General features: G+C 31.5%; 14 protein-coding genes and 1 long non-coding RNA gene across 18 annotated transcripts; 8 read left to right on the top strand and 7 right to left on the bottom strand.

Moving 5' to 3' along the window:
• Positions 1–1073: 1073 nt before the first annotated feature.
• Positions 1074–2798, top strand: LOC137826399 (dirigent protein 9-like). Its single transcript, XM_068632358.1, has 2 exons — positions 1074–1422; positions 1760–2798. The coding sequence occupies exons 1-2, from the start codon at positions 1162–1164 to the stop codon at positions 2687–2689; spliced, it is 1191 nt and encodes a 396-aa protein (XP_068488459.1). The 5' UTR covers positions 1074–1161; the 3' UTR covers positions 2690–2798.
• A 2624-nt stretch (positions 2799–5422) lies between these two features.
• On the bottom strand, positions 5423–6893 carry LOC137824484 (uncharacterized). Its single transcript, XR_011083261.1, has 2 exons — positions 6445–6893; positions 5423–5726 (listed from the first exon to the last, which is right to left on the bottom strand). It is a non-coding gene; the product is annotated as an uncharacterized lncRNA (long non-coding RNA).
• Positions 6894–9692: 2799 nt separating this feature from the next.
• On the bottom strand, positions 9693–22355 carry LOC137824182 (histone H3-lysine(4) N-trimethyltransferase ATX1-like). Its single transcript, XM_068629668.1, has 25 exons — positions 21347–22355; positions 20685–20736; positions 20518–20592; positions 20176–20398; positions 19575–19698; positions 19336–19440; positions 18600–18805; positions 18181–18270; positions 17913–18010; positions 17349–17519; positions 16760–16903; positions 16334–16381; positions 16107–16218; positions 15961–16026; positions 15819–15880; positions 15566–15622; positions 15035–15103; positions 14755–14950; positions 13274–13558; positions 13051–13112; positions 12887–12964; positions 12491–12586; positions 11586–11689; positions 11310–11452; positions 9693–10078 (listed from the first exon to the last, which is right to left on the bottom strand). The coding sequence occupies exons 1-24, from the start codon at positions 21958–21960 to the stop codon at positions 11311–11313; spliced, it is 3279 nt and encodes a 1092-aa protein (XP_068485769.1). The 5' UTR covers positions 21961–22355; the 3' UTR covers positions 9693–10078; position 11310.
• An 8907-nt stretch (positions 22356–31262) lies between these two features.
• On the top strand, positions 31263–47187 carry LOC137823326 (importin beta-like SAD2). The gene is made up of 22 exons (XM_068628408.1): positions 31263–32005; positions 32717–32849; positions 32942–33029; positions 33260–33409; positions 34276–34438; positions 36350–36534; positions 36609–36782; positions 39356–39501; positions 39584–39707; positions 39776–39956; positions 40698–40857; positions 40964–41005; positions 41091–41209; positions 41305–41503; positions 42405–42536; positions 44118–44221; positions 44345–44524; positions 44695–44834; positions 44976–45115; positions 45265–45425; positions 46136–46262; positions 46337–47187. Exons 1-22 carry the CDS (start codon positions 31916–31918, stop codon positions 46495–46497), a joined length of 3099 nt encoding a protein of 1032 aa, XP_068484509.1. The 5' UTR covers positions 31263–31915; the 3' UTR covers positions 46498–47187.
• Positions 47188–50042: 2855 nt separating this feature from the next.
• Positions 50043–61221, top strand: LOC137826985 (aspartic proteinase 36-like). The gene is made up of 10 exons (XM_068633153.1): positions 50043–50492; positions 50588–50717; positions 52018–52265; positions 53089–53316; positions 54831–54993; positions 55259–55332; positions 58128–58215; positions 59370–59445; positions 60179–60250; positions 60805–61221. Exons 1-10 carry the CDS (start codon positions 50245–50247, stop codon positions 60948–60950), a joined length of 1473 nt encoding a protein of 490 aa, XP_068489254.1. The 5' UTR covers positions 50043–50244; the 3' UTR covers positions 60951–61221.
• Positions 61222–62285: 1064 nt separating this feature from the next.
• Positions 62286–67262, bottom strand: LOC137826986 (probable protein phosphatase 2C 33). 2 transcript variants are annotated; one of them, XM_068633155.1, is made up of 7 exons: positions 66770–67262; positions 66328–66660; positions 65185–65565; positions 64980–65097; positions 63982–64205; positions 62852–63103; positions 62286–62645 (listed from the first exon to the last, which is right to left on the bottom strand). In XM_068633155.1, exons 1-6 carry the CDS (start codon positions 66776–66778, stop codon positions 62858–62860), a joined length of 1311 nt encoding a protein of 436 aa, XP_068489256.1. In that variant the 5' UTR covers positions 66779–67262; the 3' UTR covers positions 62286–62645; positions 62852–62857. The 2 variants fall into 2 exon arrangements, 1 of the variants encoding a protein (XP_068489256.1); XR_011083631.1 differs by having other exon boundaries at positions 62461–62645; positions 62760–63103.
• A 6145-nt stretch (positions 67263–73407) lies between these two features.
• LOC137825827 (chitinase-like protein 1) lies at positions 73408–77074 on the bottom strand. The gene is made up of 3 exons (XM_068631617.1): positions 76344–77074; positions 75204–75363; positions 73408–74122 (listed from the first exon to the last, which is right to left on the bottom strand). Exons 1-3 carry the CDS (start codon positions 76738–76740, stop codon positions 73708–73710), a joined length of 972 nt encoding a protein of 323 aa, XP_068487718.1. The 5' UTR covers positions 76741–77074; the 3' UTR covers positions 73408–73707.
• Positions 77075–79539: 2465 nt separating this feature from the next.
• On the bottom strand, positions 79540–81117 carry LOC137826775 (CRIB domain-containing protein RIC4-like). 2 transcript variants are annotated; one of them, XM_068632914.1, is made up of 3 exons: positions 80806–81117; positions 80582–80719; positions 79540–79915 (listed from the first exon to the last, which is right to left on the bottom strand). In XM_068632914.1, the coding sequence occupies exons 1-3, from the start codon at positions 80924–80926 to the stop codon at positions 79668–79670; spliced, it is 507 nt and encodes a 168-aa protein (XP_068489015.1). In that variant the 5' UTR covers positions 80927–81117; the 3' UTR covers positions 79540–79667. The 2 variants fall into 2 exon arrangements, with proteins under 2 accessions (XP_068489015.1, XP_068489013.1); XM_068632912.1 differs by having other exon boundaries at positions 80582–80722; positions 80806–81115.
• A 4084-nt stretch (positions 81118–85201) lies between these two features.
• On the top strand, positions 85202–86941 carry LOC137825743 (probable xyloglucan galactosyltransferase GT15). The gene has a single exon (XM_068631500.1). The coding sequence runs from the start codon at positions 85218–85220 to the stop codon at positions 86817–86819; it is 1602 nt and encodes a 533-aa protein (XP_068487601.1). The 5' UTR covers positions 85202–85217; the 3' UTR covers positions 86820–86941.
• Positions 86942–87710: 769 nt separating this feature from the next.
• LOC137825745 (probable aldo-keto reductase 2) lies at positions 87711–92456 on the bottom strand. Its single transcript, XM_068631501.1, has 5 exons — positions 91871–92456; positions 91283–91483; positions 90247–90419; positions 90053–90155; positions 87711–88261 (listed from the first exon to the last, which is right to left on the bottom strand). The coding sequence occupies exons 1-5, from the start codon at positions 92081–92083 to the stop codon at positions 87923–87925; spliced, it is 1029 nt and encodes a 342-aa protein (XP_068487602.1). The 5' UTR covers positions 92084–92456; the 3' UTR covers positions 87711–87922.
• A 3400-nt stretch (positions 92457–95856) lies between these two features.
• On the top strand, positions 95857–102425 carry LOC137823352 (uncharacterized). The gene is made up of 14 exons (XM_068628451.1): positions 95857–96181; positions 96453–96526; positions 97105–97185; positions 97619–97694; positions 97899–97963; positions 99088–99189; positions 99882–99971; positions 100042–100116; positions 100200–100232; positions 100330–100410; positions 100554–100616; positions 100911–100973; positions 101510–101575; positions 101990–102425. Exons 1-14 carry the CDS (start codon positions 96139–96141, stop codon positions 102119–102121), a joined length of 1044 nt encoding a protein of 347 aa, XP_068484552.1. The 5' UTR covers positions 95857–96138; the 3' UTR covers positions 102122–102425.
• Positions 102426–103920: 1495 nt separating this feature from the next.
• On the top strand, positions 103921–112093 carry LOC137823351 (fanconi-associated nuclease 1 homolog). Its single transcript, XM_068628450.1, has 15 exons — positions 103921–104158; positions 104237–104345; positions 104425–104858; positions 104937–105041; positions 105144–105402; positions 105482–105544; positions 105863–105937; positions 106055–106176; positions 107141–107211; positions 107293–107380; positions 107475–107615; positions 107686–107906; positions 110302–110575; positions 110700–110933; positions 111477–112093. Exons 1-15 carry the CDS (start codon positions 104027–104029, stop codon positions 111909–111911), a joined length of 2763 nt encoding a protein of 920 aa, XP_068484551.1. The 5' UTR covers positions 103921–104026; the 3' UTR covers positions 111912–112093.
• A 2462-nt stretch (positions 112094–114555) lies between these two features.
• Positions 114556–119674, top strand: LOC137824075 (uncharacterized WD repeat-containing protein C2A9.03-like). Of its 2 annotated transcripts, XM_068629524.1 has the most exons (10): positions 114556–114671; positions 114758–114904; positions 115048–115215; positions 115365–115451; positions 115886–116020; positions 116347–116457; positions 117344–117435; positions 117507–117612; positions 118557–118643; positions 118937–119674. In XM_068629524.1, the coding sequence occupies exons 2-10, from the start codon at positions 114791–114793 to the stop codon at positions 119354–119356; spliced, it is 1320 nt and encodes a 439-aa protein (XP_068485625.1). In that variant the 5' UTR covers positions 114556–114671; positions 114758–114790; the 3' UTR covers positions 119357–119674. The 2 variants fall into 2 exon arrangements, with proteins under 2 accessions (XP_068485625.1, XP_068485624.1); XM_068629523.1 differs by having other exon boundaries at positions 114564–114904.
• A 9159-nt stretch (positions 119675–128833) lies between these two features.
• LOC137823515 (probably inactive leucine-rich repeat receptor-like protein kinase At3g28040) lies at positions 128834–132831 on the top strand. The gene is made up of 2 exons (XM_068628690.1): positions 128834–131081; positions 131168–132831. The coding sequence occupies exons 1-2, from the start codon at positions 129502–129504 to the stop codon at positions 132642–132644; spliced, it is 3057 nt and encodes a 1018-aa protein (XP_068484791.1). The 5' UTR covers positions 128834–129501; the 3' UTR covers positions 132645–132831.
• A 675-nt stretch (positions 132832–133506) lies between these two features.
• LOC137823452 (eukaryotic translation initiation factor 3 subunit H) lies at positions 133507–137835 on the bottom strand. The gene is made up of 12 exons (XM_068628593.1): positions 137700–137835; positions 137503–137582; positions 137025–137141; positions 136820–136923; positions 136614–136680; positions 135777–135910; positions 135651–135699; positions 135261–135332; positions 135078–135179; positions 134934–135001; positions 133929–134081; positions 133507–133771 (listed from the first exon to the last, which is right to left on the bottom strand). Exons 1-12 carry the CDS (start codon positions 137707–137709, stop codon positions 133714–133716), a joined length of 1014 nt encoding a protein of 337 aa, XP_068484694.1. The 5' UTR covers positions 137710–137835; the 3' UTR covers positions 133507–133713.
• Positions 137836–144179: the final 6344 nt, after the last annotated feature.

Genomic DNA, 144179 nt, shown 5'->3' with positions numbered 1-144179 from the left:
TTAATTTCTAGATGAAGAAGAATAAATTAATATCAACCAGCAGAGTGATCCAATCCTTATACAAATCTAAAACGTAATAATAAATCTCTACCTAAAGTAGTAGAAATATAGCACTGTAAACAAAAATTGGAGAGAAAGCAGAAGTATTGTCTTCCAAGATGCCAAGGGTCTTGTATGGGTAATATTTTGGAAAGTCTGAAGTAAACTTTTGTTTTGCAAATTTCAGCTTCCTTTTTAGTTGCAGTAGCAAAATCAATTCAATATAACTTTTTACAAGCCTAAAATTAAACTATGTGAGAGCATAAACAAAGTTACTTTTGAAACACTACTCTAGAGTGTGCATTATCTAACAATCAATAGAACTTCTAATTGTGCAAAGGGTAATTGCATGATAGTACCATAAAATCAAAATCCAAACCCACTACAAGTAGTTTTCTAAAACTGCTACAGGCTGGGGAAAAATGTTGTGTTTTTTTTCCACAAACGTCTCTGTCATGCACCAATTAGTGAAGTAGGAAACAATTATTGCACATTTCAACCTTTTATTTTAATAGTTAAGTGCGTTGGAGTATGAAATTGCATTTGTATGGCAATTTCACATTGTGAATTAACTTCATTAATCTGATATCAGTTATCTCAAGCATTGTAACATTATCCCGTTTTCACTGCATTCTGCTTAAGTGTGATCCATGTAAATAAAAATGTCTCTGTCTATTGGTAACTTCATTTCATTGAATATAATGGTATCCCCTACCAATGATAAATGGATACCGAAATCTTGATCATACGAAAACAGATACAAGGTTATTATTACCTCCAAATATAACTTTTGTTATGTAATTTTAGAAGATCATCCAATTGTTTATCACATAATAAAGCAGTGTGATTATAATCATGTAGTTTTGTTAACAACATATACCTATAATAATTGATGAGGAGTTGTTTTAACCAAAACACCCCATCACAGACCAATATATCCAACCACTCCATTATACTTTTCCTTCCTTGACCAAATATTCTATCAGCTCCACTTTAAGATTAAATACATACCCTCTCCTTGTACGTGTGTGTATATATATAACAGCCAGAATCATCTTCATCAATAACAAAATCCTCCTCTCAAATCCTAGTAAAACACATCCCCCACCAATTGTTTGTAAAATGGCCAATGTTGCACACAATGGTAACACTTGTCAGGTCACCCTCTGTCTTTTGTTTCTAACCACGACCTTCTTTATTGTCAACTCTGCAAGGATCCTAGATGAAGTGGAACCCCAACCTCAAGCCATAGGCAACTTAGCAGCATCTGGAGCTGTCAATCCTTCTTCATTCATAACCGGTCCAGCCACCACAACACCACAGACAACTTCTGCCACCACTTTGCCAATTAACCAAACACCTGCAGCCACAACCACATCACTGGTAGGCTATGAAGCTCAAATACTTTTATATATTTGATTGATATATATCTATAGAGCATTCATGTCTTCAAAAAAATATTATAAGATTTTAGCATAGCTTCTATATTTCTATAGAAGCATGCATAAGTATAATAAAGAAATGTAGAGGCATTGTCCTTTATTGATAGAAAAAGAAAATCTTTATGCATGATTTAAACAAAGGAATGAGATTGAACTTATTATAGGAAGTGATTTCTTAATATGACGATGCATAGTTTCTAATTGGTTTTTACTAATATCTAAGAAGTATAAGGGTATCTTCATATCTAATACATTAATGCATCCATCCATTATAACAGATAGGCCCTGCCACCACTTTGCCAAGTGGTCAAACACCTGCAGCCACCACCATCAGCCCTGTTGCTGCAGAAGAATCTGGAGATGAAGACAGTGCAGACCCCCTTGCTCCTGAAACAGAAGCTCCAGCAGAGGACATTACTCCAGTGGCAACTCCTATCCCAGGAGTGCTGCCAGCTATCCCTAATGCAACACCTGTGACACCAAATCCTGTGACAAAAGAGCCATCCTTCTCTTTCTTCATGCATGACATCCTTGGGGGGTCACATCCATCAGCAAGAGTGGTGGCAGGAATTGTAGCAAACACTGATGTCACTGGCCTGCCATTCTCCAAGCTCAACAACAACCTCTTCCCAATCACTGGAGGAATCCCACTGGTGAATCCCAAGCTCAATGGCATCATCACCAACAACAACCTCCCAAACCTTGTTGGTCTCAGTGGTGCACAATCCTCTACTGTGTTTAAGAACAGTGGCACCAGCAACACTGTGGCTGGAAGCAACAACCAGCCATTTGTCTCGGCAGGTAACCTCCCTGCAGGGTTCACCATCCAGAAGCTCATGTTTGGGTCGGTGACAGTGATTGATGACCAGTTAACAGAAGGGCATGAGCTAGATTCTGCTGTGATTGGAAGGGCACAGGGATTATACTTGGCAAGTTCATTGGATGGCACTAGCCAGACCATTTTGCTGACTATTTTGTTGCATGGTGGCGAACATGATCAGCATCATGAAGGGTTGGAGGATAGTATAAGTCTCTTCGGGATTCATAGAACAGCTTCAACAGAATCTGAGATAGCAGTGATTGGTGGATCTGGTAAGTATGAGAATGCTAGAGGTTATGTTTCACTTGAGACCCTTCTGAAGGAGGACCAGCACACCACAGATGGGGTGGACACCATCTTGCATTTCAATGTCTATCTCACTGAGTAGAAATTGTCTACAATTGAATTGCTTTCATATTTGGAGTTAAGTTTGAATTTGTGTATGGTTGTTCAAATTGGAAATGTCTCAGTTAATGCTTGATTATGTTTGAAACATAGCTCATCTTGCTCCCTTCTTTTCTTATACCATTACTCCATATCTCATTTTGTCATGCCATCACCTCCTTGTGTAGAATTATCACTATCTTACTTTATTAATACATCATTTTAGGTTTACTTCAATTTTTATATGGGGAATGGAAAAATTATTTACTTTTCCGATGTTATGACTGGACAAGATTAACATTGGATAGAAGGTTCACCTCAAGTTATTGTTTTCTTATTAAGACAAAATAGTACATAATTGTAAGATTTAACACCAAAGTCAAATATCATGTCAAATTACAGTTGCAATGCAAAATTACAAGTCAGTCTTTTAAATGGAACAGAACGTATCAGAAAGCTCTTCATCTGCAACTGCCACTGTAACCGCAATGGCCGAAAAGCAAGAAACCAAATCTCCACTTCTCTCTGCGAAATCGCACAAGCGCCGCCGCCCGAAAGAGGATCCGAGTCCACGGAAACGGGGGAGGAGCGACGGAGTTAGGTCTTGGCTTTTGGAGTTAGAGCTGAGTAAGTATGCGCCTATATTTGAGCTCCATGAGATCGATGAGGAGTCGCTTCTCAGGTTAACAATGTCGCGTCTTGAACGCATGGGGATCCTCCCTATTGGGCCCAGAAGGATAATGGTCCATGCAATCCAGAAGCTGAGGAAACGACTTCCTTGACCGTGGTGTAATGGGTATGTATGTGTAGCTTTTTACTTTGTTCTGGTTTTCTATTCTCATAAATGTCTCTTTTTACTTTGTGTAATGGTATGTATGTATTCAATTCTCATTATGCTGTAACCTTGATTTGTGTCAATTTTTTCATGCATTCACATAGTTATCGCATTTGTAGTTCTTGGATCAAGAAAGGAGCAATAAGATTTTGAATGTGTGCTTTGAATCTGGTTTATTGAATTAAAACATGTGTTGTCCAATCTCTGTCTGATGGTTGAGTTGTTGAATGTGGGAAATCTGTGGAAAATTGAATTCGGGAAAGGGAATTTGGATCTTTAGTTGGTTTCACATGAATTGTCTTAAATGACTTTATTTGTGATTGATATATGGTGTCTGTTATGTTGAACCACATTTGGATTCATTGTTTGTGTTTTGAGAGTTGCATTAATTTAATTGTGTTTTGATTGGAGAAGTGTGTGGTGGTGATTGGTGCTATGATGCTTGTAGCAGGTGGTTATGGAGTGGCTACTGGAGGACCTCTGCTTGGAGTCTTTGTTACAATCATGAAATGAGTACTATGCAGTCATATGTTGTTTGGTTTTACGGACAATAGAAGTATATGTTGACTAAATTGCTAGTCTCAGTTTCTTTCTCATTCCTGAAAATTTCCATTCTTCTCAAATGTGAACAGTTTTGTTCCAAGGTTTCTGCAATAGCCCTGAGCAATCTTTAACAAATCAGTCACAGTTGTGGAAGGGTTAACACACACCACAAAGTTATTTGTTCTTAATTCATACATGCATCAATGATCACGATCATCTAAATGACACATAACCAACTTTCTCTTTTACATAAGCAACGACGCTTAACCTCAGACTTAATAGTCAATTTGGATATGTTTTAAAAAACAGAGTAACCAAATTGATTTTTTTTTTAAATTAAATGTATCGACAAATAAGGTAATTGAATAAAAAAAACTAATAATGTTTCATAATTTTTTTAAATAAAAATATTTTTAAAATTATAATTGATCAAATATTTTTTTTAAATCAAAAAATTAAATTAGTTAATATTATTATTATTATTTTATATGATTAAAAATATCTAATTAGTTTAAATAAAATGTTTACGTAACTATATAATTTTTTTTATACTTAATAAAAATTGATATCTAAATCTATATTTTTAGGTTAGTTATCTTTTTTTATGTCATTATTTATTTAGTTAGTTATATTTTCAATAAAAAATCAATTTTCTAAGTTTCAAAAATATGACAATATAACTATTTTTCTTCAAGACTTCAGATTAAATTTAATAACAAAAAAAAATGATTTAACCTTTTTTATTAATTAATCTCTTTGTTTTATTATGAAAACCTCATTTCTCATTTCTTAGTATTATGAAATCAAGTTGAAAAAATACTAGTAAAAAAAAGCATTGAACTATTGAAATTCATTTTTTTTTCCAAGAAATACAATCAAAATCACCAAAGATTTTAGAGAAGGATGTATGAAATTTTTCTCATAAATAAATAATTTGATCATAATCGAAATTAACTAATTAACCCAATTTTAAAAGGTTAACATATACAAGAATTATAATATGTGTTGACGATAATAAGGTTGAAATATTCCTATAATATTTTTTATTTTTTATTGATTAAACTTAGTTCACAAATTCGATTCACGAGACTGATATGAAAAAGAGTACAATAAAAATTATGAGCCCAAATAAATAATCTTAAAAGATTTTTTAAAAAATAAAGAAAAAAAAAATTCACCATAGCATAAGTTCTCACCATATTCATAACAGAAATGTAAAACAACATCATAGAACATAACATAATAGATAGATAATTAACCATAAATATAAAACATCACTCAAATATGTAGTATTGTTGTTTAAGTTATAACTCTAAAAATACTTCATAGTTAAATTTAAGATTCTCAAACATATCACAATTATTTAAAAACAAAACAACAATATCAATACTCAATCAAGAAATAATATTATATCATATCAATCTTGCACACAAGGATTGTGCCTCTAGCCCCTATTTAACTTAATTTGCTAGGGTTAGGTGACTTCCTGCATCGCACTGATAGGCTTAATGATAAAAACATAAAAATAACACAATTAATCTGACGTATTCTCGCGGTTGAGTTGGACTTTTTCCTCTCTTTTGTGTGTTCTGGACCTTCCAACTTTCTCCTTTTAGCATATATCATTATTCTTTAGTCCAAATCTCTATTCTTTTATACAAACCTGTCATTAACACCAAATTTGAGAATAAAATACTTTTATATTCAATTAAAGATCATAAAAAAAATGTAAAAAATTATAAATTCATAAATTAAAAGTTATTTTATACTTATCTTAACAATTAATATATTTAAATGTCTATATTTTAATATGAAATATTATTAAAATTATACGCTTATCAAATACAAAATTTGAAAATATTTGCATATATCAAAGAGTAGTTGTGAGAATGTTTCAATAAACCTCTCTCCATGTTTAACATGTGTAGAGAACAAAAGAAACAAAATTAAATTTAGTCATAACTCATGTAAAAATTAATATAAAAAACTTCTATAATTAATTGAATTTGTTCCAAAAAAACACTTTTAGAAGAAAAATATAAAAATAAAATAAAATAAATCTGTTAATAAAGTAATTTATAAAAAAAAAATCTTATTAGCTTCTACAAAATCTAATCCTAAATTGATGTATAAGTTTATTGCAATATATGAAAAAATAACAAAATCTACATTCCAACTTTAAAATTATAATATTATAGCAACTAAATCAGTTAATATTTAATATTATAGCAACTAAATCAGTTAATATTATAGCAACTAAATAATCAGTTAATATTATACAAGTAAATCCGTTTGGCAAAAAGTATTGACTATAAACATATATAAAGCAGCACTCCATTTGAATTAAGAACTTCTCTTGAAGATCAAGATCGAGCAGATACCTCTCCTCTTGAAGCAATGGATCTTGAAGTTTCAGACAGCGCAGCAGAAAGCTCCTCATCTGCCTCTACCACTGTAACCACAGTGGCCGAAGAGCAAGAAATCAACTCTCCAGTTCTCTCTGCGGAATCGCACATGCGTCGCCCGAGTCTGCCGAAACGGAGAAAGAGCGATGGAATTAGGTCTTGGCTTTTCGAATTAGGACTTAGTCACTACGCGACTGTATTTGAGTTGCATGATATCGATGATGAGTCGCTTCCCTTGTTGACATTGAAGGATCTCAAAGATATGGGGATCACTGCTCTTGGGCCCAGAAAGTTAATACACCATGCTATCCAGAAACTGAAGAAATGATCTCAATGGGTATATATGTGTAGCTTTTTTCTTTGTTCTGCTCGTTCTGCTCTTGCTTGTATAGTATTCAATTCTCATTAATATTCTGTTATTCTTTCTTTCCTCTTAAATGTTTATATATATATATATATATATATATATATATATATATATATATATATATATATTTATTTATTTATTTTTTATTTTTTTATTTTTTTATTTTTATTTTTTTTCATATAATTACGTTATAATTCTTAATATTATTTTAATATTTTTTCGTATTATTTAATTATATCATTTTTTTTCTATATAAATAATGACTAGTGGTGCGTTACGCTGGTTTAATAAATTAAAAATGATTTTTCCATTAATATTTAAGTAAAAAGTTTATAATCAAATGTATAGTTGTATTGTTTAAAAAGTTTGTAGACGGAGGATTGAGAGATTTCAAATGTCTCTTTTAATAGGTTTTTATTTTTTATTGAATAAATATATAATTTTAAATCTTAATATTAAGAAATCTAGTTAACTTTTTTTTGTCATTATTTATTTAGTTAGTAGTATTTTCAATAAAAAAAATCAATTCTCTAAGTTTCAAAAATATGACAATATAACTATTTTTCTTCAAAATCAAATTTAATAACATAAATAAATAAAATAATAATAATAATTTAACCTTTTTTATTAATCTTTTTTTTTTTGAAAATCTCATTTCTTAATTATGATCCATTATGAAATCAAGTTGAAAAATTATCTTTGATAAAAGATTGTTACAACAGATACTTAAATTTCATGAAATACAATCAAAATCACCAAAGATTTTAGTGAGGATGTATGAAATTTTTCTCAAAAATAAACAATTTGATCGCAATGGAAATTAACTATTTAATCCAATTTTAAAAAGTCAACCTATACAAGAATTATAATATGTGTTAACGAAACATTTCTATAATATTTCATATTTTTTATTTTTTATTGATAAAAGAAAAAGTTAACCTTCAAATTCTTGTGGTTGGGAAGGGAGGAGTAATCTAAAATCCTAGTTTGTGAATTTTGCAAGTTGTGTTATTTAAGCAGTTATTCCAAGTTCCAACCCATGTAATGTCAAATCTAAAACACCCTTTATTCAGAAAGTGACTCATCGATGCCCAACTACCTTTATTACTCCTAATTTCTGAGCTAATCAGATTCAGAAGTAATAATAAGAAGAAGAATAGCAACTTTGAATACATGTTATAAATATTGTTAAGCACAGTTTTTTTCACACAACATGAAGGAAAACACTATGTTAAATAATTTTATTGGGAACAAGACTTTCTGGGTTATTCAACCCCTCATATGTTTATTTACAAATCTTGTAAATTTAATCAACAATGAATATAAACAATGAAATATTGGGCAGAGAGGAGAAGAATTAAGAGCAGATCCGTGGATGATTATTGAACCAATCGCACTCAGCAGCTTCATTTCACATCAACTTTCCAATGTTAGATAAGAGATATCATCACAGATTTATGTTATGCTTGGTTTTGGAAGGACAAGTGAGGACAAAAAAAAGGTAAAAGGAAAGAAGAAAAGCTGTAAATAGGATAATTTTTTAGGAATTTTATTGTAACTATGTTCTGTTGTTTAATTATTCGATTGATTTTTTATTTTTTATTTTAAAAATTCGTAATTTTGATTTAATTGTTAATTTTTTGTTGTGTTTTTTTAGTTTAATTATATAGACTTAAATATATTCATTATAAGTATTATAAATAATTTAATTAATTAAAATGTTAAAAAAAGTGTATAAAAAAGGTAAATGTTAGATTAAAATTGTAGATAAATAATAATTGGAGACATAAGATGAAAATAAGGAAACAATTTTACAACATAGTAAAAAAAAGATAGGCATGCATAAGTGATGGAATCTATCTATGAGTTCCATCTGTGTGTGTGATCAGCATAAACATTAGCAAACTACAAACATTAGATGACATTGCTATTCATGCTTTTCAGGCTAGAACAACCTCAAAGACAGGCCTTGCTTGAATAATAAAGAAGGTATTTGTGAATGTTATCAGAAACAGGACAAAGACAAAGTTTTGAATGTTAAAGTTCATATACTAGAAGCTTATAATTTACAGGAAATCTACATTCCAACTTCAAAATTAGAATATTGTAGCAACTAAATCAGTTAGTTGCCAAAAAAAGCATTGGCTACAAGAATTTATAAACCACCACTCCATTAGAATTTAAAACTTCTCAAATCAAGATCAATTCCAGGAGTACATACCTCTCTTGAAGCATTTTATTATAAATCGATCTTGAACTTTCAAGCACATGATCAATTTCTACTGAATCAACCTTCCACTCTTCAATTAACAAATCGAGATGGTGTAAAATGCCATCAGAGCATCAATAGAAACTGAGTTTAACATGACGAAATTAAAAAAAAAAAAAAAGTTTATCAAGACGAGTGATGAATTAACTTTGTATCATAACCTACCAATTACCAATTACGTCCAGGTCCCATTTATAATAAGCATAATTTCTAAAATCACAAGAAACCACATAGTACAAGTCAAAAATATATATTCAAGCATTCATTCAGCCTATTTTATAAAACCCAATGTCAACCAAGGAAATCCAACTTCAGGAACTTTTAATATGAATCATTATCCTACTTAGACTAAAAAGGTTGAATATAGTTCATCAATCCCAAAACAGACAAATAATAAATAAACAGCATATACTAATAACTTTGGTAGTGTTTGATCTCACTTTATGGTCCAGTTATGTATTCAGTTCCGTACAAGTTTTGATTTTCTTTGTAGTTTGCATGATATTAACTTCTATAACTCATGCTATTTATATATATACAGGTTTGTCATACCTAAATTCCAGAGGCATGGACACAATCAGCAAGTACTTCCATTCGAAATCTCAATTTCTTTTCATTTTTATGAAGGTTTGAAGTAATTACAACTGTACCTATCCAATGACAAGTTACAATATCTCAGCAAGTTGGTTGAAGTTAAACGGCCGTAATTGTGGCAATGAATTTCAAATGAAACATTTGTAAAAAGTCTGGTACATCTTTCCAATCATTATAACCAGAACTCCAATGGAAACCTCATTGAGCAAACACAAACCGCTCAGTTGGGGATCAGTTGGGGTTATGACGAAACAATGGGAAGAATCAGATGTGCTATGTACAACACTGTCCTTTCAAGAAAATGGTAGAATCCATGACAGAAGTTGTTGGACAAACAATTCATCTTCAGAACGAACTTACATAATATTAGAGTTAAAAATCTGCAAAAATAAAATAAAATCAATAAAGGAGAAAAATAGGGTGGAATGATGAATAGCCAAAAATAAAGGGGACAAAATAGGGTGGAATGATGAATAGTAAAAGTGGCTACAAGTGAATTAAAAAGTAAGAACACGTTTAATCACCAGAATCAATAAAACGTGAGGTTGCAACAAAAATGAAAATCTTCTAATGCAAAGAAACCTCAGAAATACAGCCAGAGAAAAAAAAAACTAATAGTCAAACTAGGTTTAAAACAAAAGGAAAATAGTAAAAACAAAACTCAGTGAGACAAAAACACAAGAAAGATTGGTGAGAATATCCAAATGATGAGAAAAAGATTACAAGGGAAAAGTGGATTAAATAAATAAATAAACTGATACTGAGGAGAGAAGTCATAAACTGTTATTAAATAAAAAGATAAACTAATAATGATAAGAGAGAAGTAAAAAAGTGCTAAATGGTTGTTGTCAGTCACCAGAGGGTCACAAGGTGGTCATGCAACACTGTTTGCTAGGTATTAACTTTTGAAGGGATTTCTAGAAGCTCTAATGTAACCCTATTTTACCCAAAATTACCTCCATAAAATGCCCCTACAGCAATAATATTGGAGGTCATTCTTAGGATATTGAACATCATCCACATGGAACTGCTATAGTACCGTATAAATGCTACTGTTTAGCCCGCACCAGTGAAATGTTACACTGGCAGTACATACAATTAAGTATCAAGTGTCAAGGACAAATTTAACCCTGCTAGCATGGCCTTGTGTCAACATGCTCAAATTAGGTCAATTTTTTTAAATAGAAAGATCCAATATAGACAATAAAATATAAAGTAAAGAAAAAATAAAGCACTAAAATCTCCAAAAAACCAAAAGGAAGAAAACCTGACAAAAAAGGTTGAGTAGCAACACCAAAAACAAACTAAACTAAACTAAATCTTCCCTAAAACCAAATTTAGCAAATTTCCTCAAAATATTATGAATTAAAAGTGAATCAAGCATCCTAAAGAACCACTCTTTAAATTTTCATAATATGAACTGCTCCCTCTGGCCTTAATTGCTTATACTGCAGATTGTGAAGTGAGCTTTTGACAAAAGAAACTATATACCCAAACAGATGGTAAAGCAAGCACGTTCAGCCCCACCCTAATAATCCATGTCAATAAAGTAATGCTTGGAAACTTCAATATTGACCAAACTCGAAAGACAAGAAATACACTATTGGTTACCTCATTCTCCTCTCCAATCTATTAATTCCCTTCGTGGTGCATATAGGGTAGCAGCTCGCTCTTCTGCTTCTGTATCATTTACTATACCTCGGCACTTTGGGAAGCCACAGTAACAAGAAAGCCGTTCGTCAATTGAGAAAAATCTGTCAAATGAATCAGAGAAAGTCAGCACAATATTCAATTTGAATTACAATATTTGCAGAGTGTAATGGAACACAAACAACTAATCCCAACAAAAAAAAGGAGTTTTAGTACTCATTTAGAGAAGAGGGAAACCTATAATCATAAGTGAGCTCTTCCCACTGTTTAATGTCCCTCTTCGCAAATATTATAATATGCTCATCGCCATTAACACTTATTACTCTTGAATAGCAATTTGGCTGCATAAAAAATATTATACAGGTAAGCAACCAAAATAAAGCTGCATGAGTTCCTCAGTAAATAAACAAGTTCCAATACAGTATTTCCAAACTAATTTCAGCAGCATAGTAGTCAGCTCAATATAGTGGCACGAAGCAGCTATATATCAGGTAGCAAGATTGCTGGTATTTTTAAGTCAAGGTACACATTACATAATTTATGCAACAAGTGTATATATGTTGAAAAAAAAACATAAAAGTTAAGATATTCATAAGGATGGATGAAGCCAATAAAGCTGATGCTTGTGAAGATCATGCCCAATTAGAATAAAAGAATTAAAGGGTGGAGCATAGAAAAACAGGAGAGCACAGAACCAAAAACAAACAGTTCCAGACAGAGGAGAAACATTGTAAAAGTCAGGGGTCAGCCCAACAATGAAAATCTTCAGAGAAAATAGCTGGAAAGTGTTGTGTGATGTCAGAAAACTGATAAGACTATTTTAGTGGCCAGAAAACTGAGAAGACAGCTTTATCGCAGTCAATTTGCTACTATGGGTCAATAGTAGAACATTTGTTGTAAACTAGCATATACGAGTGTTAACCAAAGCAATAATATACATATCTTAAATCAGGCATACAAACCCCCCAATATTAAAAATTAGAAACTCCTGCAGGCTCCAGTCTTCACATAGTAAGCTAAAAAAGGGTACATCAAGTGAATTTCATACACCAAAATAAGAAGGCTTATTAAAATGGCAATTATTAACAAGCAACAGATGAAATCATGAAAAATATATAATTAAATTAGAAAAAAAAACGTACTGCACAAGAATGATTTATTAAATGAGCAATGCTTCCTGCTCTAGTAGCATCAATGACTCGTTCATCATCAATCCGAAACATATATGTTCCAGCACCCTGCATAAGGGAAAGAAGCACAGGTTACTACATCCTTTATAAATGGCACTGATACTATCTCGTTTGTGGCAGAAGGTGCTCATATTGACAATCAAAGGTTCTAGATCTACTGTCTCTTTTAGTTGAAGATTTTAGAGCTATCAAAATTATGTCCCCTTCCATCAGAAGCATTTATTAGGTTGAAATCTATATTACTATTAATATAAACTATTAATGGATTGCATATAAAGTGCTTGAAATTGATATACTAAAATTATGTTCCCTTCCATACAAACTCATTTGATAATTCAGAATACTTACCACCAATGAATTGTATATAAAGTGCTCTCTCCGATCAGCTATTGGCGGTCTAACAAGTTCACCAGTGTATTCAATCACCTGAATAAATAAAATAAATATGTCCACCCTTAAATATATAAAATGCTCCAACAATAGATAATGCAAATGGAAAATATTCTCCTTACCATGTCTCCACCTTTATGTGGATGCTTTGCAAAGATGCCAAATCCATGAATTCTTGATTTCCCTTGAAAAAATAAAATATTTAATTTAATGTAAGACAGGAACACTCCATAGTTAAATCTCAAACAACAACCCTGATAAGTAATAGTCAACTATGCAAAAGAGTACATAATTCCCCTTTCCCCAACTATTTTCGAATATATATATTGATAGAATTATTCCTACCAAATGCAAGCCGCTTCCGAAAAGTTTCCCTCATGTACTTATATTTTTCAGAGATAGAAAGTATGTTGTTTGATGTGTCAATCAGAGATGTTCTTAGCCTTTGTTGGCTACAAAAGAATTTAGAGCAGACTCCTCTCCCAGAAGGCTCTGGGTCGTTTAATGCTCCATGCTGGCAGTATCCACCTACTATGTAAGGCTGATTCTCCACAAACAATCGTTTCAATGATGCAGCTGCAAGTGCTTCAGGTTCTTTTCGACCTCTCCTGCCAAAGTAATCATATGGTTCTGCCAACAATAAAAACAAACCTTATTTAATAAAATTATCTTTAAAAATATAGTAACAGAGCTAAAATGCAAAACTCATCAAGTGCAAAAGGAGACTCATTAGCATACCCATAGCCCAATACAAGACATTATCATTTTGATGTTCAGTGCCTCAATCACACTTTTATACTAAAAAGATGACTATACTTAATCTTGATTCCTAAGCTATGCAAAACTGTTTTGGTATATCATAACAACAACCTCCCAATTGATATTAAGGGGGCTATAGGGTATTTCAGCCATTGTGTAAGGCTTACGCCCTTCTCTTAGGGTCAATATTTCAACCTCTAATCCATTAGCATTGTTAGGATCATTGCATTCAAGGTATTATCCACTTTGACATTAGTTTTGAACCTCGCAATTTTGTGCTTTAAATGCATCTCGATAGATTAAAGGAGAAGATTATTTACAAAATCACCCTTAGCCCCGATTATTAAACAACATGGAATTATTTGGTGTACTGGAAACAATGCAGATATGTTAACCTTATACATGTGTCTTCCTGGCCTCTACCTAAGCATCAGAAGAATTAATGCAAAAAACATCCGAAAAATGGTATAACAAACTGGACAACGAAGAACTTGAGCAAGAGATGCACTAGTATTACTTGTAACGTAGCAAAATAACCCATTCAATTGAGAAATGATTGATTTTGAGATTGCATGTATTCATCGGCTGATTTTCCAGATTCAATAAATGGGTGACTTGGAACTGTCATAGGGCATTTTACGCATCAGCTTAGCTACTCTGCCACCCTGCCCTAGCACACACCTATTTCCCTTTCCAGATGGATCCCAAAACTGTTTAATAAACAGTCAATTGTAGACCCAATCAAATCAAAAGTAAACCAATTTCAAGCAATGTAATTTGAGTACGCTTGCCACTAGTCCAGTATGAATCAAAGTGTGTGATATGCTAATCAACTCAGTTTATGTTAAATTGGAAATAAGTGGAACTGAGCTAAAGATTGCAAGCTCCAAAATGATGAACATGAACAAGTATTTACATAAAATAGCAAAGTAACAAGGCAAAAGCTAATTAATTACAGATCACAAAAACATAATTTCTATTTCCTTTTCTTGGTTGCTGGAGGTTAAGCTAGCAAATATTTTGAAAAATTCAATTTGCTTTAGTAAAACAAGTGTCCAACATCATACCACTTCGAGCACAACCAGATGGATTGGGTGGTGGTTCATAGTCTGAACATAGACCAGCAACTCGAACTATACGATCATCAGCAACAGAATGTTCATTAGACGGCTGCCTATGTTTCTTGCAGAAAGAAAGTAAGCGTATGCACTGATCTTCATCATCATCAACAGAAAGTAGATAGAGCCTGTCCTCATTTTCAAGCTATAAATAAAATAATAAAAATAAATAAATAGGCAATAACGTATATTTTTGGATAATAACTGTATCAAGTGGGTAGATAAATACCTCAACGCAGAGGCCAGCAGCACGTGCACAGAGTGGATGATATGCTACTCGGCAAGAACTATTTGAACACTGCAGGATTAACGTTAGGAAAAAAACAATCAAATTTTTTTAAAAAAAAAAAAACAGAAATCTCTTAATGTAACAAATGCTAGTTAAGAAGCCATACATACATACATGCACAAACACACCTATAGTGTACATCAAGTGCGAGTAAGACAAGCTAATATTGAACTCTATAATCAACATTGATGTTCAATATTAGTTTTGCTTGAGTGTAATCTTGACCATTTTTATATATTTGTAGTAGGTCCTAAAGCTCGAACCTATTATGATTCCCCACACAATCATTTCAAAAATTAACACTGAAATTCACACGTTTATATTGTCACTTTAGGTATAAGGTTGTTAATTGATCATTTGATGTGGATTAGGAAACAGATTTTTTTATCTGGCTATTAAGAATATCCTACCTATTGACCAAGAAAAATTCTAGCTTAAACTACTCTTTAATTTAAAACTCATACTACTTACTTGGATGCAGGCACCATAAGATACACCACATATGCTGCATAGCAACTTCCAGCGGTCCTGTTCAGATACAGAATTAAAAGGAAAGCAAATGAAATTGCAGCTTGTAGTTTTAACACTCATGATAAAAACATTGACACAAGCAATTTGGTAAAAAAGAAAAACTAACAAAGATGTTTGCAGCCAAAAACTTCAAGACAAAAGATAAACAAAAGAAAATAGAAAGTGATTAGAATAGTTAACAATGAAAGCCTACCTTGCTGATTCTACTCAAACCATCAATAGGCTCCATTCTCTTGACATCAGCTAAGCAAGTTTCTGGCAAAAATGTTAACACTTAGAAGACATATCCAGATTAAGGAGTAAAAAAGAGTAAATAAAGTCATAGACAAACAAACCAGGTATCCACATGGCACAAGCCAAATGAGCCCACCGGCCATCTGTAGTAGGCTTCATTGCACCACCTAGAACAAACTCCATTAAATACCAAAGACATACAATTCAATTTTTAATTCCGCACATATATTTAAACATTCCAGCATACCTATGAGTGGACATAAGCAGCAAGGTGGAGGTGGAGCTCCTGAACGACATAAGTTGCATAACCATAGCACCCCATTAACAGGTTCTAGTTCTCCATAACATCTAGCATGGACCTAAATGAACATTATAATTTACATTTCAAAATCAATAAATGGATGGAGTAGTACAGCTCTAATAAGCAGTACTTGTCATTGAGGGCAATGAACAAAAAATTTACAGAAGCCATACCATCATTCTGCACTTGTCACACTGCAGAAACAGATTGTTCTCATACTCCTACAAGATAAATAACTGCCATTTAGCAAGCAAAACATGAGGTAAAATTATAAGCAAGCAAACAGCATAGGTAATAACATTTATATTGTCATAATGAATTTGAACCTGGGAGAAAGGAGAAATACAATTGCAACAAAAGAGCATGCAATCATAAAAAATAACAAGCAGGAGCTGTAAAGGATTGAAGAGGAAAACAAAACCCTACCTGGTCCATGAGGCACGTATTGCAAGGGAATAATATTTCTATTTCCTTAGAATGAATTTAAACCACAGGAGAAGGGAGAAACAAGTAACAAAAATTGAGACTAAAAGAGCATGCAAGTATATAAAACAACAAGCAGGAGCTCTAGAGGATTGAAAAGGAAAAGGAAACTCTACCTCATCCATGTGGCACACGTTGCACTTATCGAGGTCAAACCAGTTAATATGAACTTGTCTATAACCAAGAGGCAAGTTATTATGTCTTTGGGAACCTAACTTGCAAAATGAATTCTTTGAAGAGATTTTCGATTTAGACAATCCCTGAAAATAACAACACTTCTTTCAGTAAAAAGAAAACATCAGGTACACAACTTGAAAAGTACATGTATTCTAGCAAAAACACTTGGTTGGCTGAAGAACTTGAATATAGCATAATGACAAAGATGAAGCTAAGCAATAATCATATGCAGCCAATAAAAAATCAAAAAAAGAAACAGAATATTGGGCAGAAGAGAAGCATGTGACTAGATTGGCAATGAAAGAAAAAGTGTCAACTTAATACAACAACAACCAAGTTTTATCCTACTACATGAATTGATAAACCATTGAGCTATATAAAAAACCAACACTCTACAGCTAACTATGTCTTAACGTGCAATAAATTATAACATTTTCAGGTTAATTAATTCCATTAGTTTCTAAATTATTGACTTCATGTCCCAGATCAAAACAAAACAAAGAACTAACTTATAATTAAAGAACATACCTTTATAAGTTTAAGCACCTTAGGATTGGAGAAACCAAACATATCAGACCCAGATTCATAGCCCTTTTCTACCCCACCTTCAGCAAGAGTGCCTTCAGAAGCATTCTTTTCCATTTTTTTTATCTTTTTGAATACCTCGCTCCAACAAGCAGATGGAGTATTACCATTGAACTGCACCAAACATTCATCATAACATGATTAACACATCATTGGCATGGGAAATTATCTTATAGTATCTTACTATCTTGTGGAAGCCAAGGGGAAACCAAGTCAACAAGTAGAGGAAGTTTGCTAAGTAATATAACAACTACCAAACAAACATATAAATCCTGCTATTAAAGATGCAAACAGTATGCCACCATGGATCTTAATTTCTGTCATTAGAAACAAAAAATTACAAAGTAATTTTTAAAAGGAAAAGGGCTGGCATATGTCAAAGATGGTGAAATCAATATATTTACAGGCAAGGTTGTCAGACTCGAGAGTAAAAATGCAAACTAGGACGAATAAAAAAATAATTTCTTATAAAGAAAAAACAAATAAACTCTTATAGTAAAAACCAACCTGCTCGCCACCATCAACTGTCACTCTAAACAGAGGACGAACTTTGGATTCTGGATCTCTCAACACCTCCATCTTATAAGGAGCAAAAACTTCTGGGTCTAGACAACAAAAAAAGAAGATCATGGAAGGTAAAAAACTATAAATCAGAACTAGAAGAATTAAGATATTATATAAGAAGAATAAGACAAGTTTGACTGAAGATTCAAAAAACAACCAAAAGAACATGACAATTCAACATCCCAAACAACAGAAATAATAAATGTTTCACCAGTAACTGAAGTAAACTTCCTCACTGCTGTGTACCCTTCAGGCCAGATGAATTTTCCATCCCTGAATGCAGAATCTTTAACTATTTTTCCTGAATAAAAAAAGAAGTTATTAACATCCCTTTGATTGCACTGGCCACTTGGCAGCCACTACTAGCTAAATAACCAAGCTATTTATGTATCCAAGGAAGTATTTCCAAATCCTTAATCTATCCTATGAAAAGAAGATTACAGAGTTGAAGAGAGTAAACAGTAAAAGGTTATGTTTTGAGGTTGTCTTGAAAATCCGTAAGGAAAATTAGAAACATAACTACATTGCACGATTAATAAATTAAAGATTCAATCAGGTATAAAAGGATTGACATGGAGAAACTCTTGGGAATACATAAATACTTAAACAATGGTAATCAAGAAAAATTACCAAGGCTTAGAATTTGGAGGTCTCCTACTACGTAAGGGAAAGTTTCAACGTTTTCCAGAGCCATTAAAGTCCTCTCGCCATTTAAACACTCATCACCTGAATCTGTACATCCTCCATCCTCTCCACTTACATTGTTACAATTATCAGCTGTACATCTTTTCTGCAACTCTATCATCTCCAAAGGAAGTTTTTGTTCACTTAAATATCTGTTTGAGAAAAAAATTGCAAACAAACAAATTTGAGCAACCATGTTGAACTTCTAGTACCAATGCCTAGAGAGATTTGAAAATGCTACATTGCAGAGAATGAAGGCTTAGCTCATTAATTTAAATTAGCAGATTATGTATGAGCACAACTCCTTAACAATTCCCTTCAGCAACTAAAGCACACACATTAGATATAGTGAACTTGTATGAATTTAAGATCGCCAATCAAGAAAAAAAAAAACTGAAAAGGCCGAGCAATTGTAAGGTGATTACAAAAGAAAACAAGTTTATCAAACTTGCTTCTTCTGTTTAATATATAATCTCCATATTCATCAATGCAATATTCTATAGTAGACACTTAATCGCAATAGATAAATTATAAGAAGCTGAAACAGCAAAACATACAAATTAGCACTAATTTTGTCTAGTAAAAAGGGAATAGAATCATTTTATGGTTCTCAACTTTTGATGTTCTATTTAACAAATATGATAACAGATAACGAGAGAAGAAAAGGCAAGATTAACATTACCTTTTTGCCTCTTCTAAACCTTCAATAAAACTATGTTTCTTGCATTTTGAGTGTAGATCGGTAAGAAGTCCACTGAGAAATGATTTCACCTGTTGCACTCTAACCCTAGAAAACAGGAAGAATATACAACAGAGATGCACATCTTAAAAGGAGGAAAGAATAATACAGTATAGAGATAAAAGTCTCCCACTAAAACATTGAAAACATCATTTTTTTTTAATTTTCACAGAATATCAAACCTTGCAAAGTCATGGGTGCCAAAAAATTGGACAGGAACTGATCTTCCTCCCAAAATCATCTTTAAACCCTTACAGTTTCTAGCAAGTGATTCATCCAAAACAACAGCCGGCCACATTGCATGGCCTGCAAAATAATAAAAAGACACGGGGATGTTACAAAATTAACAAAACCTAATAGTAACTGGACATACTGTGATGTCCTGAAAATAGAGTTTAAAAGAAGGATGTAAAACATTGGTAACAATAAAATTTATTATATTCTGCGTTCTCCTATGATGTGAGATTTGTTTTAACGTGGAGGATAGACTGCATACCAGCCTCCTTCAGTATGATATCAGATACAAGTTAATAATTTACCATATTAAGTTCAACTTTACTGCTTGAATTTGAGAACCGTGTGATAGACTGAATACCAGTCTACTTCATATGATACCAGATACAAATTAATGATTTACCATATCGCATATGAAATCAATGCAGCAAAAATAACACTTATTTAAAGAAGTGGTGCACTAAAATTCTAAAAGATAGGAAGTCAAATCAAATAAAGGTTTCCACGTAAAACCGTCGCAAATGGAACAAAATAAGATTGAGCACAAACCTGTCAGCTTAGCCCATATGATATCCCCAGGCTCAAAGTCTTGACAATCATCCAAACTTGCAGCCATTGCAAGCATCTCCTCAACATCATAATCAGAGACATTATTGTCACGAACTTTGGCAAAATTCAATTTTAAATGTTTCACCTCATCACGGGAAACATGGAATCTTATATTTTCATTTGAAAGAATTAAATTTTCCTCATCTCCGTCATCATACTTGACCTGCACATAATTATTATTAATGAAAGGATGAAATTTCAATTAAGTCCAGTAATGTCAAATACATACATCAAAGCTATTCATATCATTCAAGTGATAATTTAGATAATTAAGGGCCATACATGATGTATCTTAGTTTCCTTGTCATAACTTCTGACATAACCAGTATACGCTTTCAAATCCATGGGCCAATAAACCTGCAGAAAACAAGGTCCAACATCAAAAACCCGTAATTACATGAACAAACTCAATGGAATGAACATACAGTGTAAAAGTTACAAAATATTACCTTGCAACGTAATCCAATAAACACCTCAGGATCAGCATTATCAAAACTCAACCTGCAGTAAGTGCAATAAACAATCATGTAAGGTTTTCTTCTACCATGCAGAAATCACAAACCCATGAAAACAAAAACATCACAACCTATCCAAGAACTAAACATTTTACTTCCCTCCTACACACTAACTATATCACAACCTTACGAAACTTTAATTCCTTCAGTACAAACAAGCACTGCATTTGAAAATAAATATTAAAAGCAAAAAGACAAAATATTCCTTTTCCGCAAATGAGATCTAACGATTAAGATTTCCCCTCCCTCCAACAAAACACGAAGCAGAACTTCAAGTAAAAGCTCAAATTCACGAACATCTATTTGGGCCAAGGTTTAAACATGCAATACTTTCTCAACTCACAGAATTCCCAAGCAGACCCTCCAAGAACATTTACTCAATTAAATTTTCCCCATTCCAACAACAAAACTAGAAGCTGAAATTCAAGCAAAAGCTCAAATGCTCCGACCTTGTATTTCTACAGTCCAAACAGCAATACTTTATTTTTACTTAAAACCCAGAAAACTACAAAGCAGACCCACGAATCCCCAATTTCCACAAGAGCAACGTTTTCTCTCGCAATGCACCAAATACAGACTAAGAAGAAGTAAATTACCCGATCCATTTCTTCACAGGACGAGAATCAGGCGACCCTTTCGGCAAATTCTCCAAGGAACCACACTTAAAATTCCCAGCAGCACCAGAATTCCCGAATTGGTTTCGGCATTCCCTCAATCGAGGTCCGTCAACATCCCCAATCGCAGTGTTCAAATCCACGCCCAGTCTCTCCAGCTCAGTGCTCCCAATTTTCCTCTTCTTCAGCAGCCTCTTCTCATTCTCATTCTCGTCCGCATTCACCTCGCCTTCGGTTTTGCAAAGCGAATCGTAAAACGGCGCCGTGGAAGGGGAATGCCTCTTGCGCCGACGCGAGTAGACGAAGAGCAAGGGAGGCTTGGAAGAAGGGGGCTGCGAGGAGGACGATGAGGACGACGTCGCTTTCTTGTGGTCGTGGTTGTTGAAATGGTGATGCGCCGCGAGCGCCGTGAGCTTTCTAGCCTTGACCTTCTTGGACATGACGTTGGAGGATCCGCTGGCCGTGACGCGGCAGGGCAACGTTGCCGAGTAGAGGTGGTCGAGGGGAAGGTACCGGATGGGAGTGCCACGCGTGGTGTGCACGTCGATGGTGGCGTCGTCGTCGCCACCGCCACCTTCCTGGAACGCCGCTGCCATGTGCAAGGGTAGGAAAATGGCGAAACGAGCTTGGTTAGGGTTTGGGCGAGAGAAAGGAGAAAAGAGAGAGAATTAGAAAAGTGTTGTGTTGTGTTGTGTGTGTTTGATTTGGAGGGAGAGGGTTATTGGCCAAATTATTCTGTTTCCCGCCGTGTGGAAACACACACTCACTCTTCACTCCTTTTCTTCTAAGTGAGATTCATAGAGAGCAGAGAGAGGTGCACACTTCTTGAGTTGCTCACACAACAATAAATAAAAAGGTTAAACAAAACGAAGCTATTATCTATCATCACTTATCTTGTATCTCCTCTTCACCATCATTTCCACACCTAAGTCTTCTTCTTCTGTCACCAGTTTCTGTCAATTTAATTTTTGGTTGATTAATTTGGTAGCATAATAGCACCCCAACTCTTATTTTACTTAAGAAGGTTGAGATGAAATTCGATAAAAAAAAAAATCAATAAATGTGTTTCAAAGTAGATTCTTGATATTGATTTGATAGTGATTACAAAAATTGTTGTAAATAAACTAACTATAGAAACTTTTATATATTAACTTTTCCTGTTCTTGGTGGGAAAGTTTCATTTTATTGCTTCTTGTTATGTGTTGATGTGTGTCTTTGATTTTGGTTTGGAGTTTAAATGTCAGATAAATATTTGATAAAGATTTTTCGATGATCGACTTAGTGTTCGATCTTAAACAATTAAATATAATAAATATTTAATAAAAAAATTTAACTTAATTTTAGATGAGTTAAACTCTTATATTTATATTTGTGTAAATATGTATTAGCATAATTTTATGTTTAACATTTTTTACCCTCAATTTTATTTTTAATCCTTCTTTAGTCTTATTATTTAGGTATTAGAATGAGGTTTAATCAGTATAGTTGTTTGTTAATTTTCTTAATTTTCTTTTACTGTTTTATTGATAATTAATATGTATAATGAAACTTTTACTTGTTAGTGGAATTGTTTTTTCTAATTACTTTTTTTTTCATCCACAAAATTCATACGGAGAATCAAACCAGACACAACATGTTAGGAATTATTTTCTTAACTTCTGTTCCTGCTAGGGAGATGGGACTTAGAGAACTATTGAAGTCTTCTTCTCCTTCTTTCGGTCGGTCAGGTGACTGGGTAGTGAACTGGGTAGTGAACTGGGGTTCTCTTCGCCCTCCTGCTTCTCCTTCGGCCCTCGGCCTCGGCTGAACACCGGATGGTGGGGGTATCTGCGAAGGCACTCCGACGCTCAAGTCAGTAAAGCGGTGGTCAGCTCTCAGAGTGATAAATGACATACCTTACTCCTTGGGATGCGTACTATTTATATTATTCTAGTGGGCCTACCTTGTTGGGCCCATTTATCGAGGTGGACACCTCTTAGGTTTACATTACCTAATTCTTAACGATAGATTAACTTCACTGATCTTGGTTTGAGCGTTAACTGTAATAGGGGTCGGCCATCGGCCAAATCATCATGGCATGGGTCGCCCATCGGCCATGTTCCAGTGGTCTCGGTCGTCTCGGCCAAGTCTTCTAAGGTCTCGGCCCCTCGGCTATCTCGGCCAAGCCTTCCAAGGTCTCGGCCTCTCGGCCAAGTCTTCTCAGGTCTCGGCCTCTCGGCCATACCGGTACAATAATAGTTATTAGAAGAGACTATTAAAAATAATTAAAGTTTTGTTTTGCATATATTTTTTCTCTATATGTATGTAAATGTATCACATAACAAAATAATAGAAATAAAACATTTATATGTTAGAATATTTGAGAGTCATAAATACTTGAAACTCTTGCAACATACTAGCATCAAATTCAACCAAAATGACCCACATCAAACATAGCCAATTCAAAAACATCATAAGAGTTTCTTATTGAAATATTTTTTTTATATTACTTTTTATTAACAAATTTTAAATATAAGATTTTACTTAAAATTATATTCATTCACATTCTTAATACTAACTTCTTTAGATGATTAAAATAAAATATTTATTTTTTTAATACATTAAATTTACTTTTTTAAATAAAATAAAATAAAAAACACACTACAATAATAAATTAGTGAGGTATGATAAAAATATATATATATATATATATATATATATTTTGGATCAATTTATCATGTTTCACTCATTCGGATTACGAATTATGTAAAACAGATCTAAATGGATTAGTAGATAGATTAGTGAAATTATTTTCACTTTTTTATAACAAATTACAAGTCGAATCACATTGTTATTCATAATTATAATCTCTAATAGTTTTAAAAAACAAAACTATGATAAAATCGTGAAGTCCTCCTACCATACATCCATACTTCTATTCGTATTTGTTTTAAACTCTAACAACATTATTTTAACATTTTGTTTCGTTGATTCATTCTATATTAAACTAAAATTGTCTATCATTAAAATCTCGTTGCATTATATAATACTAAAATCAAATAGGGGAAAAATCTCATTGCATTGAACTAATACACATTACATCGAGTCATTACATCATAATCCCAAAAGAGACACAGAGCTAATGGAAATTTTAACAAAATTGACAACATAATAATGTCTATTACAACAACAAAACACACACTTAATAATAATATATTAATCTATTTCTTATACACTTTCACACGTTTTTCACACTACAAACATTGTTCCTTTGTCTATCTCACCACTCCTTATCTATTTTGGAGAAAATCATATAAACCAAAACAATTAATACTTTCAATGCATAGTTTTTTCACAAAGCACACTTCAATACATCTCACATCATACTCGGGACAACCCCAAAATTGCTTCCCAATATTTAGTACAGTTGTTGTTGTTCTTGAAATAACAAAGTTCACACAATTGCAAATGGGTGCAATTAAGACACTCTTACTCTCACCACCATAGCCAAAATTACAGTGGTCATACACTTTCATCCAATCACAATGCATGGTGATGAAAAGTTAATTATACCCAAACATTGATGCACACTAAAGCAAAACCATTGCTCCTTAACAAAACACCTCCAACAAAAACCAAAGCCCTGAGCTGAACCCTAAATATCCACAAAACATCTTCCATACAAATAGTGAAACCCTAAAATAACCCTCAACAAACAAAGAAACCCTCAAATAACATTCAACAAACAAAGAAAACCTCAGAGAACATCCACACACCACCCTCAAAGTCGTTGAATAAACTTTCAATGGAGGGGACAAGATCAACTCCTAAAAATAGATAAATCATAAACATTAAATGTGTCCTACATGTACATAACATTGTTAATGTCTATAACCTTTCACAGTTCACGTGTGCACTTTTGTGTCCCAAATTATCAACAATTAACGTCATTTGTGGAAATTTAATAAAAAAAAAAAACAATTTACATATCTCATTTTGTAAACTGGACCAATTTACTGCTGCTTCCTTCCTTTCTTATACCATTACTCCATATCTCATTTTGTCATGCCATCACCTCCTTGTGTAGAATTATCATTATCTTACTGTATTAGTACATCATTTTAGGTTTACTTCAATTTTTATATGGGAATGAAAAAATTATTTACTTTTTCCTATGTCATGACTGGACAATATTACCATTAGATAGAAGGTTCACCTCAAATTATTGTTTTCTTATTAGAGTGAACTTAATCTTATGAAGACAAAATAGTACATAATTGTAAGATTTAACACCAAAGTCAAATAACAGTTGCAATGCAAAATACAAGTCAACCTTGTAATACTTTAGTTGGAAATAATTGGCACACTGAACTTATTTGTGATAATCAAGTCACTTTGTATCTTCTATGTAAATTGTTCTTTAATGAAATAACTAAATGCATAAATTTGTCATTGTGAGAGTCGAATTGTTATTAGGAAATATATTAGCAATGACTTTGTCCACGAAAATCAACTTGAATTTGTTCACTAAACTTTCCAATGAGGCTTGTGTTAGATTACAACAAAATGATAAATAAGAAAATAAAATAAAAAGAGTGTTAGATGGGAAAATAAAAGTGAAAATAGTATTATTTGAAGAAAAAAGTCATGTCAAGCAACATCATAGAATCACACATAATAGATAATAACAATAAGAAAATGTTTGTTTTTGAGGATGACATTGTAGCAAAGACGGATGAGTGTCACCCCTTCCACAGATCAAGGAGGGTGGGGGAGCGAGAGAGTGGATCGTTGGTACCCGAAAGTCTCTTCTCACCATTAGAAAAATAAGGAGAGAAGAGAGAAAGCCACGAAAGAATGCATGCAATGCAATGACGTTTGTGTCCTCCTTTTTATTTATGAAATTTGCCATGAATTAATCACATATTACACCTTTCTATCTATGTTTTTTAACTATCCACTGCATATATAATAAAACATAAAAAATTATAACTAAAATTGTAAAAAAGATTAATTATAAAAATATAAAGTATATTTATAATAAAATAGAAAAAAAAATATATATATATATACTAATAAAAAAATTAACTATATTAAAAATATAAATATTAAAATAATAATAATATTTAAAATTAAATTGTAAAATAATAAAATTAATTTAAATATTTTGTTTTTATTTATTTTAGAAATATTAAAAAAATAATCAGAATTAATAAAATACATTATTTAAAATTATAGGCTATTATTTTTGTAATTTTATTTATATCATATTATTCAAAATTCAATTGTATATTATAGTAATCTAGATTTTGATTTATTAAAAAAATAGAAAATCTATTTAAATATTTAAAATTATAAATAATAGAATTTAATTATATATCAACTGAGGCTTAATGGATAAATCATAAACATTAAATGTGTCATACGTGTACATAACATTGTTAATGTGTATAACCTTTCACAGTTCACGTGTGCAGTTTTGTCTTCAAAATTATCAACAATTAACGTCATATTTGAAAATTTAATAAAAAAAAAACCAATTTACATACATTATAAAAAAAAAGTTATAAACAAACTGTTTTTTTTTAAATCACGATAATAAATTGGAATATTAATCATAAATATACGAAAAAAAAATAAAATAAAAAAATAATTATACCTTCCAACTATTAACTTCTAAATTCGTAATCATTCCCCACAATTTTGTCTCATATATATATATATATATAACTTCAAATAATACCTAACAAACATGAATTAAAGTAAACAAAATTTAGTATTTTTAAATACAATAACTGGTGGAACATTTTACATGTCACACTGTACCGGTCACATATATTTAATTAAAATATATCACGCACAATATTAATTAGTTACGATTTATGTCTAAATGCCTGATTTAAGATGTTTGATTGAGTTTGGATGTTTGTTAGTGATTTAAGAGCGATTTTTCATTTATTTTAAAAATAAAATGATATTTATTATTGTTGAAAATATATATATAATTTTAAACACATGTTGTCAAATAGGGCCATTCATAGGATTAAGGTTGGTTTAGTAGTTCCAAAATCTTTTTATTTCGTGTTTGAAAACTCATAAAATTTCAAATTTGTTAAAGTTAAGATAGGATAAATTAAAGTTATCATGATAATTTGATTTATAATTTATTTTTCCTCTCAAATGGTTTATGATTCACAGAGATGGAACGGAGAGTGAGTTGCATGTTTATTTCCAATGATGTGAAGATGCCAATCACTTGTGAAAGCTTCCTCGTTCAAGTGTGAAGAAAGGAACCAAAAGCCATGTATGCATGTGTGTTAGTCACATGATACATGCATTTATTTAAAATTAACTTTTTATAACTTTAATTTACTTTTAATAACTTCTTATAGTTACATAATTTATATACATTTTAACTGAAATGTTTGATTAATAATATTTTAATTCAAGTAGATTTAGTACACAAATAACTAATTTTTTTAATTAACTGTATTATTATATTTTATTAATTAAACAACAAATTAATTATATTAATTATTTCAAATTATTTTTCAAACATTTTTTACAATTTCCAATACTAAAATTTATTTATTTTGACACAACAAATATTTTTATGAGAAGTTTCCATGTTGTGACAATGATAAATAATTTGTATTTTTTAAAAAAGTGAATATTTAAGTGCATCATAAATAATATACACAATTTTAATTAACTAAAATAAAAAAAAACACTTCATACTCCAGTGGGTAAATATTTTTAAAGATATAATTTTACACATTTTAAAAAAATAAAAATAATCTTACGACTACACTCAATCAAAATAATCTCACTTTTTTTTACATTTTCATCTTAAATCATTCCAAATTCATTCTCTCTATTCAAACATAACCTTAATAATTTTGCTGAACTAACTGATTGAAGTTAATAAATAAAGGGTTTATCGTACAACAAATTTGAATAAATTTGATTTTTCACGATTTTTTATTATTATATAATTTATAAATTAAAAAAAAAAGTATATTTGTGAATTCCCAACCATCTTAAATATTTGCTGTTTGTATATGTTTTGATATTATATCAATAGAATATATTAGATCGAAATATTCTATCTTTAATAATATTTAAGGAAACGTATTTTATCAATGGTTATTTATTACTTCTGAAAAAACTCGTTGAAATATATTAATTTTCTAAGTCTTAAAGCTTTTCTTTATAAGTAACTGAATAATTTAAAATAAAATAACGTAAACAAACATTTTTAAACAAAATTGTAAATGATTTACAACTAAGATTATAAAAAATGTTAATAAATTAATAAAATGCTAAAAATATAAGACAATGTAAAGGCTTGAACAAGTATTGTTTAAAGTTCAAATTACAAGAGAAAGATAATAAATTAACTGGGATAATAATAAGTAAAACAATAAATAAAGAATTCCAAAAGGAAAGGATTTTTTTTTTCATAAAACAGTGTTGGTGACCAGTAATTTTGTTTCCGAGTTTCTGTGTATAATTTTTTTAGTTATAAATTTCACAATATTTTAAGGTAAAATTTGATTATTTTTTATTTTATTTACTTTTTATATTCTACACGATATACTATGGTAGCTAACCCTTTAAGAAATAAAGTGACAATAATCACGTAATGTTTTACTTAGTTATCTTATTTTTGCACTACACATATCTAAATGGTTTTGATTCTCATATTTTGGTACACTACAAGAAAAAAAGGTTTTAATAGAGGTTATTTAGTGGAGGTTAATATAACCTTAGGAATTGATTTAATTAATGGAGGTTTTTTCTAAAACCTCAACAAAATAATGGAGGTTTTTTAACCTTAGCTAAATTCCAAAGGTTTATTCTAAAATCTCAGTAAAATAACAGAGGTTTTTTTAACATTTATTAATTTCCAAAAGTTTATTTTAAAACCTCCGCAAAATAACGAAGGTTTTTTTAACCTTCGTTAATTTCCAAAGGTTTATTTTAAAACCTCCACAAAATAACGAAGGTTTTTTTAACCTTTGTTAATTTACAAAGGTTTATTTTAAAACCTCCATAAAATAACAAAGATTTTTTTAACCTTCGTTAATTTCCAAAGGTTTATTTTAAAACCTTCGTTAAATTCTAAATATTTATTCTAAAATCTCATCAAAATAATAGAGTTTTTTATTTTTTTTTAAGTGTCAAAAATTTATTGTAAAACATCAATAAAATATATTTTCTCAATTCTTAATAAATAGATATAATTAAATTTTTTAGTGAGTTTAGCCTAAACTGATATACATATTTAAATATGCTTTGAACTTAGGTCTTAGAGGTTGATTCATTAATTGAAGTTAGAAGACACTTCATTAATTGAAATTATTATTCAATTCTTAAAGATTGTTTTTATGAATTTCAATAAGTAAAAATAAGTTGTATATGAAGTGACATTAACTTATCACATATATACATCATCATAATTTATTTTTTGGTTACATTTGCAGCATCAAATTTTGAAAAATCATACACTGGAAACTATTCATTATAATAATATTAATAATAATATTAATAATAATATTAATAATAATATTTATAATAATATTAATAATAATATTTATAATAATATTAATAATAATATTTATAATAATATTAATAATAATATTTATAATAATATTAATAATAATATTAATAATAATATTTATAATAATATTAATAATAATATTTATAATAATATTAATAATAAGATTTATAATAATATTAATAATAATATTAATAATAATATTTATAATAATATTTATAATAATATTTATAATAATATTTATAATAATATTAATAATAATATTTATAATATTAATAATAATATTTATAATATTAATAATAATATTTATAATATTAATAATAATATTTATAATATGAATATAATATTAATATGTATAAATTATGTTAATAATAATAAGTAAAATAAAAATGATAATATGACCAAAGAACTTCTCTAGTCTAGTGGTTAACCCTTTCCTGGTTATTGGAAGGACTTGGGTTCAAATCTTGGTTGATATGCTTTCTTTGTAATATTAATTGTGGGCGTGGTTAATAGTTCAGGGTCAAATTTGATTACTTCTATTTTATTTATTTTTTATATTCCACACGATATACTATGAGCCGTTGTTAACCCTTGTAAAAAAGTGATAAAGATCACATAATTTTTTTACCTAGTTATCTTATTTTTGCACTACACATATCTAAATATTTTGATTCCTGTATTCTTATAGTAATGCTAAATGAATATTTTTTTTAATGATTCACTATAATAACCTCTTCAACTTTCATATTAATTTTTAGAGTTTTTTCTTTTATTTAAGATTATTATTTTTATTGAACTTGAGTAATTCGATTAAAATTATTATTTTTATCGATATTAACTGTTCAATTTCTCAATTTTTTATGTCTCAAATATATTTTTTCAAGGGATGAAAGAATATATATGTAAAATTAATCCGACATTTAAGATAGTGTATTAATGAGTCATAAATACTAGACAATCTTATATATACGATTTTCTTACTATATATTTATATTATCTTATGATAAACTTGTCCAAATTTAATATTCTTAAAATTTAATTGAGGTCTACAATTTGTTTGGATTTAATTAAAGTCTAATATTTCTTCAAAGTTAATCGAATAATAACTCTCATACAAACTTATTAACGTTTCAACTTTTAGTGAATGAAGATTATTCCATAAAGTCGTTAGGTCAAAAGATAAGATAAAAAAATATATCGACAACTCACTAGGATCATATGTTGAGATTGAAATGTAGATTAATTATAACATTTTTTACCTCATAATCTTTTTACAAGATTAATTATTATTTTTTGAATAATTCATAGAAAAATTAGTTGTGGAGCTTTATATCTAAACAAAAGCACCAAAGAGGAAAGGAAAAAACAAAACCTAAGATAAAAAATGAAAGCTTTGGTAGTGAGTTCTGTAATTAGGTGAAGTTGGCAGCCAACCCATCGAAGCGGCAGCTTCCTGGATAAGAGTGGAGAAGCGTACTCCAACCAAACACCAAAATCGCAAACGGAATTAAGAAATTACTCCTTAACGGTTTAACACACGTCACGGGGTTTAACCTATCCCGTACGCCTCTAACGTATCTTCGTACCCAAACAACCCGCTAAGTGTCCAACTAGACAAACAGGGTATCAGTTCATATATTTATTCTTCATTTTCATTTTTATTTTCATTTTTTTTATTTTTTATTTTTCTCAACGCAATGAAAAGTACTCTTCAGGTAGAGTAGTATGAAGATGGTTAAAAACCCGTAAACGTAAACCCTAGTAGTTTAAATAGCCTCCAACTTCTTCCACTGCTTTCTCTCTCTCTCTCTCTCTCAACACAACTCAACATAACACAAATCGCAAGGCACTTCGTTCGATTCTCGTTGCTCTCAGCTTGCGCTCTAAACCCTAGAGCACGCTCTTTCTAGGGTTTAGATTTCAACTTATAATCGCTTTCGTAATTATTGCTTTGCGCGTTGATCGGAGTTGGTTCGTATCGGAGGTGTTTTGATCGAATTTTCGGTTCCATGGATCTTCCAAGTCTCGCTGTTATACTCCAAGCTGCTCTCAGTCCCAATCCGGATGAACGGAAAGCTGCTGAGCAGAGCTTGAATCAGGTGCGACTTCTTCCGATTCTCGATTTTCCTTTCTGATCAGAGTTATAATCGCTTTGTATTTTATTGATTCACTTCCGGTTAAGTGTTTACGAAGTACGGATAGTTGCGAGACGTGATGATATTTAGTGTCTAGCGTGGTCTTCTGTTGTTAATTTGAATTTTGGTGTATGGTTGTTAATTGAATCTGGCAGTTTAATATGATGAATTTAAATTTGGCGGTGTTTACTGATGATCTTTTTGAATCATGAGTTTTTTAATGTTTATGAAGCTCGCGCACTGGAAAATAAAGTAAAAAACATCGGAGTTTGTTGTAATTGAATGTATCAATGTAGCAGTTTGTTGACTTCTTTTAACTTTATGTACTTGCTGTTGAATTTGTATACAGTTTCAGTATGCGCCTCAGCATCTGGTGAGGCTGTTGCAAAATAGTTGTGAGACGTGATGATATTTAGTGTCTAGCGTGGTCTTCTGTTGTTAATTTGAATTTTGGTGTATGATTGTTAATTGAATCTGGCAGTTTAATATGATGAATTTAAATTTGGCTGTGTTTGCTGATGATCTTTTTGAATCATGAGTTTTTTAATGTTTATGAAGCTCGCGCACTGGAAAATAAATTAAAACACATCGGAGTTTGTTGTAATTGAATGTATCCATGTAGCAGTTTGTTGACTTCTTTTAATTTTGTGTACTTGCTGTTGAATTTGTATACAGTTTCAGTATGCGCCTCAGCATCTGGTGAGGCTGTTGCAAATCATTGTTGACAACAACGTTGACATGGGTGTACGACAAGTGGCTAGTATTCATTTCAAGAACTTTATTGCGAAAAATTGGTCTCCTATTGATGGTAGGCACTTTTTTTTATCATTGTTTCTTGTTAGATAATGAAGTGGGACGTTTGCTGATCGCACTCTTCATTTTTGGGGGTTGTTTATGTAGATACGCAGCAGAAGATTTCCCAGAGTGACAAAGATGTGGTGAGGGATCACATTCTCGTATTTGTAACCCAGGTTCCTCCTCTGTTGAGGTACGATCGTTCACCTTTGGTGCCTCATGTCTGGTGGCTAATCTTGTATATTTTGATGTGTTGATTTTTTGTGGTCATGTCTCTCCTTACCCTAGTGGGTGATGGCAACTAATGAGGTTTTAAATTATGTGGCATATTTCTTTTCTTTTTGAATAAGACTTGTTTTTTTTTTCTTTTTCAATTCTCCATTGTATTGATTTGCATTCCTTGCTTACGTGTGATGTTTATAGGGTACAGCTTGGCGAGTGCCTTAAAACAGTTATACATTCTGATTATCCTGAGCAGTGGCCGCATCTTCTTGACTGGGTGAAGCATAACTTACAGGATCAACAAGTCTATGGTGCATTGTTTGTGCTGCGGATTCTTTCTAGAAAATACGAGTAAGCTTTTAATATCATATCTTTTATACTGTAACTGAAATAACTGGGCTGATGTTCCTACCGAGTTCTGTTGGTGATATTTTTTCACTGTTTGCTAATTTTGTCCATTATTTTAGTAATAGTATTTCCATACAATATCGAAGTTCCTGTTTGGTTTTCATTTTTTTCATTGTACATTTACGATGTCATTTACTCACGAATTGGTTGTACTACTGTTGTTAGATCATTTCATTGAACTATAAATTTGTTATATATGTGTTGTATTGATAGAAAAAAAAGATTTATTAAGAGTGAGGAGAAAGATACAAATATAAGAGAATGAGAAACTCTCAATAATAAAAGATGTCACAAAAAAAGTGAAAAACAAAACATAAAAATAAGAATAAACTATATACACTAGTTGGACATGTCACCTAAAAAAGTGTCTGCTTTTCCAGTACAAAAAGAAATAATTAACTAATTAATTTCGAGTTCATTTTGAGGTGTTGAAGAAAATGAATGAGGATTAAGGTAACACCAAAAATTTGAGATGTTTCAATAAGTTTGGAGAAAGGGACAAATCTCATTCCATGCGTTTTGGTTAGTTTGATTATTTTGCTATGTCCATTAACAAGATTCGAAGTTTCCATTTCAAAAAAGTTGTTGGGAGGGGTGACCCCACCAAAGTTGACTATGCAGATCAGTTATTGGCAAAGCTAATAAATGCTCTGCACTAATAACGTGCTTAAATTTATTTCAAAGTATTAGATTTCTGATTTTGCAAGAGCTCATATTTTCAAAAGTATACTGTGAGCCTTCAACGGTGGTCCAGATTGATTAGTCTCGAATGTGTTAGGTTCATAAACTATTTTATTTTCTCTTCTCAGGTTCAAGTCAGATGAGGAAAGGGTACCAGTTTATCGCATTGTTGAAGAGACATTTCCTCATCTCCTCAATATTTTTAACGGGCTTGTCCAGATTGTTAATCCATCACTTGAAGTAGCTGATCTAATCAAGCTTATCTGTAAAATATTCTGGTCCTCCATATATGTATGCTCTCTTTCCTCATATGTATTCTTAAATTAAGGAATTTATTTCATGCATTATGCTGTAGATCAAACCTTGTTCAGAGTTCATGTTACATTTATTAATAGTCATTATGTAAAACCGGTGATTAATATTAATTATCGTGTACAATACATTCTATTTTAGCTCAAGGTGGTCAAGGTTGTTAAATTTGAGGGAGTATGAGTGTGTTTGGATCAATGTTTGAAAGTATTCAGACATAAGTTTTTCATATTTCAAAGCAGTGAAAGAAGACGCAACTCCCTTGTGTCACTGAAGTTAGTGTGCATAATGTTGAACATAATTTTTTTCTGATCACACCCTATGTAAACTTTAGATTGTATTGGACTTATAGAGTTTACCCAAAACAAAAATAATATTTTTGAAAAAGCCTAATCGTAGTCCTAGAATTTGGGCTTAACTCAATTTTTCATAATTGTTTTGTAATGTGAGTTTTGCCAAACTTCATAAACTCTTTTTAAAACATAGCTTTAGTTGATATAGAATTAAACACCATCCTTGAGACAGCAATTAAGGCAAACCCCCCAAAGAGGTTGTAACTAAGGCAACTGCGGTTAAGGTGACTTTCCAACTCCCCCCAATGCCTAAGTTTACTGGCATGGAGTGTGGCTAATGTAGGTGGCTCAATCATGACTTTAGAATTGGCTCTTAAGCCATCTTAGAAGTTGGGCTAAAATTAACTTCATCAAATTGACTTGTAACTTTGTAAGGTGAGGATTGTGCAAGCTTTATAAGTTCTATTTAAGTCACACTTCTAGTTGATGTAGGATTAAACAATACCCTTTGTTGCAATTCAGCCAGCCCCTAAAGAGGCCACAATTAAGGCTGCTTTCAAACACTATTATCAAAACAAAATATAGTATCTCACATAATAAGTATTCAGCATTCTAGCTTCACAATTAAGCAAACCATATAATGGAATTGGATCAGAAACAAAACTACCTGAATTTTTTACCGATAGAATCTGTAATCAAAGTCTTGAATAGGGAAGGGAACAAACAGAAGAATGGAACGAATTCTCTGGTGATCCAAGAGTCTTTGGTACCTGAATTTTATTGGTAGAGAACCTTAATCCCCAATCTGGTTAGTCTTGAATAGGGAAGGGAATGAACAAACAGAAGAATTGAATGAATTATCTGGTGATCCAAGAGTCTTAAGTCTCTTCTCTAGAGTGAATATTGAAATACATGATATTCTTCTTTTAGTTCTCCTACCTTTTTACAAGTTCTCCCCTTTCACCTCACTAATCAACTAACTGAAGTTAATCAAATCTTAATTAAAATAAATGCAATGCCTTTCTTTTACGAAAAGGAATGATACCCTTCTGTTAAATTTTAGTTGAAATACATGATACCATTCTGTTACACTGGGGTAATGTCTTTTAAGAAATACATGTCCACTGTATTACTTCTCATGTAGACCTTCATTATTGAAGGCCTACTATCTCCATGGGAACAAAATTTTGAGAGTACATGTAAAAATCATACATAAATGACGAAATTGAATGATCGTACAAGTTTCTGTGAGTTGACTTGATTTCACCTCTGAAATATAAGTTTACGAGTCAAATAACAAGTTTGACAACCATGAATTTTACTATCTTTTCATCCCTTGTCATTGGGTTTATATTGCCATTAAATCTAAATAAGCAAAGATTAGAAAGTTATTGTGGGATTTATTATGTGTTTGTGTGTGAATAAATCTTAGTTTCATTTGTTTTTGGTTGACCTTGTTACTGGGTATAAAATGAAAGAAAGGAGAGCATCTTTTACAATTTAGATAGCGTTTTAAGCCACCTCACTTATTTGATGCTTCTCGTCACTCAAATCCCAAAAGTTGACATGTGCAATTATGGATTTTGTTGAATTTATTCAGTTGGAGATTCCTAAGCTGTTGTTTGATCAAAATATCTTCAATGCTTGGATGATGCTTTTTTTAAATATATTGGAGAGACCTGTTCCCTCTGAAGGTCAACCTGTTGATCCCGATCTTAGAAAATCATGGGGTTGGTGGAAGGTCAAGAAATGGACCGTTCACATTCTTAATAGGCTCTACACTCGGTATGTTGAGGTGTGGATTGATTTATATATTAAATTTTTTTTGCTGTGTCACTAATTCTGAATTTCTATGACAGTTTTGGAGACTTGAAGCTGCAAAACCCTGAAAACAGAGCCTTTGCCCAAATGTTTCAGAAGCATTACGCTGGGAAAATTTTAGAGTGCCACTTAAATCTGTTAAATGTTGTTAGAGTAGGGGGCTATTTACCTGATCGAGTTATCAACTTGATTCTTCAATATCTAAGCAACAGGTGGGCATACATTGCAGTCACATTTTGCATTGTTGAATCATATTATATAATCATATTCTAACTCCTTTCATTAACTGCATGTTGTTAATTCTGATTAATGTCACATCTATTGGTAAACTTATTTTCTTCTTGAACTCACTGGGTTGGTTATAAATGGATGGATGTGTTGACTGTAGTAGCCTGGTTTGGAGAGGTAATGTAAAAACCATTAAGGTGTCTTTACCTAACAGGTTTGGCTTTTAGGATTGTTGGTTCATGATATGATTTTAGAGCTTTTATGACCCAGGGGTCTAGATTGCTGTCCCCATTCTTCCAATAAAAGGTTGAAATTCAACAAAAAGCTGGTGGTTTCATGCATTATCTATAATTCAAAGAGCTCTTGCCTGAGGGAATGCTGCTACTGAGGAAAATGTGAGTAAGAACTGTTATGAGCAAAAAAAACTGAGATTTCCTTGATGATTCTGGTTCCAAGCACTTGTAAAACTTGAATAGATATTGCCTTAGTTTGATAATTTTGATGTAACATATGATAGAACATGAAGCAGTATTATTTAAGACACATGACATTGAATATTGGAAAAGTGGGCTCCATGTCCACAGCCACGACCTTGATATCTAAAGACATGACCACCACGAAATGAGGAGGAGCCATGAAAGGCAGTAACAAGTACTTCAGCTTCTTGATTTTGTGCAGATTTTGATGGAACAACAGTATTGCTCTCTTCATTTAGTGAATTCGTTTTGGACAACGAACCTTAAGTTAAATTTACAGGGGCAGCATCCAGCAAACTTTCTTTCAAAACTTTTGTAGGTGAGATTCATGAACAAGAAGTAAAGTTTCAATTTCTTCAATTGGTAGCGGTTCAAACTTACTTTCAATGACAAAAATGACAAAATCACGGTCTTGAGGCAATTCTTCAAAAATAACTTCCATGGATGTGTTCTTGGAGAGAAACAAGATCTCCAATAGAGTAGAAGTGAGACAATTGATTAACGCTTTAACTCATAAGAAACTCTGCCGTCAGACAATCTTCAAGAATTTTGGATTGAAGTTCAATGCAAAGTTGTTGTAGAGTATACATTTGTTTATGAAAATAATCAGGAACTTTATCGCAAACTTGATAAGAATGAAGGCTACCCAAGACTAGAAAGAAATGGGGTGCTATAAACTTAGAGTGTGTCAACAACATTTGATCTTGCTGTTAAGTGCTATATGTTGGATTGATTTTTCCAGCATCACAACCATCTTCAGTAACAAATCAAAAGAGGAATCGATGGATCAAAACAAAATGTTTGAAGACAATGTGGTTTAATACATGACTTAACCTCTTGTTGCCATAGCAAGAAGTTGAAATCATCAAGCTTCTCTGAGATTTTGGCAGAAGCAGCAGAGGATGGGATGGGAGGAGGAGGAAGATTGCCAAGGTTTTCTGCCACAAAAGCCTGTTCAAGAGTTGGATACCATGTTGAATTGATATAGAGAAAGAAAATAACTGATTCTATTGCTGTATATGAGGTGCTTGCAACAGAATACATGAAGCTCTTTATATAGAGTTAAACTAATTGTAACAACTCATAGTTACAGCTATGTAAAAGCTAGCTACTATACAAAAATTGAAATCTAAACGATTAACAGCAATATAACTGTCCAGTAAAACAGTACTAACACGTGTAAGCAATGCCTGTTGTCTTAACTTTTTCCTGTGTAAGAATGTACGACCGTAGTGTGCTTAGTGCAATGGTGGGATCTGGACAGTTGATGGGTCATGATGTATTTTTAGACATGTGTAATAATAGTTCCTGTTATGTGTAGAAGTTAGAAACAGTAATGTATTATTATAATTGTTATAAAAGATATCTTATCCTTCATTAACTGTTCTACATTAATCTGTATTACAATTAGAAAGTGCCTCAATGACAATTATTCATTGAAAATAACTGATAGCAGTTATTTATTAGTGTGTATTTCATAATGGGGGGTGTACATATGTGTCATTATTTGAAGTTTGTGGTTACTACTTTTGTCTTTAGGAAGACAGGTGTATTGTATTTGTGTGATTTCTGTGTTCTGCATTATATCCAATTATTTTTCAAATATCAATTGATATTCTATCTGCAATTATAAGCTTATGGTATGCATTAAATAAATCTCACTCGCAAGACTTATTCCAATAATTGCTGCTCATCGTAAATTCAGGATTTCAGTGAACTTATTCAAAAACTCTTATAACATGAACCTAGTAAACACCGAAGTTCAATCTTCTGAAAGCTAAAGGAGGAGTAAATGCTTGACATTGTAGTAGAGCATCTATTGTCATGGGGTCTTGAGGCTTTGTACCTGTAGCTGTTACTATAGAAATGAGTGCCCCATGTGTGATGCTAGTATATTTCTGCTATTGGTTCTTCATGAATGTATCTTTCTCATTCCTGAATGTCAAATCAGACCAAGAAGAAAGTTGTTATTGTCTGTATAGTTAGGGCATTTGGATAGTGATCATGAGTTGTTGAGTGCTATATTTGGTGCCACTAGAGAGCACACATTAATTATTTCTCTGTTTTGGCATCATATGCAGTATCTCAAGGAATAGTATGTATACTCTGCTGCAACCACGGCTTGATGTCCTTCTTTTTGAAATAGTGTTCCCCCTTATGTGCTTTAATGATAATGATCAAAAGCTTTGGGATGAAGATCCACATGAATATGTAAGGAAAGGCTATGGTAAGTTACGTTGGTGTGTATGCAAACAATATTTCAATAAATTGCACTGGGATTTCTTATGGCTTCTAATTCTTTGTTACAGACATTATTGAAGATTTGTATAGTCCTAGGACCGCTTCCATGGATTTTGTGAGTGAGTTGGTTCGGAAACGGGGGAAAGAAAATCTTCAAAAATTTATTCAATTTATTGTTGAAATTTTCAGAAGGTAATGGTTTACTGTTAGAATGAATGATCTATAATTGGGTGCAATATTTATGATTTGCTCTGCACTAGGTATGATGAAGCTTCTGCAGAATACAAGCCCTACAGACAGAAAGATGGTGCTCTCCTTGCCATCGGGGCACTTTGTGACAAATTGAAGCAGACTGAGCCATACAAGTCTGAACTTGAGCGAATGTTAGTGCAACATGTCTTTCCCGAGTTCAGCAGTCCTGTTGGCCACCTTAGGGCTAAGGTACGATCTCCAATTATAGTTTTTATCTCCATTAATATCAATGTGATGTTGGACTTTGGTGGGAAAGAGAAGAAATAGAAAGACAGAATGAAAGAGAAATATGGATGAAGAAACATAACAGAGAGAGGGGGAGGGGGGAGAGAGAAAAACAGAAATCAAAGAACTGTGCTGCACTTTTTTTATTATCATTCCAGTCTCCTAAACACAACTGAGCTTTTTCTATAAGCAGGTACCCAACAGCTATGAAATCCAATTTAACAATAGTCAAGTAACATTGTTCTATTCATATTTGCATACAGTACCCTTCATCCAAAAATGATACAATACCCTCAAGGGTCTTGAAATTCAAATGGGATGATAAGAGGAAGATAATATCTGATCAGTGCCCAAAGATTTCTAGATCTGCTTTCTAGAGTTACTCACAAAAGCAGGATCTACTTCTAAGTTTCTCAACTTGTGCTTCATATAATCAGTAGATCTGTTCTATATGCAGTCTTGAGTGCTGTATATGGATGCAAAAGGCGCATACAATGGGCATATTTGTTAATGGTGCAATTAACATCCTTGGCACGGCTGGAAAAAATAAGGGTTTTTGGCTGTTATTCACTGTGTTCTATACTAACTAAATGAAACATTATTTGCAAATGCATATTTTATTTGATTTCGTTGAGTTATCTAAAATTTACTCAGACTATGGAACTATTTATTTAAACTATAATTTATTTTTTGTTCGAAAAACAGGCAGCATGGGTGGCTGGACAGTATGCCCATATTAACTTTTCAGATCAGGACAATTTCCGAAAGGCTTTGCAGTGTGTGGTATCCAGAATGCAGGATTCAGAACTTCCTGTGCGGGTCGATTCTGTTTTTGCTTTGCGCTCTTTTATTGAAGCCTGTAAAGGTGGCTTTTACCTTCTCTTCGTATTTTTTGTAATTAATATGATTTTTTTTTCTATACGATTAATGTTGTTTATACCTGTTTTTTTTTTCATGACATGCTTATGCAGATTTGAATGAAATTCGTCCTATTCTTCCTCAACTCCTTGATGGTATGATGGTGTGAGAATTTTGTTTCACTCCAGAATTATTATTTGACTAGCTGAATAAGTTTTAACCAAGCAAAATTTTATCCAGAGTTTTTCAAACTTATGAATGAGGTTGAGAATGAGGACCTTGTGTTCACATTGGAGACTATTGTGGACAAGTTTGGGGAAGAGATGGCCCCTTATGCCCTTGGGTTGTGCCAAAATTTGGTAATATTTGTTTTCCTTTCACAAATTGTTAAAAGAATTTTTTAACAATTTCTAGAGGTAGCATAAAAATAATTTGGTTTTATTTTAAATTACAGGCCGCTGCATTTTGGAGGTGTATGAACACTGCAGAAGCTGATGATGAAGCTGATGATCCGGGTGCTCTGGCTGCTGTTGGTTGTTTACGTGCTATTAGTACAATACTTGAATCAGTGAGCAGGCTTCCTCACCTTTTTGTTCAAATTGAGCCAACTTTGCTTCCTATAATGCGCAGAATGTTGACAAATGATGGTCAAGGTACCTCTCTCTATGCTGCCCTCACACATGACAATATCTGTCCTGCATTTTGCTCTGTCATTATTTTGTGTTCGTGTTATGTGTATATACACATCTTTTCATTAAGAATTACAGAAGTTTTGGAGAAGAGGGTACAAAGAAAACAGAATCACCAATTAAGCAAAGCTTGCTAAAATCTCTCAGCATCTTAGTTAAAAACTCCTTAAAAATATAGGTAGTTTCTACGAAATAAAGGCCAACTGCTTAATCTTATCTCTGACAATTGTTGTGCTAAAACAACCCCTTTAAAAATTCTAAGTTTCAGTCTCTGACCATATGCACCAAAACATTTGTATATTTTGTGCATTTCCACAAAAGCGTTCTATTTTTCTGTCTAGACCATTGAAGCTAATCATAAAAATTGGTCCAATGATAGACACTCAGAAGCGAGCTGGAGTAAATTTGTACATGGAGAGAAAAAAAAAGCAGGCCTATTATTTTAGAATTCCTTCTTATTTATTAGCCAAAATGGTAAAAAAAAACCCATCTTGTTCTTTTTGGCAGTTGTCCAGCTGTACAGTTATTCTGGTTGTTAAGCCTTGTGCAAGTATATTTTTTCTGTAAGAAATGGGCAATAATAATGGATTTTTCTTCCCCTTCTAGTAATGTTTCGTAACACTTTAAGATGGCTGTATGAAGTAGTTGATCGCTATTTAGGACTTCCTCTACATGCTTGAACTTATTAAAATGAATGTGATGCTGAAAAACTTTTGAAGCCTTTATATATTTGCTTCTTTAATTTCTTGGACCCTGTATTTGTGTTTGTGTAATTATTAGACTGTGATATGTAAACCATGGTTTGTATATTTTAATTTTGCTTGGATTTTCACTAATTTCTACTATCTTCGTTGTGTGTCTACAGAGGTTTTTGAAGAAGTTTTGGAGATTGTATCTTATATGACTTTTTTCTCTCCAACAATATCGTTGGATATGTGGAGTCTTTGGCCATTGATGATTGAAGCACTGGCTGATTGGGCAATTGATTTCTTTCCAAGTATGTGCTTCTAACAACTTTTAACTCTTTTTTCTATGCTAATGTCTTAATACATAGTTTACATAATCTTTGAATGGTCTATTTTATTTTTCGATATTAAAGCTGGAGAATTAACCAGAAGATGAACACAACAATGGAGTGTTTCTATTAATAAAGAAACAAGCTAAACATACAACATGGACAATTTTCTCTGGTTAAAAGCAATATATATCTCATATCTTCCTGTGAATATGTTGAAGTATGAGCAGTTATCATGCCCAATCTCTTCTTAAGTTTGATGTTGGAAGCCCGAGTCCTAGTTGGTGCTATTTTGATAAGAAATAACATCTATTTTCCATGGAAAATAACAAAGTAGAACTGATGTTAGAAATATTAAGACCATAGAGTTGATAAATATGACTTGGGCTTCAAATGCCTAATGACCCAAGCTGAAAGGGGACATAGTTCCAATCCTTAAGTCCTCTCTTAGTCGTTTAAAGCAGAATTTTCGTGCTCATGATACTTGTCAAGCTATGTGGGTGCAAGCGAAGATTCTTTATATAAATGAAATGACAGTCAACACTAGTGTGGGCATTTTGCCAAAGTCATGTTGAGTGTCTGTCTACAGTTTGGTGGCACTGTGGGTGACTATTTGGGCAATGTTCATGGTCTTCTAAATGATTTTAATGAAAATTTTCCTTGGCTTCAACCCCTTGTGGCGAACTTGAACAGTGCCAATCCTTTTTCTTGTAGTTAGGTTTGTTTGTGTTATTTATTGGTTTGCTATCAGATTTTATGTTTTTCGACTATCCCAACTTGAATTCTCTGTGGTTCTTCTTGCTGCGTGTACTGGCCAAATGGTTGGATAATGTGGATGTGCAGCAGCACCTTTAGACTCTTCTGCCAGGGTCTCTAGGGCAGTGATCACAACTTATCTTTGAAACCTGGAAAGTCTCGTCCCAAGTGTAATAATTGCCATGTTCTAAATACAATCTTTCTATTTTCCCAAAAATATATTTCTTCAATAGGAACAAATTAATGTACATTCCATGCTGTTTTTCGTCTTTCCAAAATATAAGTGAAAATGATTCTATGACTAAGTGTTGTATTTCTTCAGAACTCATTTTGTAACAATCCAAGGTATAATTACTAAGTTCATATTCTTCTCCTTAGACTTGAAATTATTGGTCTCAATTCTAAAGTTAGAAGCTTGTGGAGTTAGCTTTATGCAAACATGTGCTGAATAATTATATATTTTAATAAATGCTGTTTCTCGTCAAATTTCCTTTGCTTGATTGTGGTGATTATGTCATGTCCATATCCTTTTTGCTTTTGTGGTTTAGTGGTTTTCTGATTCCTTTACAAAATGCATGTTTGTTAGTAACTGATGTCAATATTTTTAGTTTTGTTCTTGAATGCATAGTTCCTCCTTTTTACTTTCATACACAGACCTGGTATTGATACCTGTTCTGGTCTGTTTACATTGAACTTGGGTTTCAAATAGTTGTTGCTTTCACTTTTCAAGACAAGCATATTTCTAGTCTATCTTATCTTGACCTGCTTGGAAATTTATCATCCTTCTATATGATCTCTTTTTTGCAGATATTTTGGTTCCTTTGGACAATTATATTTCGAGGGGAACTGCTCAATTCCTTTCTTGCAAAGAACCGGACTATCAACAGAGTTTGTGGAACATGATTTCATCAGTGAGTTATTTTTACCTTATTACTTAAAGCATCAACTATTTGGTTGGAGCCTGGTGGTTGATCAGTGATCATTATTATTTTTTGTGTTATTACCGAGGTCTCTGATTTTTATATCATATATAGGTTATGTCAGATAAAAATATGGAGGACAATGATATTGTACCAGCTCCCAAGCTTATTGAAGTTGTGTTCCAGAATTGCAGAGGACATGTGGATCACTGGGTTGAACCATATCTTAGAATTACTGTTGAACGCCTGCGTCACACTGAAAAATCATATTTGAAATGTCTTTTCATGCAAGTGGTAAGGGAATGTTACATTCAATGGTTGAATTACACGAATGACTAAAGTAATGATGAAAACAGATTTTGTTGCTCTTTGGCTATAATGTTCTGATGATATCTTGATTGTGCTGGTGTCTGTTGTATTGATGTACGCTCAATACCTGTTCTAAGACGAGTTGCTTTTTTCAGATTGCAGATGCTCTTTACTACAACGCAGCACTGACTCTCAGCATATTGCAAAAGCTAGGTGTTGCATCAGAAATCTTCCATCTTTGGTTCCAGTTGCTACAACAAGTTAAGAAGAGTGGAATGCGTGCTAATTTTAAAAGGTTTGTTAATTTTACCTTTTGCTATCACTTGTTCCCATTTTACTTTGTATGTTGCCAACATGCTTCTGTACAACAGTATAGAGATTGTCTGATGACAAATTGAATGTGTCTGGTGATGGTAAACAAACATTGTATGTGCAGGGAACATGAAAAGAAAGTATGCTGCCTTGGTTTGACGTCATTACTGGCACTTCCTTCTGATCAATTGCCGGCAGAGGCTTTAGGAAGGGTGTTTCGGGCGAATCTTGATCTTCTAGTTGCCTACAAGGATCAAGTTGCAGGTCTTATGTCTTCCTTGTCTCTGTAACTGAGTTCTCACAATCATATTTTTGGGGGGTAGACTGATGTCATTTGTATCGGTTGCTTGGCCTAAACTCCTAACAGTAGTTTTGTTAGTGCCTAATTTTCATGTTTATTGTACTGATTGCAGAAGCTGCAAAGGAGGAAGAAGCTGAAGATGACGATGATATGGATGGTTTTCAAACTGATGATGAAGATGAGGATGGCAGTGGTTTTGACAAGGAAATGGGAGTTGATGCTGATGACGGGGACGATGGTGATACTATCACACTTAGAAAGTTGGCTGAACAGGTATCTGGATATGCTGGCCTTAAAAACATTTGCTTGCATATGAGTTCTATAGTATGTCTATATGCAGATATGAGCTGCAAGATGGATATTCTAGTAGTTCATCTTCTGGTCAGGTCATTATAGTTTTCATTGAATTTTGAAAGACCCAGTTTAGTCAAATTTGAAATCTAGACTAGTGAATTTAAAAAAGTGTTCATCCTTATGTGGTTCGGTTTTGGTTGAATTGTAGTTGTGTCTGTAATATATTTTATTATGAAGTTCACTATTGAAATAAGTATAGAGAACAAATGAAAAACCTGAAGTTTAACGTTAAAATAATTTTTTATTTGTTAATTTTGAAACTAATCTTATAATTTTAGATCTTGTTTTATAACCATCTAGGCTCAGCAGTCTCTTGCTGCAGCTGCTGCCAATATATAGTGGTACCATTTTGTTGGTTTTTATTCCACATACCAATTTATTTTTTCTTTAGGATCTGTGCACCTAGTAAGAAATTTTGGTCCATGTCAACACTGGGTCCAGTAAGACAGGATCAAAGCTTCTTTCAGGAAGCTGATAAAAACTAGCTATAAATTTCTCTAAAATGAGTCGAACAAATGAGATAATCTGTCCCTCCCCCCTCCAAGTACAATTATTGTAGCTTCAGTTCATCTTATAATTTATTGTTCAATCTTTGAATTTTGTTTTCATTCTGCATCTGTTGGATGTAGGCGAAATCATTCAGGCCCAATGATGAGGACGATGATGATTCAGACGAGGACTATAGTGATGATGAAGAGTTGCAGTCCCCAATTGATGAGGTTGATCCTTTTGTTTTCTTCGTGGATACAATCAAAGGTAAGCTAAAATGCTTAGTGTTCCCCATTGTCATCATGTTACACACTCACCTTACAAAATAATTTTTATTGTAGTGATACAATCATCGGATCCATTGAGATTTGAGAATCTCACCCAGACACTTGAGTTCAATTATCAAGCTCTTGCCAATGGTGTTGCCCAGCACGCCGAGCAGAGAAGGGCAGAAATTGAAAAGGAAAAGCTAGAGAAGTCAACGGCTGCTACAACTTCTTAAGCTTCTGAATGTACATTATTACTGTTGCTTATTTTATTCTCAAGTTCTCAGATGTTACCCATTCTTTAGGAGAGAATCAGAGGGTTGCCTATATTTGAGGCATTTGTCGCCTTTGTGATCATCAGTTGGTCTTTGATCATGAAGAGTTTGCAGTTTTGAAGTGCTTGGAGATCTGTGCAAAGAAGCTCCTATTGACTTATGGAGCGGGTGATGCGTTGAGGAAACTGTGAAGTTAGCGCTTTCTACAGGTTTTAGTTCAAGTTATTGTTTGGTGCTATGGGCTGTCTTTTTGGAGTAAAGTGCCCATTCTTGCCAAGACCGTGTTGTTCCCGCCACCCCTTTTTCCCTTTTCCCTTTCGCGGTCTCCTTTTATAGTCTCCATCTATGTGCCAACCGTATTATGTTTCATGGATACGAGTTCAGTTCTGTAATATTTGTTGCCTGTCACATAGACAGGTATGTAGGGTCGCCAATTGCTTTATTGGTAATTTTTGGTGAGGGATGATATACAAATTTTTGTTTTTTTACACCCTTTTTCGGTCATTATTTTTGGGTTGAGAGTATAGTCCACGAGTATTGATCAAGGTATCAGTTTTGGGGTTATACGAAGCTTTTCAAGGGTCCCATAATGCAGGTTGTAAAACAGTTATGTTCATTCATTATATAAAATATTTTGTGGGAAGAAACAAATCAACTCGATTCATGTTTGGCGGGGAATATAGTTATCTTACTAATTTGTTTGAGAATATGCAACACCCAAAAGTATAATAGAAAAATATTATTGTTTTCAGGAGTGTATTAATGAGTGTTTTTAAAACAGGTGAAGTCCATATGTAAATAACATTATAACGAACTGTAGGAACGCTGATACTTTTCATGGTCTTTACCCACCTGTGTACCATTATTTTGTGAACGAACTCCCGCAACAAATGTATTATGTTAAAGAAACAATATTAGTGTGGCGTTATTTGCGAAACTTGTGAGTACTGTAAAGCAATGTGTAAAGTAACGATTGACTTTCTTAGAATATAAATCATATCAATTTGTTTGTGAATTATTCTTTAAGAACGTGTAGGAAACGTTGCGTTAATAAACTTCTTTGAAACGTCTCTACAAAGATCGAATATTCAACTTTCAATCTCCCCATGTTGCTTTCAAGTTACCGAGGAACTTTTTTTAATGGAGGAATTTTCTTTTACTCGTTGACATATCTGATGTTATGTTTGAAGGTCTTTGAGCATTTGAGATCGAAAATTTGGACTGTCAAATTTGTTTATTAGTCATATGAACGCGGTACATGTAATATATAGTTATTGTAAATGCATCTTTGTTTAATGATTTAAAACTCTTCCAATAGTTCAGTTTTTCTACCGTTGTATACTACCCTTTAATAAAAGTTAACATAATGTGATGAAAATCATGCCTTAAAAATGTTTTCGTGGTTTAATCTTAAAATTTGTGCCAAAAATTGCTACTTACCATTGTTTTTATCGCTTGTTAACACAATTACTTTTTATTATCGTTGCCGTGATTACATTGTGGTTATTTTAAATACAAGGTTAATGCTACTACAACTGAAGAACTGGATTTGGAGGCCTTCTAAGATACAACTCAGACTATATATACCCTTCTAACCAAACTCATACATCGCTTTCTTTGCTTCTTAATGGAGGCTAATTCTTCTTTCAAAACCACATGAAGAATATGTTTTGTCCGTAATAATTTAAATGACTTTGTCTTTAAGATATTTATATCTATAAGTCAAATCACAAGTTTCTGGATATGTAAGTCCATAACTAATATTTTACTCTTGGATTTGTCCATCTGGAAGCTTATCTTTGGAAGCATACCTGACTAACATAAATAACCTTCTGGATGCTAAGATCTGTAAGCTTATCATTTACAGCTCACCATTCTGGACATGGAAATCTGAAATTCTTTACTCGTTTCTAGATATGGTCATCCGAAAACTTAAATGAAGAACGGAAATGACCTTTCAGATATCTAAATCCAGAGTATATAACAACCACTTTTGAATTACTGCATCTGTGAGCAAACATGGAGCCTTTCGAATATCAAGATCCGATAATAGCTCAACATCATTATCAGCTAAAACGCAAAAACGTAAATAGTTTTCCTTATCTCAGAAGAGATTTGCACCGTACCTAAGAGTAGTGACTTGCTCCATCATCCTGTCACTTCACCACTACCATCTCTACTCAAAATGTATAACACAATAAAAAAACATTCATTTGCTGTTTTTTTTTTTTTTAAAAAAAACAATGTTGAGTTTTAAATTTTATGTTGTAACATGTCTTGAATGATATGGTGATGGTGTGCAGGAAGAAACAACCTTAATGGATTGCAAATTTCTCGCAATGGAGGCTTTCACCAGCTCTATCATCTCATTCATGTTTACTATCCTCTCATCATCACTGCATCCCATACTTACATAAAGAGTGAGAGGTTTAAAGCTATGCATACTTTGATTCCCCTTTATACCTATACCGTTCTCTCTTTTTTTCCCCCTTTTTTGTTGCCATACATTATTAAAAAAGCAGTTTGTACACGTTATTAGAAGCACTTTCCTTTATACTCTAAATAATCTAAACACATATCTGTACTCGTCAAATTTTAGTTTGCAGAATATAAGATGAGTTTTATCTACACAATGATACACTTTTGGGTATATTCACAACTAAACTGTGTTATTACTTCAAGCTGTTGGAGATTCTGCATCGACTAAAAATAATGACAATTCATTGTATATAAGTGGGTGCAAATCTCACCTCATGAGCCGGTTTTATGAGGTTGAGTTAGACTTAAAGTCCACTTTGTAATATGGTATTAGAGCAATTTCGAGCCTATCTTAGCGAGTGTTTGTTAAATTTATCAGGTTATCCACTATGCATTGGTGCATCTAAATTCGCGTTTTTCTACCTGCATTTGACAGTGAAGCTGAACCAACTTTCGAATCAACTGACTTGAACCACCTATAATATGTTATCCCACGCACAAACTGTAACTCTCAGCGTGAAAAATTATATCAAATTGAGTTAAACTTAAAGTTCACTTTGTAATACAATAAAAAAAACTTCATCACTAAGTGTCAGTTTATTAAAATTAGAAAAGATAATATATAAAATAGAATGTTGATATATTAATACTAACAACACCATGTAAACAGAAGAAACATACACTTCACTCTTTAATAAATTATATTATTAAATAATATTCATTTTATTTTTAATTTAAAATATTATTATATTATTATAAACATTTGTTAAATGTATCTTTTGTACTATTCACGTTCTCAACTAAACTTTTCTCATAAAATAATAACCCAAACATTCCTTAATCCCAAAACACTTTTATTTTGGTTGCAGAAAGAAAGCACGGGTAGTTATCACGTGCCTCGCGTACACGAAGAAAAGTAGACTCTTAATTAATTATTATTTTAAAATATAATTTTGTTGTAGTTTTCTTTTAATTAAGAAAGAAAAATAATTATAATTATCCAAATTCGAAACCGAAAAAGTGTGTTTCGTGACTTCACCGTTCACTGCGTCTCCTTTTCTATATTTATATATATTACCATTTTTATTTTCTATTACTCATAAATTGATTCTGCTTTCTCGTGCTGGCGCGTGGACCCCAACCTCCTTCTTCTCCCTCTCTCGAGTCTTCTTCACTCTCAACAAACGCAACTCCTCACCACACTCGCTGCATCGCGTGACAACCACGACCATGGAGATGCTTCGCGGAAGCAGAAGAACAGTCTTCGTCTCCGTGTGCGTGTGCTTTCTTCTGTCACTTTCACCGTCGCCGTCACCGGCGACTGTCGTTAGCGCTTCCCACGGCGTCTTCAACGTCAAGTGCAAGTACCAGGACCGCTCCCTCTCCGCCCTCAAAGCCCATGACTACCGCCGCCAGCTCTCCCTCCTCGCCGGCGTCGACCTCCCCCTCGGCGGAAGCGGCCGCCCCGACGCCGTCGGGTCCGTTCGTTGCTACTGATGAATTCCTTGCTTTGTTCAATTTTGGTTCGATCATCTTCTGAACTGATTGTTGTGTTTGTGTTTTTTGTTTGTAGGCTTTACTATGCTAAAATTGGGATTGGAACTCCTCCGAAGAATTACTACTTGCAGGTGGACACTGGCACTGACATTATGTGGGTCAATTGCATTCAGTGCAAAGAGTGCCCCAGCAGAAGTAACCTTGGTGTAAGCTTTTCATCTTTTTAGGGTGAATAACCAGTTTGGTTCTTAATAGTTTGAGACGCTATAATTTAGTATTTGAAGGAAAGTAGTAGAATTCATAAAAAAAGTCTTTGAAAATGCAATCACATTTTAGTCGCAAATTCAAAATATCTTATAACTAAAGGAATGATATTAACATACTTTAGGAGCACAAATGACAATGAATAGTTAAGTTTAGAAACCAAAGTCACAACATTGAGTTTTTTTTTTGAATTTTCGTACTTTTAAAAGTGTATTATACTTTCGGGGAGTAAAATGCTGATTTATCCCATTTTTTAGTTTAGCTTAATGTTACTTAACTGCCTTCATCACTTGGCTAACGTGGTTGCCTAGGTTTATTTTGTTTCTGTCCGTTATAAAATTAGAATTGATTAGAACTTGAGTTTAATAAGATTTAATTCCTCATTTTTTCCCGATACATATACAATCTTTACATTTTAGCTCCTACACTTACAAACTACAAATTTTAGTCGATATATGTACACTTTTTAACTTGTTTTTTTCCTTATACATGCACTTATTAATCCATTCCAGTCCTTACAATTTTGGATGATTCAACTGGATTAAAAAGTGTATGTGTAGGGACAAAAATGAGTAGCTTCTAGGTATTGGGATTGAAGCGTAAAGATGTGCAGGTACAAGGAATGTATGCACTGTGTAGAGAGTTTTTACATTGCTTGCCATTCAAAAATCATTTTAGGGATGACTTTTAAAGATAGTTATTGATAAAGTCTACAAAATTACCTTACATGGCAGTTTCGGATTGGTTGACATGTAAAAACCTTTTACACGGTCAGAACATGCACTATTTTTACTCTTAGAAACATAGGGTTAATGTGGTATTTTTTGGGTTCACTAAGTGCTTGTTCTGTAACAACGTTGAAATATATGTTGACTGGTATAATCAGGGTGAAATCAACATAAAAACAACTATTTGTTGATTCAGAAAACCAGTGAATGCAATCAACATGTTACAAATTACCAAAGACACCAAGTAGTTGGAGCCAAAGAGAATAAAGCATAGAAGGATGTTTTTTGCTTTGTTACATTCTGTTAACGTGCCAAACACTTCTTTAGGTGCATTCTAAGTCTGCGAGATGATCATTCTCTTACCATGTATCATTTTAATTGTGCCTTGGTAGCTACGTGGGTCAATGTTGTCTTTTACTGTCCTTACCATGTATGTTCTAGCTGTCTGCCTCCTCAAGTTAACACTGACGTTTTTATTCATTTTGAATTTTTTATTTTTTTTTGTGTATCACAGATGGACCTTACTCTCTACGACATAAGGGAGTCCTCCTCTGGTAAATTTGTTCCCTGTGATCAAGAGTTCTGCAAAGAGGTCAATGGAGGTCTTCTGACCGGATGCACTACTAATATGACCTGTCCATATCTGGAGATATATGGTGATGGGAGCTCAACTGCTGGTAACTTTGTAAAGGATATTGTACTTTATGAGCAAGTGTCTGGGGACCTTAAAACCGATTCAGCTAATGGAAGTATTATATTTGGGTGAGTTTTCATGTGGCAGTAATGCATGCTATTACTTTTGATCTGTTGCTGCTAGTGGATGATATTAGTTTCTCATAAGTTGTGAACTCAAACCATGCATGTGTGTTTATAGTAATTTAACATGATGCTTTTGCAAACTTGCAATAACATAATTTCTCATATTATCTTAAAATAAAGTGGATGCATCGGTGCGGTGTGCAGGTATTACTTTTTCAAAGTTTGGTTTTTGTTTCACTAAGAAGCATACAAATTTGGTAAGTCCTCACCAAAATTGATGTTTGTGCCTGAGAAAATACTTGGATTTGATTATAATAGTCAGCTGTCTATTTGAGTAAGATTGAGAGTGAGAAGAATGATAACATTTGTTCTTCTTGCAGTGTTCCTTTTGTTGTGTTCCAAACTGGAATTTAGTGTAGTTTTATTAGCTAAGTTTTGTAATGCGAACCTTACTCAAGCTCAACATAAATTTATGCATAAAAATATTGAATAATTCAGCAATTTGTTCTATCAACGATCTATCAACAGAAACTATTTTGTGGATTATAATTTACTTTATTTTATCCTTTTAGGTTCGGGAAATGCCAAACTTGAATTTAAACTCTTTAACTGCTAAGTTTTCAGTTTTATCAGACATTATGTAAATAAAATAGTTAGTAAATACTGAGGCAATGAATAGAACACCTTAACATATGGAACACTCCTAGAAATGCCTTTTCTAATAACAGCCTGATGTGATTAATGCAGCTTGATGTGATTCTGGAGGCACTTGTGTTTGATAATTAATGATGTGGTGTTATTTATATTTAAAATGAATATTTTGTAGGTGTGGTGCTAGACAATCTGGAGATTTAAGTTCTTCAAATGAAGAAGCACTTGACGGAATACTTGGATTTGGAAAAGCTAATTCTTCAATGATCTCACAACTGGCTTCTTCTGGCAAAGTGAAAAAGATGTTTGCTCATTGTTTAAATGGAATAAATGGAGGTGGTATATTCGCTATTGGGCATGTTGTGCAACCTAAAGTGAAGATGACTCCATTATTACCAGACCAGTATGCAATTCATTTAATACATTTCAGAATTACATTTTTTTTTCTTGTGTTATTAATTACTCTTTTGGGGATATTCTTTAGTTTTCATATTATGTTTTTGTTAGTGACCACATTATATTTTTTTGCAGATATTGTAGTATGTTTTGTGATAGTAGAACACTTATTTTAAAAAAAAAATCGGGCTAATTTAACCCTAAAACTAGCCCATGAGGTGAGGATTTCCCAAACCTTTATAAGCTCTACTTTCGCCATATCTACAGTTGTGGGATCTCAATAGCTTCTATTGATTGTCACACAAATAGTTTCTAATTCTACTTAAGATTATTATCATTAGTGGTTTATATATCTCTTAAGATTTTTGAATCATACAGAAAGTCCTCCAAATTCTACTTTGTAAAGTTAATTACTTTATCGAAGACTTTAATTCCATGTGTATGGCTATGTAATTTTTTTCCCACAACTAATCCAGATCCTTCACATGAGCTATGTGTTACCATATAACCTATATAATGCGTTTGAATCACTAAATCTTGCATCTTGTTTACTACTACTAAATCCATCTTTCTCTTTTCTTTTAGTCTTGTTTGATTTTAGTTGTCTTATCATGTGAATAATATTTATCTATAATCTAGCTTGTCCCTTATACATTGGTGACATCTCTCAACATCTACACTCTAAATGGTGTTTGTTGGTTTTTTTGGTTTAAAAGATTATTTGAAGCTAAAGTTATCATGAATATTTAGTAAAACTGTAATTTGAATATGAAATGAATTTCATGTTAGTTGATTCTGGCGGTAGGATTTTCTGATGGTGCAAAAGGAAGTGAAGCTTCATTGTTTTTCTGTGGTTTTCTACCATAAAAGCCAGAAACTTTCTTCCTTATATTCTAAATGGAGAACAAGATATCTTTGTTAGATGTTCATGTCCATGCTTGATATGCTGGACTTTGGTCAATTTCTTTATGCAAGGATATTTTTGTTTACTATTATTAGAATTGACATATCAGCCTTGGAAGCTTGCCCAAGTCATTATAAGTAGCATCTAGGCCATAAATGTAGGTACTGTTTGGCCCAACTTTTTTTTGGCTTTTCTTTCCCTTAAAAGGAGAAGTTGAGCCAAACACAGGCTCTTAAAAAAATGAGGACATTAATTTTAATAAAGGAAAATGGAGGAAAAATAGCTTTTTAAAAATTGTTAACTACAGTAGTTTTTACTAATGAGCTACATTACCTAGGCCCTCTTATCCTGTTCTTCATGAACTAATTGATGCGGAACAATGAACCAAATCTTTTAGCTTAAACAGAGTTTTTAAGTTAAGACTACCAAACAACTTCTACTTCATATTTTTAGCTTTAACTTGAAATAGCTTTTGAGTAAAAAATAAGCTGGGTCAAACATAATCTTATCTAAGTGGGATCTTAATAAATTTGTACTTATAGTCTCTCTTCTATTAAGATATTGGTTTACAGAAATCTATATTTTGAGAAAATATGACATTTGAAATTTTGTTTTAGGCCACACTACAGTGTCAATATGACAGCAGTTCAAGTTGGAGAAACTTTCCTTAGTCTATCAGAAGATGCTTCGGCACAAGGGGATGCAAAAGGGACAATAATTGACAGTGGCACAACCTTGGCCTATCTGCCTGAAGGAATTTATGAGCTTCTAGTATCCAAGGTATATCAAAGTGTTGTAAATATCATAAACATTTAGGAGGTGAAATATCTCTAAATTTCTTTAAGTAATTGTTTCCCTTACACTTTATTATTGCTATTTACTTCTTATGCATATTCATTTACCCTATAAAAGGGAGGTCACTGAATGTACAAAATACAATCAATATACAGTTTTCTTTTGTTGACTGAAAGTCTTATTTTCTGTAAATTACTAAATTTACGTAACAGTTTATCATACACTTGTCTGAATTGCTTTCTCTTGTTAGATAATTTCTCAGCAAACTGATCTAAAAGTTCAGACTCTCCATGACGAGTATACATGCTTTCAATATTCTCAGAGGTATGATGCATAACGTGCATGTTCATTAATCCATATACTGTACTGATACTATAGCTGGGGGTTTAACGTAATCTATTTTTTTTTGTTGAACACACATCTGAAAAGAAATATGCATGCATGTATATTGCATGTAAATGGTGTCTTGTTGGTTGGGAACAAATTCAGGTATTCTGGTAGCTTACTTTGGCATACCGGCTTTAGAAGATTGCTTTGTTGTATGGTTAGTTTTGGAAGAAAGGGCCTAATATTGTGGTTTTGATAATGGTGGTTCATTCCATAGTGTTATACTTTCTCTTAACTCCGGTGTCCACAGTGCGTGGCATATGTCACAAAAATATTAGGGAGGTGATTGCTTGTCTATTCTGTTTTAGGTAGAATTTCCCTTCAACAATGTGTTGTAAAGTAATAAAAAAGATTGGAAGAAAACAAATCAAAAGTGGTTTTGACTTTTGACAAATTCTGTTCTGCTTTGATCTCCTTTGAAAATTGTCCGGTGAGAAATCTTTTTTGAACAGGGTGATTTCACCATTAAGTTACCAGGTCCTCTGCTATCAACTCTGTTCTTCACACACTCATTTAATTGTTTTCTTGTTATTATTTCTTTAGAACTGGTCGCCATCTTCAATATGGCAATTGCAATGCCATGTTGGCATTGTTTAAGCTTTCTGTCCAGAGCATTGGCTTCTCTACTGGTTGTTGGTGTTTGAGCTTATATTCCTGAATCTTCAAGTAGCTTTTTCATAGCATAGCAAGTTTTCCAAGATAGGACCGTTTACTCTCCACTTCTAAATTGCACTTAGAAATTTTTTTCTGTTCCCTTTCATAGATTTTCCATCTTCGTAGATGTCTTATCCTTCTGTTTCCATTTTGGTAGATGTGTTTTCCTCTTGGTTCTACATTTTTTCTATTTTCCCGCACTATTGTAGGACACAGTAATGATTGTATGCTCTGAAATTTCTTCTTATAATTCTGTTTCTGGTTCTGCAGTATTGGTTCACAGATTGTTTTATGATTTTATGCTTTTTGTTGGTTTGCTCCGTTGCACGTTTCCTGAATTTTATTTCTTTTTTCCTTTATTTAGTGGTGTCATCTTTAGTCCTTGAAGATTTCTTATCCTCTCTCTGTATCTTTTTTTTCTGACTTAATGTTTTTCTTGATAATAGCTATAATAACGACATTAACATGTAGCCTATATTATATGTTAAAGGAGTTTGTCAAGGAAATCTTTGGGTTTGTAGTCTCTTTGCCATTTCAAATCTTATTTGCTTACTGGAAAAACTTTGGGAAACCACTCAATCACTAATTAAAAATAACCACTTTACATGATGCAGTAATGTAATGCATTGAAAACAACTTCATATTAATGCATTATTGCTGTGCTTGACATTAAATTTTTCAGAAATTTTGTTTAATAGTTATGTTTTTGAAATATTAAATTCATAATGGTTTAATGTTTTAGTCATTTCAACATGACACTGTTAATATAGAAATTATGCAACTCTTTCAATGTTTTAAAATATTATAACCACTATAACACTTTATATCACATAAAGTTAACATGCAATATTGCATCATATTATTTGAATTTTAATATTAAAAATGTTTTAAATGTACTCCTTGCAATACAACAATTTTTTTCCATTTTTCATTATTTATGGTTTCTAAATTTTCTTTGATTTCTTTTCAAAGGAGACATCCCATCTCTAGCACTAGTTAAATACAATTTTTTGTAATCCACATTGATGAAGTATTCTAATTTTTTTTCGGAAAATTCTATATGCTTAAGCATTGTATTTTATTTTGTTTTCATTTTTAAATAATCTTAATGAGTCTTGTTTTGGGCTGTGTTCAACCTTTTTAGTCGTTTCATGTCACAAATGAATTTAAATATTAATATAAAAGTTGGAAAAAAATCATTTTCATATTAATCAATCAAACAGTTCATGATCTCAAGATGGATAATTTAATAAATAGGTACTTTTTTTTGAAGGTGTAAGTAGGTACTTTCATAAATATCTTTTGATTTATATTTGAAACAAGATTCAGTTTTTACTTAAATAACATTTACAAAGTGAAATCACTTTATCTGCATATATTTTTCTGTATTTTTTGGGACAATAGATATCATATTACTAGCTTTCGTGTGAAAATGTATGCAGTATTAATACTAAAGTGTTCAATAATTATATATTTTTTAATTAATTATGTGTGGTACCTGATAATAATTTTTCATTTTATTTTAGAACAATTTATATCTATTTATAGATAAATAATTTTTTCATTGGGTTGTATTATGTTTCATTAATTTTTTCTTCTATTTTGTTTCATTAGTTTTTTGTAATAATATCCTTCCTTTGCTACTTTCTAAAAAAATTACAATTTAAAATACCCTTTTTTTAATTTAATTTTATGGTGCAAGGTACAGGAAATATGCCTAGTCAGGTAAAAAGGCATTTGCCTCCCACATGGCTATGAGCTATGTTTGTAAGATGGAATGCATTTTTTTGTTAAGGTGTAAACTTCATTATTTTTGGACAATTAACCTATAAATTGTGTTGCATGATTCTCATAAATAATATATGGACTGTGCTTATGACTTTTTGATTTGGCTGATGCCTTCCATGACTTTTCTTTAGTTATGTTACAATATTTTGTAGATTTAGTTTTAGGAACTTTCTTATTATGTATTGTTGGAGTACTTTGATAACTGGACTGTTCCCTTTGTATACGCTATGCCTTTATGTCTATATCAGCTTCAATCAGGAGTGTAATGGCTATCGTATTTGTTGTTGCAGTGTTGATGATGGATTTCCAGCTGTCACATTTTATTTTGAAAATGGACTCTCGTTAAAGGTTTATCCACATGATTACTTATTTCCCTCTGTAAGTATATTGCAAGTCTAGTTGATCTTTGTTTTGTTGTGGTATATATGATGGTTTTATTTGGCTTGTTTTGGGACCTATTGTTAGCCTGCTCTGTCATTATTTGTTGCTCATGCCTCATGTCGGTTATCCCTTTCTCAAGTATTGCGTATAGTTTTGTTTTTGGGTATGCATTCCAACTACTATTACCGATTGTGGTCTTAGAGTGCCCGTCTATAGTATATGATGAGACTGAACAACACATACACTTTGGGTTCTATAATCAACATGACATCTTTTAATTAATATTTTGAAATTTTTTATGATCTTGCTTTGGAACTTTATGACATTTGCTACTTGTGCTTTTCAATAAGGTCATAAATTTGTATAAAATACTTATCCATTGAATGTAATTTGGGTGGATTGCATTTGGACTAATGATATTGTTCACCTAAAAGTAATTCATGGCCTTGGTTCTAATACCGATTGTTGGATTGAGCACTTACCATGGGTCAAAAGCTATAGCTGATAGTTAGAGCGCAATTCTTTTTACTTAAGCGCATAACAGCCCAAGCATCATGATTCAATTGTAACTTGGTCCACCTGGCCTCCGCTATGGGACAATTAATGTCACTTGCAACATTGTTTGGATATATAATACCATGTGAAACAATTTTTAGGCGTGAAAGTGAATCTATCAAAATAACTATAAAAAGAATACATTACAATTTACATTTATGTTCAGTTTCGAATCCCCTTAAAAATAGGGGTATAGAAAACTGGTCTAATTTTTTGTCCCCAAATGTAAGTCAACTGCATCGTGCACTAACTGTAGCTGTATTCTGGACTGAAGTAAGAAAAAGTTGCTTCTACCTAAAGTGTCCACAGTGTACATTAAAAACATTTTGTATTTCATCTACACTGAATTTAGTTTTGTGAGTTCCGGAATGAGTTCTGGAATTGAAAATGCAACAGACAGATTCTCTTTTCCTATTTTGAAGCCTTGTTGATCATTATTTTGTCATTTTAGATACTCAGTAGTTTTAAAATTATTTTTCAAAACACTCGTCAATTAATGTGCAGTACTTTTGAGCATGTTTTTATATGTCAATGATTTTTATATTAAAAATTTTTATATACCATATTATGAATTAAACACTGTTGTGCATCTGCAGGGAGATTTCTGGTGTATTGGTTGGCAAAATAGTGGGACACAATCAAGAGATAACAAAAATATGACCTTATTAGGAGGTATTCTCTTCAAATCTTTTTCTTTACCAATAGTTATTTGCCGCTAATTTTTCTGAATAATGCTTCCAGCTTTAGAATGAGACTGCCATAGCCATTGTAAGAGGGAAGAAATGGTGAATTTTGTGACAGCATTTTGAGATGAAACATTTTTGAACCTGGTTAAATCTGATTTCTGAAATGAATAAGACAAATATATCATAAATGCATATCGTGGAACATATTTTGTGGGATAACGGGAGTTTCTTGACTGGGTCTTTATTATTTAATCATTATCATGTGAACCTCTAAATGGGCTAACTGTTTTTTTCAGAGGTGAAACCCGACCATTTGAAAGTGAAACTCGAAATTTAAATTAATCAAATGCGTTTTCTGGCTTATTTGGTGAATTGCCATAGCAATAGAGTGCTGGTGGCCCTCTCCCTTGCATGTTGGGGTTTTAGCCAGATCTTTGTCCCGCAAGTGTTCAATACTTTGTGCTATACCAACTTAAATTCCCTATTGTGAGTCTGCTGTGGATCAAATGTTTATGTACTGGAGTTAAAATTACTCGGTACTTTACAAGCTAAATATTCTGATAAATGTATTATTTTTACTGGTGGAAGAGTTTTCCAGATATATTTTTTCTAGATGTAAGTTATAGCAGAATTATTATCAATAATCATTTTGGTTCTCCATGAAGTTTGCTTTTCATGACCTTACTCTGCAGCCTCATCTAAATATTTATTTGTTGCAGATTTAGTGCTTTCAAATAAACTTGTCTTCTACGACCTCGAGAATCAGGCTATTGGATGGACTGAGTACAACTGTGAGTATCATATCTTAGTTCTTTATGATATTCAGTATTTTAAATATTTTAATGATGAAAATATAAAATATTTATAGATTTTTGTGAAAATGAATGAGACAAAGTTCCTTATTCTGTGATTTTAATTTTTTACAATCGAGCTATATTATAGTTTGCAAGCTAGAAAAATAGAAAGATAGATAATTACAAAAAGATTCAAGGAATAAACTTTATCACTAGTTTTCTTGTTTGATAATTCAAAATACAGTAGTGCCCAAATTTATTTGAAATTAGTATTTTTGTATTAAAAAAAATTACCACCATGAAATTCAATTCTAAGGATAAAGGGATTGTAGTTTGCATCCAATGAGCATTGTTTTCCTTTTCCACAGATGATCTTGATTTCAGATTGGTTAGTTATGTATAATGAATGAACTATAGATAACATGATTGGTGGGTTATAAGAAGAAGTTTGGGTAGAAAGGGGAATGAAATTTTAAGAAATAAAATTGAAATGAGTTGTATTATTTGTTTTGATAATTGGTGATTTTGGATGGTGTATGTATGTATCTCAGGTTCTTCAAGCATTAAAGTGAGGGATGAGCGCACGGGAACAGTGCATTTAGTTGGTTTCCACTACATTTCTTCTGCTTCCGTTTTAAACGTAAATGGGATGATGATCTTGTTTCTACTTGCTCTGCTACATAAATTGGTTTATTGAAATGGCACCAAATACATATACTAAACTAAAAGTTATGGTAACATGAGTTTTCAGGAACTTGCATGATTTATAAATGTAATCTTGAAGGGAAAACTAGGACACTGACCATTGGGAACCTTCGCTGTGGGTAAAATTTTTGTTCCCAATTCCCATAGTGAATATGTAAATTGCAACAATCAATTGTATATCTTATTAGACTTAGCTTGCTTCTCATTGCCAAATGTATAATTCACATAATATTTAAATTAGTTATTGATCACCTTTTTTGGCATGCTTTTCAATTTTTATATCATTGCATTTCTTTTATATCAGAATAATTGAAATGCTTTTTTAATTGACTTTTCAACATGATGTAATAATATTTAGGATTTAAAATCTCTTCATTTTATCTTCTATGATAACCACCACGCAAATTAATAAGAATTTGATCAATAATTCTTTTATCCTTGACTGTATCTTCATGACTTCCTTTTATTAAACAATTTGTACAATCCATTAAAATATTTATTCAAAAGTGTCTTTTTCTTTCATTCTTTTTATTATTAAAATCTTTCTAACTTCTCTCAAATTTGATTTTTTTTTTAAAAAAAATCTTGATGGAGAATGTCATATGCTTTCATAGTTGTTTGTATGACCTTTGACTCAAAACTCATAATTTTATCCTTCACATAAACAAACTTGGATATTATTTTATTGCACTGTTAGAAGTTGGAATGTTGCAAGCGACCATCATCGTTCTTGTAAGGCAGGGTACCACCATTTTATTGGTGGTTTTTTAAAAGTAATGCTGCTACCTAACACTCAAGAAACTTAATTTCTAGAAAATTGTCCAGAAAAATTAAAATATAAGCAAAACAATTTGAGGGTTGAATCTTTGTTGATTCTTAGTTGCGGAGTTTAAAAAAAATATATTGACTATATTGGTAGAGTCATTTATTTATTCAACAAATATCTATAGTACAAGAAACACTATGAATACGAACTAGAGTCAATTACGTAATAAAACTTATTAACTATATAATTATAATCTTGAGATAGTATAGTATAGTATAGTATAATAAAAGCTCTCTAGGCCCATAATCATTGGGCACATATCCCCATGCACCACTACTAAACAATCCATTCACCTCATTATTGCTGTACATCTTTCTGCCAAGACTAGTCTTCCCAAACCCTCCCATTCCGATTATGGAAACAACTTGGCGACGTGAAAATATTATTCAAAACTCATGATCATAAACATATTGTAATTAAAAGATCTTAAAATATAAATACAATCCCAACTCGGAAGACAGTGCATGGGTTTACCCAAAAAAAAAATTATTTTTCCACACAGAAAAGAACCACACTGGCAAATATCATTAATCTCAGACAGCAACACCACATGGAGGTACAAAAACCTGACTCAAAAAGGTCCATAGGAAATAATCCAATTCTATTCAGTTCTCATGTTTTCACTGACTAAATTGGAGATATAAACAACATCCTAATAATGATGCAAAATGCAAAATGAAAAACGTCAGATTGAACATACTATATAATATGAATCTAGAGACTTGGATTTACAAAAACTCCAAATCTACCAAATATACAGAGAAGGAAAATGACCTCCAGCAAAAAAAAAGCCCGGTACCCTTTTTCCTCCAGATATGAAATATATTTGTATATAAGCCCCCGTCTTTCGCCCCTCAAATGCTGTCGAAGGAAATGAAAGATAAATAATGAAAAGAATACTGGCAGAAAACCACCCAAAAATCATCAAAATAATGATCCTTTCTCTTTTAAGTTTTGCAACACAATTTTCCAAACCTTCTCAATAAAACCAGCAAGGCTTGGATTGGGAGAGACATGGTACAAAACTTGTGCTATTGCAGCTGTTTTTCAGCTTCCATTCCAATTACCTTTCATCAAGATAAATGCTCAGATTGGTCAATAGATGCCTCCGATACCAACTTGCCTTTGGTATCATTTGACTTGAAATCTGTATCTGAATCAAAGAAGAGGCAAACCGCGGCACAATCATCAACCTTGCAAAAAGGATATTTTGCCCTCCATGCCTGAACAGCTGACTCAACCAGTGCCCTAGCAGCAGTAGACCGTGGAGCAGATGCTACAATGTCCACGACTTCTTCATTTGATAAAACATCCCAAATCTGCCCAAAGGAATCAAACAGGTTAAAAATATTTCCAGCTATGAGACAACTCCAAACGAAACCCTTACTCTCGATCAAAAATCAAAAGCTCAATGGCAGGATGCAACATATAAAAAGATTTATCTTAATCAACATTCTGAAGGGTTCAGCAGATTCCAAACAATTTTGCATTTTTTTCCTTCTAATGTGATTTCTTTTGCTTTTACAAAATGCTACATTAAATTTCATCCATTTAATCAAGTATATCACAACAGAAAATTATATTTCATATAACCTAATTAGGTGCACAAAAGATTTTAGGATATCAACTGCTAGAAAAAGTCTGAAACATATTTAATTGCACGACAATTTAGAAAATATAAAATTTCAAGTTGCAACAAAATACAGACGATGAGAGAAAAACTAGCTACAACTTCAAAGGAGGGGTTCAGAAAAAGGTAAACAACAAGCTTTTCCAAAAGCTCAACTAGTTAAAAAAATCCAGTTCAAAAGAGGGTAGAAATAACGTGCATGTCTGTATATGAACATGGGTTTAAGATACAACTGAATCGAAAATATGAATTATTGATAAAACTTTTGATATGGAGAAAGTTTGGGGCTAACTGTTGACATTAGTAATCAGCTCAAATAATAATTACCCCCTCCGTCCCTATTGACCCGTTCAGAAAATTTGTTGTCCCATTTTACAAAGGTGAATGATGCATTAATTTTTTTTCCTAAAATACCGTTAATTGATCTGCTTTTACTACAAAATATTAATAAATATCTGAAAGGAATGAGATAAAGTTTTTTTCTCCTAATCTGATTTGAAAATATAATTCAACAAATGTAGATCATAGAAGACAGAATAACAAAAAAAGAGCCCCTTAAGGCCTTACCCCATCTGTTGCCAACACAACAAACTCATCCTTCTCTGTAAGGTGGTGATATGAGATATCTGGAACTGCAATCAATCCGAAGTCTTTCAGGCAAAAGTCTCCAAATGCCCGAGCCATAGCAAGACCAGGGAAATCAGAGTTAGGCAGCCAAACTCGAGCCACCTCAGGTTCATTCTGAAGGGAAAAAACCCTTCCTCTACGAAGCCTAATTCTCTCTTCTTCCCCTACGTAAAAACAAGCTCATATCACACATCCATACACATTGAGATATGCCTCACTGACTGATGTAATGTAACAGAAGTCAAAACAAATTCCAAATCATTCATTAAATCATACAATGAAAATTTAGTTTCACCAATCCTAAATACATTTTTTTCACAATAGTAAAGTTGTTCTAAACCCGAAGCAGAGAAATATATTGGATAAAACAAAGAGACAAGGCATTGAAGCTATACATGCTAAATTAAACAAACAAAGAAAAAATAAGATTTAAGCTCAAGGGCATTTGTATATTAATTCAGGGAAAAAAAAAAATATTTCCATAAAGCAGAGGGAAGTCTCTGTAATCTCCAAAGGCACTGTTAAAATGAAAATAAATAAATGATAAATAGTAAAAGCACTGTAGAACTTTCCTCCCCAAGAAGGATGTAAATGCTAAGGCCTAAAAAGATAGGACCCAAAAACCAACATAACAAAATGTTGGCTTTGATATACTCGATCGAGTGACTTTTGTACTAAAAAGTGCTGTATAACAACAAATTGCCAATTTTTTTGTTTCCTTTTATGAAAACTTCTTTCTGTTTTAAAAAAAAGTTAAAATACTTCTGTTCGATAAGAGTAATTTTTTTAAACTGCTTTCAAAACTAGTATGTCTTTTCGGACTTCTAAAGTTAAAAAGGCAGAACATTTCTTCTCACGTCTTCTCCCCACTCATGCTCTCTAAAATTAGATTTCCAAACACACACAGCGAGAGACGGAGGAGAGAGAAAGAGAGGTACTTGGAAGATTTGGCTTCAGGTCAATGGTCAACTGAACAGCAATAAGAGAATCATCGTGATCTCTAGTACCCAATATAGCTCTCGAGTCCCCAATATTTCCAATAACAAGGTCCAGCCCCTGAAAGATCATAAGAAGTAAACCAAGTGTAAAAAACAAACAAGGAAATAATCAAGAGAAGAGTACATTGTAATTTATATTTCTTACTTGCTTGACCAAGGTAACTGCTGTAGTCCCACTACAAAAGCAGTCAATATCAGGATGCATTTTAAGTTCTTTGTCCATGAGCTTACAAGCTTTCAGAAAAGATTCTCTCAATGTAAAAGTAATATCTGTTTCGTCAAGTTCATGATCAGTGGTGGGGCTAGTTTTCTCTTCCACCAGTCTAAATCCATTCCCTTCAGATTTATAACTTCCGTTGGCACTGCTATGATCACTGAGTCCATCTCTACTCTTCTGATGCAAATCCCACTGGGCATTGAGCTTTAAAGGAAAAGAATCCCTAACTTTCTTTGCAACTTTGTGTCCATAAGGTCCGTGACCATCAAAAACACCACAAAAAATGGTATCTTCCTTGGAGCAAAAGTTCTGCACAAGAAAAATAGACAAAGTTTTGTACACACTATTAACATCTATATCAGTAGTCTTAGAGCAGACTGTAACAACAAAACTGTGAGTATCTGAAAACTCAAAATAAACTATAAAAGATGGGTTAGATCTAACTCAAACGCAAAATTTAACTCAAGCAGAGGGGACCTTTCATGTTTTATGAGTATTCCAGCCATGTTTTTTTAGCTGATGTAGGACATTTTTACAAAAAAAAAAAAAAAAAAATTCAAAATGTGCTGAAGTGGGATGAGGTGGAGAACACAATTATCTATTAAAAAGCAACAGATGAAGGAATTGGCGACATGACATGGCACTACTAACTACCTAAGAAGATTGATGAGTGTTTGCAAAAGAAATGAACACATGTAAAGGTCAGAAAAAGGTCTACAAGGCTCCACATATCAGCTCAGCTCATATTTAATCCAATTACAGAGAAAAAAAAAGATCTTTTAAAAACAGTAAATCATGCACACTTGGTCAAGCTAAAAGATATGCTAAATAAAAAAATGAAGGCATTACTCACTCGTTCATTGATTTAAAAAAAAAAATTGTAACTAAAGCAGAACACCTTCTTAAGTTTGGTTCCCTTTCAAAGATATAACTTTTTAACTTCCAAAATGCAGAAAAATAAAATAGTCTTCATTTCTATTGCCGCAAACCGAAAGCATACAATTATACAAATCCAATGTTAAAGGAGTAATATCCAAAAGAACATTAATAGATGCTGAGGGAAGGGCTAACCTCCCAAACAAGCATAGCATCTTGGTTGATCCCTTTTCTTCCTTGCTTACAAAACATGGATGCAACCTCGCTTGATCCATTCGAGGACATTCTCCCGGGCACTCTGAAATCAAAGGACGAGGAACCCCTCAACCTCCTCCTCTTCCCATCCGTATTGGAATCAGAAAGAAGAGGATCGGAACTACCACCAGCCCCAACCTCCGAAATGCACGATCCCATTCCCAGTGCCCTCACAATGTTCAGAAAACACTCGAAACCCGCCAAACACTCCGAATCAGAACCCCTGGGCTCCCCCACCATATCCGTCCCATACCTATTCAGCACCTCCACCGCCTGCCATCATCACAATCATTTCAGAAAATCACAAATCACCACCAGATGTTCGGATTCAGAAACTAACACTACCAAGCGCGAAAAAAAAAATAGCAATTCGAAATGGAACCTGAGTCATGATTGCAACGAAATCCGATTCGATCGAATCAACGCAAATTCAACAGCGTATCCACCTATTCAACAGTAACCTCGTCGAAAAGCGCGTGAAATCAGAAGTGAAAACGTTTATGTCAAATATAGTAAAATCAAAACCGTGAACAGAAAAAACGAATCGAGATTCTCGATCCAGCGCCCTTTCCCTTTCTCCTCTGACAGAATCAGTCGTGAAAACCGAAAACCGAATCGAGGAATGCAACAGAAATCAGGGTTGAAGATGAAACGAATTAGGCTTTGGCGTTGGTGTTGGTGGTGTTTGAGGAAAACGTGGAGGGCAGCGCTACCGTCACGAGCGGGTGCGTCACCGGCAGGTGGTGATGGCTTTGGACCAATGGCTGTGACAACAGAACAGGGTTTGTTTCTCCGCCACGAAAAATAAGGAATATATTGGTTGAAGCGAAACGAGACAGTGGATCAGAACGACACCGTGTAATAGCAGACCCACATTTTTTTTAAAACAAAACAAGGTTGTGATAGATAAGGCCGACACGTGGCTTGGACGGTGCAGATGATTCCGTTGCTCGGAAGTTGATGGATAGGATTATAGAATCAGAAAAACACATAATCATTGTCTTGTATTATATTATAACTAACCCATACTCATTAACCCAAAAATAATGTAATAATAACAACAAATTCAACTTTTTTTTCTCCACGCTTTAAAGAATTTTTTTGAAAAGGTTTGACTCTTGTAAATTTAAATATAGTCGAATTTATTTAATTTAAATAGGAGATTAAAGAATTCAATTATAAAAATGTTTATGTGAGTCCAGTTATATGTCTTTTAATAATAAAATTGTGACGAAGTTTCGACTTCTAAAGCGAACAATATATTGAATTTGGTGATTGATCCTACTGATATCATCTCAGCATACTTAAAGTCGAAACATTGATGGGACGAAATTGATGGAAAAAACGCACGCGGAAGCAACACACAGTCACGAATCAATTGCAAAAAAAAAAATAACACAAGATTTAACGTGATTCGGTCGTCAACTGCAACCTACATCCACACGGATAACTATTAGGTTTTCATTCTATCCTATTGCATACCAATTACAAGTACAATGATATCTTTAAATAGAGATAATAAAGGGACACAATGATTAAGTGCACTCACTAAGTCTACTCAGCCCAATCCAATTGGTCATGACTTCATACCCAACAGAAATGAGGTTCCAAAGATAAATGATTGTTTCCTTAGTCCTCCACTAGAGTTTTGTTATTCTACATCCAATAGTCAACTAAGGAGTTGATATAAAAAACAATTTATATATATATATATATATATATATATATTTCAACGAAACTCCAAACTTCAAAACAAACAATATTTCTACTTTGACGATTAATCCTAGCGGTATTATCTCAATAAACTTAAGTTAAAACAAATATATGAGCTAATTTTTTTCTTTTATTTTCATATCCATGCCTTTTTGAAATCATTATTTTTAAAACAAAATGAAATAAGTTAAAAAACTGAGTTGGAAAAATAATAATGCAGATGCCTAATATGAAGGATGAAGATGGTGTAGTTGTCAAGGTATCGGTTCAAAGAGAGTGTTGAATTTGGTAAATGGCTAAGTTCAATTGACTAAGTTCAATGTTCTTTATCATTACTGAGACCTTTTTCTTTTATGCTACACTCCAAAACCATCAAATAATGTTCATAGAGTACATTGATTTCATGTCCCCAAAAGAAAGTACTTTGATTTTATCCTTAAAACAACACTTTGGGTATCACTTTAATTCTTAATTTTTTTAATAAAGAACAAATCATTAAAACAAATCCTATCCCATTTAAGCATTTTCAAAGAGATTAAAGTCATGTTTAATCCAAATTTTATTTTATCTTTAAAGCTTAAGTTTGAAGCGACTTTTAAATCATAATAAGCTTGTTCTTACACAGTAATGACTTAAATATATTAATTAGAAAAAGTTATATTAATTATGACCTCTTTCATTAAAATATGGTATTTGAGAAATAAATTTTAAGTTTTAACTTAATTTGTCAAATAATTTCAACAATCACCATAAAAACCAATCACAATAAAAACAATTATGATACAATATTAAAAATAAATTTAAATCTAATTCAATCTCGTAAAATTAATTTATAAAATAAAATTTATATTCATATATATTAAATATCTTAATTTTTAATCAATGTGAAATTTTTGACTCATGTAAAATTGGTTTTTTTTCCTTCTGCTATAAATTAATTTATTAATTTATGCTCAATTAATACACGAATGAGATGGAACTGTTATTTGGTTAAAATGAATAAAAATTGCTTGATAATAAGATATTTATTATTATTATTATTTCTTACTTTATTATTAATGTACAGATAAAGTTATGTAATTGATTATATAAGATTTAAATCAACGTTACAACTTTTCAAACAACTTTACAATTTAATTTTTACTTTCATTTCCTTTTCATAAAACAATATTTATTCTTACTGTGTTTTTGATTTATTTATTTTTCTCATTTATCCATTTTCACTTTTTTGGTTAAATTTAGAACATTGAAGAATTGTCTATTTTTTATTCATAAATGGTGCTGGTGATTTGTTTCTATCACCTTCATTTTCACAAATTTATTAAAACACTCCAGAACGTGACCATGTTGGTGACTCAGTCAACAAAGTCCACGATTTCACTATTTGAATACAATATTGTTTATAATAATAACTGTTTTTTTAAATAATTGAATAAACATTTACATACGAAGACAAATAATTTAAAAAATACATTTTCATAAAATAAAAATATTTATATTATTGAGTAAAAAATATTACATAACTTTATGTTTATAAACTATTTTTTTTTATCTTAACGCTGATTTTTTTTCTTCTAATTTCTTGGTTAGAAATTAATCTTATTTACATTACACGTAAAATTATAAACGAGAATAATTTTTTCATTTTATATATTATTTTGATAGATAAATTTAGAGTTTAGATCACTCCATTATTTATGAATTAATTATATCATAATAAAAATTATAATAAAATGTGGATCTCAAATTTATGGAATTCTAACAACCTTTTATTCATGTGTCCTTGGTTTCAAGCCAAAGTGGAATAATTACAATTTTTTCCTTAAGCAAACGTGATATCCCAATAAAACACATGTTTATTTAAATTTGTTATCAAACTTTACATGTTGATTCCATATTTATTTTACCACATATCCATGTCGACACTCGTAGGATATTTATTGGTGAAGTGTTCAATTCAAAAAAATGTTTGTTAAATTTTTGAAAATTTTAGCACGGTTCTAACACAATTTTAAAAGGTATAAATACAATAATTTTCTAAAAACTCAAATTTATTGTACAAACTTTTATTATGATTATAAGAATAAGAACAATTTTTTTTTAACCAGCATGAAAATATCTTCTTGCTCCCAAAAGAATATGGAACATACTTTTGCACATAAATATTTATTTTCAATTTATATAATTTAAAATTATATAATATATAGATTTGTGTTCTCGTATCCTACATTTTAGATATTATACGTATATCCGTGTCCATATCCGTGTTGTGTTAGTGTCCCTATTCAGATCTGTGCTACATATTATGAATGATCTGATAGCGATAGTAATTAATATGATAAACTTAATAATTAATTTTTATTATAACATATTTTAAATAATTTTGATGTTATTTAAAAAAAAATAGATTTTAAATTTAACCAATCTTACAAAATTAAGTTATAAAATAAAACTTACACTTATTTATATATAATTTATAGTTTATATCTAATTTATAAATCGATTTTATAAAATTGAGTTAGGTTACTTCTTAATATAATATCATAATCATTTCGAGTTTATTATAACAAGAATTTGTTGAACTTATTAGATCATCTGTTATGGAATCATTATCGGACCACCTATATAGTCATACACGAGTTGGTAGTCTTAGTGTAAAATATGTACTGACAAGAGATCTCAAATTGACATTAAGACATTTCAGTCGATAAATTACTTGATGGAAGTTTGTGTGTTGGTGAACGTTGTCTGTCCAAACTCGGAATTATGTGAATGTAAATATGGCAAACAAATTTGTCCCGACAACATTTTTTAAGGAGGTTTCACGTGGGACTTTGGAAGAGTCTACAGATAGATGATATGATGGGAGAAAGAAACTTGCTAAAACACTCATTTTCCATGTTTCTTATAATTCACCTCTCTTTATCAACCTCTTCAATCAAATGCAAACCTGATACACATTAAGAAACTTCGTAATCATGTGGACCTGTCGGCACCGGACAATCGAATGGTTTGTGTTAAATGACTTAAATAAATAAAGAATGTGGTTACACGTGAAATGAGCAGTTATAATTCCCGCTGAATAAGTCAAACACGTTAATACTCCCTGGATTTTCGGGAACACTCTCTATACCTCAGGAAGCCATCAAGCACAATCCAGGGACCACTAAGCACATCTCTAACCGTCAGTTGCTTGACCCACATGGCCAAGGCCCAAGTCAACCTACTAAAGGGACTTCTGAAAGGGAAAAAGGGACGGTTTTTCATAGATAAGAGGATTCTCACTGACTTGAGCATCGGAGTGCAATCGCAGGTACCCGTTGGCCAACCGAGGCACGCGAAGAAGAAATGATACGTGAAGAATAGGACAACCGAGAGAGTGAAGTAAAGAATGTATCGACGTGAATTAAGATTACTTGGCCTCCAACATTCATTCAGGTACATCATGCATGATTTAATGGAGAATTTTATCTTGTTAAGAAGTTTTTATGATAATAAAAAAAGTGTCCTTTAATTTGTTTATTTGTTGTAACAGTTGTTAACGGGTTTGAAAAATCAAAATCAATGATTTTAGTGTTTTATCTTATTTTATATTCCAAACTGTGGTAGTGTAATATGGTCCAGGAATTTGAGTGCTACTTTATAATTATATGGTGTGCCTTATCAAAATCTTGTAAAAGACACCACACAAACTTACTTGAATTTTTCATTTTTTTTATCATATTCCACAAAAAAAAATGTCACTAATATACGAGAACCGTCACTAATATTGTGTTATGTTGTATTATGTTTGTATCCACTTATTTATTATGTTTGAGGATGAAAATACAAAATTATTTAAATTTATTTATAGAGATTTGCAACGATTTACAAACATGTTAGACATCGACCGGAGATTATGGAATTTGATAGTATATAAGTGGATGTAAACCTCACCCTTGAGGTGGTTTTATAGGGTTGAGTTAGACTTAAAAGTCCACTTCATAATAGTTTTATTTAATTATTATATCTTTAAAATGTTTTTATTTCTATAATTAAATTTATTAAATTTTATTTTTTTTGGACATAGCATTTTAATTATCAGTAAACACAATAAAAAAATAATTGATATCATGTTTAATAATTTTAAAAAATCAGTTGCTGATATTTTATCATTGTTGTTGGGTGAGGTTACTATTTTTTCTAAAGTTCACTTGATGGTCAAGGGTGTGGAAATTGAAGTATTGATTTATAGTAAAAGTGAATGGAAGTGAGCTGGTTTGATTTGATAGAAAGATATTGAATTGAGTAATACATGTGATTGGTTTGATTAAACTAATGAAGATTGGTAGATTATTTTTAGTGTAATATAAAAAAAAATCTTAGGTGTATTTTTTAAAATGTAAACATTATTACCTTTTTAAAATATTAATTATTAAAAATTTGAAAACCAAATATTAGATTCAAGGGTAAACTCGTAATTTATCATGAAAAATTGGTTGATTTACATGTATTCAAAGAGAAATATGACACTAATGACGTCTATTGAAAAATAATTATTGTAGAAAAAAAAATAACCTTACAGTAAAATTTAAATTTGTTATAATTTTAAATAATACAATTCATCTCATAAAGTTTTAGAACACACTTTCTAAAAACAATTTCATACCTTATGCTTTCATTATTGGCTTCACAAAAAATTCATCAAAATAGTGTTACCTTCTTTCGAAATTTTATTGTACTTTTAAGACATTTACATACGGATTAAGAATAGTAATAAAAATACGTCTTTCTGATACACTTTTATTAAAATGTGTACTACATTCACTTCACTTATTTATTAATTATTGAAGAAATTTATGTGAGGAAAAATTAGGGGGAGAATAGCATCCAGGGATAACATCAATTATTTTGAGATGAATTAAGAATATTAAATGGGTTAATAACTTAAGACGAATGTAATATTATCCCGTATGTAACATTATAGTTAATAACTGTTGGAAAAAATAGAAAACAAAATAAATCTTATCTTAATAAGATAAAGAACAAGCAGCAGAGAAATAAAAATTTATTGTATTCAATTATATCCTTTTATTAATAAAAGTTCTTTAAAAAAAACTTAAAACCAAGTCTCTCAACTTTAAAGATGCAATAATATATATAACAATTTCTTTGTAAGTTGCATATCTTTTGATTGTAAGTTACGTTACACATAAGATAAAACTGCTATTATTTATTTATTAAGTAATGATTTTCCTGGTAATTGGATGAAACATTATCACATTATTTCACTTCCAAAAAATTAAGAACCATACAAAATAAAATAAATGACTCCCAAGAAATGATATTTGTTTAATGAAGATATTGAAATTTACATTGCAACCAACGAATGTTGATAATGATAGTGACAAAATGCCCCCACAACGTACATATATACCAGATACAAATTTTTCAAATATTACAAATAACTTTAACTTCTACACAACAACCAAGAAAAAAAGCTATATGAATCCGCACACCGCCATACAGTTCAAAATTATTGCATACCAATAATTTAAAGAACCCTTATTAACTTACACTTTCAAAGGGATTGGCACAACAATATCATCACATGCTAATAAATGTAATCTAAGTTGATGATGCAGCTTTGGAAGAGGGATTGAAAGGAACCTGCTCAGCGCATGTAAGGTGTTCATGGGGCCCTGCTTGGTCTCTAGTAACACCAAGAAGATCAAGATAGTATAGGTAATGGGAAACGATATTGTTCATTGTGTCCACATCACCTTGACCACAAACACCATCCCCATAGAGAATGTTCATTGTAGTGCCAAAACCAGGAACACGATTCTCCAAAGTGTCATTCTTTGTAGGCTTCCAGTTGCCAACGAAGGCATCATGAGCAGAGGGCTGATACTTCTTTATTGGTGTCATCCATCTCCAGATTGCAGCCTGGAAAGCAAGGGTTGCATTCTGTTCTATGTATTCTGGATGGCTTAGAAGATCCACCTTCAAAGCTTCTCCAACAGCACCATAGTTGTAGTTCCTGGATTGATGAGTATGCCATTAAGTATAACCTCCACATTCAACAAGCACAACGATGGTGATAAAACCTAATGAATCGTTTTTTTATTGACTGTCTATATGTTTCAGCTTTCATATAAAAAGCTCCAATAAAATATATCCAGAACCGCCTTTCATGACAATATGCATAAAATACAAGTAGTCTTAGATGGTATTTAATTTTATAAATGGCCATTATGCTATTGTGGCCAAATATCTACCCATTCAGACCAAACAGAACCAGAATATCAGAACAATAGAATGTATGGAATCAGGTTTAAGATTTGATTGGTCTTACAGAAAATCTGCACATGCATATATTTCTTAATAATTTTCATTGGTATCACTGATAATTTAAGAAATCATCTGCGGAAATACAGCTCTGTTTTTCCCAATAACTGATAAATTACTGTTATTCTCTATTGAATCTTATCCTACTTTATCTCTTGTTGCAATAGGTTCTTTCTTATTACAATAGTCTTCAAACTTTGTAATGTAATGCCCATTTAACTCCTATCTTTACTTTATTATGATTTGAAGAAACTATAATTGCCACAATGAGCAGCTAACTGATATTTTGAAGGTCTTAACCTTATAGTAGTTATCTGCCTATGAAATGTGTCATTTAGATTGCTAAAACAATTAGTTTCTTTGCCAAAGTGAGTTTGATGATCGTGATCATTGACACATGTACTTCGGATTAATTAATTGGGGATAACACCAGAACCTAACTGCTATCCATGAACTCCATTTTTTCAGACAAGAGAGGAAGCTATGAGTTAAGAACAAATAACTTTGTGGTGTGTGTTAACCCTTCGACAAGTGTGACTGATTTGATAAAGATTGCTCAGGGATATTGCAGAAACCTTGGAACAAAACTGGTTACATTTGAGAAGAATGGAAATTTTCAGGAATCAGAAAGAAACCAAGACTAGCTTAGGTATCTTTAGTTATCTCTTATGAATTAAAAAGCAATTTAGTCAACAATGAAAAATAAGCCGGGAATCCCAAAACCAGGAAAATATGCTTCTATTATCCGTACAGCCAAACAAACATACGCATACCAGAAAATGGGAATAGCTCCACGTCCATAGTAATCAGCACCGGGAGTACAGGGGTATGTGAATTTGAAATAGTCATCACAGTATGACTGCATAGGACTCATTTCATGATTGTAACAAAGACCCCAAGCAAGAGGTCCTCCAGTAGCCACTCCATAACCACCTGGTACAAGCATCATAAGACCAATCAGCACCACACACTTGTCCAATTAAAACACAACTAATCAATCACCTTACTATATGAAACTCTCAAAACACAAACAATGAATCCAAAACAGATGTCTCCCACGAATTATCCTCTCACCAAACATCTCTCATACCTCAAAATGTGGTTCAACATAACAGACACCATATGTCAATCACAAATAAAGTCATTTAAGACAATACATGTGAAACCAACTAAAGATCCAAATTCCCTTCCCCGAATTCAATTTTCCACAGATTCCCACATTCAACAACTCAACCGTCAGACAGAGATTGAACAACACATGTTTTAATTCAATAAACCAGATTCAAAGCACCCATTCAAAATCTGATTGGTCATTTCTTGATCCAAGAATTACAAATGCGATAACTGTGTGAATGCATGAAAAAATTAACAGCACAGAGTCCAGTTCCAAACAAACCAGGTTACAGCATAATGATAAAACCAGACACAATAAGAAATCCAAATCATTGAAAGTTTCCAACACCACATACATCGCACTATTTCAAAATTGCTTGCTCGACAAAATTTTTTTTATCCCACACTCGCAAATTCCACAACTCAAACCGTCAAAGAAAAATAGACAGACAAGATCAGATTACACATGTTTTTTCGACAAATCAAACTTAAAAAACACGTTCAAAATCAGAGAAGCCCAGTCGTCATCCAACAGTTAAAACGCGACAACGGCGAGAATGCGTGAAAAATTGACTGCACCGACTCAATACCAAACAAATCAAGCTTTACAGCATAGCAACCAAACCAGACAACACAGCAACAAATCCAAATCATCCAAAGTATCTACTCAAGCACCACAACACACACAGATCTCACAATCTCAAGACCGCAAGCTCAACCTAAACAATTTTCCACACTCCAAACCAAACACACACAATCCATAAACAAAATTCACAAAATGTGGATGGTAGAGAACTCACAAGAGGTCTTGCTGCCGACGTGTCCGAGGAACGCGGCGACCTCCATCATCTGCGTGGTCTTGTTGCCGGTGGTGCCGAAACCTAGCGGCTCGAAGAGCGCGGCGGCGGCAATGAAGGAGCGGTAGTCCCAAAATCCGACAGCGTGCGCCACCGGAGAGTTCCGCTTGGAGAACAGATTCTCGAACTGGTAGGTCTGGAAGTAGTCCGTTATAGTGAGGTTACAACAGTAAATTGACCACCCCTTGCATTCCCAACCTTTGTCGCAGTACTTCTTCCCGTTCTTGTGCTTCACCAGCGTCTTCACTTCTGACTCCTGCTGCGCCTCCACACGCGCCGCCGCCACCGCGAGTACCACCAGCGCGATTGCCACAACAGCATTTCGCTTCGCCCTCTCCATCTCTCTCTCACTCTCTTCACACGCGCGCACTGAGAAGAGGGAGAATCGATCGAATAATAAGAACACTATGAGTTGTTCTGGTAGAAGGTCCTTCTCCAATGGCGTTATGCGTGCTTTGTGTGTGTGAGATTATAGATCGAACACTTTATGGGAATCGACGGTGGATGATGTGTTGATGCGACCCAAAGTGTTCGATGTTTAAGTGAGAACAGACTGGCTTTGAGGCAAAGAACCTCATTTCTCCACCGACACCCAGGGAGGACACGTGAAATGTCCTTATTGCCCTTTCTTTCACCATTATTTAGTTAGTTGGTAGGTCTTTTTTTTCAGTCTCGTTCTCGCGGGTCTTCTCTAACCATAAATTATTAGCATTTTAAAAGTCTCTTAATTTTAATTATAATTCCTTAACTCAATTTCATTAAATTAATTTATTAAATGAGATTTATACTTATTTATATTATAAGATATTATAATTTTTTTAATCGATTGAGATTTTTAATAAATATGTAAAGAATAGATAATTTATAAAATATAGTCTAAAAATAATAATTATGATAGTTGATCTGATAGTTTGTTAGTAATTATTTATGTTATGGACCTTAACTTTTCTTAAGTAATTATCAAGTCATAAGATATACTTAAATAAGAACTTAACTTAAATTATTACTACAAATTAATTGTTTTATTTGAATTTTTATTTTTAATTTTATAAGTTTATAAATACCTTAATTTTATGAAAAAATATATTTATCCTACTATTTATTAACACATAAAATTATTGGTATTCTTACTGATTTAAGCGAATTGAAAAATCTTTTATAAATACACTACTATTCGTTTAAACAATTTGGAAAATATCTCAATAAGTATATTCATAATCTTAATTAAACTAAGATTAATTTTTAATATTAACATGTTATTTTTGATTCATGTATATTTATTAATCATTGATAATAAAATAAACTGAAATTAAAAAAATTGATTGAAAAGAATTCATGGCCAAGTATTTGACGTTAGTTTATTTTATTAACACGTTTTTGTGATAAAATTTCCATTTAAAAATCAATTTATACATTGTAATGATGTTTACTAATTTAAAATTAAATCTCCCTAATTTGAAAATTGAAGGTTTTTAAGTGTGGAAATAATAGAGTGAAGAGAGGTGTCGGTGATTGTAAAGGAACAAAGAGAACGACATAACATTACTAACGACAACCGACACAAACTTAACATCAAATTATCTTCTCATAATTATACTCAAAACATTTAAAATCAAGTGAAATAATTATTTAGTTTAATAAATGATTTAACTTCTCAAATATTAAATATACACAAGATTCTTAATTATTTTCATCACACCACTTATTTGATAGAATACTTCTACGTCTTTTCAACTCTTTTATGATTATACATTTTCATTCTATTAAAATGTTTTTAGTATAATTTTTTTTATATATTTAGATTTTATTGGAAGCTAATATTACTCTCTGTTGGTTTTGTTTATTTATTATTGCACCCAATCAATCTAACGAGCGTTCAATTAATTTTTAAATTTAAAAAATTACCTTTTATTTTAAAATTAGAATTATAAATTGAACAATATATTCTAGAAAAAAATTTGAATAAATTTGTGGCCTTTTAGAAATAAGATTCTGGAATACATTTGGAAAATTAAAATCTCCCATTCTAAAAAATCAAAATCAGGAATATAAATAATAAATTTTAAAATAAATCTAAAAAATAAAATTTAGAAACATATTAAAAAAAATCCATAGAATAAAAATATAGAAAGATATATTTCTGACAAACTGTTTCAGAAAGATTAATATGATTTTGATGAAGGTAGGTGTACCTGGTAAGAGACTGAGAAACAGAGTTAATGAAACGAGGAAGATAAAAATGGCAATTTTACTGTTTAATTTGATTGAAATGGAAAAAAAAATCAAAAGAATAAAAAAAAGAAATTCATATTGAACTTGTTTGGTTTACTTTTTAAAAGAAAGGAACATTGTTCTTACCTCTTTTATGAAATTATATTAAATAATACTAATGTTCCCATCCACTTTAAAATAGACATTGATTTGACATATATTTTTAATAATATATCATATTCTCTAAAACTTTAAATAAATTATTTTTATTTATTATATTTTGATAAATGACATCTAATTTTTTACATTTATAATAGAGTAACATTCACTTTTTTATTTTCTGTAAAATATTTAAAACTTTTAATTTAAGCTTTAGTAGTATAATACTTTTAAATAAAATAATGAAAGTGGATGTAACTTAAGTAAAATTATAAAAAAATAATTTGTATTCTTATAATTTAAGATTTTATATATCTAAGACTCAATATCTTAAATTTAAGTCTGTTTCTTTCATGTTATTTTTATATGTTTTAGTATATGTTAAGAAATGAACTTTAAACCTAGCTCAATTGTATAAAACTGGCTCATTGAGGTAAAGTTTGCACCCACTTATATACTATGAAAAGTTCTAATTTATAGTCGATGTGTAATCCAACAGTATAATTTTTTTTTATTAAAATAGATTTTTTTTATACAGAGGAAGAATCATTTTTGTTATTAATAAACTAGAAAGAAAAAAAAAGAATAACTGAGAAGTGAAAATTTTTCAACAAAGTCAATCTTATTGAGTTTTGTGTTTGTTTCTTTGAATTGATAAAGTATTAGAGAAAGAAAGAAAGAAAAAACTCAATTTTAAAATGGAAGACTTCAAATTGAAAAAAATGTAATGAAGCTTGGGCAATCTCAAGAGGTGAACAAAACAAAAGAGTGAAAGAGACTACAAGCATTCATGAATATTCAATTTGTGCACTTGTATATAAACTCCTAGGTACATAGTCATCAATCATCAATCATCACCATTAATCTACAATTAGAAAGAACATTCCCACAAATTTCTTAACCACATTTTGAGGAATTAGGATCATCAATGAGAGAACATTGAGCTTGGGTAGCCATGGCCAATTCAAATTGCTTGAATGAAATTGGTGAGAGAGACAACAATTCAGGTGCCTTCATATTGTCCCAACCCTTAACATTATTTGTAATGGTTGACCCATCAATTCCAATATGTGTCACATGCTTCACATCTGTTGGAAACCCTATTTCCATCTCAGCTTCCATTTCCTTCACATCCTCTCTGTAAACTACATTCAAGTGAACAAAATGCTCAACAATTCACACAATACAAAGATCTCAAAGGCAATTATGGTGTATTTTATAGCTGGACAAAATCATTTCAATTAAGGGAGCCTAATGAGTATTAGCACCAAAAATCATGATCAGCCTTCAGATTTCAGCTACACATAGATGATCCATTTTCTAATGTTATGGGTCCACCCTTTTGGTGTTTAGTGTTTTCAATTGTACAATTGGAGACACTCCAAAAATAATAATACTACATATAAACACATTAAAAACCAAACAGAAAGATAAAATAAAAGAGAATTATATATGTTAGAACAAAACCAATATCACATACATGTCCAAACTCAATCACATATTTAGGTAACGGGTTTCTCTGAATAAAGAAAGAGAAAAATTTGATAATCTTAATTTTAGTAGTATACGTAACTGATATTCTATCATTGTTCTCTTTTTTTTTTATTCAGAGAAACCCTCATAGGTGATCGAATTTGGGTCTGTCTATAGTATTTAGTCTGTCTTAACAATATATTATAAGGAAAAGAAGAATAATGCACCTACAATATTTATATTGATTTCTATAAGGGTATGGAGATAGAAATTTCATGTAGTTAAGACCAACATAATTCACAACAACAACAGCATTGATTAAGAGTTGGTGTACTCACAAAATAATTGAGACAAATTCTTGAAGCTCTTGATTATTCTCTGTATGCCAGCAGCTACATTAGGCCTTGGTAGAGCCAGAAACCCAGAAGATGCTGCTCCTCTCTTCATTCTGGCTCTGATGATTGATCTATCTTGTCCTTCTTGCACAAAGAATATCTCAAAATCACTCAAGAACAGCAGCAACAACAAAAAACAATAGAGAGATGCAGAGAGAAGAAACTACTTGAAACAATAGTGGCTTTTGAATCCTGTTTTGGCCCTTTGGGTGCACCCAATTCCACACTTGAATGAGAAGCACAGCTGAAAGAGCAAGGAACAACTATTCTTTCCACACGTTTTCTCATCTCTCCCAAACCCAAAACTTTATGTATCTGTGTGTGTACCAACTTCTAATGCTCCAAAGCTTGGCCTAGAAAAAGCTATCTATGAAGAGGGTGCCTAGAATGTGGTTATATTTAGGTTCCTGTTTGTCTTTATGAGCAAGTTAGAATGATTTACGTGGGGAAAGAAATTATTTTCAATCCAAGTTTGGTATGTGGGATAAAGATGTATAGAGTATATATAAATGATAATGGAGTGGGTGTGTTAGAGTAATAGAGTGGGTAGTTGGTTAAACTGTGCAACTCAACCTGCTTTAGGAATTTGCACCAAAATTGAAAATGCTTTTGAGTTTGCCAGGCTAATAATAATGAGTAGGATCAGCAATGAGTTCCAAAACCAAGTTTTGTTCTTCTACAAGCTCCCAAATAATGATAATAATCACCATATTCCAAAGTGGGCTCCTCCTAACTAGCATCACTTGTGTACTAAGGCATTCTTTTGCAGATTTTTCACATCTTTGCATCATCAAGTTTTTGTTCCCTTCACTTTATTTCCTTTATAAGTGTGTCATTTTGAAATCATTAGGTAACTTAATCAGACTCTATCATTGAGCTTACTTGTGCATATCAACATCATAGAGTGAATCACAAGGGAGCTCTGCAAGTAATGTTTAAGCACGTGCCCATCTGTTCTTTTTTCTGTCTTGTTTCATGATTTTCTTATGTATATATATATATATATATGCACTTAACTTTTTTTGCTTCAAGTTCCATTGGGGTTGTCAAAGACAATAATTTTTGGGTAATGAGTTTTGACTACTGGTTTTTTTGTGTGAAAATATGAGAAGAAATCTTCAGAATTCTGATGTGTTTTTGTGAAGTGAAGCATTTCTGGGGAATCTTAACTAGAAAACAAAAAATTTCACTTATGTGTGCATTGAAAGGTAAGATAAATTACTTAGGAAAAAGTTACCATCATCACAAGGCAGAAAGTGTTGGAAGTATTTTGAAGTGCATGGTGTGAAGCAAGAGCCAAAGTAAACCCAATTATTCCAAGTGGCATGAAAGTAGGATTGTTTAATGTGTTATGCCAATCAATGGAGCAATAAATTGATGAAAAGGGTTTGTTGGGTCAATAGAATATACGTTTAAATATGCTTTATTTATATTGACTTTAGTTGAATCACTTTCACATGACTTAGTATGATTTATTTCTGATTTCTATAGTAGGGTCAATTATTGTATTTGAGTTATTGTCTACTTTGAAGTTACTATTTCGTTACAGTTTTGTCTTTAAAAAAACGTTTTGATGAGTTGGTAGATGAAGAAATATATAAATTATCATTGATCTTGACTCTAAGCTATATTGAAGTATATTGAAACTACCGGAATAATGTGTAATTAGTTATTTTATTGAAATATTGTGAATAAATTGAATAATTTTTTTTGACATTTTTTTCTCTCACTTTTACTTTATAATTCTTTTTAATAATACAATATTATGTTCAATTAAAAAAATAAAAATAAAATGATTTTTTAAAAGTAAAATAATAATATTAGTGGTTTATCCATTACAATGTCACTTATGATTTATTAGCCATTCTTATTTGTCCTATTTAGAGTATCTGACCTAATTTTTTATTTATGAAGTGCTATTTTACTTTAATTAGATTTTATCATGTGATATTATTTTTAAGAAACTTTTAAAAATTTTGCTCCTATAATAAAATCTTATGTACGCTTTTATTAAAAAAAATCAATTACAATTTAATATTTTAATTTAATTACTATAACTAAAGGTTAATTTAATTTAATATTGGTGTTCTGCTGATATTGAAAAATAATGTTTTATTATTAAGACTTAAGTTCTAAAAATATCTTCATTGGTTTTATAAAGTTTTGTTAGTTTACTTTAATTGAATTTTACTATGTTATATCATTTTAATTTCATCTTGCAAGTTTTATTTCAATAGTCAAAGTTATAAATTACACAATTTTATAATTTTTCACTAGCACTTCAGTTTTTTGTAACTTTAAAAATTCATTGATTTTTTTAATTCTCGAGACTCAAACTCTTATACAACACAAAAGTCTTAATTTTAATAATTAATTCTTAAGTTTAAGACCGTTATTAAAAGACTGGTTTCATAATGACAACTTGTAATAAATATTTCATTTAATTAATATTGATTGAATACACTTTAATATCAATTAAAATAATTAAGGAAATAAATTTTATTTTTCTTTATAGCCAAACAAAAATAAAATAACATATTGATAATAAGAAATTAACTAAAAAATGTAGTGAATTTTAATAAAATTTACGATAAAATAATAATAATAATTATGAGACCTAAACGAAACTGGTGTAAAGTCAAAGGTACGATTACGAAGTGTTCCAAGTTCCAAACATGTCATATGATCGAATATTTTATAATTATTATATGCCAATTAAATAAGTTTTTACTACAAATTAACATTTAAAATAACAAGACAAATAGAAATAATTACTAAATGCTATTATATAAGAATTTTCAAATTATTTCATAAAAAATAAACCAAAAACTTCTTTTAAACTCGATCATTATTCTAAATTTATGATTAAAATGCTAAAATTTATTTATATTTATCTGAAAAAATTATATTTGTAAAATATCCAAATATATATATATATATATATATAAAACAAAAATATTTTAAAAAATATATCTTAAAATGTATTAATTCTAATAATATAAAGATTGTGTATAGATTGTAGTGTTGAATAATAAATTTACTACTCAATTTATTACTATTTGACTAATTAGATTAGGTTGAATTTTATTTATGATTTAGTTAAATCCAATGACATTCAACTCATTTTCCTAAGAATTGAGTTATGAGTTTAGAATCCGTTACTTGAGACCCACCTTTAATATGAATTAAGATTATTTTAATATCTATTGTGAAAAAAATAAATATTAATTAATGTACTTAATTATATTATTAATTTAACATTAAATAATTATTTAAAGTAAAAAAAATATTGATTTGATATCAAAATATAAGGTATATATGTCAATAGCATTAAATAATTATTTAAAAAGAGTAAAAATATATTTATTTGATATAAAAGCATACAAGAAATATTAGTAAATTAGGAATTTATAATATTATCTACCATTGTCGGAAGTGTGTTTGATATAAATTTTTCCATAATTAATAGTACGAGGGAAAATTAGAAAAAATAATTTATACATAAATTAAAAGCTCTATCAATTATATAACTATTTTGACAATTCTTGATTTAATATATACATACTATTATAATAAAACTGAAATATTAGTCGTAAAGATGTAAGTTATAATAATATAAAATTATTTAATAGAAATTATTTTTATTGACAAAAAATAATTATTATTATATTAACCAAATTAGATACTATTTTACAAACTAAAAATTTATTGATATTTAAATTAGTTTTTATTATTGATAAATAGTTTATAAATTTGTATCTAATTAACTACCTAGATTTTAGCAATTAATTATTTAAATTTTAAAATTGATATCTAATTAGATACCAATTTAGGAAGTATTTATCAATCATAAAAACTAATTTATATACTAATAATTTTGTTAGTCTTTAAAATAATATCTAATTTTATTAATATATCAACTAATTATTTTTTATCTGTAAAATTAGTTTCTATTTAATGAGTTTTTTCTTATTCAAATCTTAATATTTCAATTTTCTTCTTACAGCTGGTCTCTGTGAATTGCTTTAGACTATAACTTCTAAACATAGAAAAGAGAAATATTTTTTTTACTGTGAAAAATTTCAAAAGACGAAGAAAGTTTGTAAAGGTTGTAATATAGTATCTTCGATTGTAGTGTTGTCAAAGTAACTTTTTCAATTTCATTAATATAAACGTGTAGCAATTGAATAATGAAGCAATCTCAATCTAATGCAACGAATGCTGCATGTTTTGCAGCAAATCATCTCTTGTTCTTTGATTACCATATAAAGGGTTGATGACGATGAAGTATTTCAGTGCCTCTCTCCTCATTAATGCATGGAATAACAAGTTTATGGTTTTTGATCCTTTGAATGATTTTATTCCTTTAATGCATCTTCAATCAAATATTAACACTTTAATTACTTTCCATTGTTATGCAGTTCTTCCTTTAATGCCAAAAAAAATATTCATTAATGATTTTTCTATGCCATTAGTATCTTTCCTCCTTTTCTTCCCAGATTACCATGCCATGTACTCAAACTTTGAATTTCACAATCCCTTTTCTCATATCAGAGAGAAAAAAATGCTCTTTTGCTGAATGTCAAAAGGCCAAACACTGAACATGGACAAGCCTCCATTGGGGAAGCACTTTGATAACCTCCGGTTTGTGTTTCTGATATCCTTTGTTTTCTGTTTCTCATTGCTTCTCTTGGATTATTATGCGGCTGTCAGTGATCATGGCATCGATTTTTTGCTTTTCCACATGAATGGTGCAAACCATGAACATATGCAAACCATGCCTGAACCCTCAGATTCTTCTTTCATTTTCAATGAAACTGCTGATTGTCCTGAGAAAACAATCCATGCAAATCAAAATAATGTATCAACAGTTCCTGGTGAAGTGCATAAGAGAGACAGTGTTGGAGTTGTTGCAAATTCTCCCTCAAGAAATTTGGATTCTTGTGCAGGCCAATATATCTATGTTCATGATCTTGCTAGCAGGTTCAATGAGGACTTGGTGAAGGGTTGTCACTCTCTCATGAGATGGTTTGATATGTGCCCTTACATGTCCAACTTAGGCCTTGGACCTAAGGTTATTGAGAAGTCAAAGGAGAAGGTTCTGTTGAAGGAAAACTGGTATGCAACTAACCAATTTTCACTTGAAGTTATTTTCCATAACACAATGAAGAACTACAAGTGCTTAACCAAGGATTCATCACTGGCTTCTGCTATATATGTACCCTATTATGCAGGCCTTGATGTGGGTCAGTACCTTTGGGGGGGATTCAATGTTTCAACAAGAGATGCTTCACCAAAAGAGCTAGTGAAATGGTTGTCACAACAACCAGAGTGGAAAAGAATGTGGGGTAGGGATCATTTCATAGTTGGAGGGAGAATTGGTTGGGACTTCAAAAGAGTAACAGATATGAATGGTGATTGGGGCACCAAACTAATGCTTTTGCCAGAAGCAAGAAACATGTCAATTTTGCTGATTGAATCTGCTGGTTCAGAGGAAAATGAATTTGCTATCCCATATCCAACTTATTTTCATCCCAATAAGGATAGGGAGATTTTTCAGTGGCAGAAGAAAATGAGAGATGTGAAAAGGCCTTACTTGTTTTCATTTGCAGGTGCTCCAAGGCCTGCTTCTAATAATTCTTCCTCATCATCCATCAGAAATGAGATAATCAAACAATGTCAATCCTCTAGGAGTTGCAAACTTCTAAATTGTCATGATAGTCATTATCATAACAATTGCAATGATCCTGTGCAAGTGACAAAGGTGTTTCAAAGCTCAGTGTTCTGTATCCAGCCTCCAGGGGATTCATTCACTAGGAGATCAACTTTTGACTCAATTCTGGCTGGTTGCATTCCTGTTTTCTTTGATCCAAGATCAGCATATAACCAATATTTGTGGCATTTACCCAAAAATGGTTCCAGCTACTCTGTATACATACCAATAACAGATGTCACAGAGAAGAGGGTAATGATCAATGAGACATTGTCTAAAGTTCCAAAAAGTGAAGTGTTGGCTATGAAAAAGGAGATCATAAGGCTTATTCCAAGAATAATATATCGTTATCCAAGTTCTAGATTAGAGACAGTTGAAGATGCATTTGATACAGCAGTTAAGGGAATTCTTGGGAGAATAGAAGCAACAAAAAGGGACACTACAAAAGTCAATCATTCCAGTTCCTAAAGTGTTGCAGACAAGGATGCTATGTTTCTTTTTTGCCTCAAGTTGGCACTCTTCCAGATGGATTTTAAAGCACTATTTTGAATCAGAACTTGGGAAGAAGGTGTTGCAGGCAGAAGATGCTGCTATTTAGCAGCATTTTCGTTTTAGTTTGATTTTGAGAATAGTATATCTTCTTTGTATAATATGCTGTTATTCATTGACTCTTAATGCAAAGGTTCGATCTTAACTCTAATTATATGGTCATGTCCTAGGTACCACTGTGTGGGTATATATACACATGTATGTATGAATAAAAAAATATAGATTTTACCGTTGACTAGTTATCACTTCTGACACAGACACGGAAATACCTATAATTTCTAAAATGTAGGACACAAAGACAAAAAAATAAAAATAAAATATATATATATATATATATTATAATTATGAATTATATTAATTGACAATAAAGATTTATGTGTACAAGTATGTTTCAATTTTTTTTGGAGCAGAAAGATGTTTTTCCATCACTGGTTCAAAATGATTGGTTTCTTATTTTTATAATCGTATTAAAAAAATTTACAATAAATTTAAGTTTTTAGAAAATTAATGTATTTCTCCTTTTTAAAATTGTGTTAGAATCGAACTAGAATTGTCAGAAATCCAACAAATATTTTTTTGAATATGACACTTCACGGATAGTGTCCTACGAGTATCGGTGTCTGAGTCTCATAAATACATGTGAAATTCAGATGAGTGGAGATGAGCAAAACTGATACATAAAAATGATAATTGTTTATCAATTAAAATATAAATGAAGCTAAAAGCATTGAGATATAAATGGTTCTCATTTAGTATGCTTCTTTATATATATAATTGCTGAGAATTTTAGAACGCAAAGCCATAATCATGTATTTGTATAAACTCATTTCCACTGAACTCAAAGATTAGTGTGCACAACTCAAGCAATATGGGATCATCTGACAGAGTTCAAACCACATGCAAAGACACCAACTGCTGCTAGAAACCAGAAGAGTTCAAAACAGATAAATTCATTTAAACAGCAAATGCATAAGGTACTGGCACAGCCATACAGTAGTACAAGCATTGAGCAATGCACTTGATTATACAGCTTTCCAAGAAGAAAGTGGTGGAGTATCAGATGTCTTCCATGTAGATGCCCCATCCATGTATCTATCACCCTTAACAACATCTGCAGCAGCAAAGGACTCAAGTTCTGCAACTTCTTCTGGTGTCAGTTTGACAGACAAAGCCCCAATGTTTTCATTAAAGTTCTCAATTTTGGTTGTTCCGGGTATTGGGCACACGTCTTTTCCTTGGTGATGGACCCAGGCCAATGCAAGTTGAGATGGAGTACATCCCTTTCTTGTAGCCAGTTCATTGACCCTCTCAAATATAATACTATTCTGCTCTGCATTTTCAGGTTTGAATCTGGGCATAAACTGCAATAGAATTAAATACACATAGAAGATTCTATTTAGGTATCAATGACGAAATATAAAAAGAAAACAAGGCAATTTCATTGATTTAGATAGTAAGATAAAGATGTCAGGGAGGAAAATCCAAAAACCATGATTTAGGGAAGCAGAAATGGTCCGTAGTATGCTATGAAATCATATATAACATATTTCAAATCTGTTCCTATTTTTATTATTCTTTGGGTTCACTGTTGTTCAGTTTTTTTTTCTATCAGCAATAAAATTATATACATAAGGACCACTTCAGGATGATCCAACCCTTATACTCACTGTTGTTCAGTTTAGTCTGATCATATAAAATTATCATCACAAAATGTTGTGTTAAGCCAAAAACCCGTTGTACCACAGAAAATAGAGTATGACATACACACGAGGCACTGAATCCAAATGAAGAAACATACACCACGTTCTCTCAAAGCCGATGAATGTTCTTGTTAGTTCTCTCTTTTTAATTATTTGTTTGGTCATTCAACATCTCTTAACAGTTCATATGTCAAGGATGAAAAGGTTAATTATGAGAAGTGAAAAGATAAAAAATATATAGGGAGAATGCTGTCTTGAAAGTACTAAGGTAAGTAATTCCAGTGAACAGCTAGTTTTTGTACAAACAGAATAAATCAATGATAACTCCTTCAAAGAAAGAAAAATGTTTCAAGGAAATATCGATGGGAAGTGGAAGATGTATGTTACACTTTTATTATGGCTTGATCATGACATTGCTCTCATATTTCTAAATTTATCATGAAAATGCACAATACCAAACGAACACTGCAATGCCAGCATCAATACCTGTGCTAGTAATCTGCAGGTGAGAGACACAAGGGAAAGCTCTAATACCAATTGATAAAAACCTTGGGAGAAACGAAATCATGAAAACTAACCACTATAGCTGAATGGTTAAGAGAAGAATGAGAGACGAGACAGAACAGTATTAGAGGGAAAGTTTCTTATTCTGCTATGCCAAGGGAAAACCCCCTTTATTCTGTATAAACAGTTCAAAGCGAACAATACATCGGATGCGGTGACTGACTCTAACGATTCTATCTCTCGGATTTGATGTCGGAACAATTTCAATTACCAAAAGAATGCCCCTATTTAAAATGCAATGGTATTTATTTACAAGTCCCTCTCCTCTTAACTCCCAAACTGTAAAACAGATCCCTCTAACTGCTCTAACGACCCATTACATCTCATTGGTTCCTTTGCCGCCTAGAATACACATCTTGGTTCCTAACAACCTATTTATTGTTTATAGAGTTTTCAACTGTGTTCATTAGCATAAATTTACAGAATAATTCATTATTATGTGTACAGCCAAACCCGTGTTAAGGGGGAAAAGTAGATGCAAAGTGTACAACTATTATAGTTAAACTCAATGCAAAAGCCATACACAAAAACAAGCTAGTTTGCTGATTCTGGCATTGGTGCATCCAAAAGTATAAACTTTTGAATGTTTTCAGTTAGTGACACAATTATTGTATTGTGAAGATATATACAATTACTGCAGGCACTATAGACAATTAGTATGACTGATTTAACAGTAATATTAGCAGAAACATTTTAGTTATTAATGTAAGGACTAACTAAAATTGAAAATTCAAGAGAGCCAAGGTTAGAAGTAGATGTCACTGCATGACATTCAAGGGCCTTGAAATAACCCAAGATTCCAAAGCAGTATAGGAGATTTGGCAACGAGGATGCACAAGTAACTGACATGAATTTCAGAACTTCTGTAATAGCATGATTTTCACAAACCTTTCGGGCATCATCCTGTGTCAAATTCTCAAGCAGCTTTGTTCCTGATGAGAAGAATCCTCGCCCGAGAGGACTATATGCAACAATTCCAATGCCAAGTTCCCTGAGAAGTAAAAATTGAATTGCAGTTTTATAGAACCTCATAAAGGGAATTGCTTGATGATAGAACATAATGTTTGTATATTAAATCACACCTGCAAGTTGGAACTATTTCTTCCTCGACATCTCTTGACCATAGTGACCACTCCAACTGCACGGCTGTTATGGGATGAACTGCATGTGCTCTTCTGATTGTTGAAGCTGAGGCCTCAGACAGACCAATATATTTTATTTTGCCCTCGCCAACAAGTTTTTTAAGCTCCCCAATCTTACAATTCAAAAGCAAGGAAAAAACTTGAAGTCATCACAGGTTATCCTTTTACATATGTGAACAAATGGCTATATCTAATGTCAAACACAAATTTCATAACATCAATTACATGTAAAGCACATGTCTGGGTGTGACATGAAGTGGCCAAGTAACACATAGCCAAAATTAAGACAAGAACGAGGGTTCACAAACTTGGATGAACAAAAATTTATCCAATTTAAGTGAATTTTGTCAAATAGTTTCACTCATCGACCATAAATTCTAATGAGGTATTAGAGATTTATAATCCTCTATGGTTTCTATGATCTTGTTATTGCGATTTGTCTTGGAGAACAATGTCACTCTATGAAAAAATTCAACAGAAGACAGAAAAAAATCCACCGACAAGCAATACATGGAGTAACTCCCGATACATAGGCAGATCAACTCATCAAGTTCCAGTTGAAATAGGATCCACACAAGGAAAAACACTTGCTATTCGTTGGTTATTGGGGCATCCCGAAAACGTCTGGGTCGAAATATGGCTTTCAAATTAAGTTTCGGATTAGTGGATTATGCATGAACTCGATTGTTAGCACAATTTGACCCAATGGTAAGCTAGCCTGAGGAAATTAGAGGACGAATGATGATGGTCAAAATCTGCTGAATAGTTTTAAACCAAGTAGTTTCAATATGACGATGGCATTACTTCTCTATAGTGCACAAAAAAGGTGGAATGCACACAAAATGCATAGTTTAGTTATATTAGTGCAGAGTTTATAGCTAGCCAGTTAAATTTCCTACAAGCATATTATTAGTCTAGCCAAATATTCCACCCAAAGACAAGATAAATCAAGCAAAGCTCAAAGAAAGGGTGAAACCGTGACTTCAATAGGCACACGAGTATCAATACGATGTTGGTAATAGAGATCAATGCAATTGATGTCAAGTCTCTTCAAGCTGCCCTCACAAGCAGCCCTCACATATGCTGGATCCCCAAGGATCTCCCTTTTCCCTTCGGCGAGTTTGACTCCAAACTTGGTAGCCAATTCAACCTTCTCTCTCACCCCTCCCTTCAAAGCCTGCAACAAGCAAATACATATGCACACTCCATTATCTCATATCATATCATAGCAACAATAAAAAGAAAAGCAGTAACAAGAGCTCTTCCATGAATCAAAAGTAAAAAAAAATAATATCAGGAAGTGTAGTAATACACTCTGATATCAGAAGCTGAGTTCACATGTTTTTGAAAGTTAGAGGACAAAATTCATTAAAAAACATAAACCAAAACCAAGTTGATATCAAGACTAAAAACACTCTTTTTTTTTCCTGAAAAGTTCAATTTGTCGATTATTTGTTCTTTTAGAGCACTGGTTAGCTAGACCCAACAGAAAAATATATCACATCATAGGCATGCTGAAGTGAAAGGACAAGAATCATGACATTAAACAACACAAAGATTCAACCTTTCCTAACAGAACTTCGTTGGTGTGAGGACCATAGACGTCGGAAGTGTCAAGAAAAGTGACACCCTTTTGAACAGCATGGTGAATAAGAGCAATCATATCAGTGTCTGGCTTGGGAGGGCCATAGTTTGCAGACATTCCCATGCACCCCAGTCCCTGCACAGACACCTCCAACCCTTCTGAACCCAACTTCATTCTCCCCACTCTCGCCATAACTATGAGACTCTCACTGATTCTTCCACTACCACAACACTGATTCCACTGTGTCTGATTCTTCCCTTGATGAATTTGAATTGGTTGTGACTATGGCGGAGTCCTTTATATGCCCATTCCAGAAAAGTGAATTTTCCTTCGGATGCTACCAAGTGTTTCTTGTCTCATTCCCAAAACATGAAAAAAACACTAATGTTTCTTGTCTTGTTTTTACTTGAAGGAGAAATAACTGTGTTTTACAAAAGGAAAAACAAAATATCTAACAATGTAAATACAAAATAATTGTTATTAGCATAAAAGAAAAAAATGAGTTTACATCAATCACCAAAACTGGTAAAAAATATTCAAACTAAAGATGATCGAAAAATAAGGCAAGTTCTTAATATCAATTTCTACCTACATCTTTCCTCTTTAAAATTTTCCAAAATTATCCTTTAAAAAATGGGAATTCAAAAAATATAATTTAAAAGTCAAAATTTATTCTAAAAAAGGAAATCCAAAATGTAAAAGTACATTAAATGTATTTCAGAATTCAAAATGTGTTCTGAAAATTAAAATCCATAAATGTATTATGGAAAAAAAAATCCAGAACATATCTGTAAATGCATTTAAAAAAAAATACAGAATTTAAAAATGTATTTTAGAAAAAAAATCCAAAATTAAAAAATGTGTTCTGAAAAGCCAAATTCAAAAAACCTTTAATATTTTCAGTAAAAGAACTTCAAAAGTATTTTTTATCTACATAACTCCTTTTATTTAAAGTTATTTTCGTCATTTTGTAAAAGTATTTTTTGTCATTTTCAATAATGAATTGCATACATATTAAAATTCATATATTGCAGAAGAAATTGCCAAAAAAATAATCTTAACTTAAAAAAAAAACTAGCTAAATAAAATTCTAAATGACACAAATTGAAATAAAATGTTGAGATGAAAAAACATTATTAATGTTGACAGAAAAATTATTGAGTAGTGTTAGTTGAAAAATAACTTTATGCTAACATTTATTGTAAAATAACCTTGATGATTGCTAAAAAAGTAAATGGTTGACTTTTTTATGAAAAAAAAAATATATTTATTAGCATATATTAAAACATATTATTGAAATCATGACATTCAAAACTCGCGTGAGCCAATAATATTTTAACATTAGTCAATGGTCAATGATGTCTTAAATAAAATTGAGCTAAAAAGATAATATAAAATGGAAAATGGAAATATGAAGAATTTAAAATTTTACTTTTGAAGTGGAATTGATATTCTCGTCAAATTATAGTGTTTCAATTTCTTTTTAAATTTCTTAACAAAATAACATGTTTTGTCATCAATTATTTCAAATTCTGTATATAAATACCAAACTTTCTTAAAATTCTCATTTGAAACTCACTAAATGTGTTTGAATAGGGAATATCATAATTTATAACACATTCAAATACATTGAATTTAAGTTCATCTCATTTTAAATTATTTTATTTTTTTCAATATTTTATTTGAATAGGACAAATCTAATGTATTAAATTTCAATTTTTATCCTTTAGATCAAATAGTTTAATTACCATCAAATGTAAAAAATAAAAATAAAAATTGTTAATAATTCAAAAATATCAATATTTATGATATTTTCGAGTGAAACTGTCAAAAAAAAAAAATCTCATGTCATTAAGGAGTGCTTTATTATAATTATATAGGTTGACGTTTATTACTATTATTATTACTAATAGGAAACAGGCGTGTGATTGGGTATCTACAATTTTTATTATTATTATTATATATTTATTTTTATTTAAATAAAATATATATATTTTTATCATGATGTATGAGAGATAAAAAAAAATGAAAGTCGTGTTATTCAGTTTCAAGCGATTTTAGAAAAAAAAAATAGATAGAATAAAAAAGAGATAAAAATGGTGATAAAATCTCAAAAATTAAAAAATTCAAATTGAAAAGCTCTACGTTCAAAACTGATTTTGATAAATATTTTAATATGTTTTAGAAAAAATAGAAAATGAAATAATTCTCAGATATAGTAATAAAATTAAATATAATAAGGATAAAATAGAAAAAAAAATTCTTTGTGTAAAGATATAAATTATAATAATAATAATAATAGTGTTGGTTGACTTTTTTATTGTCAATTTTTGAATAAATGTATTTGAAAAATGAACACAATTTGTAAAAAAATCATACTTAATATTGACGGAAAATATTTTAGGAAACACCCCAAGAAAAAAAAAATCATAAGAAACTATTAAAAAAATAATATGTGTTGAGATAAAAAAAAATTACAACAACAATAACTGATAAAAAGATAATTAAAACAAACATCAATTAAAAACTGTACTACCAGATGGTTAAGAGGCCGATCAACAAGACTAAATGAACTTAAGAACAAACAATAAACACATGATTAAGTGTAATACTAGTTTAGTTATAAACTATTATTAATGCGCAATTGAGCTCTTGTATGAAATCCAAGAACAGACCCATAATAGTTGAGGTTAATCCTAAAGTTATAAATACTAGAGGAAACCCATCGTCAAAGATAATTTTTCACTTTTAACTCATCGGCATATTGTACTCATACTAACTTGAGCATCGAAGCGCATTCGCAGGTATCTCACCCCGCTCATCTAGGAGAGAGAAGTACAAATCGAAAATCAGTAATCCTAAAAGCCACGAGAAGACAAAGATATCAAAGTCATTCTAAGAGAAATCTAACCTTTTAAGAAAAAAACAAAAGTTAATTTAGGTCAGGCAAAAACATAATCTATTCAATATTAATAGATAAATTTTTATAATATGAAGTGAATAGTAATATTTTTTTTTATAAAATTTAGGTATTAAGTGCCATCACATGAAAAATTGACATCATTTTAAAAGAAAATGAAAGACTAGATATAGTCTATGAAAAAAAAAACTAAAAAACTCCAAATAGTTGTTTGAGTTTGAAAAAGAAAGGAAAAAATTAAACAAATAAAAAAAAATAAAAATCTTATAACTCTCATAAAAGAAAATAAAGTGAAATTTTAACTTTTTATTTCTTAAATTTTTTATGTGTAATCTTTCTTTATTGTTCTTATTGAATTGTTTAACATGGTAGAAAATGAAAAATTCAGTAAAAAGTAATACATTATTCTTTTATTCAAAGAAACTTATATATATATATTTTTTAAATGGTACATTTTTTAATATTTTTCTTAAAAAGATTATAAATTTTTAAATATAAATATGAAGAATTAAAATAATATAAATATGAATTTACAGTTTATTTTAATAAATATAAATACACGTAATTATAAAACTACAAAATGTGGATAGATAATTTGATATTTAAAAAACACAAAAACACATAAATTTACTATAAATTAGAATGTTACAATGTGAATTTATATTTAATTTTAAAAAATACAGATATATAAATATTTAAAATATACAGAAACACATATGAATTGAAATGTTTGAGTATACATTTATAATGAATTAGAATGTTTGATTATAAATTTATAATTTATTTTAATAAATACAAATACATATATCATAATAATAAATAAAAAAAATATGAATATAGTAATGATAGAAATAAAAAATATAAATACATAATAATAATAAATAAAGATACAGTTAAAAACAAAAATACAAAAATAAAAGTAAAAATAAAAAATTTATATAACAATAATAAAAAACACAGATACATATTAATAATAAAAATAAAAAATAGAAGGGTAAGGGAATGTGTTCCCAAATAAAATGCATAGATTATAAGTATTAACCCTAACTAGAAAGGGAATATACTATTAATATACCATTATTTTATATGTCTCACAACTTGGAAAAGGGTCCACTGAGGAAAAGTAGGAGCAGTGAATAGCCAAAGGGTTTCTTCGATTTCGTTCTCTTCTCTCGCTCGCTGATTATTCACACCACCAACAAACACAAACAACAAAGAACCCTAAACGCACAATCGCTCGCACATCGTCAACCCTAAACGCACCGTTTCGCTCCAAATGCTTCGCAACAGAGTGCGCTAGCTACTTCCTCAGACTCACTGCTCTGCCATGGCTCTCTCACTCGGCAAGCTCACCATTCTCCTCGGTGCAGGTTCACTCTCTCATCACTTCCTCCAATTAATCTCCCTCTTTTCCTTTTATTTCAATTGCTTTATCCAGAAATTTATGCCATCGCAATTTAGGTTCCTTTGTTTTTCGATGGAACAAAATTTGGCTGTTGGTAGGGTTATTGTGTTGCATTTCTGTATTGAGTGTTGAAATTTCAGAGATTAGTTCACGGTGACGTTCTCGTAGGTGTATGCATGGTGTTTTGTAGGCTAGGATTAGAAAAAAACGTTTTCTGAAATTCGTTTGTCTTTTAGGTATTGTTGGTTCAGTAATTGCTAAAGAAGGCACTCTGCCTGACGTTTCTGGTCTCGTCTCCGGTGCTTTCAAGGTTAGTTTTTGAGAGCTCAACTTAGCTTTTTTTAAGCTTCTAGTGATGTTGATCGGTTTTTGCATTTTTCCCCGATTTTGTTATTTTTCTTGTCTTTTGTTTCACGCGATTCTACTCTTTTCGGTTTCGGTTTCCAAAGTGGTAATTTGGGATGCTGTGCAAATTAACAGAAGTTTGAGGAGACCTAGTATATACGGTAGCTGCTAGTATATACTGTAGCTGCGGGACTGTGATATGGGTAGGGAGAGTATAATTGGTTTATGGTGTGGGAATTGTATTTCAAACTTCTAATAAAACTTTAAAAATAATGTGTTAAAATGATATCATAATGCTGTAACTCGCTTAAATAGTATTAGTATTAAATAGTAAACAACCTTGATCTATAAATAGTTTTACCCAAACTTTGGTTATTCATTAGAACCCTGCTTTATCAATTTGGCTTCGGTAATGTTCTGGATGCTGTTATTTTTTGTTAGTGATTGTTTTCAATTTCCATCAATATAGTGAGTATATGGCAGCTAGCATTTATTCTTGTTGACATGTGCAGGCTTTTTACTGATTGTATACTTTTTGACCAGGTTGTTTTGAAGCAACTTAAAAACAATGATCCTGCTCCAGCTGTTAAAAAGCTGCCACATAATGATGCTTTAATGGCTCAGGTTTGCATGTTGTTGCCTTTTAGTTATTGATTATATTTAATTTTAATTAGGAATAGTTTTTTTGTTTAGTTTAGTCTCATGCATCATGCAGAACATCATTCAGTGAATCTTATACATGACTTGAGTTCTGAGCATATGCATATAGCCTTTTACCTGTATTGTATTTGTCTCATTCATAACAACTAAGTTGTATTTTGAAGTATATGTACATAATGTAAATGCTAACCTTAACATTGTACTTGTCTCTGAATTGAATAATAAAAGTTTGACAACATTTATCGGTTTACATGATAAGAGATGTAACTTTTAGTAGTTGAATTGGGTTTTTATTTCCCTGTTGAGTTGGCTACAAAGACAAGTGGTGTATTTGTAGATCTATAAAAATATAGAAATATGGGGTAATTGAAAATGCTAATAAACTGTTGATCTACAGGTAAACAGTCTTCGGCAGGAACTACAACTTCTTTCTAGAGATAGATCAATCACTATTGTAAATGCAAGTGGAACAGGTGCTGGTTGACTACTTACTTTTACATTTTGTGGGGGCCTTTTGTTATTTCTTCAGCAATTTAATAATACTGATTTGTTAATTTTCTAACCTGTGAACACTGCTTTTAATTGTGGGGTATCTCCGTTCTTTGCACAAGCTAACCAGTGTTTCCTTGTTTTTTTGACTCCTGTGCTTATTTTCTGACTGTTTGAGAAATGCACAGGTGGAAGGAAATATGTAACAGTGGTTGTTATTGTTGTGGTGGGATATGGATACATCCGGTGGAAGGTAATGGCAAGCTATCATGTTTGTTTTAGTTGTTGCAAATATTCTTTTTAACTTAGCCAAATTGCAATTATCATTCTTTTCTTAGAAATGTCTTTGGTGGTTTAGTTTTAGCTCAACTCATCTTGTCATTGACATATTTCACATAATTTGGAGCAGAATAAATTATCCATTGCTTGCAGTTAGATGATTATTAGTTGTCAGGTTTGCATGGGAGTGAAAAATCCAGCAACAAAATTTATATACCAAAAAAGAAAACTCTAAAAACTATGGGAGAAAATAATTGAAATTGTTGGGTAGTAATAGTAGTACAACAATCTTGTCATGTCATTGATATATTCTTTTTAACTTGGCCAAATTGCATTTATAATTCTTTACTTTGGAATGTCTTCGCAGGTTTAATTTTATGTCAACTCATTGTAATTGATATATTTCACATAATTTGGAGCAGAATAAATTATCCTTTGCTTGCAGTTAGATGATTATTAGTTGTCATGTTTGCATGGGAGTGAAAAATCCGGCAACAAAATTTATATACGAAAAAATAAAACTCTAAAAACAATGGGAGAAAATAATTAAAATTGTTGGGTAGTAATAAAAGTACAACAATCTTGTCATTGATATATTATTTTTAACTTAGCTAAATTGCATTTATAATTCTTTACTTTAGGAATGTCTTTGCTGGTTTAATTTTATCTCAAATAATCTTGCCATTGATATATTTCACATAATTTGGAGCAGAATAAATTATCCATTGCTTTCTGTTAGATGATTATTAGTTGTCAGGTTTATATGGGAGTGAAAAATCCAGGAACAAAATTTTATACCGTAAAAGAAAACTCTAAAAACTATGGGAGCAAATAATTTGTTGGGTAGTATTAGTACTACAATGTATATGTATTATTGCTCCAAATTCTTAAAGGCTTTGTCCCCTCTTATGCCAAAGTCTGTCATTGTGCATGAATTTGTCAAAACCAAATTTTATGCTTGAGCAGTTGGATGCTTGTTCAGTTTCTCTATCTTTTTTAAGAATTAATCTTACTATAATGTTATGTTATTACCTTACTTTCTCCAAATTTCGATTTTCCCACACTTAACTGAATTTTATGACTCTTGTGAGTCTGCAGGGATGGAAGCTTCCTGATTTGATGTTTGCAACAAAACGTAGTTTGTCTGATGCTTGCACATCTATTGGTGATCAGATGGGGAAGCTGTATGGAACAATTGATGTAATTTCTCCTTTCTATTCTTTAGTTTGTTCTTAGATTGTGTCAAAACCAGACATTTTCTTTTAGAGATGACATGGAATGACACCTGTCTGTTGGGTAGAATAGCCACACAGTATAAAGCAAGATGTCAAGTAGCAAATGGGTAAATAGTTTTAATAATGATACAACTATGTAGTATTTATTCAGATGTTTTTGGAATTGAAAATTTATAAATATGAACTTGATGAGGATATTAGTTTTTTCATTTTTTAATATTGAGCTCATGTGTGAATCCTCTGGAACACTAGAAGTGCTCATTATGTTATATTTGTCCTTTATTGGACTTTTTTCAATGACAATATAATGTTTTTATGAGTGGATTTGGTAGTAAACTGGCAGAACTGTAATTTGTAAATCTAGTTTATTCTCTCTTTTATGTTTGCTTTCAAATAGTCATTGAGCTTGATTTCTCTTTCAAGCATTTTTTGAGTCGTTATGCATGTAAATGTGGCAGTTGTAAGTGCAATATTTTTCATCATTAAAATTATTATGATTCCATTATCAAAAGATCTTTGTTTCCTATATTTCAAACAAGTATTTTTTAATGGAACTTTGTGTGCTCTATATAAGATAAGGCTTCTAAAGCCTGTCTTCTCGCAGATTACTTTTCTGACTGAGAATGAATAATATTTAGTTTTCTGCAATGATTTCAGGATGTAAAGAAGAAATTATCTTCAAGAATGAACGGTTTAGATGAAAGTTTAGATGAATGTGCTGCCCTTACTGAAAGTACCAGGGAGGAGGTAAGTAAAGATTTTATGATCTCTTGCTTTTTCTTCTTCATTGTTTAACCATAGATATCTTCTATTACAGATATCTGTAACTCAACAGAAGGCAGATACGATAAGTGGAAATTTCAAGTCTGTTCATGTTGCAGTTCGTGTTCTGGTAATTCCATTGCTAGAATATACTTATTTCTTTTAATTCTTTTGTTGCTTGTTTAACTCAAGTCTCATTGCTTTTCTTCCCAGGAATCTAGAATTAAAGAAATAGAAGAGAAGCAGGTATAGTCAATAGGTCACTACTGCATAATTTAATGTTCTGTGTTATGAGTATACTTTATATCTGTGATTTGCTGTTTACTAGCTTTAATCCGTGTAGGTGGCCACAACTGACGGAGTAACCATGCTGTGTCAATTTACAAAAACTTTGGAAAATAGCAGAACCACAGAGTCTATTCAGGTATGAACTAAACTTTTGTTGCAATGGATTTTTTTTGTCTGTCTGCTGGGCTTTGCAGTCTGAATTTAAGATTTGGGTTCTATTATCTTTCTATTTCTTTGACTATAGAATTTACTAACACTTATTTTTTGTTTATTATATAGCCATCATTATCCAGTTCTTCTAGGCCAGCCATTGAGCTACCACCAGTTTCACCCTCTTCCAGGGTAAGCATTTTTTCCTACTTTCATTTATCAGTGCAAAATATTCCTTTGGGTGAACTATTCTTATCAATTAGACATGCTGGTATATTTTAATGGAAATTTATAGGATGTCTTGCTGTTAGTTTAGCAGTATATTTTGTTCATTGGCCTATAAAAATAAAGCTGTCAGCCAAGGACTGAATGCAGTCATCAAGTTTGGTTTTGTATTGTAGTCACCTCACCCCCACCCGGAGATTTTCCCTTTTTACTTTCTTTGACAATTGTTCCTATGCTTACTCCTTAATCTGTGTTATACAGGGTTCACAGTCGGGTTCATCTTGGCTATCTCTTGAGCTACCATCTGTTACACCATCAGCAAAGGTAACTTCTATATAGATATAGAAATTGTACTTCCTGGGTATGCATAGTCTTAGTACCTGCATGGTTCGGTTGGTGGAAAGTAGGGGAGTTGAGATGAAGGTTACAGTTGCCTTTAACAGAAACATGAGAATCTGGAAAACGAAATGTACTTATTTTCACTTTGAGCCATGACTTAATTTTTTTTGTTCTTCATTCCAACTTATTTTCAATCTACCCCTTTGTCACTTGCTCAGCCAAGCAAACCCTGAATCTAATAACGCGATTGGTATTTGGAAAGAATCAGATAAACACGTCCAAATTAAGGGTGTGGTTATTGGTGCAATTGTTTATTCATTGCTCCTTATTAAGATTTTCTCATTCCTTCCTCTCATTGGGTTGTGTCACTTTTCTCATCCCTCCTTAACTTATCCAAATCCATCATATAAGTTATGCAGTCTTTGTAACTGTGCTTTACTTTTAATTGAAAGCTTTTATTGCTGCTTCACTATTTGTGCTAATTGATAGTTTTTCCTACCATTTTGTTTTCTTATTAACAGGCTGGACCACCACCAACAATATCAGCTGATCAACCATCTCCATCAAATTCTGATCGATCTGTCCAGGTTTGCAATATTTCTGTTTTGCTTACTCAGATTAATTTACTAGAGGTGTGTGGTGGGAATGCTTAGTTGTTTAGAGACGCTAGGCTATGTTTGACTACGAAAATGATCGATCTCATTAAATCTGCATTTACGGTAATTTGTAGTGATTTATAATTTTACATATTTGTGGGATGTGTGGCTAACAGTTGACAAGTTTGTGTTCGTATTTGTGAAATGATGCATTCTCCTTGGAAAACCCAGTTATATTTTTATTGATGTGATTTTTGCAATAAAAAATCTTTTCCATTTAATTAAAATGATCTCTAGTTGTAATCTAAATTTTTATTTGCATGTTTTTATTGTCTGTGTTGCCCTATTTTTCTTAAATACATATTTTTGAGTTTTGACCTTATTAGTACGGGCATGTCTTTTCAGGAGAGTAGAACCAATGGATCTAGTTCTGGCTTGTTTGGGCTGAGTAGGTTATCTGGTGTCTATGCTCCATTTCTGAGCAGAACTCGCAGTGCGACAGATTCAGTAGTCCAACAAACTCGTTCGACTAGTTAACAGTAATAGCTTTTCTCTTTTTCCTTTTTTGGTTTCGCAGTAAACAACTATAGATTATTGAAAACCCTCACCAGTTGGTGACTGTTCAAAGAAGTATGCACCATCAAATATAGTATGCCCATGCCAGATTTAAACGACTGGGCATTGAATTTTGCAGAGATGTTTCTCTCGAGTTTCATAGGATTAAATTAAAATAAGAATCTGTCAAATATTGAACTGGGAAAGCTGAGTGACTATAGAATTGTCGTGAACTCTTTTGTTCTCCCTATTATTCTGTGAATTTTATACAATCTTGTTAACAAAATTTCTTATAGTCCTAATAATACCATGAACGCCTTAAGAAACCATTGTAAATGCATTTTGTTGTGATATTTCTCTTATATGATAAGCTGGTCTGCACTTTGATAATGATCCTTTTGGAAAGTGTCCCATACCAAATTGGATGGGAATTGAATTGGTTAAGAGATTCACTCAATGTTGGATCATATAACTGTGATTGAATATTTTTAATATTATGTAATATTTTAACAATAAAATAATTTAAATTATTAGAAATCAGATTTGATTACTTGTACATTTATATAATGATTAAATTATATATTTTATGATTTAAATTCAGTAATAATTGAGAAAACAAGTCGTATCTATGTGAGTTTTAAAATGTCTATTGGTTACTTGAAAATATTTTAGATTAATAAAAGATAATGAAAATCAATTGCATTTTTATTCAAAACTATTTTCTGCATTAATTTTCACTAATTTTAGATAAGGTTAACGAGTTCTTAAGCGATTATTAAATGGTTTACAAATTTGAACGTAGATTTAGTGTTAATAAAAAGTGGAATTTTTTTATAATAAATAAATAAAGTTTTAAAAAATAATAATGGTTATATTAAAATAGAATGCTAATGAACTCCCAATTATTGTCAAACTTGTAGCCGAGTCCTCTATTAAATATATAATGGATGATTTTGTTAACGTGGGACTCACTGTTAATAACATAAATTATTTGATTTATACGCTGTTAATTTATATTATTATGTTACAAATAATATAGATATATTTATTGTATTTAACCATAGAAGCATTTGTGATATGAAGTAATTTTATTATTAAATGAAGTAATTTTATTATTACATAGCAGCACAGAATCAGAATATCGAAGCATTGGCGTAGCTCTCACTAAAATTCTTTGGCTACAATCTATCTTACATGAGTTAGCTCTCACTAAAGTTCTTTGGCTACAATCTATCTTACATGAGTTGCACCTACTCAACTCTCAACCCCGACTATTTTCTGACAACTTTGATGTTTTTTTTCTTAATGTCAATCCTATAATGCACTCACGCACCAAGCATTTCGAATTGAATTTTCACTTTGTCCGAGACTACGTGCAACAACACATATATGTTGTGGGAAGTATTCTGTATGTCCTTGATTACTATGAAAACTTTTTTCTGATTCACTAATTATTAATTGCGTACAATAACATTGCATAATATAATTCTATATATTTATTTTACATGAAACAATAGTTAAATAAAATATTATAAATGATAAAGTTATTTAGCGAGATAAAAGAGTTGTTATGTTACGAACTTATAGTTTTGTATTATATTATGAATGAATTATGAATATCTAATTAGGTGATTTGAATTTAATATATGAGACGTATATATAAATTTTTATTTTTAATTTATATAATTCATAATTATATAATATATAAATATATATTTATTATCATACATTTTAAAAAATTATACGTCTATATTTGTGGTTTCAATCAATTTAATTTATTTACTTTTCTGAATCATAAAAAAAAAATTGTGAAAGTGGCGGGAGAATTAAGGGTTTCGTTATTTCCCTCTCTTTCGCTTCGTGCAGCGTTGTGATGTGATATTAGGAATGGTGCTCAGCGGCAGAGAAAGCTTGATTCGATTAATCGGCAAACGGAGGCGCTTCCTCCCCAATCGCCGTTCCATCCTCTCCGATCCCATCCCTAACCCTAACCCTATTTCAAGCCCCAATCCCAACCCGGTATTGCTTCTTATCTCTTCCAATTTCTTCCTTTTGCTGATGTTTTCAGTGACACATCCTCTTCGCTTTCATTTTCAGGTCGTGGAACAACCACCTCAGCAACCAGATCAAAACGGCGACGTACAATGCCCTGTTTGCGCCCGGAACCTTCCCGGTGATGATTACAACCGCATAAACTCTCATCTTGGTATGTATGCACGTTATTCACATTGTTTCGCTTGCATCAATGTTTCCTTAAACTCTTTCATCTCAATTTTCACTCTCAGATGCATGTCTCTCTCTTTCACAACCAAAACCAGCAACAAAACGAAAGCTTTCCCAGCGTACCCTCCTTCAGTTAAACTTTTCCATATCCAATTCCAAACCTAAACTCCAGAGTGTCACTCAGGAATGTGACAATGCCCCCTTCTTACCTCTTTCAACCAACGATTGTGAGGGAGATGAAACAATCGAGGAACAAGAACTGCCTCAAAATCACGAGACTGGAGTTAATTCTACAATTGGCGCCACTTCCTCATCTTCCTCTACCATGGACTGTGGGGTGCTTGATGATGCCAAACCAGAAGATGTTTTTGGCGCCACCCTTGAAACTTTCATTGTTGGTTGGAGGCATGCTGATAATCCAGAAGAAGTATGCGCTGGAACCGCCATCTCTCTTTTGAGGGACCCTCAAAATTTTAAGGATCCCAATGCCATCAAGGTTTGCTGCTTTTTTCATCTGAAATAGTATCATGTTCAGTATGGAGTTTCAAGGAGCTCATTGTTGCTCTTGGTTCAGGTTGTTTCTGGGGATTCTGCATGCTGTAAGTCGTTAGGTTTTCTTCCCCGTGAGCTAGCTCAGTACCTATCTCCTCTTATTGACAACTATGGTCTTGGATTTCAGGTATTCAAAAGTTTAGACTACTAATGAGTTGTTTATGTATTAATGTGCCTTTGTCACTTAATACTCAGCCTCATTGTTTTTTCTCTTTGGAACTTGTCCCAGGGGCATGTTACTTCTGTTCCAAAGCATTCTCTTGATATCGTTCCAATTCAGCTTACGTGCCATAGAAAAGCAGATGGTGAAAGCAAGTATGCTGATGAGACCTTTGTATGCTTATGGAAAAATGTTCAACATGTTGTTGAATTTGCAAGCAGGAATCCTCATTCATCTGTAAAGTATCAGCTGAATTTTTGTGTTATGCTACAAGAAGTGTTAAGAAGTAATATTCACCTTTTAACAGAAGATGAAAAAACCTATATGGGTATTACTACTTGTGACTTTTATTTTCAATTCTTAGTCAAATATTTTAAACAGTGTCTCATCTATATATGATTTAACAGATTCATTCACTTTACTCTCGAATGACAGTCAAAGACTTTTTATCCGGCTATACACTAGAAAAGGTTATTTTTGAATTTTGATATTGAATTTGTTTCATTCTTATTTTAAATTCCAGTCTTCTTCCATGGGACACAAAAATTTATATAGTATTATTTACTTACATCCTGAATGTTGATTCCCTAATTATTCATGTTGGTACAGTCCTACTCATCTTTGATAGAATTGCTTATGTTTCTATCCAAGCAGAGATCTTTATATGCCAAGTGTTATAGGAAAAAATGTCTATTGGTTGAAGAAATTTACTGAATTGCCTATTAATCTTTTTGGTAGTTTTTGTTGATTTGTAGTTGATATATTTTTCATATTGGGTTTTCATGAAGGACCTTGGTTTCGCATGTCTAGCATATCATATCCTGAAATAATGGATACTCAAAAGGCAGTTAAGGAACTAGCTGGTAATTCAATATAATTTGTAAGGTTTATTTCTTCTTTCCATGCAAATATGATTTGATCTTTTGCTATTAAATCTTGTTTGACCTTTGTAACCTGTATCTTTGATGTACATATTGCAGAGAAAGAATACATACATTCTATCAAAGGTGCAAATCAACTATGTAGGAGTGATGCGAAGGATATCTTGAATATCCTCAATGTTTCTGAGTTGCGTGAAATTTGGTGCATTTCACTAAAAAAGGTAAGAATTAACTGCTAGTGTTAGGGCGATGTATATATATATATGTGTGTGTACATATATTTTTTTCATATGAAACTTCATTATGAATGGATTGAGCTAGTTGTGCAAATAATGTTTTGCTTAGATTTTTTCTTGTTAATTTTTATAGTAGGCAGTTGGTGTTTGTGTGCTAGTTACCTGTGTGTCAATTTCCTTTTGTTATTAAATAATAGTGTATCTTTTGATACCCATGAAGTAATATGAATTTGCCTGTTGTGAAATCTGCCACGGTCAAATTTATTGTTTTTTTAAGGTTCAGAGTTTACCGTTCGTTATTTGCTTCCAAAGAAGTTTCTGAAGTTGGGCAATGCAATTGGTGGATGTTCAGTGCCTCCCCATTAGGTTATTTCCTTTTTTTATTATTTTCTAAATTAACTGATTACAAAGATTGTTGCCCTTAAGTTTTAGGAAAAATGAGTTCCATAGGATTTGCAATGATTTGATTTGATCAGCTGCATAACTTATCTTGTATTGCAAAATGTTGTCGAATGGATGGTTTGTACTTGTTTGGTCAATTGTGCAAGTTATGTGTCAATATTTCAGTTCTTACATTTTCTTGACACATCCCAAACCTTTTTTTTTTTGCTTTAGTTTTTTTCTTAGTTTGTTTTTCTTATATAGGAGCGCATCCTGAGCATAATGTGTCTCTGTCATAAGTGAGGGGAACTTTTGGATGGATCCTTCTAAATTTGGTTGTATCCATAGTAGAAGTTCCTAAATTGATTATTGGCTTCTGATGACTACATAGTAAAAGAGCTGTGTGGACAGATACGGGCCAAACAATTGAACATTTTTTGTTTCTCTATACAAACATAGATGTTAATAAAGTAATTACAGGTCAGTTAATGCATCTGATGTGTGTTATTTGCTCTGTCTCCTTGTCAGTTTTCTTATGAACTAGCTATTAAATTTATTAATGTTTTAGGGTGGTGGTCATGGGATGAAGAAGCAACATATGATTTCATCCATTATTTCTAGAGATGCTGGTCTACCTTGGTATTAAACTTTTTGTTGTGCTTTTATAATTTGCCGAGTCAAATAGTGTTTTATTTAATATTTGCTTCCTGTTGCATGCAGGTCACAATTATCAACTATGATTTTGGAAAGATCTGGTTCTTGTATTAGGATTTCTTCAAAAGCTGAATCTCTTATGTGGCGTACAGAGGTGCCTCTTTGATCTCTACTAATTTTGACTAAAGGATCTAGTCAAATTGGATAATATTTAGTTAGTTCTGATGTAAATGATATTCCTTTTGCAGAGACTTTTCTTCTTGAATGGAGAACAGGATCCGTCGTCCTTTCTACTTGTGGATATGGGAAAAATTAAGTATCCAGCTTACAACTGCATAATATCAGAACCAATTTTCTCAAATCGCATGAATCTGCTCTCTTATGAAGAGGTACATGTCCAGGTTCAGAGATGTTAGTGATCTTCCGTTCCTTCTTCCATGTGTGACATCAGGTTTTCAGGCTATTGAAGTGGCACAAATTATGGATGAAGCTCTTGATGCAAACAAAATTGAAGTGGTATTAAGGTGCATAAAGATATCTGAATCCCGTGTATCTACTGATTTTCCAGACTGGTACTCAACTTCTGAATCAGTATCTTCAATTCGGCACTTATTTACAGCATCATGGGTATACTCCAAAGTGGTCACAGTGGGGATTTCCTTCCTTGAGCAGGAACGCAGGTATAGAATTTTGAGGTTTATCAGCAAACTCTTAAATCTTGGTCAAACGGATACATCAAAACCTATATGGCATGTTCTAAACATGTATGATAGTGAAGTCTTTAAAAATCATCGCAAAAAAAAAAAATGTTTTGGAGCTTGTATAGTATGGTTGGTATTATTAGAATCCAGTTTAGGAACGGCAAACATACATCAGTCGGGCTGCAGAGTTACAATAAATCAATGGAGATTATCCTCACTTATTTCTCTACTGTTCCAACTACTTGACAAGGACTCACTTCCCAAGTATAGTCTACTACCTATGAAAAAGTGGATGATGGTATTTTAACTTTTAACTGTTTTTGATTTCATAATTTCTTAGATTCTTCCATGGATGACTGTATCTAGCACTATAAGGCTCTTTAGTTGTGAATTATCATAGTCCAACTATGAACCCCATATAGTTAAATCCAAATAGATATGAGGATATGGGAAATCCTTAAAAATCAACATATGATATGGCTTACATACATTCAAAATATATTGTATGTTCTACAATTTACTCAACACCAGAGACTTCCCCCTTCTACTCCAAGTTCCAACCAGTTTTCTTTGTATTTACTCAACACAGTTTCTGTAAAATGCAAATAGTAAGATCAATTCCTCGCACCATAGTTGCTATGAAGTGTTTAATGTAAACATAAAAGATGGTTGAGTTTCTCTTATAACTACAGTTGCAGTAGAATGCAAAATCAGAGGAGGAAGGTTTGCATTACACAGAACATAACTGATTCAAACCCAAATGTTCAAGGCCTAATTGAATCTTGTTGTGTGAGCTAGTGGCCACAACAGAATTCATTTGCTGTAACCTGTAAGCACTATAGTAGAGTAGTGATGTGGTAATTTTCAATAGCCAGAAGTACTGCAAGCCCCATCTAGAAGAAACCATTTTGCTGCCAGTTGCACGTGCTGTGAACAGTAGTACAATCTTTGACATTAACACCCACAAGTACCTCGAAGCTCAATTTGTGGTGAATCTCTTTTTGTGGATCTAAGACTGCTATGTGAGAAGTGTCGAAATAGCTATGTGAATGGGTGAAATAGAGTCAGCAGTGCAGCTCACACTGTTACAGTGGAAACAATTTGAATTGTCCTATCTTATGGGTTTTTGCTGTATCTATGAATCTCTATTTGTGGTGAATCTCTTTTTGTGGATCTAAGACTGCTATATGAGAAGTGTCAATATAGCTACTTGAATTGGTGAAATAGAGTCAGCAGTCCAGCTCACACTGTTGCAGTGGAAACAATTTGAATGTGTCATGTCAGATCCCTCTTTCTTGTTACTAAATATGTGAAGTAAACCTAGAACAAGTGGTGGAATGGTGATATTTCTTACAAGTCTTGGTTCTTTCCTTTGGGCTCCAGTATCTTATGCTTCTTTATTTTATGATTCCAACAATGATTTTGATTCAAGTGATTGCTGCCCTTAAACAATTTTGAAATGTGAAAATGTTAGGCAAGGTAGGAGAAGTTGTGGTGATTGCTAATTCGTTGATGCTCTCTTTTGTTATAATTTATGTTGAAATTGGTTATATGAAGTTGTACCGTCTTTGGCGACTAGGTCGAGTAATGTGATATGTTTGAGATTATCCTTTAGACAACTTACATGCCAAGCTATGACCATCTTTTCATATGCGTTATGCCTCCATTCTAAAAGGACGATGGGTAAATTAGGTAATATCAGTCCCTGGGAGACTCGATGATTGATCGGCCAAGACCTTTTGATTGAGCGGCTCTTGGGAGACTCGGTGATTGATCGATCTTTGGGAGATTTGATGATTGGTTGAATTGGCCCCTGAGGAACCTAAGTCAATCGCGGTTATATTTGCGTAATAACAACTCACTAGTACCGTCCGGGATTCTAGCTATCGTTTATTTGACATGATTTGAGACGTCACATCATCCTCGTCGCCCCTTATTGCTATATCAACTTTTGAGTACTGTGTGCATGCCAAGTTTAAGGTCTCATTGGGCGCACCTTATTGCTTTACTGCCTCCTGTCCAGTTATTGTCATTGATTTATTGAATCTAGTTCTGCACAACTCATGTCCCTGCGCCATTTCATCCTCAACCTCAACTCATGCTCCTAACCGAATGAACTCCAATAATGTTACTTCTCCTTACAGTCTTAGCTGTAAGGGTGTTAAGAAGCATGATTTTGAGATGGTTCTTTAATGTGGGATATGCCATTGCTTATTATGGTCTGGCTTCTAGAAGGAATAATAAATTTCTTCATTCATTAAATGCCCTGATGCAGCGGCATTGCTTGTTCTCATATTTCCATTTATGTAGAAATAGATTTAGCATACACATTTGCTTACATGGACACATTGAAGAACTGACATTTGTTTCTCAGGTACACTGACGCAATTAATTTGCTCAGATGGCTGCTAAATGTTTTCCCTTCTGACATAAGAAGAGGGTATTGGACACTGAGGTTATCAGTTGATTTGGAGCACCTGGGTTTCATTGATGAGAGTCTTCAAGTAGCTGAAAACGGGTTGCTGGATCCATGGATACGGGCTGGTTCAAGAATGGCACTGCAAAGGCGGGTTCTTCGTCTAGGTAAACCACCAAGGCGCTGGAAAGTTCCTAGTTTTTCTAGGTCTGCACTGCGGAAGATCCCTCAGGTAAATTGCTTTATGGTTCATTGATTCTCACTTCCGATTTGCTTGTTTGTCATATTCTTGTCAAATTGGCATTACTGATTCTCTTTAACATGGCATTCTCATTGTGGCTGATGTAATGATTCAGGTTTTTGTTCAAGGGACACCGTTGAATTCTGATTTGGGAGGAAAAAGTAGGTACTACAATGAAGAGGGGAAGCAATGTGGAGTGGAAGAGCTTGTTTTGCATTACTATGCTGGGGATGGAGGTGGATGGCAAGGTGTTCACGCAGAGAGTGGGATATGGTTAACCATTTTTGGGCTACTTATGTGGGAGGTCATATATGCTGACGTACCAAATGTCTTTTATACTAGATTTCAGGTACATTTTATTCAGTAATTAACCCTCCCATCTTTCTCAGCTTTCAACTTTGTGCTGCATTACTATATTTCCTGTATGATGTCTTGGGGATGGTGTGGAATAAAATTTTCTCAGTTTCATGCATATATATAGATTGTTGACAAAGATCATTTTCAAGTTCCACTTTTCCTTTTTTACCTGTCTCTAGTCCCCTTGTCATTGTTCCTCTACCTTACCAGTGTATGTAGCTGAGCCTTTTGGAACCAATGCTCGAGTTCATAGTATGAAGTTGTCTTTCAAGTCACTTCTCAGAAGCTGATGCTTTAGGGAAGCCTGATATTCGTTTAAGTGCTATGCTAGAATTACCACTTTTGACCTCGTTGCGCTTTCTTTGACCCAATGCCATCATTTTTTACCAGCTGCTCTTTATGTTGATTCTTTTTACTTTGTGCCTTTTTCTCAATCAGGGTTAAAAAATATTGTCAGAAGACTCGTATTTAGTGTTTGTTATGAACAGACACATTCATTCATTGTAATTTTACTTTTTGGTCTTTGAATTTACAGAATGCTCCTTTAGATTTTGGTACTGATGGTTTTTATACTTCAAGAAAGAGTGTCATAGAATCCCATCTGCAGCAGATTCGTGATGGCATGGCTGAGGAGTTTCTCATCAAGTCATGGGAAACACATATTGGAACAGCATGTAGAGGAGTTAATTGGGACTCCCATTCTTTAGATGAGCTTCGCTCTGTTGTTACTTGTGTTGGGGGCACTTGTTTGGCATCTCTCTGCCAACTTCTGGCTCAAGATTATCGTAGCTGGTCCAGTGGGATGCCTGATTTGCTGCTATGGCGTTTCCATGGAGAATACAGTGGTGAAGCCAAGCTTGTTGAAGTTAAAGGCCCCAGTGACAGACTCTCGGAGCAGCAGAGAGCATGGCTATTGCTGCTTATGGATTGTGGATTTGCGGTTGAGGTTTGTAAAGTGAAACCTTTGTAGATCTACACAACTCATTGCAAGTTGCTTATTATTACTACACACCTTAAACTTTATTTCTCTGCCACATTTGATGAACTTCATTATTCATTTTACAAGCATATGAACGACTCTATACAAAATATGAACTACTCTACTCATCTCTATTAAGCAAGGCTGTTGGCTCATTTGAGACTGCTTCTTCCTACACACCTCCATATATTTGTAATCACAATCATTTTTTATTTTGGGGAGGATTTGATTTCATTGCTACAATTATGGATTATAAAACAAAATAAGACATGTATTTAGATATTATGTTCTTCCCTCACCTTCATAAATTTTTGTATTCCAAAAATATCCTTTTGCAATATTTTGAATTATATAATTTGGAAGTGTTTTTCCAAATTCGTAATTAGTTTTTGGATTATGTAATCCAAAAGTCTTTTTTTATATGCATGATTAGTTATTGGATTGCATAATTTAAAAGTCTTTTCTAATATAATTAGTTCCTGGATTATGTAATCCAAAAGCCTTTTTTCAAATGTGTGTTTGGATTACATAATTCAGAAGTAATTCTCAAGTTCATACTTTTGGATTATATAATCCGAAATACCATTTTTTTAAAAATATATTTCGGATTGTATAATTTGTAAGTTATTTATGATTTCAATATTAGTTTTCGAATTATGTAATCCAGAATATATATATATATATATATATATTATTTTTTTTTAAATTACTTTTGAATTTTATAAATCTATGAGTACAATAAGAATAAAATGTTATTTTCATATTTTGTATGGGGTGACACAAGAACATGTGTAGGTGCAGAAAGAAAGAAGCAGTCTTCATATGATGGGCCTATCTCAGATGAATGAAGTGAATACATTCATCTTTTATATAAGAAATAAATAAGCTAATTAATAACATCATTAATTTAAATTTTATTTTAAAATTCTCGGTTAAATAAGGAGTTGTAATATTTAACGACATTACAAATTGCTTTTCAAATAGTCTCACTTGCACTTTTGATGGAATAATGAATGAATCTAAATTTTGTTGTTACATAAATGCATCCATTTACATACTAATGAGTGAACATTTCATTGATATATTTCACAATAAGCTAAAGATATACAAATAAATAAACAATTAATATAGTCTCAAAGTTGATTCACGTTTCTTATAATGAGAATAAAAAATAAAGCCATTTGTTTCTTTACAAGGCACTCTGTGTAACTAATAAGATTAAAGATGTCACCAAAAAGCTTGTTCTTTCTGTTTGGTTTTGTCGATGTAAGTAGGTTCCATGAATAAAATAGGAAGAAGCTTTTGATTGTGGTTTGTGGCATGCCTTCACTTTTTGAATGAGAATGTCTTTTTTCGTCCAATTTTTTTATACAATCTGAAAAATTGAAAAAAATAACAACAAGAAGAGTATTATGTAATAATAGAAATGGTAGAGATAAGATATTAGGTAGTGGGGTGGAAGATAATGGATAAAATAATATAAAAAAAAAGAGAAAAGATGAAGATTTGAAGTGTCCCAAGAGCACGAGGTTGTCATCATCTCTTTCTTTCTTTTTTCTTGTCCACACACTAAAACACACACAACACAATCAATATTCATATCCACATTCCCATCGCAATTCGCAATGCAATCAATACTACCCAATGCCTTGCTAATTATCATACTCTTACCTTTTTACTTCTATATTAACCCATTCATCATCAACTTTTTTTATTTATCAGCAAAATAAATTATAAATAAATATAAATCAATTAAGAAGTCATCAAACTCGTATCTATACCAACTACTCCACTAAAAAAAATCAATAACTTTACTAAAATCTACTAATTCAAAATCAATGAATGCACCTAAAAAACACTACCAAAGAAATCTACTTATTTGCAAACTAAAATTTATCAAGACACGTTTTATCATAAGGAAACAAGACAACACAACGAATCAAGACACCAATAAAAAAAAAGAGCAAAAATAAAATTAGAAATAATTCAAAATTAAGTCATTAATTGAATAAAAGAAAATATTTGATCACATCTAAAAGGTTACAATTAAACCTATAATATATTTATTAATTTTTTTTAATCAGTAAATTTTTTTTTTTTGACTTATAATAAGAGTGTGTTAAAACGCATATAACTCGATTTTAATATTGTATTAAATGGTTTCCTAACGCGTTAGTTAATAACAACTGCATTTCCTTTTTGGTTATACTTTTTTTACAATATTTATAGCGTTTCTTTAGAATCGTTTCTTAAAAAATAAAAATAATAATTACATTATTTATTATGAAGTTCGGACATACTTCTTAAATGAACTGATGTTTATAAAACTTGTATTGGTGAAATGTTTAATTTAAAAATATTTATTAAATTTCTGAAAATTTATCACAGTTTTATATAATTAAAAAAATATAAATTATTTAAAAAAAAAAATCAAATTTATTATCTAAATTTTAATAGAATTACAAAAATAAAAAACAAATTATTTTAAACAAAAAAAACATGTTAAAAAAATCTAAAACATCCTTATAAACATAGATCTTTATTATCAGTATTATATCTATCTTTCTCTATCCATATCATTATTATTTATGCTAAATAATTAAGATATATTAAATATGTATATGGATATTTTAGTTTTTTTTTGTCCAAAGCAGAAGAAACAGAAAGAAACCCTTTTATCCCATTTATTGCTTTATTCCTTCGCTCAGAGTTTTATATTGAATTGATATATGAAAAGATGCAGGAGAAGAGGTAACCGTGTTTCTTTCATTTCGTTTCGTTTCTTCATCCTCCTTTTTATTCCTATAACGAATGCACCAAGGCACTGCAATCTATAGAAAAGGGTTGAACTTGGATGCACCAAACTCACCATGTCCAACCATGATCACATGAACCCTTTTGATCAAATGGACGAAGACGATTTCTTAGACGAACCTGATTACCAAAATCATGCTGGGGATGCTGCTCTTGATGAATATGAAATGGTTTGTTTCTTTCATTTCCTATTCTCTTTTTAGGTTTGCATTTTTTTTTTAATTTTTACTGTTTTTAGTTGTTTTGTGTATGTATTCATTGAACTGAGAGGAAATTTGGTTTTTTTTTTTTTTGTGTTTGGTGATTGGAACAGCTTACTAAGGTGACTGATACATCAGCTGCTCAAGCAAGAAAGGGAAAGGACATTCAGGGAATTCCATGGGAGAGGTTGAACATATCAAGGGAAAGGTACAGGTTGACAAGGCTTGAGCAGTACAGGAATTTTGAGAACATTCTTACATCTGGGGATGCTGTGGACAAGGTCTTTTCCTTTCTGTTGCTTCTTTGCCCTTTTTTTTTATTGCTCTTTGTTTAGGGTTGTTGGGAGCAGGGAAATAACAGTGAATTCGTTTGACTAAGTTTTGATGTTCAAAGTTTATTTATTTATTTTTCTCTTATTTTGGGTCCCAGGAGTGCAAGCAAATGGAGAAGGGTGGCAATTTCTATGAATTCTTCTATAACACAAGAATGGTTAAGCCTACCATCCTTCATTTTCAGGTTTGTTGACTTTTTCACTTAGTTATTTTCCTGGGATTTGAATGGCTGATAAACTTTGCTTTAACATGACTTGAAAGTTGAAAACCCTATCGTGTACATGGATATATTTTGTTTTTGTGGTTTCCTGTCTTATGTAATTAACCAGAATGTTGTGGATTGTGTGTGGATGTACTTCTTGTACATTGATTTTATTCATGGATATTGAGAAACAACAGTCCTGTAGAAGATGGATTGAGTTTGTTTTATATTATACTAAATAAAACAAGCATGTGTACATTTTCATTGGACGCAACGGTCCTGTTTCTTTGTATAGTATGTGGTCTTGCAAAAGTAGGTTTGAATTCCTTTTTCAAATAATTTTCAAGCTTAATGTAATGGCTTTACTGAAGAAGAAGAAAAAATATATCCTAGTGACATTTGTTTGTGGCATGCAGCTGAGAAACTTAGTATGGGCAACTTCAAAACATGATGTCTACCTTGTCTCCAACTACTCAGTTAATCACTGGTCATCTACAAGTGGTATTTTGTCTGAGATAATCAACTTTGCTGGGCATGTGGCCCCTACTGAGGTAATGCAGTCTCTTACACAATCTTTTCATTTATAAAGAAAGAGGAATTGAAGTGTTATTTGTGTCTTTTCCGTGCTTTATGAATGCATGACTTATGCGGAACCTATATTTTCTTTAAACATAAGAAACCTACAAGTTGTTCAGTATACATGTGTGGTTAATGAATCAGAGAAGTTTACATAGTTCATTTGAGAAAACAATTTAGCTGAGAGTGCAAATTTTAACTATATACTAGAACACAATCTAAATGGTTTCTGCAATGCTTTATTTAATTATACCTTCTTATTTCTTTGCTTTACTTAACTGTGCATTCTTTGGTCTTTTAGAAATATGCAGGAAATTTGTTGGAAGGATTTTCTCAGACCCAGATTAGCACATTGGCTGTCAAGGATAAACTTCTTGTTGCAGGTGGCTTCCAAGGAGAGCTTACTTGTAAGGTGAGTCCACATGATTTATGCCTCTGATACTTCATTAAAAGATGAATAACTTTGTATTTATTAATGATATATTGTGTATATGGCTTGAACATCTATCCATTGGGAGACATTAAATTTTCTTGAATATGTGGGTTCCGTAAATAAATTCTCCCATGTAAAATATAAGGCAGGTGGTTATAAAGGGCTACATGTTCATTAAAAGAATTGCAGGTTATCAATATGGAATAATGAAGGGTTTTGTTGATAGATGGTTCTTTGCATTAAGTTATCAAAAGTTTGTGCCTAAACTCACTCTTGTCGTATGAAAACTTCATCTTTTGATATTATCCTTATGATCCTTATATGTCCCAAAGAGGGAAACATTTTGTTAGATTTCATTTTATGTTAAGTTCCCTGTTTTGACTTTGAGGACTAACATCTAGAGGTACATGTGAATCTTGTGAACAAAAGGTCTGTTTGGATCAGTTAGGTTCAAAAAAGTGTTTCTTGATTTTCATTTTCAATTTTACTAATAGTTACAGGGATACCATCTTGTTTTCTCAATCAAACTCAACTTAATTACTAGGATTAACTTGTAGTTAATAACCCTTGTTTTTTGGGGGGTCAAACCTTCCTTCCTTAGTTTGCACAACTTGGCTTTTTTTATATTTGGGATTCTATGATCGTGGTGTTTTTTTTTTTTCCCTTTCTTTTTTCACTTGGGGCTTCCTTCCATCTGGGTTGGCAATATATGCTCTGTATATAGATTAGTTGTTTCTTTTTATTGGATATGTGATAGGAATTATTGCAACTACACAAGCCTACTATTTCTCCCTGATTCTCCAGTTTATCGTATTAAGATTAGGATTATGTGAGATGCAGCTTTTAATGTCTATATTGAATGCAGCGTTTGGATCAGAAGGGAGTAAGCTTTTGTACGCGGACCACACATGATGATAATGCTATAACAAATGCAATTGAAATATATGACAGCTTGAGGTATTTTTCATACCAAGTTTATTTCTCTTAGTTTGCAACATGAACATTGCTTGACATGAAAACTTTTGCAGTGGCGCAACTCATATTATTGCTTCCAATAATGATTGTGGTGTGAGAGAATATGACACAGAAAGGTTTCAGCTTTTGAATAACTTCCAGTTCTCTTGGCCAGTGAATGTGAGCACTCTCTTAAGAAATATGACTTATGCAGTACATTTTCTTTTTCCTTTTTCAATTGCTGCTTGTTAGCTAATTATTCTCCCGTTCAGGTTCATTTCAATTTCCCTTTCTTATAGTTCTGTATTTCTTTCATTTTTGAGTTGGTTAGAGGATAATATATTAGAAAGAGAAAAAGAAAACGGTACAAATAGTTGCAGCATAAGAACTCTTAGAATTGATAAAGAAAACCAAAGCAAAGAGACCAAAACACTGAAGTCCTATAAGGGTAAAACCTTGTTAGTGTATGAATGTTGTCCAATATCTTTGCATATCTTATATGTTGATTCCATGAAACAATAACTGTGCAGAACACTGAAGAGAAGCCACATATGACAAGTTTAAAGGACATGATGTACCGTTGTAATCATAAATACAAGTATTCTTTTCAATTCACATACACCCTACAAACTACACAGCCATATTGTTTTGATTTTCATTTTATTCTTATTTCCAAACCCTTGAAAGTGGACATGAAGAAACTGATTCAACCCACTTGGAAAAAAATCATTTCTTGCCCAAAAAGTTGAGCTTTGAGGAAGCTTTTGATTTCCAAATGGACTTATATGGGGATAATCTTTCCCTTGTAGGAGAATAAGTGAGAAATTGAAATAAGATTTGCAAGAAATTTTGAAAAATACCACAGGAATTCAGATTCCATATTCCACATTCCCTATCTTGATTAAAAGGAAAGAGAACGTAATCAATTAAAGCCAAGATGAATTGAAGTTAACTAGTTTCTATGTTGTTAACTTTTTTCTTCTACTGTTTGGTTGTCTTAAACTGATTTTCTTAATTCGAGCATGGCAGTTGCATTCACAATTTGTATGAACTTCAACTATTTTTCTACATCATTTGTACATCCAAGAAAATTAAGTTTTGATCTGCCTTGATTTCTTATGCAGCACACATCAATCAGTCCAGACCGTAAGCTTATGACTGTTGTTGGAGATAACTTGGATGGACTGCTGGTGGATCCTCAGAATGGGAAGGTACTTGGTTTCTCTTGATCATACATCTATTGGAAATTTTTGTTCAAGTGCATTCTTTTTGTCTTTTTCCCGGTGAATTCTGTTTTTGATTTAGTTCACGCATTTGCTAATGGATCAAGTATGAGTAGTGAATGTGAAACAATTTAAACTTTCATTGAACATATATGCTATGATATGGTCATATGGGTATTCATTGTTAAACATTGCAAGGGATAGTGAATGCATGTTTGATGTTGGGAAAGGGAGATGAAGAAACCTCCACTAACATCTTTGTTACTTGTTTGATTTTCTAGACTGTTGCTACTTTGGTTGGTCATCGAGATTACTCTTTTGCTTCTGCATGGCATCCCGATGGATGTACCTTTGCAACGGGGAATCAGGACAAGACTTGCAGAGTATGGGATGTTAGGCACTTATCTTCTCCTGTTGCCATTCTCAAGGGTAACCTAGGGGCAACGCGGTCTATTCGGTTTTCTTCAGATGGTCAATATATGGTGGTTGCTGAGCCTGCAGATTTTGTGCACGTGTATAGCACAAAGGCAGACTACAAAAAACGGCAAGAGATTGATTTCTTTGGGGAAATTTCTGGGGTTTGTCTGAGTCCTGATGATGAGTGTATGTATATTGGAATCTGGGACAGGACATATGCAAGCTTGCTACAGTATAATAGGAAGCACCAATATCAATATCTTGATGCCTACTATTCATCTTGATTCCTGCTAGTTGATTTAGGAAAAATCATTGAAGTTGATTTATAGAGCAGCTTAATATTCTAGGCCCTACCCCTTTCGCAGTGCTTTATGTAGGTCAGTCTGATTAATCAAGACCACAACATCAGCATCATAAGATAGTTGTACAATGAAATCATGCTTCACCTTCCTTTTATTTCTGAGTTTTTGATGCAAATGCCACCTGCAGAAATCACCTATGGCATGGTTTGATGTTATATACACTGTCTTCATGTCTGCATCCAACCATGGTTATAGTTTGGTTTATATTAATTGGAAAGCAAACAGTGCTTGGCCAAGCAACTTCTAAGGTGTGGATGTCGAATGTTCTTTTTCTGGATAAATGATTAGAACAAATTCTTCATTAGGTAACTTTTATGTAGACTTGACTAAGTAAAAAATAATTGCAAATTAATTATTGTTTATATGAAAATGGTATGTTAATTTGTTCGAAACATTTCTCTCCTTTTCTAAATAGTTGTTATGTAATTTTTTATGGAAACGCCATTGATTGCTTCAGGCATGATGTTTTTTCTTAATATAAGAAGAAAGTGAAAAGATGTCATGCTATATGTGGAAAGGAAACAAAAATAGATAGAAAGATGGTGATGTTGGTTGCTTTGCCTCTTCAGCTATGTAGCATAGGCACGGACACTAATATAATACGGATACAGATGTTTGTCATGACTGATTCAAACAAACATGATGTTTGTCATGACTGATTCAAACAAACATGATGTTTCTCATGACTGATTCAAACAAACATGATGTTTCTCATGACTGATTCAAAAATATTTGTTACTTATTTTTATAGTCATAATAAAAATTTATATAATAAATTTGAGTTTTTAGAAAATTAATGTATTTCTTTTTTTTTAAATTGTGTTATAACCGTGCAAGAATCGTCAGCACTTTAACAAATATTTTTTTAATTTGATACTTCATCGATATGTATTTTACAAGTGTAGTATGAGTGTCGGTGTTCAATATGTGTCTTCGACATAGACACACAATTTCAGAGGCGTGTCTGAGTCTTATAGCTCTTGACCTTCATAGTTGACAAATTGCTTAACATTTTCCCCTTTCCTTGGTAGTTTTTCTCCCTCCATCATGATTTTTCCATCATACCTTAACTACCCCAAGCCTCTACCACACTAGGAGGGAGCAGAGCTTGCAACCAAGAAAACGCATAATCAATGCAAAGAAAGGGAAAAATTAGAGGACAAAAAAAGAGAAATGATGTAATTGCAGATCCTTGATAGTTATAATCAAAGGTCATTTTTGTGAAGAGGAAAATTATCATTATGAAAGCTCGCTTAGCATGTTCATGGATAAATAATAAAAATAATAACATTAATAATAACAAAGGAACAGTAATAATAATTTCACATTTTAAACCTAATTTTTATATCTTGAATGGCTTTTCAAAAACGTTGATTTTGTTGATTCTCTTCTGCCCTTCATAACTTTGAGACAAGTCATTGCAAAAGTTACTATTTGGACGACTAAGGTATGTTTACAACTTCAAAAGTTTGAGAAAAAATAAATATTAGCTCGTAATCAATTTTAGGAGATTTGCAGTTTAAAACTTGAGTAAATAAATCAATGAATTTTGAACTGATAAGAGAAATTTTATTTATTTATTTATCTTTGTATAAAAAAATATGATTATAGATAGCAAAACTCTCTCTCAAACTTAAGAACACTTATTAAACTGAAACAAGTTCTGTCAAGTATTTGGTGTGGTGTATTTTTGTTCTTCTTAACACATGCTAGAGTATAATTTATTGGAAATAATCAGTGAATAACAGACAAAAATGGAAAGGTGGAAGGTTCCAGATTTAATGTGCTGGCATGCAGATAATGAAGAGATAAGGTGCATCAAATTATGGTAAAGATGAGGAAACAAATCATGCAGAAGCAAATTGAAATATGGATGATTTTTGTAGGAGCTAATGTTGGTTAATATTAACAACTTTAAGTTTTACTTAATTTTATAAAAATAGTTTATAAGATGAGTTTGTACCTACTTATATATTATAAAAGGTCTTAATCTTTAGTTGATGTGAAATCTTTACTACATTCTCTCACACTGAAATTGCAAACTCGTGCGTGATACTATATATTTATGAATGACTTGATAAGTTTAATAAACTTTCGTTAGGATATGCTTGAAATAACTCTGATATCATATTAAAAAATATATTTTAAGTTTAACTGAGTCCTAAAAAATCGATTCCTAAAAGATCGATTTGTAAAATAATATTTGCACCTCATTTATATATTATGAAATGTCTTATTTCTAGTTGATGTGAGATCTTCTTCCGTTAAGATTCTTCACAATAAGAAACATTTTTTTTAGACCATTTTCTTGACATATCATATCATAAAAATGCACAAAAAAATTAGAATGAATGGTTCTCCATTTGTTCCATCAAATGCCTCTATTTTGTTTTCCTTCTCTATTTAATGTTCTAACTAACAAAAAAACTGAGAAAAAAAGTCGCATATTCTATGAAGTGGTAGATTTATCACATGATCTGTCACTAGATTGTTGAGAAACCCTGTTAATGTAGTCAGAGACTAATGTTTTGTAAACACATGTAGCATCATTGAGTGTACTCCCCAGTTAATAAAGGACACTAACAAACTTTTGGTGTTTGATGATCCATTTCATGATATAACTTTAATAGAATTCTGCAGAAATGAAGATCAATGAACTAATCATGATTACATTAGTTTAAAGTCATATAAAACAATTATGCATCACACCACAGTGTGCTTAGGATGGATATGATGAATAATATTTGTTTTGTAGCAGGAAGGTGACTAAGAGAATCCACCATTTCTGAGCAGCAAAGTACCAATAATCATTCTGAAAAGGTAGACAAGGGAAGAACAGAGTAAATAAAGTTGAAGTTGGTGAGTAAAATCTTCATCTGAAGTAACTGTCTTGTCACAAAAGGAGAACTTTACCATATCAATGGTTCTTATAATGTAACACACAACACTTTTAATTTATTCTATTTTAAAAAAAATTAACTACTATAGTTACATTTTGTAAAATCTAGCATGTCATTGAGATTTTAATGTTTATGAAAATAATAAAAACCCTACAAAAAACAGTTTGAAATTTTGTGTATTAAGTGTTGAATCAACACATTTTCATAGGGAAAATTTTAGGCAAAAGAGAAAAATTTGTGTATATGCCTTGAAGACTTAAATGACGTGTCCGTGTCAGACACACATATCAGGGCACCGATACTCGTAAGATACATGAAGTGTTCAATTAAAAAAATATTTATGAAATTTCTGATAATTCTAACACGGTTCTAACATAATTTTAAAAAAATACATTATTTTTTTTAAAACGTAAACTTATTTGTATAAATTTTTATTAAGATTATAAAAATATGAAACAAATCCTTTTAAATCAGTCATGAGAAGTATTTTTCTGCTGAAAAAAAAACTAAAACATACTTGTGCACATAATTTTTTTGTCAATTTATATAATTCATAATTATATAATATATAGATTCATGTCTTCATGCCCTATATTTTAAAAATTATACATATTTCCATATCCGTATTCATGTCTTGACCGTATCACTTTCTGAACTAGATAGTTATGTACTTTTTGGTTGTTCTTTTAACTGGGGTAATAAGACCTTTTATCATAAAGATTGAACCTTTGTGAATGCCCATGATTTAGAAGAGAGAAATTATAGTAGGATTTGAAGGAATGGTTGTTAAAAGTTGGAATTTGATAGAAGCAATTGGATGTTGTGAGAAAAAATGGGGACAAAGAGACAAAGTGAGAGAGAAAGTGTGACAGAAGAATCCCGTGAATTAAATTTGGATCTTTTGTTCTGATTTGTGACCACATTCACGCGCAACCCATGTTGCCTTGGACCCACACCACACCAACAAAACAAATATATATACTTTCTATTTATTGAAAAATAATAATTAATTAGGGAAAGATAACTTGTTATATATCTTTTGCATAGAATAAATAACTATAATTGAAGATAACTTTAGGAAAACAAAATTGTATACACTAAATAAACGAATCTTATTATATTTTATTATAGATATATTTGTATTCTAAATAATTATAATTATGTATCGCACTTTATTAGGAAAACTAGTAAAGTAAGACGGAAATACTTTTTTACTTTATCTAAATGATATGTTATGACTTTATTACTATTTTGTAAATTTTACTTTTTTACATATTTTATTCATTTGTTAAAATGACTCTTATACCATATTATGAAGTGGACTTTTAAATCTAACTCAACCCATTAAAACGGCTCATGGGGTGAAGTTTGCACCCACTTATATACAATGAAAGGTTTTAATCTCTAGTAATGAAAACGTTTTAAGCAATGAAATTTTTTTTACATTAATCAATTGTAAGAACATTTTTATAGTATATAAGTAGATGCAAATTTTATTTTATAATTAGATTGAGTTTGAATTAAAGTGTATTTTTTAATAAAAATTGTATTTTTAAAAAAAATTTGATAACAAAATAACAATATTTTTTATTTACATATTTACCACTTTTGAGACATGGAAGCCAACTAAAGAAGACAAGTGAGTTATCCATAGAAGATTCCAACATGGGTCTAATAATATTCCTTAACATAGGAATGATTATGCCAAAGCCAACACTCAATGGCATTCAATAAATAATGGTAACCAACAAATTCTAGGGTTCTATGAAAGTCCCTTGAGACTCCAACCTTTGGATTTAATTACAAATTTAATGTAAAGGGAAATCCTACAAAAGTTTAAAAATATATTGTAAAATGTGTGGATACAAACTTTTCTTGAATAATGTTTCATTAAATTAAATTTAGGTTATTATTGGTATTACTATATTCATGGCTTGTTAAAAGATCCCATACTCTTCATGTGATGATAGTTTTAGAAAGTATATTCAAAGAGTATGGGAATGAATGATAGAAGATAGTTATGTCATCAAAACAAATTCATCATTACTTTTTTTCCTTCAAAGAATGGAACTTTCCTTTTTCTTCATTTGGCTGGAATAATGATGGTTCATGGGTATGGATTCATAGCTAAGAAAAATTGTGCAAGATCACTTCAAAGACTAAATTATATGAGAGAGAAAAAAAAATACAAGTATCACATGTGTTCTTACCAAAAAGGAATATAGTTATATTTAATTGAGAAAAAAATTATATTCTTAAAAAATTACATCCAATTTAATTGTTGTACCTGTCTGACATATAGATCGAAAACGGCTAACAGTGTGACCATCCGACTCCTGAACCAGACCGTTACTCTTCATTTAACCATCGAGACGGCCTAATCAATGAACTTTAAATGATGAACCATAAATCCTATTTATGACACAATGAATAGCGGTTACATGGTTAATTCAAAGAACTCGTAACAGTTCGTTCAAAGAATATCACCTAATCAATTTATAAATATCCACTCTCCAGGAAGTATAATCTATCTTATCTCATACATTTAATTCTTATACTATAGAAAACTTGTTATCCTTATGCTCCTACTTACTTAAGTATCGAAAAAGGTGAACCTCCCACTTTACATTGAACACCCCTTAAAATTTGATTCCAATAGACAACCCAATTATCACTGAGTTATACTTCCAAACTTATTTTAAGTAGGAACAATTGTGTTGCATTCAATTTATTTGAATATGATAAAGTCTAATAAATAATATAATGTGATAGAAAATACATGATGAAAAATTATAAATGCTTTTTATGTTTTAAAAAAGTAACATCATGAGGTAACTTTTTGTTTGTCATGTTAATCATTTCATGCACTTCATGAAGAGTGTTTATCGTAAAAAAATCAAATTAAGAAATAAATTAAAATAAACGTTCTCTTCATATTTTTTTAAACACATCCTTGACCAAAAGAAACACGTGCAAAGCAATAAAAAAAGCTTATTAATTACCAAGTTTGTGGTTCAATATTTTCACAATTGTGCTGTATTTAAAGAAATACTTAATACGTAAATTATTTTTAAAAAAAGTTAATATTAAATAACACATTTTGGATTGGATCGATTCATTTTTAAAAATGTATTTTTTAGAATAATGAGCTAAAACAAACAAGCGTACACTTTTTTGTTTTTAAATTATTAATCATTTTATTTTATTTTTAAGTTTCCAATTAGTGGGACAAACCCCAAAAAAAATTATTAGGCATAGAAAAAAAACAAAAAAGCTAGTACATATTATGTTGCTAACGACCCTGGTTATGGATTGAAAAAGAAGTTTTAAATAATATATCTTTTAATATTGTAAACGTTCTTTACTCTGTCGTTTAATTAGAATTATAATATATTATTAATGTGATTATTTTTTATCATAGTTATCTTAAAACTTTAAATTACATTAATAATTTAAAAAAAAAAATCAACATTATTCATAACTTTGCTTTAGTAATTATATATATATTCTTACCTAGAGGTGTACATGAATATTGTAAGAATTTTCGAATGGTGATACACCTACAAAAGATTCTCAGCTCAAGTTAGTAAGAATACAGATGATTTCGTATGTGACTAAATGAATAATAAAATAAGATCTACTTTCTGATAGACTGATAAAAAAAAATAAAAAATCTACTTTTTAAGAGAATTGAGGTATTAGTAGACTCGTGAGTTTAAGTAAAAGTCCAATAAAATGACTACTTTATCGTAACCGTTTAGGTCACGATCTTCCTTCCGTGTGTCCTAATATAAAGATGACTTGATAGTTAAAGTCGAATTTTAAATAAAGTAATTATTTACTGTGCGAACTATAAAGTAAAATGTCACAACTAGTTTTTGCAGTTTTCATCATTAACACATTATATATTATAAATCCTTATTATTTAATATTGGGTAGTCCTGTATATACTTAGCATAGTTTTTTTTATTAATTAATAGCATAAAAACATTTAAGGTTGTCATACATAGATATTAAAGTCCAAAAAAATGTCATTCGGAAGATTCTTACCATAGGTTGAAGTGAATTAATGTGAGGAAGACGTTACACTAGAAAAGTACAATTAACAGAAGACTTTGCTTCATCCTCACACACTCTTGCATGCTCCACTTTGCTGTACATTTGATAAACATTCATGGACTCTAGTACAAAATTCACTCATTGCACGGATTGCATAGAGCACATTAATAATCATGAATCATATATAATATTTCATCTTATGAAACTGAAAATGTAAATAGAAAATGGTAGGAATACAATTTCTAGAAAATTTCAAGTCAATTAAAGATAAACTCAATCTATAATGAGATAAAATTGATGCATAGTATATAAGTGGATGTAAATCTCATCTTACAAACTGGTTTTATAAGGTTGAATTAGGCTCAACGTCCACTTCTTAAGATAATGTCATATTCATTTAGAGTCTATCATATATTTTTTTTTTTGATCGAGTCTATCATATATAGCAAGTGTTTGTTGAAGATTTCACGTCAACTAGAGATAAATTCGTAGTGAGATAAAATTAATTCATAATATATAACGTATTTGTTAGATTAACTTAGACTTAAATCCACTTCTTAAAGTATTTGTTAGACTTATCATACTACCATCATCGAACCATTCATAAATATATAATCTCACACGTGAGTTTGTTGGTTTTAACTTGAGGGAGTGTCGGAAATCTCATATTCAATAAATATAAGAATAGTAAATAGTATATAAATATATATATAAATTTCATATTACAAAAATTTAACTTTTAAAGACAATATAAATATATAAATTAAGGGAGTCAAAGTATGACATAATTTCTTTGACATTGTTTGAATCATAATTACATTCTAATTCATTATTTGTTCTCATAATATATTGAAGGAAAGATAAGTTGAAAATGTAAATAAATAAATAAAAATTGATGATGAGCACATACGAAGTTACCAAGACTATAGATGGTGACGTTATAGAAAAAGAAGGTAAAAACAAATTGCATATAAACTAATACGTATCGTTAAGAATATTTAGGCCTATTACGTCATCTTGCTTTTCAAACTTTATATATATTATAATAAACTTAAAACAATTATTATAGTAACAAATAAGACAATATTGGAAATATTACTTAAAATTAATTTTTATTTATTAATTAAAGCTCATTAGAAATCACAAAATTTTAAAATTAGGATTTATATTTCAGAAAATTGCAGCTAAAGTGAAGATATTCACATTCATATTTCTGAATATCCCTTCTGCTAAAGTTAAACTTGAGAAAAAGTGGTAGCTGTCATGTGTTGCTTCACTTAGGAAGGTGATATACTGAAAATTTGAATCAATTTCTCATTTTCATTTCACAAGAAGATAGCAACATGGTTTTTGTCACCTACTGCTATATCTCCTCATCTACAGCAACGCATTATTATAATAATGGAGTGATTGTGACTCAGGCTATATTAAAGTGTAGACTTTAACTTTAATTCAACTTTTTTAAAAACGGTTTATAAAATTAAGTTAGTCTTAAATTTCACTTATGATATTATAATATCAGAGATATTTAAAGTGTATTCTAACGAGAATTTATTGGACTTATCAAACCACCTGCCATCGGATCACCCATGAATATATAATTTTATGCATGAGTTGAGAGTCTCGGTGTGAGGGTGTGTTGTAGATCTCACATCGATTAAATATTAGAGCATTTCATAGTATATAAGTAGGTACAAACCTCATCTTACTGGTTTTATAAGATTGAATTAGACTTAAAGTTATTTTTTAATAATTATTTAATTTTCTTCTATATAATCTTATACCATTCACTTTCTTATTCTTATTCTTTATACACTTTGTTTAAGCTATGTTGACACTTCCTGCTCATGCATATTATTTTTTATAGTATGTATAGCAATAAAAAATTATGATGAATTATATTAAAAAGTAAACTTCAAGTTTAATTCAACTTTGTAAAATCGACTTATAAGATTAAGTTAGGTTTAGATTTAAAGTTCACTTCTTAGTAAGGTATTAGAGTCTATCCTGACTAGAGTTTATTGAGCCTATCATGTCATCCATTATTGAACCTCTTTCGGACCACCTATAAATATATAGTCATACGCATTTGTTGACAGTCTCGGTATGAGGGGGTTTGTTGAAAATCTCACGTCGACTAGAGATTAAGACATTTCATAGTATATAGGTGGGTACAAACCTCACTTTATAAATTGGTTTTATAAACTTAGTTAGAATTAAAGTTAACTTCTTAATAATTTTATTTTTTTTATATAATCCTATATCATTCACTTTCTTATTCTTTATACACTTTTTGCTTAAGCTATGTTAACCCTTCCTACTCATGCATATTATTTTTTTATAGCATGTATAGCAAATAGAATATTATTTTTTCGTTTGAACAACAATCTCTCTCTAATAAATCAGAACTGATTCAACCACATTCGAGATTCTTTTCTCTAGATTGAAGAGTAACTATTTTTCTTTTCTGGATTTTAAAATCAGCAGAGAAAAACAAACCACACAGCATTTTGCAGAGACAAGAGAAGAAAGTGTCATAGTATCAGTAGTTTCAACTAGAAAAAGGTTCCTCCTCATAGTGGCACCAAGATCAAAGCATCATATCATTCAACAACTCTCTTCTCACGAATAAACAACTCTTCCCCATTTGAATGTCAGTAAAACTACAAAACCTCACAAGAAAATAGTTTACACGTAACAAAATTATTCTTCAATTTCCACTAGAAAAAGGCACAATAACTCACTCAGTATTTGAAAACAAGAGAAAGAGAAGGCACAAGGAGGAAGAGGTTGCAGGACACGACAAAGGGTTGTTTGGACAAAGGCCTTGTAAGGTGTAATGGGGTGGCAATTTGTCAGTAGCTTAGCCACGTTTGTTGGACCAAAACTGTTTGATCACGGACTACACTAACAATACCATATTCATTCATTATTTGCTTTCTCAATAGCCATTTTTGTAAAATATTCTTCTCTCCTTCTCGTGAGCACACATGTAATATCGTTTTCGCAAATGTAGTGTAACATCTACCAGTCATTACAGTTTTCACATACCATGTTATCCCAAAGAGAAATAAGCCATAGTCATAGCTAACTGCTAAAGATAGAAAGATGATGACTTCTTCAGCCCCATCAAGAGGAAGAAGAACAAGAATGACTATTTTTCAGAGAGTTCTGAGTTTGATGATTTCAGTTTCATATTTGCTGACATGCTTAGGAAACAATGAGGTGCCTGCCCAGTTGAATGATGATGTTCTTGGCTTGATTGTGTTCAAATCAGACCTTCAAGACCCTTCTTCTCATCTTGCTTCGTGGAATGAAGACGATGTGAATCCATGTTCATGGCAGTTCGTGCAGTGCAATCCTGAGAGTGGAAGAGTTTCTGAGGTCTCATTGGATGGCTTGGGATTATCTGGGAAGATTGGAAGAGGGCTTGAGAAGTTGCAGCATCTCACGGTATTGTCCCTTTCTCATAACAACTTGAGTGGGGGTATTAGTCCTTCTCTTACTCTTTCCAACACTCTTCAGAGGCTGAACCTTAGTCACAATGCTCTCTCTGGTTCAATTCCTACTTCTTTTGTGAATATGAATTCAATAAAGTTTCTTGATCTTTCAGAGAATTCATTCTCGGGATCAATCCCTGAGACTTTTTTTGACACTTGTTCTTCCCTTCATCACATTTCTCTGGCTAGGAACATGTTTGATGGGCCGGTTCCTGGCTCACTGTCTAGATGTTCCTCGTTGAACAACCTTAATCTTTCCAATAACCATTTATCTGGTAATGTGGACTTTAATGGGATTTGGTCACTGACCAGGCTTAGAACTTTGGATCTATCCAACAATGCCTTATCTGGGTCTTTACCTAGTGGAATTTCATCCATACATAACTTGAAGGAGATCTTATTACAAGGTAACCAGTTTTCAGGTCCTTTATCCACTGATATTGGATTCTGCCTGCATCTAAGTAGGTTGGATTTTAGTGATAACCAGTTCAGTGGAGAACTACCTGATTCACTTGGAAGGCTTAGTTCTTTGAGCTATTTCAAGGCATCAAATAATTTTTTCACCAGCAAATTCCCTCCATGGATTGGTAACCTTACAAGTCTGGAGTACCTAGAGCTTTCAAACAATCAGTTCACTGGAAGCATTCCAGAGTCAATAGGGGAACTGGGATCACTCTCTCATCTCAGCATTTCAAGCAACAAGCTTGTTGGAACTATTCCATCATCATTGAGTTCCTGCACAAAGTTATCTGTGATCCAGTTCAGAGGCAATGGTTTCAGTGGCACCATTCCAGAGGGTTTGTTTGGCCTAGGATTGGAGGAAATTGACTTGTCCCGAAATGAACTGAGTGGTTCAGTTCCAGCAGGATCAAGCAGGCTCTTGGAAACTCTAACCAACTTGGATCTTTCAGATAACCATCTCCAAGGGAATATCCCTGCAGAAACTGGTCTTCTTTCAAAACTAAGTTACTTGAATCTGTCTTGGAATGATCTTCAATCACAGATGCCTCCAGAGTTTGGTCTCCTTCAGAATCTAGCAGTTTTGGATATTCGCAACAGTGCCTTGCATGGTTCAGTTCCAGCAGATATATGTGACTCGGGCAATTTAGCTGTTCTCCAACTAGATGAAAATTCATTGCAAGGAAATATTCCAGAAGGGATTGGGAACTGTAGCTCTCTTTACTTGCTGTATGCATCCTATTTCTCAAGCCCAAGTTTTATTTTTTGTGCACATCTTTTTTGGAAGATAATAGTTTATATCCATTTTTGTGCAGGAGTTTGTCTCACAATAACTTGACTGGTTCAATTCCAAAGTCCATGTCAAAGCTAAACAAGCTGAAAATCCTGAAACTGGAATCCAATGAGCTAAGTGGAGAGATACCAATGGAGCTTGGAATGCTTCAGAGTCTACTTGCTGTGAACATATCATACAACAGGCTCACAGGAAGGCTTCCCACAGGTAGCATATTTCAGAACTTGGACAAAAGTTCCTTAGAAGGAAACCTGGGTCTATGCTCACCCTTGTTGGAGGGTCCTTGTAAAATGAATGTCCCCAAGCCACTAGTGCTTGACCCAAATGCCTACAACAACCAAATAAGCCCTCAAAGGCAGAGAAACGAATCATCAGAGTCTGAACCGGTCCACCGCCACAGGTTCCTTAGTGTATCTGCTATTGTAGCAATATCTGCATCCTTTGTGATTGTATTAGGAGTGATTGCTGTTAGCCTACTTAATGTTTCTGTGAGGAGAAGGCTATCATTTGTGGATAATGCTTTGGAAAGCATGTGCTCAAGCTCTTCAAGATCAGGGAGTCCAGCCACAGGAAAGCTGATTCTGTTTGATTCCCAGTCCTCACCTGATTGGATCAGCAGTCCTGAGTCCTTGCTCAACAAGGCATCAGAGATTGGAGAAGGAGTGTTTGGAACCCTCTACAAGGTTCCATTGGGATCACAGGGTAGAATGGTAGCAATCAAGAAGCTTATATCCACCAACATAATCCAATATCCAGAAGACTTTGATAAGGAGGTTAGGATCCTAGGGAAAGCAAGGCACCCAAATCTAATAGCATTGAAAGGGTACTATTGGACTCCTCAATTACAGCTTTTAGTAACTGAGTTTGCACCAAATGGTAGCTTGCAGGCCAAGCTACATGAGAGGCTTCCCTCAAGTCCACCTCTTTCTTGGCCTATAAGGTTCAAAATTTTGCTTGGGACAGCAAAGGGGCTTGCTCATTTGCACCATTCTTTCCGTCCACCAATCATCCACTACAACATAAAGCCAAGTAACATTCTTCTTGACGAAAATTGCAACCCCAAGATCTCGGATTTCGGGTTAGCTAGGCTTCTGACAAAGCTGGACAGGCATGTGATGAGCAATAGGTTTCAGAGTGCATTAGGATATGTGGCACCAGAGTTGGCATGTCAGAGCCTAAGGGTGAATGAGAAATGTGATGTTTATGGTTTTGGGGTGATGATTCTTGAGCTGGTGACAGGTAGGAGGCCAGTGGAGTATGGTGAAGACAATGTGCTTATACTGAATGACCATGTGAGAGTGCTGCTTGAGCAAGGTAATGTGTTGGAGTGTGTGGATCATAGTATGATAGAGTACCCAGAGGATGAGGTATTGCCTGTTCTAAAGCTAGCAATGGTATGCACCTCACAAATTCCTTCAAGCAGGCCAACTATGTCTGAAGTGGTGCAAATACTGCAGGTCATTAAAACCCCAGTTCCTCAAAGGATGGAAGTGTTTTGATGAGATATGCTTCTCTGAGAACTAGCTTGTCATATATGTTAACTATTGAGATTTTTTTTTTCCTTTTATGCTGTGTATCCTTTCCAATTTCCTTAGCCATTTGGTTTATGTGGATTGTTCTTTTAAGTACAAGCAGATTTTCCTCGTATAAATGGAAATCACTATCATATAAATCCGTTATTCTCTACTCTTGATTCCTCTTTTACTGAAATAAGCTTATGGATTTCATTTACCCAACTTTTAATCATGTTACAAAAGTCATCAAGTTAGCCACGTGGTTAAAAGTAGTCACGTTATTCATTGGAAGGCATGTCAGAATTTTATTATTATTTTTGGGTGAGTTCTGGGAAAGAATAGTTTACCGAGGTAAGAAAGTGGAATCAAAGAACCAAAACTTTATGCGTTGTTGTACAAGTAATTTTTATCCAGAACAACCATACTTTTTTGTTTGTTTTTATGAATGGTTGTGAAAGTCCCAAATTTTGCAAGCCAAAACCTTGTGTATGGAAAGAGATAGTAGTTAATTGCAAAATAAGACATAATAAAACTAATAATTTCCCACCAATCATAAAGGCGTTTAAAACTGAAAAATATTCAGATATACAAGTGGTTTCAGATTTGCTTGCTCTGAAGTGTTTATTCCTTAAATACCATCGCATTACAGGGCATATTTAGATTTTCAAAACTGTAATTTTCTGCCATTAAATGCATTAGAAAGTGCGAGCATTGGTCTTCTAACCTCAAATCAAAGAGACTTCCTTCTTTACCAAAATATTTTCCTAAAAGGTGTTATATTTTCCACAAAAATAATGAATTAGCTGGTTAATACATCTGAATGCTCAATTTTGTGGCATAACTCAAATAACAAGTAACAAGTGGCACTGCATTTATCGCAGAAGAACAGATTATACAGGCATATATAATGGATGGGTTCATAAAATAAACAAAAATTGCATCGCCTTAAAATTATAAATCCTCTATTATACTGCCAAATTAACCAGAAAATCCTCGTCCTATACGGAAAAGAAATTGGATTAAACCATCAGAATGGCAAACAAAAATTTCCTTCTCAATCCTCGTGCAAAGCCTTCATCAAATACAGTCTGTTAAAGCTCTGTCCTGACACCCTGCAAAACATGCAACAGGAAATGTACGGAGGATTAAACTCAATTGACTAGAGAAGACAATGATATAAGAAATAAAAGTCAGAAACTTCAAATTGGTAACTTCGTATATTTGCTCCTCAAAGATGAAAAAAAAAGTCATCAAAATCTAGTCACATACCCATTGATTTGATTACAGTAGTTGGAAATTTGATTTGTTATGAGGAAGCTCTCCAACCGTGATGGCTCGGGGAGTGGCTTGAAAACGGGATTTGAAGGATCTTCCTCCGGCAAGGGTTCTTCTCCAGCAGCTTTACGAGCCATGTTCTCCGCCCTATTATTACAAAAACAAAATATATAATATACGGAACCAATGACTGAAAACAACGTATAAGCTATCTATTGCAACCGTCAATTTTCATGTGTTCAAAATATTAAAAAAAAATATTAAAATTGTGAATCAAATATGTGAATAACCAAACACTGCTGGATTGCATAATGTTCAGTTGAAAATAAAGTTAAAAATTGTGTTACAATTACCATACATTCATTTATCATTTATTGGATATGGGATATGAGAAAACCACACACTATAAAGCATAAAGCAAAGTATATGATTGATGGTCCAGCCCCCTCCCAAAAGATAAAACAGTAAATCACTATTTTCGAACATAAAATCATTGATCATCATATCATACCCATAGCACATGCAATGGGAGAGATGTGGAGGGAGGGGACCATTGCAAAAATATAATAATTGAGTTTTTTGTCCTTATATCTTGACTCTGTATGATTAGCTGTAAAAGCTTATCACTTCAACCCCAGTTCATTCAAAACTCAGCAAAACTTCTAAGAAATAGAGCAAAAGTACATAGATTGGCCACCAGCTATGTAGCACATTGTAGCTTCCTAAAATGGAAATCTAACATTAAATGGATATGTATGTAGATTTCACATAGTATTCATAAAGAGAATCTAAAACAATTAGAAAACCCATAATCAAAGGCATGGAATCTGAACTAAAACCAAATCATTAGTTAGCAAAAAAAACATCAACTCAAATGTTGACCATATTTTCAAACAACATAGAAGACTAACTGCTAATCTATGCATCCTAGTCAGCCAAAGAAAACCTAATGAAATTATCACCTTGAAGATAATAGTTCAAAGACAAACTCAAACGTACCTTCTCTTTTGAAGCCATGCTTGCTGCTGAGCTTGTTGACGAGATAAGCTCCTATAGTAGAATTGGAACTAAAACAGAAGAAATTTCAGTCATACATTCTAAAACAACAAAACAATCACACACTAAAAGAGGACCTAAAATAACCTTTTGTTGTTCTAGTGACAGGTCATCCATGCATTCTATCAAAAACTCTGTATTCCTCTCCATTAATGAACTGGTTGACAATTGCAAACGATCATAGTCACACTGCAATGGAGCAAAAGCAGATGTAAACATAAAATAAATTTAAAATGACCAAAAGAATCTCTATTAAAAATCATAGTTCACCTGGGTGACTGGAGTATCAGGTTCCAGCTCTGTCATGAAAGCACTGATAAGGGCAGAATTTGAAACTTTGATCTGATATATTAAAAAATATGAAGCATGGCCATCATTAATTAGAAAACAACTAGAAAAATAATTCAAAACTAATTAATACACTTTCATACTAGAAAATATGCAACAAATTATTCATGTTAACGCCAGTAGCATGTCTAGCTCGTTATTAACTGTTGCATTAACAGATACGAAGAAGATTACTATCATTCTAATTCACCAAAACAGATGTATTTTACGATGTTTCAATCAAATTACTTGTTAACATGATTCAGTAAGTATATGAAGAACTATTTGGTCAAACCACCCAAAAAGGAAAGGCAAATTTCAGGAAAAGCTTACCGGTATTTCCTCAAAGATATCCACCCATGATAAGTTCTTCTCCCTCAATCTATTTCACAAGACAGAAAAATGAGAAATCAAATGGTTCAACTTATGGACAACAAGACACCAAGAAAAAATTCATACTTCTCTCCAGTAAAATTATTGCTGCGATAGAGTTCCATGAAAGAGTCAGAAAGCTTCAAGGCCTTCAGAGCTAGGACACCTTGATCAGACCTTGATGGATCATATATTATGCAAACACAACGTCTAATATTCTCCTGAAAACATTGGCAAGTTTGAAACATAATGTCATTCACCGGATTAGATACTGTTGAAAATATTGTCTTCAGCCGAAAGAAAATAAAAAGTGCAGAGGACTGGATCAAAAAAACAAACTTTTCTTTTTAGAATATCAGAAATCACCAGCAGCCATTTTGATAATAAATTTAAGTAAAAGGAAACCTGAACATTGAAAAAGGCATGATATTGACATCATCTGGTTATACACAAACATTGTTTATGTTTGTCATTCTACATACTCCACTCAACCTCCCTTATTAAAAAAAAAACTAATTCTAATTCAAAGCAATATAATGATTGTAAATATAATACAATTTAGCATGTATAAAATTCCCATTGGATTGTAACAGGGGTAACTTTCATCCAACAAATTGTGCCAATATCTGACGCAATTGGTCAAGAATGACATTGTGCCACATTAACACAAATTCATTTCAAATCCTAGGTGGTGCTGGCCATATCCTGCGTTGGCCAGTTGGGCATCATCAATCTATAGTTTCACAGGTTATTATGGTATAGTAATCACCTCCCAATAGTGGCTTCATCAGACCGAAGTAGAATACTCTCGAGAGGTATGTTATTGTAAATATCAAACTATTTGTGAATAATGTCATTTAACCATGAAATCCCAGCTGAAGCAAAAATATGCAAAAAATAAATTAATTGACAAGCATTCATTACCTGGTAATTCATAAAGGTTTCAATAAGCTCCACAGTCTGAAAGGAGCCCAGCAATGTAGATTGGTACCTAGATTCGAAGAATTATCCCATGTGTAGGATAAATGATTACAAAGAAAGAACATCTTGAACCAAAATTCCATCACACTAAAGAAACGACTACAAGCGCATGTATCACGCACGAAAAGTGGCATTTTCATTATACTTACCATCCAACAGTATTGTTGTCTACATTAACCTCCCTGAGGCATCTCATCATTTCCAGCTGGTAATTGGCACCATCAGCTTCTATTTCCTCATCCTCCTCCCTCATCTGCAAATATTAGCAACCAAAACAACGATAAATTTAGGAGGACAACGTTGAAGGTATAAAAAATGAAGAAACGAAAAAGAAAAAGTAAGGCAATATCATACTGGGAAGGGGAAGCAGTTGGTAACTTCAAGAACACTGCCAACATCCAACCCAAGAAGTTGTCCAGTGACCAAAGAAGGCGAGTGATCCTTACAGTGCTTAATTATCTTAAGGATGACCTATTCAACCAAGAGAATATAGCACCAGATTGGTGTCAGTATTTCCTTCACAGCAAATAATTAATGAATATTATCTTACAAAACGAGGACCAGCCACAAAAGCATTACAAACTTCCATGTTCCAACGTTAACCAACAAAGAGGTAAACATATAACACGAATCCTACTACCAGATCTCCATCAGCATAATAAATGTTGCCAATTCAAAATCCATATAATCGGAGAAAACAAGTACAGCTTCGACAGATGCAAGAAACAAAATAAAGCTTAACAATGGACCCTTCAAAATTATTCTCATACATACAAAAGAAAAATTGAACAACAATAGAGCAATTGGAGTTTGGAGAGCATAGAATTGATACCAGTCCTTCAATCTGGACGACTCTAAGAGGCGGCGCAGCCTCCTCCGTGGCGGCGACTTGGAGAAAAGATCTAGTCGTAGCTGCATGGGTAAAACGAGACATCACCGAATGGTGCTCAGTGAGTGAACAAAAAACAAAAAACAAAAAACGAAACAGAAACCCTAATTAGGTGGAGATTGTTGGGAGCGTAAACATACTTGTAGCCATGTTTTGAATCGAAAGAACGAAGAATCTGCGATAGTGTTTGGAGGAGGAAGAAACCCTAACGCCGGAGCAAGAGGAAGGGGTTTTTGCTCAAATAGTCCACAATAAAATTACAATTAGCCCAATTTTGAATATATATATATATATATATATATATATATATATTTTTTTTTTTTTTTTTTTTTATTTTATTTTATTTTATTTTTATTTTTTTATCAGCAATTTTGAAAATATATAATAGCGAAATTATGATTTTAGTTAGTTGATTTTGAAGGAAATTAATGTTATCAAATCAATTTTGGTTAAGGTAATTTTAAGTAATTTATATTGGATTGTGTTTTTTATTTTAAATATAAATATATATATATATATATAAATATATATATATATAAAGGATTTATCATTCAATACAAACTATTTTCATATTTTACTTTTTAATAATATTTTAAATTACAATATAAAATTTATATCTGTAATAATATATAATAGGAATTTTCATTTAACATATACAAATTAATAATATTTTAAAGTAAGAATATAATTACAGTCAAAATAAAATAAAATAAAAATACTAAACTAAATGTTAATATATAAGCATCGTTTGTATTTACAAGTAAAAAAATATTCACAATTTATAACAAGTACATCAACTTTTTTATAAGTTATATGAATGCCAAAACCTCTTCAAATTATATAAGTCTTACAATTTAAATTAAATATTAAAATTATGTTTATATAATGTAAAATATTTAGACTTACTCTTAAGTTTTTTTACCAAGAAGGTTGAAAGAATAACCAAACAATATTGAAAAAATTCTTCAATCTTATTTGTTTTAAATAAAATATCTCATTTCTTCGCTAATTTCTTATAAGAAAAAAAAATGTTCTTCAATTAATCAGATGGATAACAATTATCAATTAATATGAATAACAACTTGATAATAAAAAATTGAAATGTAATACTTTTGAATTGATATATCTGACAAAATATTTAAACAATAAATTAAAATTGGAAATGTTTTAAAAAATAACAACTATGTATTTTAATATAATATAACATGTTAGTTATAAAATCACTATAATTATTATATAAACTACGGAAACATATGCCTTCGAGCATATGTACTGTATTTTTTATTTTTTTTTGTTATAATTATATATTTGTATTTTTATATATATCAAAATTATATTACTAGTTATTGCTTTTACCAAAAGTTAAAACAACACTTAATTATCATTTTAATTATAATTAATTTTAAAAATATCCTTATATTTAAATCTGAGCATAATTCTTAATAATGATAGTTTAACATAATTTAGAAAATATAGTTTGCATCTTACAAAGTTTATAATATTAAATTAATTTAACTATTACTAACATTCTTAATTAATTTGAAATTAAGTATAAAATTTTCTTTCAAAGTACGTAAATCATTCATTTTTTTTTAGCATATTAACATCTTCATAATTATGTGTCAATTTTTCCTTATTATTAAAATTTTACCATACACAACATATTGAATTTTCTTTAGTTCTTAAAATTTTACATAACAATGAATAAAGAAAATATTTATATACATATATTATATATTATTGATATAGAAATAAAGTAAATTTGCATGGCAAGTACTAAAGAGAAATAACACAATGTGGTTTTATTGTTGCCTCAGCAAAGAAAAGAAAAAAGATAATATTATTTTCAACTTTTGAATGGCGTGATAGTTACAAGAATTTGTTTTTTTAAGTTAAAAACGAAAAAAAAAATGAATGGACAACTATGTTATTACTTCAACCTCAGTTGATACAGTATTTTTTTGTTATACTAAATATTTAAAAACTAAGTCCACATTATTAAATGACTGGTTCTTTTGTTTTCTAATCTAATTTTATCTTAAAAAACAAGTATTTATATTAAAATACTGATTTTTAAAAGCATTTTTATAAAATTATTTAACTTATTTTATTTAATAAAAAATCTTATCCCAAACTTAAGTTGTACTATAATAATGTGGGTTAAATAATAATTTTTATAAATTATTTTTATTTATTTATCTTATATATGTTTTTTTTAATACAATATTATATTTTCATAAAGTAATATTTTGTTGTATTCTGGGGAATGTAAAAAAATAAAGATTGTGATGTTAAAAAACAACCAATCCATTTGAGTGACCAAAATACTAAAAAAAATGGAAATGAGTGGGTGGGAGGTTAAGAAACAAATCCAAAAAAATTGGTTATTAAACTAAGCACAAAGGAATTTATATATGTATCTATCATGTATTTCTTATTTTTTATTTCACAAAATGAAATAAACATGTATCAATCACACAATAAATAAGTATTGTATCTACATGTATTTTTCATTTTTTATTTCACAAAATAACATAAACATTTATCACACAATAAATAAATAGTGTATCTACATGTATTTCTTATTTTTTATTTCACAAAATGAAATAGACACACAATAAATAAATATTGTATTTACATTTATTTCTTATTTTTATTATTATTATTATTATTATCTATGTATATATATTTATTAAAATAAACTATAAATTTTATATTTATTGATTTTTAAAAATATATAAACGAAAAATCTATATTAACAATGCAAGTTTATAAATAAATGATATCGTTTATTTAAAAATAAAAATGCAGACAAACTCACAAAAACACGTGTATTTTTGCCAGTACATATAATCAAAATATAATAATTTATAAATCATTGTTTGGTTATCCTTATAAGCAGTGAAATTCGGGTGAAAGGTCTTTTCACTTTCAAGCAGTAGAAAATATTAAAAATACAAATTCTAAATAAATTAATATTACCAAATTTTATAATTCTTAATCCATTAGATATTTGAAAAAAACTCAATTTTAGAATACAACTTTATATGATTAGCGATTATTTACATATAAGTAATTAATATTAAAAAGTACAAATTTTAAATAATTAATATTAATAAAAGGAATTTTAAGTTCTATTCTGTAAACATTTTAAAAGATCCAACTTAACAAAAGGAATTTTTAAATTGTGTCTCACTGAGCATTTTATACCTGTATAAGAAAAATAATTCATTTTTAAAAAATGGAAATTCTTAATTAAATAATATTAATAAAAAAATTAATAAACACTTCAAAAGATTTATATGAAAAAAAAATATTAGATTATGCCTCACTAAATCCTTTACATGTAAAAGGAATGTAATCAATATTTAAATAAATAAATTACTCTTTACACATATTATGAAATGATATTTTAATTAATAAAGGGATACTTTAAAAATTATGATCCATTAAAAATTTGAAAATACTTGACTTAAAATTATGAAATTTTAAGATTATCCCCTCTAATTTTTATACGTACTATGAAAGTAATTAATGTTAAAAAATATAAATTCTAAATGAACTATCGTTAATAAAAATAAGTTTTAATTGTTAATTTCTTAAAACTGAAAAATAAGAATTTTATGAGATTGAATAGTTATTATTATTATCACAAGATATAACTTTTTGTAATTTTATTGTGAAAGTATTTTTCGTTGAAGTATGAAAAAATTTATTGGTGTTTTTTAGGTTTCTTAAAGTTTAGACTGTTATGGTGATTGAATTTTATGGAGTTATACATGATATAAAGTAAACTCAAAAAATAGAATTTAATAATATCAAAAAGTGAAGTTTAACAATATATAGACGATATAAAAGAAACTAAAAAAAAAAAATTTAATAATTTCTTAATAATTTCTAATTTTAATGTGATTCTATTTTATATATATGATTTCTCATTCTATACAAACTATTCATATTTTACTTTCTAATAATACTTTTAAATTACAATATAAAATTTATGTCTGTAATAATATGTAATAGGATTTTTCATTTAACATATACAAATTAATAAGAATATAGTTACAGTAAATATAAAATAACTAAAATAAATGTTAATATATAGGCATCATCAATATTTATAATCTATGACTATAAGGAAAATTTATTTTTATAACTACTATGTAACTATAATTGTTTTATCAATATAATTTATTTTATTAGTAGTAAAAACACAGAGGTCTGTTAATATTTTTATTATATTTATATATTTATGTTTAATATTAAAAATTAAATAAACAATGATCATACTTATATTATTAATATAAATTTATATTTTATATTTTAAAAAAATAATATATATATATATATATAATTTATAATTGATTTTAATCAATAAAAAGTATCTATATATATGATAATAATAAAAATTAAATGTATATACCATGTTTATTTCATTTTGTGAAATGTATCAATCTAGTACAAAGTTTGTACCATGGGTTCTCTAAAGTCCATTAATAATTTTTTCTCATAAATTCTTGAACATGATTGATACCTGTAAGGTACAACTTTAATTTAGTTTTCTGTATTAGTCACATTGTTTTATCTAATTTTTAATGTAAAATAAGATTATTTTGTCACTTTTTTCATTTTCAGGTTTATTTTTGTAATTATGTCTTCACATGTTTACATTTTTTATTAAAATATTTCCATTATTTTACAAACATGTGAATAAAATACATTATTTTTAATAAAAAATAGGGTTACTTTAATAAAAGTTTAAATATTATAAACAAAGGGTCTGATATATTTATGTCTTATCATATAAATAATTAACAAAATATTTCATCTAATATTTAAGGAGAATAATAAGTTCAATAAAAACTTTGAATATCTTAATTTATGACGTTATTTTAAATTATCTAAATATTCATCTATTGGTAAATACTTTTCATAGTTTATACAATTAAATTGTAATTTCTCAAACACATAGATTCATACATTAATATAATCTCAACTCCTTGCAATAAAATCAAATTTTTTAAAAATAATAATAAAATATATAATTATTTTTCTTTTATCCATATTCATCGAAAAAAATTATTTTTAATTTATTTTAATTCTTATTTTATATGTATTCATTCAAGTTATAAAGGATGATCTTTAAAATAAGACAATAATCAAAGCAATAACCTGAAATAAGTATATATATATATATATATATATGACAAAAATATAAATTAACAAAAATGACATGGAGATATATTAAACTACACAAATATAAATAAATAAGGAATACCCTTACATAAGATTAAATGACATAATTATATATTAATAATCAAGACCAGTTTGTAACTAAAAATAAATTAAATAATATAAATACAAACAAATAAATAAAACTGAAAAGTAAATAATATAATTATAAATTAATAGATATCTGTGCATAATTAAATATTAAATTACATAATTAAAAATTAATAATTTAAACATTAAATGATATAGTTATAAATTAATAAACAAGTAATTGAAAATTAAATGACATAATTATGAATTAATAACATTTTTTTAAAATTATGATTACATTCATTCAACGTATAGATAACATTCTATCTCATCTTATCTTCTTATTTGTTTTATTTTTTGTAAAAGATTCCTTTAAATAGTTTTTTATTATTTATTATTATCATTATTTTCATTTTATTTATGTCCCAGTATCTTTTAAAAACTATTTGATTTGTTTTACAATGCTCAAGTTTTTTTAAATACAATATGAAATACTTTTAAAATATAATTTTAATCTTATTTTAAAAAAACAATAAAATTATTCAGAATTAGGAATGTTACCAGAAATATAATATAATTAAGTAAATTTAATTACCACATTAGATTAAGGAAAATAATTTAAAACTTTTATGAAAAACAATTCCAAATTTAATTACAAAATTGATTACAGATTATACTGTCCACTTTATATTTTGAAAATTTGTAATATATATATTTTATTTAATTAAACTAATTCAATAAATTTGAGGAATAAAATGTTAAAGTTATATATGAATATAACATTTAATGTTATTGTCGCAGGATTTATATGGATTTATAAGTGTAACTTTTTTTCTGTCACATGTATACAAGTTAGTACATTATTATTAATTATTACTACTATACATAGGTACGAAAGTTGTCTCTAAAATTGTACGAATTTTGCATCCATTATTATTTTTATTGAATAAATTTGTCTAAATTTTATAAAATATATATTAATTTTTTTCGTATTTACAATGGTTGAATTAATGTAATTAACAATTAAAAGTCTAGTTTTTTCAATTAAATTAAAATGTTCTTACAAAATATAAAACAAATAGAGATTACTCAAAACAAATTTAATATGCCTTTATTGCGGTTTTCAGTTTTAGTAATATAAAAATGAGTTACGACAAACCTAAGTAAACCTAAGTGTACCTATATGGATATTGGGGGCTGAGTAATGTTGCTCCACGTCGATACACGATGTTTATTTCATTTTTGGTTGTCCTATTCTTCAAGTCTCATTTTCTCTTCGCGTGTCTTGGTCGGCCGGTGAGGATACCTGCGATTGCACTCCGACGCTCAAGTTAACGATGATGCTTAGTGAGAATTCT

This window comes from Phaseolus vulgaris, chromosome 8 (genome assembly GCF_000499845.2).
Source record: "Phaseolus vulgaris cultivar G19833 chromosome 8, P. vulgaris v2.0, whole genome shotgun sequence".
Classification (NCBI taxonomy): Eukaryota; Viridiplantae; Streptophyta; class Magnoliopsida; order Fabales; family Fabaceae; genus Phaseolus; species Phaseolus vulgaris.
The sequence above is the reverse complement of the archived record's forward strand: the minus strand, read 5'-3'. Positions and strand labels throughout refer to the sequence as shown.

Bases quoted from the DNA above. Each gene is read 5' to 3' on its own strand.
- LOC137826399 (XM_068632358.1), top strand. From the start codon at position 1,162: ATGGCCAATGTTGCACACAATGGTAACACTTGTCAGGTCACCCTCTGT. The intron at 1,423-1,759 runs GTAGGCTATGAA...CCATTATAACAG, and splicing joins CAGCCACAACCACATCACTG to ATAGGCCCTGCCACCACTTT.
- LOC137824182 (XM_068629668.1), bottom strand. From the start codon at position 21,960: ATGGCAGCGGCGTTCCAGGAAGGTGGCGGTGGCGACGACGACGCCACC. The intron at 19,441-19,574 runs GTTTGATATTCT...CCTGTTTTCTAG, and splicing joins GGCACCCATGACTTTGCAAG to GGTTAGAGTGCAACAGGTGA. The intron at 18,271-18,599 runs GTAATTTTTCTT...TTTTTTATTCAG, and splicing joins CCTCCAAATTCTAAGCCTTG to GAAAAATAGTTAAAGATTCT.
- LOC137823326 (XM_068628408.1), top strand. From the start codon at position 31,916: ATGGATCTTCCAAGTCTCGCTGTTATACTCCAAGCTGCTCTCAGTCCC. The intron at 33,410-34,275 runs GTAAGCTTTTAA...TTCTCTTCTCAG, and splicing joins ATTCTTTCTAGAAAATACGA to GTTCAAGTCAGATGAGGAAA. The intron at 41,504-42,404 runs GTACCTCTCTCT...GTGTGTCTACAG, and splicing joins GTTGACAAATGATGGTCAAG to AGGTTTTTGAAGAAGTTTTG.
- LOC137826985 (XM_068633153.1), top strand. From the start codon at position 50,245: ATGGAGATGCTTCGCGGAAGCAGAAGAACAGTCTTCGTCTCCGTGTGC. The intron at 50,493-50,587 runs GTCCGTTCGTTG...TTTTGTTTGTAG, and splicing joins GGCCGCCCCGACGCCGTCGG to GCTTTACTATGCTAAAATTG. The intron at 54,994-55,258 runs GTATATCAAAGT...TTCTCTTGTTAG, and splicing joins ATGAGCTTCTAGTATCCAAG to ATAATTTCTCAGCAAACTGA.
- LOC137826986 (XM_068633155.1), bottom strand. The intron at 65,566-66,327 runs GTTAGCCCTTCC...TTTCTTGTGCAG, and splicing joins ATGCTATGCTTGTTTGGGAG to AACTTTTGCTCCAAGGAAGA. The intron at 63,104-63,981 runs GTAAGGCCTTAA...TCCTTTGGGCAG, and splicing joins TTGTGTTGGCAACAGATGGG to ATTTGGGATGTTTTATCAAA.
- LOC137825827 (XM_068631617.1), bottom strand. From the start codon at position 76,740: ATGGAGAGGGCGAAGCGAAATGCTGTTGTGGCAATCGCGCTGGTGGTA. The intron at 75,364-76,343 runs GTGAGTTCTCTA...TGCTTGTACCAG, and splicing joins CGTCGGCAGCAAGACCTCTT to GTGGTTATGGAGTGGCTACT. The intron at 74,123-75,203 runs GTATGCGTATGT...TCATCAATCCAG, and splicing joins GGAGCTATTCCCATTTTCTG to GAACTACAACTATGGTGCTG.
- LOC137826775 (XM_068632912.1), bottom strand. From the start codon at position 80,926: ATGAGAAAACGTGTGGAAAGAATAGTTGTTCCTTGCTCTTTCAGCTGT. The intron at 80,723-80,805 runs GTAGTTTCTTCT...TCTTTGTGCAAG, and splicing joins AAAAGCCACTATTGTTTCAA to AAGGACAAGATAGATCAATC. The intron at 79,916-80,581 runs GTGAGTACACCA...ACTTGAATGTAG, and splicing joins GAATTTGTCTCAATTATTTT to TTTACAGAGAGGATGTGAAG.
- LOC137825743 (XM_068631500.1), top strand. From the start codon at position 85,218: ATGTCAAAAGGCCAAACACTGAACATGGACAAGCCTCCATTGGGGAAG.
- LOC137825745 (XM_068631501.1), bottom strand. From the start codon at position 92,083: ATGGCGAGAGTGGGGAGAATGAAGTTGGGTTCAGAAGGGTTGGAGGTG. The intron at 91,484-91,870 runs GTTGAATCTTTG...TGCTTGTTGCAG, and splicing joins ACGAAGTTCTGTTAGGAAAG to GCTTTGAAGGGAGGGGTGAG. The intron at 90,420-91,282 runs GTTTCACCCTTT...TTGAATTGTAAG, and splicing joins GTGTGCCTATTGAAGTCACG to ATTGGGGAGCTTAAAAAACT.
- LOC137823352 (XM_068628451.1), top strand. From the start codon at position 96,139: ATGGCTCTCTCACTCGGCAAGCTCACCATTCTCCTCGGTGCAG. The intron at 96,182-96,452 runs GTTCACTCTCTC...TTTGTCTTTTAG, and splicing joins CACCATTCTCCTCGGTGCAG to GTATTGTTGGTTCAGTAATT. The intron at 100,974-101,509 runs GTAACTTCTATA...TCTTATTAACAG, and splicing joins CTGTTACACCATCAGCAAAG to GCTGGACCACCACCAACAAT.
- LOC137823351 (XM_068628450.1), top strand. From the start codon at position 104,027: ATGGTGCTCAGCGGCAGAGAAAGCTTGATTCGATTAATCGGCAAACGG. The intron at 104,159-104,236 runs GTATTGCTTCTT...TTTCATTTTCAG, and splicing joins CAAGCCCCAATCCCAACCCG to GTCGTGGAACAACCACCTCA. The intron at 110,576-110,699 runs GTAAATTGCTTT...GTAATGATTCAG, and splicing joins CACTGCGGAAGATCCCTCAG to GTTTTTGTTCAAGGGACACC.
- LOC137824075 (XM_068629524.1), top strand. From the start codon at position 114,791: ATGTCCAACCATGATCACATGAACCCTTTTGATCAAATGGACGAAGAC. The intron at 116,458-117,343 runs GTGAGTCCACAT...TATTGAATGCAG, and splicing joins AAGGAGAGCTTACTTGTAAG to CGTTTGGATCAGAAGGGAGT. The intron at 117,613-118,556 runs GTGAGCACTCTC...TTTCTTATGCAG, and splicing joins AGTTCTCTTGGCCAGTGAAT to CACACATCAATCAGTCCAGA.
- LOC137823515 (XM_068628690.1), top strand. From the start codon at position 129,502: ATGATGACTTCTTCAGCCCCATCAAGAGGAAGAAGAACAAGAATGACT. The intron at 131,082-131,167 runs GTATGCATCCTA...ATTTTTGTGCAG, and splicing joins TGTAGCTCTCTTTACTTGCT to GAGTTTGTCTCACAATAACT.
- LOC137823452 (XM_068628593.1), bottom strand. The intron at 135,700-135,776 runs GTATGAATTTTT...CTTGTGAAATAG, and splicing joins AATAATTTTACTGGAGAGAA to ATTGAGGGAGAAGAACTTAT. The intron at 133,772-133,928 runs GTATGTGACTAG...CATGTTTTGCAG, and splicing joins TACTGTAATCAAATCAATGG to GGTGTCAGGACAGAGCTTTA.